General features: G+C 42.9%; 1 protein-coding gene across 2 annotated transcripts; it reads right to left on the bottom strand.

Annotated features, from left to right (window-relative positions):
• Positions 1-13,386: 13,386 nt before the first annotated feature.
• LOC100136521 (vertebrate ancient opsin) lies at positions 13,387-71,058 on the bottom strand. 2 transcript variants are annotated; one of them, NM_001123626.1, is given in 5 exon segments: positions 13,387-13,428; positions 66,778-67,011; positions 67,245-67,362; positions 67,641-67,851; positions 70,170-70,536. In NM_001123626.1, coding segments are annotated over 5 exon segments (972 nt in total).
• Positions 71,059-144,179: the final 73,121 nt, after the last annotated feature.

The raw sequence follows: 144,179 nt of genomic DNA on the forward strand, positions 1-144,179 counted from the left end.
AGTTTCTCCCTTCAGGTGGTCACTGAGTCCGAGATGATTGGCTGAGAGAAATTGATAATACAAATATTAGGGGCTGTTTTGTTAGATTTTAGTGTGACTTTTGACATTATCGATCATAGTCTGCTGCTGGAAAAACGAATGTATGTGTTTTGGCTTTACACCCCCTGCTATATTGTGGATAAAGAGTTACCTGTCTAACAGAAGACAGAGGGTCTCTCCAACATAATCCAGATAGAATTAGGAATTCCCCAGGGCAGCTGTCTAGGCCCCTTTCATTTTTTTATCTTTACTAAATACATGCCACTGGCTTTGACATCAGAAAAATAATTGTAGACCTCCACAAGTCTGGTTCATCCTTGGGAACAATTTCCAAACGCCTGAAGGTACCACGTTCATCTGCACAAACAATAGTACACAAGTATAAACAGCATGGGATCACGCAGCCGTCATATCGCTCAGCAAGAAGACGCGTTCTGTATCCTAGAGATGAACGTACTTTGGTGTGAAAAGTGCAAATCAATCCCAGAACAACAGCAAAGGACCTTGTGAAGATGCTGGAGGAAACAGGTACAAAAGTATCTATATCCACAGTAAAAACGAGTCCTATATCGACATAACCTGAAAGACCGCTCAGCAAGAAAGAAGCCACTGCTCCAAAACCACCATAAAAAAGCCAGACTACAGTTTGCAATTGCACATGGGGACAAAGATCGTACTTTTTGGAGAAATGTCCTCTGGTCTGATGAAACAAAAATAGAACTGTTTGGCTATAATGACCATGGTTATGTTTGGAGGAAAAGGGGAGAGGCTTGCAAGATGAAGAACACCCTCCCATCCGTGAAGCACGGGTGTGGCAGTATCATGTTGTGGGGGTGCTTTGCTGCAGGAGGGACTGGTGCACTTCACAAAATAGATGGCATCATGAGATAGGAAAATTATGTGGCTATATTGAAGCAACATCTCAAGACATCAGTCAGGAAGTTAAAGCTTGGTCGCAAATGGTTCTTCAAAATGGACAATGACCCCAAGCATACTTCCAAAGTTGTGGCAAAATGGCTTGAGGACAACAAAGTCAAGGTATTGGAGTGGCAATCGCAAAGCCCTGACCTCAATCCTATAGAAAATGAGTGGGCAGAACTGAAAAAGCTGCGAGCAAGGAGGCCTACAAACCTGACTCAGTTACACCAGCTTTGTCAGGAGGAATGGGCCAAAATTCACCAAATGTATTGTGGGAAGCTTGTGGAAGGCTACCCAAAACTTTTGAGCCAAGTTAAACAACTTAAAGGCAATGCTACCAAATACTAATTGAGTGTATGTACACTTCTGACCCACTGGGAATGTGATTAAACAAATAAAGCTGAAGTAAATAATTCTCTCTACTATTATTCTGATATTTCACATTCTTAAAATAATGTGGTGATGCTAACTGACCTAAGACAGGGAGTTTTTACTAGGATTAAATGTCAGGAATTCTGAAAAACAGAGTTTAACCTCTTGGGGCTAGGTGGGACGCTAGCGTGCCACCCGTGGTGCACTCCATCAACAGCAGGTGCATTTCAAGAGCGGCAAATTTGAATCCAAATAAATGTCAAAATTCAAATTTTTCAAAAATACAACTGTTTTACACCATTTGAAAGATAAACATCTCCTTAATCTAACCACGTTTTACGATTTCAAAAAGGTTTTACGGCGAAAGCATACATTTAGAGTATGTTAGGACAGTACATTTACAAGAGTTGTGTGTAATGTTTTGTCAAGTCAAAGACAGGGTCACCAAAACCATAAAACCAGCTAAAATGATGCACTAACCTTTTACAATCTCCATCAGATGACACTCCTAGGACATTATGTTAGACAATGCATGCATTTTTAGTTCTATCAAGTTCATATTTATATCCAAAAACAGCGTTTTACTATGGCATTGATGTTGAGGAAATCGTTTCCCTCCAATAACCGGCAGTCAAGTCAGCGTCACAAATTAAATAATTAAAATTAGAAAACATTGGTAAAATATTATATTGTCATTTAAAGAATTATAGATTTACATCTCTTGAACTCAATCAACTTGCCAGATTTAAAAATACCCTTACTGGGAAATCACACTTTGCAATAATCTGAGCACTGCGCCCAGAAAAATACGCGTTGCGATACAGACTAGACGTCATGTTGGGGAGATCTAAAATCGAAAATACTATGTAAATAATCCATTACCTTTGATTCTCTTCATCAGATGTCACTTCCAGGTATCACAGGTCCATAACGAATGTAGTTTTGTTCAAAAAAGCTCATCATTTATGTCCAAAAATCTCCGTCTCGTTAGCACATGATGTAAGCCAGCCGGACTTCTCGTCATGAACGAGGGGAAAAAATATATTTCCGTTCGTTCAAACATGTCAAACGTTGTATAGCATAAATCATTAGGGCCTTTTTTAACCAGAACATGAATAATATTCAAGGTGGACGAATGCATACTCTTTTATAACGTATTGGAACGAGGGTACCCAACATGAACACGCGCGCCAGGTGTCTAATGGGACATCATCGTTCCATGGCTCTTGTTCGGTCAGATCTCCCTCCAGAAGACTCAAAACACTTTGTAAAGGCTGGTGACATCTAGTGGAAGCAATAGGAAGTGCCAAAATATTCCTAAACCCCTGTGTTTTTCAATGGGATAGGTTTAAAGTCAATACAACACATCAGGTATCCACTTCCTGTCAGAAAATGTCTCAGGGTTTTGCCTGCCAAATGAGTTCTGTTATACTCACAGACACCATTCAAACAGTTTTAGAAACTTTAGAGTGTTTTCTATCCATATATAATAAGTATATGCATATTCTAGTTACTGGGTAGGATTAGTAACCAGATTAAATCGGGTACATTTTTTTTATCCAGACGTGCAAATGCTGCCCCCTAGACCCAACAGGTTAAATGTACTTGGCTAAGGTGTATGTAAACTTCCGACTTCAACTGTACATATACACATACACACATACTTTAACATTTAATTAAATAAGTAAATAGGAAAACAAACCCACAAATTCAACATTTGTGTGAATGTAACCCTCTGATGAACATCCTAACAAGCCAGAACACCAAAAAATTACTGCCAATTAATACCTGTCCTGCAGTGTTCGCTCGGCTATACAACCTGCAAACCCGTGCCATCTGCCACCAAACATCAGGGCGAACCAACCAGTCACATAATAAATAATAATACACATGGTCCTTTGGGAGTATAAACGTGTATGTATTAAACATGCTCACAGTATGTCAGTAGGGTATCCTATTAAGGCATGGAAAGAGAGCTCAGTGGCTAGCTTTGAGTAGCGACTAGGCTAATTATTACTGTGCCACCTAGCACCGTGGCTGTACAGACGCAGCTAGTTGGTAAAAGCTAATTGTGCCATGTGCTGTAAATAAATTATTTTTCAAACTATATTGTCCTTGCGAGAACATGTCAACTTATACATACCATCATTGTTCATAAAGTTAAGTTACTGGATGAATAATTGTCATTTTTTGTCAGCAGGGTGGAGGCACGTTTCAAATCAAGATATGAATTCACTAGTTGGTCCTTGGTCACGTTAGGACGACTAGTGCAGGGTCAGAGTATGAGCTTATAGTTGCTAGTTAGTATGTCGTCTGTCCTCCTGTGGATGTAATGCGCGACAATGTACTCTTTGGCCTTGGTTGGGTCTAAGAATGTCTTCTGCTCGCCGGAGGGAGTAGTGATCTTCAGTACAGCTGGGTAAAGAATGCCGAACTTAGTGTCCAGACAGCAGTGTAGAAGCTCCCTCACTTCAATGAAGGCTGACCTCTTCTTCATGACTACCGCCATGTAGTCAGGGTAAATGTGAAAACTCTGGCCGTTGTGGGTGATGGGAGCCGCTCGCGCTGCCTTACAGTGTCACACCTTGATCTGTTTCACCTGTCTTTGTGATTGTCCCCACCCACCTCCAGTTGTCACCTGTTTCCCCCATTAGTTCCCGATGTATTTATCCCTGTGTTTCCTGTCTCTCTGTGCCAGTTCGTCTTGTTTTGCCAAGTCAATCAGCATTTTTCCTAGCTCCTATTTTTCCAGTCTCTGTTTTTTCCTAGCCCTCCTGGTTTTGACTCTTGCCTGTCCTGATGCCGTATCCGCCTGCCTGACCACTCTGGCTGTTCTGACCTCGACCCTGCCTATCCCCTTGTATCGCTTAGACTCGAACCTAATCACTGAACCCCGGCCTGTCCTTACCTTGAGCCTGCCTATCACCTGGTACTGTTTGGACTCTGAACTGGTTGATGAACTCTCGCCTGTCCCCGACCTGCCTTTTGCCTACCCCTTTTGTTATAATAAATATCGGAGCTCAACTATCTGCCTCCTGTGCCTGCATTTAGGTCTCGCCTTGTGCCCTTATATACGGAAGACATCCTCTTTCTCCTGAAGGTAGTGGAATTTAACTACTGGGCGACTCCCCATTCTTTGGTGCGGACTGTATGCTTCTGTGTGTACGGTCAAGGGTGGGGGCATAATAGAGGCCTAGAATTTCCTATAGCAGTTTAGCTATGGACAGGGTAGGCCGCATTCCACCTACGGTCTCGAGTCCCTCTCTCACGCCAAAAATGTGACTGTTCCCCGGACGCTGTCTGTTCTCAAAGTCCTCAACCTTGGAAATTAGTTTGACAACATCTGATGATAGCCGGGTGATTTGCTCTTCCAGTGTCACCACTTTGTCAGAGTAAATATTTGCACCATCTTCCAGGCTATTCAGACGGGTGTCATGTCTCGCCAAGTCTTCGTTAACAGAGTCGATCTTTATGTTGACCTCTGTGATGAGAATAGGTATTTGTGCGGATAGGTTAGTGGATAGTGACTCCACCTTAGCCAGCACAGTCTGTTCAGATTTAATGATAGCCGCCATTGCCATGGCTAGGTCGGGGGGGATCAGAGTCCGTGTCAGGTGAGCCCGAGGCTTCAGCAGAGGCCTGCTCCTTTGTGGCCCGTGACCATTGTTATCTCGATATTTTACGATTAAAATGCCAAACATTTCAGGAAAAAAAGCCAGATTAGTAAATTGGGTTCGATTCTAAATGAAATGTTACAGAATAACACGGTGGGGGAGGTGTTGGTCAAGTATTAATAGTAAATTGTTCGCCCTGGATCGGAGCACCAAGAAAACAAATCTTCACATTTGCTGCTCACCAGCAGATGGCATACAAGTTTGTTATTAAGGCAAATGAAAGTTCTGCCCAAAACACATTTTGACTAAAAAAAACAAGTTTATGTTCAAATGCCTCTCCTAGTGACATACTCCTAGTTTCCTGAAACGAGTCACATTTACAAGTGCCACAGAGAGAGCACTCATGCTGAGTGAAGAGATGTGGTGTCCACCTTGAAACAGAGAGAAAAAAAAGACATACCTGCACCAGTACAGCCAGTTGGAGGGAACTGTAGATTGTCCCATACATGTGGTGCAAAGAAACTAAAAGCAGATTTACCTAACTCTGAGGAGAACAAAGGGATTTTCTACCTATCCCTGAGCTCGGGTATGGTAACTCGTACAGCTAAGGCTGGGTGTAAATACAACAGATTCGGTTTCAACAGCCAGTCCATTGGTAGTCCCGATAGCATGCAAAAAAGGGTCAGGGCCTGGGGTCATGACTCTTACATATAGGATGATATCCGTGATTCAGCTATGCATAATGTAGGTCTATTCTATGGACTGGAATTACACGCCTCTTTCACACCATGAAGCTGGGAGAGAACATAAATTGTTTGAAACCTGGACGTTTTACTTCGTATAGACCTAATGAGGCCTTTTTTACCTTAGTTCAAAGTAGATTAGCCAAAATCCGACCATAGAAACGTTGATGAAATGATTTTATAAACACTTTCTCATATGCCATTGAACATTTCTGTTCTGTTCTCTTGGTTTTCAAATCAACTTTCTTTTAGCAGCCAAAGGCATAATCCAAGTTATATTAGAACACCATGCAAGTTGTTGTATCTTCAGATCTCCCCTCTTTCTAAACTTTTAACGGATAGTTATTTCCATCTCTGTCATATGTGTGGTGCACATTTCGCTACAATGGCTGCGATTTCACATTAGAACTTTATTTTCCGCTATTTTAGAACAGTCAGTGTGCAGTATTGACTGTGCTTATGTCAAGAAATACTAGTTTATCAACATTTTAAACAAAAGTCTAAAATTCAGTCTAAAATTTGGGGATTTAAAATGGTTTAATGAACTTTGGCTCTATTGTCCCAGAACTGTCCCAGAGTCTGTTTTTAACCGTCCCAGACATAGGCAAAAAATAATAATCTGGGGGCGGCAGGTAGCCTAGCGGTTAGAGAGGCAAACTAGCAACCAGAGGGCTGCCAGTTTCAATCCCGAGTCTGACAGTAAAAATCAGACGGGAATTGAGCTGGCAACTGAAGAGTTGCTGGTATCAAATCCTAGATGCCATTGCCTGCCTTGGTGCTCTTGAGCAAGGCACCTAACACCCCACAACAACAGCTCCCCGGGTGGTCAGTGTGGAAGCCCACCACAACTCTCCAAAAACCTGTACATCTATGTCTATGTATGTGTGTCTTTCGGAGGGCTTGGGTTAAAAGCGGGAGCCAAATTTCGTTTAGACTTTGTGTGCAAATTGACCAAAAAAAATAAGAATTTTATCTTGTCGGCCTTAATTTTGAGCCCTGGCTAGTTGCCATAAATGCAACCACAATGTCGCATATCTCAGAACAAAAAAAAATCTGGCACTAATTGGATGGAAACCTAGCTATAAACACCAAAATGCAAGCCGAGATCTACCGCTCAGATTTTATTTATTACATGACTTAAGCATATGCAACATTAACCAATTAAAAACCGTTCTGTAACAATGAGGTTTGTGCAGTAGGCTATAGGCCCAATATATTATCACTACATATTGGCAACACTGGAATTGCCCTGCCAATGTTGTTTTTCTCAGACCATTTTCAAATTATATTTAGAAATTGTTGGTATATGATCACACTGGTAATGGATAATTTGTTGTATTACTTGTAAGGCACAGTTGAGTGAGCATAATAATTCACTTTTTTTTACTAGACTGATGGCCTGCATCTGTCTGATGGGAGTGAGGGAGCAATGGTGAGGCTGCCTCTCACCTGACTCACCATCCCTCCTCTGTCCTTCCTTTCGCTGAGAGAAGGGGACACAGTCTTCCAGCTGATGGCGAAACTTAAGTCGCACTGCATTACTTCTGCCTCATGCAACGATTCATGTTATTACTCCTGTAAACAGAGAAAGTGACATATTCCTCGGTTTTAAAAAGACACAAGCCGCAAATAACGCAAGCTTATCGAAACTCGTATTTTATGGCTTATAAACCTGTTGATCAAAGTGTTGACAGTGCTGAATAACAACTTAAACATGAACCTTATTGCTGCATGAAAGTTTTGAAATCTTACATTATCCACTTTGCTGTGCATTCGAGGCTTCTTTTTTACAGTCCATGGGGTGAGGAAACTGCAGATATGGTGATCTAAGCTATCTGATTGGGCAGCATTAGGCCTATATGTGCAGTTGATTTGCTCTCTGGGCCTGCCGGGTAGACGGAGTTCCATGATAACAATCAATCCAAACTGTGCAGTGGCCGACTGATGAATGGAAAGAGACATCTGTTACAAAACACAAAAAGTTGTGTGTCAAGAACTGCAACACTGCAGTTTTTTTTCACACTCAGTTTCCTGTGTTTATCAAGAATAGTCCACCAGCCAAAGGAGTCAACATGGGCTAGCATCCCCGTGGAACACTTTCAAAACTTTGTAGAGTCCACGCACCAACGAATTGAGGCTGTTCTGAGGGCAAAAGGTGGGGTGCAACTCAATATTAGGAAGGTGTCCTTAATGTTTTGTACAGTCAGTGTACACTGGTGTTGTTTACCGAGATGACATTGAATGTTCTTGAGTGGCCAAATTACATGTTTTACTTAAATCGTCTTGAAAAACCTATGGCAAGACTTTTTGTATTTTTTATTATTATTTATTACAAAAAACACAAGGAAGGGGTAACATTAAAGTATTAGAACATGAAGGACAAACAATACAGCATCAAGACACTATCAAACATGTATCAGTCTTCCCGCAACGGAGCCATCCTTATGTGTGAGGGTGCGTGTGCATGATGGTGATATAAAATATGTCATAGTTTCCTTTTTCATGATCACAATCTTGTGAAACCCAAACCCTCCAAGATCCCCCCACAGTTCCCCAATAGCTGTCCCTCAACCATTCGAGACCCCTCCCACAGTCCACCCCCCGGAAGAGAAAAAAATAATAATAATTCCATTCCCCACCCCCAAGAACCCCCCCAATGCACCAACAACCAAGAGAATGAACTAAAGAGAAAAAAGGAAAAGACAGAAGAAAACAGCAAACAACAATGCAAAAAAAAATAATAATATACAAATAAATTAAAAGATAGGACATCAAGGACAACTGAATTCATAACAGCAATGCCTGCTTTATATGTTTGTGTGCATGTCTGGCACTATTACATGTATGTGTGTATTCTTGTATTTGTTTATTTGAATGAGAGTGTGTGTATATACGTGTGCAAACACCTGCACGGCATCAGCCTCAGGCAAACCGACATTAGTTGTAAAAACACTGGCACTTAGTGTCATTCAAATGTACTTTTATTATGTTTTGTTTTGACTTTTTTTTCTCCTTTATCTTTTCACCATCATTCTCTCTCTCACACAGCAACTCCACTCCCACTTGTCTCCAATTCCACATACCAACCATCAGCTTCCCTCACCCCATCCCATCTATCTCTGCTGGCCACCCACTTCGTGTTTCTACGCAACACATATCTTTCAACTGTGCTATGATGTTTAATGTACAATTTCAATCTATCTAATCGAAAAGAATCTACAGATTGCGTGTTGAAGATAAATACTTTTACTAAGAGTATTAGTATATTAGTAATTGACTGACCCGGTCTCTCCAGATCTCCTAACAGTACTATTTCTAGGGTAAATTTTAGATCAATGCTATGCATTTTCAGCCATTCCTGAACCTGAGACCAGAAACAGTCTACCTGAGGGCAATACCAAAATAAATGGTCTATTGATTCTGTATCCTCACAACAAAATCTGCAGAGCTTCGATGATTTTATGCCCCAAATATTCAACATTTTGTTAGTGGCAAGAATTCTATATAATAATTTTAGCTGAAAAGCACAAAGTCTTGAATATTGCGTTGTTTTATATATCAACTCATACTCAACTCAACTCTACCCAACTATTTTGCAATCTGTATGGCACAGCTGTCAATATCCTGGTCCTCAAATAAAACTGGTATACTTTCCTATATATGCTATTTTTATTCCTCCGCCAGTTTTGATCCTTTATATTGGGCAGACAGACCAGTTCCCTACCTCCTCCCACTGCCACCCGCCTCCTCCATTTTTGGGGAAATGATGTAATCAATTGGTTGTACTCTTGGATTGAGCAGACCTTCCAGTACAATTCTGATAACTCCATGAAGGACATAACTCTACCATTACAATTTACAATATCATTTAAGAACAAAATACCCTTTTCAAACATAAATACAGGTATATTATCAACCAGCACGTTTGAGTTCAGCCATAATATTTGTTGTAATATTTGTTCTATCTTTTCAGGGGGATGAAATTGAAATTGTACCCAGCTCTGCAATGCTTGTTTGAAAAAGAGATACTTTGTAAAAAGTATAATTTTCAATGAATCGAAAATGAGACATGGCAACCTGCACAAAGGCAAAAAGGCAATTTTTAAACAAAGCTTTTCTTATTAATCTACTTGAGAACCATTTATGATTCAAATAAAACATTTGAATGAGTGAAGCTTTTAGAGAGAGGTTTAGTGCTTTTATATTTAATAATCTCAACCCACCCAATTCATATTCATTATATAGATAGGCTCGTTTCATTTTGTCAGGTTTAGCTTCCTAGATAATGCAAAATATTTTTTGCTCATATGATTTGAAAAACGAATCATCAGGAGTAGGCAGCGCCATAAGTAAGTTAGTAAACTGAGATATGACTAAGGAGATCATCAGGGCAATTTTTCCATAAATAGACAGGTATTTACCTCTCCATGGTTGCAGGATCTTGTCTAAGTTTTCTATTGAAATTCATTGTGGAGATCTTATTTATATATTTTGTGATATGAATACCGAGTATGTATACTTCACCATCAGCCCATTTTATAGGTAAGCTGCAAGGTCATGTAAAAGTTGTATTTTTTTAAGGATCTAATACGTAATATTGTACACTTATAAAAAATGTGGTTTTAGTCCAGAGAGTACAGAAAAGTTATCTACCGTAATTTCCGGACTATTAAGCGCACCTGAATATAAGCCGCACCCACTGAATTAAAAAATATATATATTATTTTGAACATAAATAAGCCGCACATGTCTATAAGCCGCAGGTGCCTACCGGTACATTGAAACAAATTAACTTTACACAGGCTTTAACGAAACACGGCTTGTAACAAAAATAAATAGGCTTTAACGAAACACGGCTTGTAACAAAAAAAAATAATTAGCAGTAAGCTTTAGTTGTCTTTTTGCACTGAGTCAATTCCTCACGCTGCTGTTTCCAACGTCTTATCATCAACTCATTAAGACCAAGCTCCCATGCAGCAGCTCTATTTCCTTTTCCAACAGCCAGATCAATCGCCTTCAACTTGAAAGCTGCATCATATGCATTTCTCCGTGTCTTTGCCATGATGAGGGTGACAAAATGACTACCGTAATCAGAATGATGGGAAGTTTGAGAGCGCTCGATTTAATCTAAACAGTAAAAAAAAAGTTGTTTGACCTTAACCCGTTCGGCAATTTCATTGGTCTAATGAAAGCTTCATGCTGCCAAAAAACTGAACACGTCACAGAATGTGTTTTTTTGGAGAAAAACATTTTTGAAAGCGGGAAAAATCCATATATTAGCCGCGTCATTGTTTAAGCCGCGAGGCTCAAAGCTGCGAAAAAAGTTGCGGCTTATAGTCCGGAATTTACGGTAGATCATTAATGAGACATTGCAGGGATCTAGCTTGCGGACTTAACATAAAACTTGAGTCATCTAGTCATCTATGGCAAGACTTGATATTGGCTTGACATAGCTTCAAGAATTTTTATTAGAATAGTGTGCAACGACCCCATAGGACAGGACATGACAGGAACAGACACTGGACACAAACAGACATTGAAGATAGTGGATTGAATATGGTGGTGCGGAATGCCTCACGATAAAAACGTAATATTCAATATCTGTAAAATGGACTAAATATTAGCACTTCGTTCCGACTTTGATCCACTTATTTGTGGGCAATAACCGTCAATCTGGATAACACCACAAAACAAATAAGGCTAGAGAAGTTATTCAACAAATATTACCAACACAGTTGTAATAATGGAGCTGTGAGTCAGGAAGCAGGTTCAGGTGAAATGTTTAATAAAACAAAACAAAGAACGAGACAATTTCATAAGGCTACACAGCGGTACAAAATAATAATACCAACTGAAGAGTGAACATAAGAGAGTGACATAAAGGGGAGGAAATGATGAAGGTAATGAAGTCCAGGTGTGAACCATAATGATTAACCGATGCGCGTAATGATGAGTGCCAGGTGTGCGTAAAGATGAATCCCAGGACCAGTGGTTAGTATTCCGGTGATGTCGTACGTCGGAGGAGCAGATGTGTAATTATAAATATGGTATCAAAATGTTAAAATCAGATTTCTCCCTGGCTGATCATTGTCTGCAGCCGGCTCTGATCATAGTTAATGAAACAAGCAGGGAGAGTGAGCTCATCTGTGGTGGTCAGCGAACCCTCAACCTCCTGACCCATAGCCCCGTGTTTATAAACGCAGGGTTGCTACAATTATTGTTATTTGTGGTCGTAAACATTATTTTGAGTTAATTCTATGAGGGGGGAGGGGCTGGTCCAAATAAAAGTGTCATAGAAAGATGCACCCCCCTCCCCACATGACCCTCCCCCTTGTACTGTAAAATAAATTGAACACCTTCCCCCCTCATAGAATTAACTTTCTATGACACTTTTATTTGGACCAGCCCCTCCCCCCAGTAAATGTTGATCTGTCCCTAAATGCATAGAAATATAATTAATAGAATGTGAGTCTCCTTTCAAGTCAATGAGCCATACTTTCTATTTCTATAGATAACTATAGAAAAATTGGGCCCTAAAGACCAAGCTCTGATATCATCTGTTTATGTTTCAGTTTTACTTATGAATTCATGGGCCGAGCAAAGTTAGCTGTGTAGTTGGGAAGTGATGATTTATTATTTCCAAAACACAGCACACAATGTAAATTGCATCCTCATGCTAATGTCTAAGAGCCTCCTTTCACAAATAAAATTACCAAGGATGTTTGTACGTTTTTCAAAACAATCCTTGGGTGACTTGGGGAGGGAGCATGAGTGAGTGGATGTCAGGGAGCTTCCTTCTTTGTATTTGAGCAGGAAGTGTGGAGGCTTACTAGTTGTTGAATAGTCAAGCAAGTGGCCGCTTATCTGACGCAGTGACATCATACAACATGCATAAATGAATGATTTACAATATGTGTACTTGGAGCCAAAGGATCAGATAAATATTTTGAGAGATAAACTACCCTTGAAGGTTATTAAACATGGTGTCCCTTACAGATAGGTGTATTATGTAATGCATGTAGATGTGTATGAGTATGCATACCTAGGTGTGTGTGTGTGTGTGTGTGTGTGTGTGTGTGTGTGTGTGTGTGTGTGTGTGTGTGTGTGTGTGTGTGTGTGTGTGTGTGTGTGTGTGTGTGTGAACAGGTGTAGAAGCTATGGCTGCAGGGTCAGAACTGGTGAAGACTGGACAGATGACAGTCACCAGAGCTGTCCTCAGCCTATTAGGACAGACCGAAGTCAAGGACACAGATCTGCTGGTTGCACGCTACTACCAGAACCAGACACACACAGTGAGTCCCAAAGTTCCACAGATGACATTATAAAAGGTTAATTCGTGTTTAAACCAAGTTCTAAAGCAATATACCTACAAAATGTTTATGATGGGTCACAGTTTAACACCCTTTGAAAACAAGAAGAGGATCTCTGTTGATCTGTTATGAAATAGAACAATAAATGGTCAAATAAATACACAGCCAGGAGAGTGTTAGATTCTCATTTTAATTTGTGTAGTTTATCTTCCGTTATTCATTTACTTATTAAATAGAGCAGACAACTTAATTGCCTATCAACAATGCTTGACAGGAATTTGTTTTACTGTGAATTATATTACAGACAGTACAATCAGTGCAGTGCTGTGTGACACCATTCTTCCACAATAAATTCCATAATGTGGTGTTTTGTTGATGGAAAACACTGTCTCAAGCGCGGCTCCAGAATCCCCAGTTCAGTTGGGTTGAGACCTGGTGACACACACACACACACACACACACACACACACACACACACACACACACACACACACACACACACACACACACACACACACACACACACACACACACACACACACACACACACACACACACACACACACACTCCCTTTAAACCCCATATGCTCTTTTGAGAACCCTCTTTCAAAGTCACTGAGATCTTATAGACAAAATAATTGGGCAACTGGGCATTTTTATACATGATGGGGGATGTAAATTGCTTAATTAACTCAGGAACCACACCCGTGTGGAAGTACCTGCTTTCAATATACTTTATATGCCTAATTTACTCAAGCATTTCCTTTATTTTCGCAGTTACCGAGTGCGGCAATTTATTGATTATGTAAAGATGTTGATTATAATAGTACTGAATTAATGTTGGAGGTAGTGTTGTCACGGTGCCAGATTTTTTACTTCAATACCGATACCAGGTTTAGTGTCATATACTCTATCCCGAAATGATACTCAATACCAAAACGATACCACAAAGAAAATAAAAAAATTGTATTAGCTAGTCACAGAATAACCACTGGGTTTTAATTTTTAATTTTTTTTATTGAATAATTTGTTGATAACTGGTAGAATAAATAAAATAGCAAATAGAATAGGTTCTATTCTATATTACATTTCTTACAAAAATAATACACCATATTAAATATCAGAAGAATACCTTCAATTTTCCTTATGCAAAACCATATCAGAGACTCAGAGCAGAAAAAACGATTTCACAATTACTACCATAAAAAAATGGATTTGATACATTTCAGGGTTCATTTGCTCATCAATGGCCATAATATTGTGTTAAATGACATTCATTAGACCTATAATTCGTAATTCATAACAGCTAAATAAGTTCATGTATTAAATTAATTGTTTAACCACTCCACAAATTTCTTGTTAACAAACTATAGTTTTGGCAAGTCAGTTAGGACATCTACTTTGTGCATGAAGCAAGTCATTTTTCCAACAATTGTTTACAGACAGATTATTTCACTTATAATTCACTGTATCACAATTCCAGTGGGTCAGCAGTTTACATACACTAAGTTGACTGTGCCTTTAAACAGCTTGGAAAATCCTAGAAAATAATGTCATGGCTTTAGAAGCTTCTGATAGGCTAATTGACATCATTTGAGTCAATTGGAGGTGTACCTGTGGATGAATTTCAAGGCCTACCTTCAAACTCAGTGCTTGACATCATGGGAAAATCAAAAGAAATCAGCCAAGGCCTCAGAAAAAGAATTGTAGACCACAAGTCTGGTTCAATCCTTGGGAGCAATTTCTAAACGCCTGCAGGTACCACATTCATTTGTACAAACAATAGTACACAAGTATAAACACCATGGGACCATGCAGCCGTCATACCGCTCAGAAAGGAGACCCGTTCTGTATCCTAGAGATGAACGTACTTTGGTGCGAAAAGTGCAAATCATTCCCAGAACAACAGTAAAGGACCTTGTGAAGATGCAGGAGGAAACAGGTATAAAAGTATCTATATCCACAGTAAAAACTAGTCCTATATCGAAATAACCTGAAAGGCCGCTCAGCAAGGAAGAAGCCACTGCTCCAAAACCGCCACTGCACATGAGGACAAAGATCATACTTTTTGGAGAAATGTCCTCTGGTCTGATGAAACAAAAAAATAATTGTTTGGCCATAATGACCATTGTTATGTTTGGAGGAAAAAGGGGGAAGCTTGCAAGCCGAAGAACACCATCCCAGCTGTGAAGCATGGGTGTGGCAGCATCATGTTGTGTAGGTGTTTTGCTGCAGGAGGGACTGGTCCACTTCACAAAATAGATGGCATTATTTAAGAACAATCCTGTCGAATTGGTTGTTTTTTGTGATGTAACTAAGGACAGTATAACAACATTACTGTATCTCTGAATGTATATATTTCCCATTGATCAGATATCAGATTCACATCCAAATGTTGGGGAACTTATATGATTAAATCGGATGTTATCCTACTAAATGAGAGAATTATTTTTTATGTAAATTCCAGTCAGTGACCACACCCTCGTGAGCACAGACATTATGTCGGCGTCATGGAACGCGCCCTTTTCCCAGAGTGCATAAAACCCACTTCTAAGAAAATGTACATTAGACCAGACAGCGTGAAGCGGTGGCAACATGGCTGAGAAATGGTTTAAACTAGAGACCAAGCAGGTGGACGGTGTGAACTGGACGTCACGAATGGTTAAAAAATCTACAAAATGAAAGACGTGAGGACGTGTGTCCCCACGCTGAAATGGTTACCACTCTATAGGCCAGCGAAACCGAGAGCGTGAGCTGAATGGTACGGAATGGCTAGACACTCTGAAACTTTCCTGAGTAAAGAAGATGAAGACTACACAGGAACATTGAGTCTGCAGCTGTTTAACCTGTTAGGGCTAGGGGGCAGTATTGACACGGCTGGATAAAAAACGTACCCGATTTAATCTGGTTACTACTCCTGCCCAGTAACTAGAATATGCATATAATTATTGGCTTTGGATAGAAAACACTCCAAAGTTTCTAAAACTGTTTGAATGGTGTCTGTGAGTATAACAGAACTCAAATGGCAGGTCAAAACCCGAGAGATTCCTTTACAGGAAGTGGCCTGTCTGACCATTTATTGTCTTTCTTTGACATCTCATTCAATTACAAAGGATCTCTGCGGTAACGTGACAATTCCCACGGCTCCAATAGGCTCTCAGAGCCCGGGAAAAACCTGAATGTCGTCATTTCAGCCCCAGGCTGAAACACATTATCGCCTTTCTCAAGTGGCCGATCAAGGGACTGTGGGCGTTTTTTCCTCTGTTTTCCCGAAAAGGAGATTCCCGGTCGGAATATTATCGCTTTTTTACGAGATAAATTGCATAAAAATTGATTTTAAACAGCGGTTGACATGCTTTGAGGTACGGTATTGGAATATTTAGAATTTTTTTGTCACGAATTGCGCCATGCGCGCGACCCTGATTTACCCTTTCGGATAGTGTCTGGGACGCACGAACAAAACGCCGCTATTCGGATATAACGATGGATTATTTTGGACCCAACCAACATTTGTTATTGAAGTAGCAGTCCTGGGAGTGCATTCTGACGAAGACAACAAAAGGTAATCAAACTTTTATAATAGTAAATCTGATTTTGGTGAAGGCTAAACTTGCCGGGTGTCTAAATAGCTAGCCCGTGATGGCTGGGCTATGTACTAAGAATAATGCAAAATGTGCTTTCACCAAAAAGCTATTTTAAAATCGAACATATCGAGTGCATAGAGGAGTTCTCTATCTATAATTCTTAAAATAATTGTTATGCTTTTTGTGAATGTTTATCGTGAGTAATTTAGTAAATTGTTAGTAAATTCCCCGGAAGTTTGCGGGGGGTATGCTAGTTCTGAACGTCATATGCTAATGTAAAAAGCTGTTTTTTGATATAAATATGAACTTGATTGAACAAAACATGCATGTATTGTATAACATAATGTCCTAGGGTTGTCATCTGATGAAGATCATCAAAGGTTAGTGCTGCATTTAGCTGTCTTCTGGGTTTATGTGACATTATATGCTAGCTTGAAAAATGGGTGTCTGATTATTTCTGGCTGGGTACTCTACTGACATAATCTAATGTTTTCCTTTCGTTGTAAAGCCTTTTTGAAATCGGACAGTGTGGTTAGATTAACGAGAGTCTTGTCTTTAAATAGCTGTAAAATAGTCATATGTTTGAGAAATTGAAGTAATAGGATTTTTAAGGTATTTGAAAATCGCGCCACTGGATTACACTGGCTGTTACGTAGGTGGGACGATTACGGATTGCTACAAAGAGGAAATGCCAGGCTGCGCAGAGACGCAAGAGATAGATTTAAAAAGAATCTGAGATCGAATCAACATTGTCAGCCCTTTTCAATGCAACAAACCAAACCAAATCTGACTTCGCAAGATTGAGTAAGTGGTTTTGTTGAAGGTAGAGCCAGAACACAGTAGAGTAGAATTCTATTGGTGAGGTAGCGGTATTTCAATCATTCGCAAGTGAATGCGCTTTTCAGATCAGTTCAGAGCGCAGAGCCGTTCATGTGCACATTTGTTGATATTCTTTGCTAGTTAGCGAGTTATTAGCCCAGTTATAGATAAGTATATCTCAGCAATGGGGAGTTACTGCTTCCTACAAGATCACTAAACATTTAGGCTACATTTTAAGTCTTTGAAAAGCCAGTAATGTAAAAAAACGTATTTCTTCAATAAAGGGGCAGTATTGAAGCTTGAATATGCAAATAAGCCAATTGGCAGAAGGGTAGCCTACATTGTCTTATTCTCTGTATGGTAATAATTATTATTTTTATTTTGTAGAGTGGTTTCTTGCATCATACATTGCAATACAATACATGCAATTTACAGTCACCTATTTGGCCCCCGGTGTTACATTTACATTTTAGTAACTTAGCAGACGCTGTTATCCAGAGCAGAGGTGGGTAGTATATGGGGCATTGGTGACCAAACAGATGGCACTGTGATCGACTGCATCCAATTTGTTGAGTAGACTGTTGGAGGCTATTTTGTAAATGACATCGCCGAAGTTGAGGATCAGTAGGATGGTCAGTTTTACGAGTGTATGTTTAGCAGCATGAGTGAAGGATGCTTTGTTGCGAAATAGGATGCCGATTCTAGATTTCATTTTGAATTGGAGATGCTTAATGTGAGTCTGGAAGGAGAGTTTATAGTCTAGCCAGACACCTAGGTATTTGTAGATATCCACATATTCTAAGTCAGAACCGTCCAGAGTTGTGATGCTGGACGGGCGGGCAGGTGCGGGCAGCGATCAGTTTAAGAGCATGCATTTAGTTTTACTTGCATTTAAGAGCAGTTGGAGGCCACGGAAGGAGAGTTGTATGGCATTTAAGCTTGTCTGGAGGTTAGTTAACACAGTGTCCAGAGAAGGGTCAGAGGTATACAGAATGGTGTCATCTGCGTAGAGGTGGATCAGAAAATCACCAGCAGCAAGACCGACATCATTGATGTATACAGAGAAGAGAGTTGGCCCGAGAATTGAACCCTGTGGCACCCCCATAGAGACTGCCAGAGGTCCAGACAACAGGCCCTCCGATTTTACACACTGAACTCTATCAGATAAGTAGTTGGTGAACCAGGCGAGGCAATCATTTGAGAAACCAAGGCTGTTGAGTCTGCCAATAAGAATGTGGTAATTGACAGAGTTGAAAGCCTTGGCCAGGTCGATGAATACGGCTGCACAGTAATGTCTCTTATCGATGGCGATTACGATATCGTATTATTATTATGTGTGCGTGACTAAATGGGTGAGACTTTATAGTAAGTACAATGCCATGCGATATAGAGTCTTTATGGATGTGCTATGAATGGCTGGAGGTGTCTCACTTCAAACTAAGTATTACAGGACACTAAATGAAGTGTACATAAATTGGTTATTAACGTTCTGCTGATTTATGAAGGCTCTCATGATCCACAGTTTACTGTAGGGTTTGAGGGGTATTTAAATGGGTTGATGGACCTGCTAAGCTTGTATTTGTGTATGTGTGTGCGCGCACGTGTGTACGTGCGTGTGTGCGGGCATGCATGTGTGGGTCTGAACCAAGATTATTTTAATTAACATAAATACATTTAGCAACTCCTCGTTTCCACACATAGCCTGCAAGCTACTGATGCAGACGTTTGAAACATCTACATTTTAAAAAGTCTAATAAATCCATATAATATAGCCTACACCTTCACAATAAATCCATTATTTATTCTAGACAGGAAAAATAGAGACATGATATGAAGAAAATGTATTCTATTTCAGAATAACAGAATAGGGTACTCTGAGTTGTCCTTATGTTAGGTCCTGATCTGGCTATGCCATATGGCTGTGGGCTACACTAGTTAATTTAGCAGACAAGATTTGCTTAGAATTCCGTGGTATTATTTTATATTATTTTTTGTATGAAGAATACTATTGAACAAAGCTGAATAAAATAGAAAGGATATTTTCACCAAACAATTTGAGGTAGTGGGCACATGTGGCTATTCAAGTGGTTAACAAAGAAACAGGTACTCCTATATGCATAATTTAGAGTTATTTAAGTAACTTTAGTTGTGATACAAATGTGGGGCTATATGTTTAGATTTTTAATACATTCTAAGGCTGCATGATGCGACTCTAATGATGATTTTTTTTTAAGTCACATGAGCTCAGCTTTTTTTGCAGGCTGTACACACTTCATCAGTCTCTCAGTCACAATTTGACAAGCACTTGATAATGCCTCGAATTTCCCGGCGGCATCCCTTTGTGTGGCCATAATGCCGCCTAAAAAAATCCATGCCTTTTGCAGTCAGTGGCCTTTGTGCCCATAGGCTGAAAATAATTATAATTATAATTCCGTTCTCCCTGGTCGCTGCATGCTCCGAACAACCTCTCACTCACATGACTCTCTGTCGTATGATCGGTTCTTTCTCACAGGCTGCAAGTAAAGACACATCCGGGATGCACCTCTGCGTGTCCTTATCCAATTTCGAGGCGCATATTGAAGATATTGGAAGAACTGTCCACATTTACTTTTCGGCAGCCAACAAGATGAGTAAGACTAACGAACATCAAAGCACTAGCCTATGGCAAACTACTATCACCTATAGTACAAAAGTTGACCTATTTTGAGCGAGAAATAAATATTTCAAGCATAGTCTTGGACTGTTGTGGGATGCGATAGATCCCAAATTAATACAACCACTAGCATAAAAAAAAGGCTGATGCAACATATCAGAATGTTTATCTTAAAATGTTGATAAACTATTAGACTATTCCATCACATTATAAGCGCAGCAAGCGCACACGGCAGTAGGCCATAAGAGCAAATGTTCCATTAATGGGAAAACACCATTATCAAAAGTGACTGCAAATGCGATTATGCACGTAATGCTTTTATCATAAAGGTACACTTTTATGTTGAAAATTATCTTGACACTCGTGCGCTGTGTATGTACTGTATGCCAGTTAGGCTCTACACCCAGTTGTAAAGCGGATGAATGTGCTTAATTTTAAAGAATTTATTTGGCCACTTTAGTTGTGATACAATCCTTATCAAAACATGTAGGCCTATGGGCTAGGCTGCAAAAAAAAGGTGCAGTGCCTTCGGGATGTAGTCAGAACCCTTGAATTTTCCCACATTTTGTTAGGTTACAGCCTTATTCTAAAATTGATTCAATTGGGGTTTTTTTCTTCATCAATCTACACACAATACCACATAATTACAAAGCAAAAACAGGTATTTAGACATTTTTGCTCATTTATAAAACTTTTAAAATGTAAATATCACATTTGCATAAGGATTCAGACCCTTTACTCAACTTTGGCAGTGATTACAGCCTTGTGTCTTCTTGGGCATGACACTTATGGGTGGTCGTTGACCAGCTCCATTATTGCAATAATTAATCGATATTACAGGTTGATTGTTTGAAGAAATTGAAAGTCTCTTCTCCCTTACTTGATTAGAATTTCCATGACATAGGCCTGGCCTATAGAAAGCTGATGGAATTCTCCTCTTTTTAATGGAGGCCATCACTCTGTTTTCTAACGCAATTGCATAGCTTATAGAAATGTTGCGCAACATGAGCTCATGGGCTCTCATGATGTATTTGAGTAGATTTTCGATTATGGAGCTAGCCAACAACACAGCTAACACAATCACTTCAATCACTGAAGCTGTAAAGACTGCAAACTAGCTGCACAATTTAGTTTTACCTTTTTTTGAATTGACATTTCTTTGTATATATCCATAAAATGATGCCAGCTGATTTATGATTTTGACTGGCTAAGAAACGCTGCCTGCCTGTCTGTATCGTCCCTACTCCTGACCCCTGACCCCTGACCCTGACACATGGAGATAGAATATGAATATTGAAACACTTTTGCAAATGTCGGAGAGACAGACAGCAAGGTTTATACAAATCACCGCAGTTTAAAACGAAATGTTAGTCTAAAAGAAATGTGAGATAATGTCTAGATGCTTTAATAGTGGAGATCAATTTTATAATTTGCCTGGCTGGGCAGATGAGACAGTAGATTGCGCAGTCAGATGGAACAGAGTAAATAGGCATTTATATTGGTTTATTGGTAACTTGTGGAATAGACACCGGTTGGAATGCTCTATTAACTTCTTTGGGATAGGGGGCAGTATTTTCACGGCCGGATAAAAAACGTACCCGATTTAATCTGGTTACTACTCCTGCCCAGAACTAAGAATATGCATATAATTAGTAGATTTGGATAGGAAACACTCTAAAGTTTCTAAAACTGTTTGAATGGTGTCTGTGAGTATAACATAACTCATATGGCAGGCCAAAACCTGAGAAGATTCCATACAGGAAGTGCCCTGTCTGACAATTTGTTGTCCTTCTGTCGCATCTCTATCGAAAATACAGCATCGGTGCTGTAACGTGACATTTTACATCCTGTCGGGCTGTATCACCACCTGGTACGGCAACTGCTCCGCCCATAACCGTACGGCTCTCCAGAGGGTAGTGAGGTCTGCACAACGCATCACCGGGGGCAAACTACCTGCCCTCCAGGACAGCTACACCACCCGATGTCACAGGAAGGCCAAAAAGATCATCAAGGACAACAACCACCCGAGCCACTGCCTGTTCACCCCGCTATCATCCAGAAGGAGAGGTCAGTACAGGTGCATCAAAGCAGGGACCGAGAGACTGAAAAACAGCTTCTATCTCAAGGCCATCAGACTGTTAAACACCCATCACTAACATTGAGTGGCTGCTGCCAACATACTGACTCAATTCCAGCCACTTTAATAATGGAAAAATTTATGTAATAAATGTATCACTAGCCACTTTAAACAATGCCACTTCATATAATGTTTACATACCCTACATTACTCATCTCATATGTATATACTGTACTCTATACCATCTACTGTATCTTGCCATCTTGATGTAATGTATCACTAGACACTTTAAACAATGCCACTTTAATATGTTTACATATCCTACATTACTCATTGCATATGTATGCACTGTACTCTATACCATCCACTGCATCTTGCCTATGCCGTTCTATACCATCACTCATTCATATATTTTTTAATGTACATATTCTTATTCATTCCTTTACACTTGTGTGTATAAGGTAATTGTTTTGAAATTGTTAAGTTAGATTTCTCGTTGGATATTACTGCATTGTCGGAACTAGAAGCACAAGCATTTCGCTACACTCGCATTAACATCTGCTAACCATGTGTATATGACAAATAAAATGTGATTTGATTTGATGATTTATGAAGCCTTTATAAGGTGAACTTCATTTAAAGGGGGACCGTCAGTTGTACGCACAAGCGCAGCCTGCCTAGCTACTGCCACCTTGAGAAGATTGAGACAAATTACTTGACAGACTCCATCCTCTCTATCCGTACATGACGTGAGACAAATTTGACAGAATTATCAAAAGTAACAAACATTCTAGTCCAAAACCATTTTTCATTTTCTAGTATATACCCTATGAAAGTCCCATCTACTTCTTGGTTCAAGTAATGTGTTGTTTTTGAATGGGCGTCAAGCTTATATACTGAACAAAAATATAAACACAACATGCAACAATTTCAATGATTTTACGGAGTTACAGCTCATATAAGGAAATCAGTCAATTTATATAAATTCATTAGGCCCTAATCTATGGATTTCACAGGACTGGGCAGGGGCCACCCGCTGAGGAGCCAGGCCCAGCCAATCAGAATGAGTTTTTCCCCACAAAGGGGCTTTATTACAGACATAAATACTCCTCAGCTTCATCAGCTGTCCGGGGTGGCTGGTCTCAGAAGATCTGGTGGAGAAGACAGGTGTGGAAGTGCTGGGCTGGCATGGTTACACGTGGTCTGCGGTTGTGAGGCTGGTTGGACATACTGCCAAATTCTCTAAAACAACATTGGAGGCAGCTTATGGTAGAGAAATGAGACATCCAATTCTCTGGCAACAGCTCTGGTAGACATTCCTGCAGTCAGCATGCCAATTGCACGCTCCCTCAAAACTTGAGATATCTGTTGCATTGTTTTGTGTGACAAAACTGCACATTTTAGAGTGTCCTTTTATTGTCCCCAGCACAAGTTGCACCTGTGTAATGATCATGATATTTAATCAGTTTCTTGATATGCCACACCTGTCTGGTGGATGGATTGCCTTGGCAAAGGAGAAATCCTCACTAACAGGGATGTAAACAAATTTGTGCACAAAATTAGAGAAATTAGCTTTTGGTGGGTATAAAACATTTCTGTTATCTTTTATATCACCTCATGAAACATAGGACCAACACTTTATAAGTTGCGTTTAGATTTTTGTTCAGTAAATCCTAAAATTCATAAAAAATGCATGATTTTTGTTTCTTCATGAAAATCATTTACGATATACAGCGTGTAAAGTTCTATTCGTATTTGGGATTAATTTACCTTTACCCAATGCCTTTTATGAAGGTTTTCGAGTACAAAAAATTGCAATTGAAAACCATCAGGTAGAAGGAATTTTTTCATTTTACATTTTACTCATTTAGCAGACACTCTTATCCAGAGCGATTTACAGTAGTGAATGCATACATTTCATACATTTTTCACCGTACTGGTCCCCCGTGGGAATCGAACCCACAACCCTGGCGTTGCAAACACCATGCTCTACCAACTGAGACACACGGGACTATATATCTGAAATGAACATGTTTTCCTGAATTTGATTATACTGTATAAACTTGAAGCCCATTCAAAAACAGTAACCAGGAAGTAGGCAGGACTTTCATAGCATATTAGTAATTTCCGGTGTGTGACTTTGGGAACAACAGGTAAAATAAGGGATATGGGAGAGTGCTTGACGACGACATGTCCAACCTTAATCCTGCAGTGCAATAGATTACTGTTCTTTCTCTGGTTTAGAAGTGCAGCATTCAGTTGTTCGATCAATGAACAATAGATTGATAGATTGACAATTGCAGCTATAAGTAAGAGATTAATTTCTACTTTAAGGGATGTGTTACATTTTTCATTTTCTATTATGGAGTAGAAAGATGGCATATAATACTTTCACTTCTTCAAGAAATTAAAATAAGCTTGTTTTCCAGTGTCATTGATTATACTACTGGCCCTCATGTTCACTGCTTAAGTGTGGCAGATCAGCTGCAATTCAACTCTAGACTTGTCTTGTATATGTGCTCTTTTGTTAATTTTTAGTTCCAAGTGTCCTAAGTATGATGAAGTTTGCTACTTTCAGTTTTACTTTCAACTTTTTGTCATTTTAAGGTTCTCCTGCAGTCATGGACCAGATGCTTGAACAGATGTCTCTCATTTGCGCATGACCCTCTTGAGTCGGTAGCTTGTACCACTCTGTTGCTTGCTGTGACTATTACACAGAAAGGAATGTCGGCCCCTATGATGGAGCCTAATTGCAGGAGCTAGTGAGATGGGCAGGGCCAGGGCTAGGGTCTAGGGCAGGGGACTGCAATGTGTGGCTCTGGAGAAGCATGTAGCTCTGCTTGTTTGGGTTCCCAACCCCTGGGCTAGTGGCTAGGAAACTGCAGCTAACAATGCACACACTCTTTCACCGTCACGCACTTTCTTTTCAGGAACTCTGCAGTGAAAGCAGCATTTTACCTTTCCAGCACTTTAAGTCTTTTAGTGGCCTGATAATGGATTGATTACATTAACAAATTAAGTTTAAATAGTACAGATGATTGAACATGAAATAGATTAATCCAGTCTAGGCCCAGCAATGTGGAGAGAGCCATGTGTCTCTCACACTTTAGTGATGTGAAATTAATACGGGAAATGTCTGGTCTGCTAGTGGCTGCCCATTTCACCTCCTATGTGCCCATTTCACAGTTCCTAAAACCAGTCGAGCCATCACCACCACAGACATCAGCCATCTGTTTTGGATCTGCTCTCTGCCACACAAAATGGCAGCCTGGTATTAGCAGAAAAGGTTAAATCTGGTACTTTTTCCCCAAAAGATAGCAATCAAAGAACATGAAGCTTACATTGCATTCAGTGCGGGGGAAGATTAGTGTCACAATATTGACGCCTAGAGACAAGCCTCAGAGACATGATGACTAGGTGAATACATTGCATTCAATGAGATTGATGCATAGATACTGTATAGCTCAAGTTGTTGAAACAAGTCAATTGCATTCATGATGTCAATTCTCTCTCACTATTCTCTAATCCAGGAATCAACAATTACATTCAGTCACGGGCCAATTCTGTCTAGTAGCAAATTGACCACAAGAAGCCCAGACAGAGATAATATTTTCAAACCTTGCTTACATTTATATACGATCAGATGTCTCTCTGTTATGAATGGGAATACTTGGGAACAGATTTCCAACATTTGAATCATTTAGAGCTGATTTCCTGGTGTTTTTACAGTCTTTTTTGTCCAACAATGAACCCCCCCCCCTCATAATGTTGCTACCTGTATACTAGTAGCATTACAAGCCTACACTGCTTGCAAAGCATCATATCCTCTCTTTTCTAGCTAGCAACCTTATTCAGCTTGTCAACTTGTGACTGTGACCTGCTCCAAAATCATGTCTACACACATTGATGGGATTGAGACATGGGAGACAGCCAGCCACATTTCTAACTTGCCAAGTTAGCTAACATCAGCTAAAGATTTTTATGCTGATGGTCCTGTTGGTCAATGTCATGGCATTGCATACCAAAAGTTGTCTGCCAAAGTTTAAGGGCCAAAAATGATCCACTCAATTTAGTCAATATAATTGCACTCCTTACCAGAAGTTGTACACCAAAAGTTGAGCGCCCAAAATTGCCTGCCAAATTAGTCAATTTACCATCTAGAAAATAACACAATATTAAATATACTAGCTACAGTGCCTTGCAAAAGTATTCATCCTCCTTGGCATTTTTCCTATTTCTTGCATTACAACCTGTAATTTAAATAGATTTTTATTTGGATTTCATGTAATGAACATACAGTCGTGGCCAAAAGTTTTGAGAATGACACAAATACAAATGTTCACAAAGTCTGCTGCCTCAGTCTGTATAATGGCAATTTGCTTATACTCCAGAATGTTATGAAGAGTGATCAGATGAATTGCAATTAAAGTCCCTCTTTGCCATGCAAATGAACTGAATCCCCCAAAAACATTCCCACTGCATTTCACCCCTGCCACAAAAGGACCAGCTGACATCATGTGAGTGATTCTCTCGTTACTACAGGTGTGAGTGTTGACGAGGACAAGGCTGGAGATCACTCTGTCATTCTGATTGATTTCGAATAACAGACTGGAAACTTCAAAAGGAGGGTGCTGCTTGGAATCATTGTTCTTCCTCTGTCAATCATGGTTACCTGCAAGGAAACATGTGCCGTCATCATTGCTTTGCACAAAAAGGGCTTCACAGGCAAGGATATTGCTGCCAGTAAGATTGCACGTAAATCAACCAGTTATCAGATCATCAAGAACTTCAAGGAGAGCGGTTCAACTGTTGTGAAGAAGGCTTCAGGGCACCCATGAAAGTCCAGCAAGCATCAGGACCGTCTCCTAAAGTTGATTCAGCTGCGGGATCGGGGCACCACCTTTACAGGGCTTGCTCAGGAATGGCAGCAGGCAGGTGTGAGTGCATCTGCACGCACAGTGAGGCGAAGACTTTTGGAGGATGGCCTGGTGTCAAGAAGGGCAGCAAAGAAGCCAAAGGAGCACCTTGCCATAAGGCAAATGTGATAACGTTGACATCAGCAAACCGCTCGCCCACATGACGCCATGCACGCTGTCTACCACCTGCCCGGTACAGTTGAAACCGGGATTAATCCGTGAAGAGCACTCTTCTCCAGCATGCCAGTGGCACACAGATGAGCACACAGATGAGCTTCCCTGAGACGGTTTCTGACAGTTTGTGCAGAAATTCTTTGGTTTTGCAAACCGAGTTTCATCAGCTGTCTGGGTGGCTGTTCTCAGATGATCCCACAGGTGAAGAACTGGATGTGGAGGTCCTGGGCTTTTGTGGTTACACGTGCTCTGCGGTTGTGAGGCCTGTTGGACTTACATGCCAAAACTTGAAACATCTGTGGCATTGTGTTGTGTGACAAAACTGCACATTTTAGAATGGCCTTTTATTGTCCCCAGCACAAGGTGCACCTGTGTAATTATCATGCTGTTTTATCAGCTTCTTGATATGCCACACCTGTCTGGTGGGTGGATTATCTTGGCAAAGGATAAATGCTCACTAACAGGATGTAAACTAATTAGTGCACAGCATTTTTGAGACATAAGCTTTTTGTGTGTTTGGAACATTTCTGGGATCTTTTATTTCAGCTCATGAAACATGGGACCAACACTTTACATGTTGCGTATATTTAGCATAAATCACCATGAAGAGAATGACATTCATATCTATAATTATGCATTTATGTGTAGTACAGATCAGGGACCCATGATGACATTTTGTTACTGTAATTCTGTTACCAGGTGTTAATCCATTTCACTTACTGTAGTTCAGTAACCAAAAAAGGTTAGGGTTAGGATGTCATAGATCAAAGTCAATGTGTCATGTCATAGCTAACACCCGATTCTTCCTGCATACATCTTAGAATTTTTCATTAGGAGAAGAAACAGTACTTAACAGAGTTTTTGGAAAAAGTGGTCACATAAAAAACTGAGGGAGATTTTACTGGAATTCTGTTAGCAAACTTTGCATTTGCACAGTTCTTCCAGAAAATCTGTTTTTGTAAATAGTTCAGTGTAAACTGTTATACAGTGGCTTGCGAAAGTATTCACCCCCTAGGCATTATTCCTATTTTGTTGACTTACAACCTGGAATTAAAATAGATTGTTGGGGGGTATGTATCATTTGATTTACACAACATGCCTACCACTTTGAAGAAGCAAAATATTGTTTATTGTGAAACAAACAAGAAATAAGAAGAAAAAAAAAGAACTTGAGCGCGCATAACTATTCACCCCCCCCCCCCCCAAAGTCAATACGCTGTGAGCTACCTTTTGCAGCATTTACAGCTGCACGTCTCTTTGGGTATGTCTCTATAAGCTTGGCACATCTAGCCACTGGGATTTTTGCCCATTCTTCAAGGCAAAACTGCTCCAGCTCCTTCAAGTTGGATGGGTTCCGCTGGTGTACAGCAATCTTTAAGTCATACCCGAGATTCTCAATTGGATTGAGGTCTGGGCTTTGACTAGGCAATTCAAAGACATTTAAAAGTTTCCCCTTAAACCACTTGAGTGTTGCTTTTGCAGAATGCTTAGGGTTATTGCCCTGCTGGAAGGTGAACCTCCATCCCTGTCTCAAATCTCTGGAAGACTGAAACAGGTTTCCCTAGAGAATTTCCATGTACATAGCACCATCCATCATTCCCTCAATTCTGACCAGTTTCCCAGTCCCCGCAGATTATGGTGCCACCACCATACTTCACTGTGGGAATGGTATGCTCAGGGTGATGAGAGGTGTTGGGTTTGCGCCAAAAAGCAACATTTTAGTCTCATCTGACTAGAGTACCTTCTTCCATATGTTTGGGGAGTCTCCCACGCCAAAATTACAATCTTTGTCCCCATGTGCAGTTGCAAACCGTAGTCTGGCTTTTTTATGGCGGTTTTGGAACAGTGGCTTCTTCCTTGCTGAGCAGCCTTTCAGGTTATGTCAATATAGGACTCGTTTTACTGTTGATATAGATACATTTGTTAAAAAAAATGTAAAAAATGTACATTTGTACCTGTTTCCTCCAACATCTTCACAAGGTCCTTTGTTGTTGTTCTGGGATTGATTTGCACTTTTGCTGAGTGGTTGAAAAACGAGTGTATGTAATCTGAACAAGAATAGACTGACGAGTTTCAGAAGAAAGTCATTGTTTCTGACCATTTTGAGCTTGTAATCAAACTCACAAACTCACAGCTGATGCTCCAGATATTCAACTAGTCTAATGAAGAGCAGTTTTATTGCTTCTGTAATCAGCACAAACGTTTTCAGCTGTGCTAACAGAATTGCAAAAGGGTTTCCTAAAGATCAATTAGCCTTTTAAAATGATAAACTTGGATTAGCTAACACAACGTGCCATTGGAACACAGGAGTGATGGTTAGTAATAATTGGCCTCTGTACGCCTATGTAGATATTCCATAAAAAATCTGCCGTTTATGGTCGTTTATGCTACAATGGTCATTTAGAACATTAACAATGTTTACACTGTATTTCTGATCAATTTGATGCCATATAAATGGTCAAAAAAGTGATTTTCTTTAAAAAACAAGGACATTTCTAAGTGACCCCAAACTTTTGAACAGTAGTGTATACTGAGATCATGTGACACTTAGATTGCACACAAGTGGACTTTATTTAACTAATTATGTGACTTCTGAAGGTAATTGGTTGCACCAGATCTTATTTAGGTGCTTCATATGCACGTACCACTTTTCCATTTAGAATTTTTTGAAACAAGTTATTTTCTTTGTTTCACTTCACCGATTTGGACTATTTTGTGTATGTCCATTACATGAAATCCAAATAAAAATCAATTTAAATTACAAGTTGTAATGCAACAAAATAGGAAAAATGCCAAGGGGGATGAATACTTTTGCAAGGCACTGTACTTAGTAATTGTGCATGAAGTAGTATGCCTTGTTCAACTTTGAAATGTAATGTTTTTTGTTTGGCATACATTTTAAAGTGAAAAATCGGAGTCTCAGCACATTTGAATTCCTGTTGAATTGCCAGGCGTGGTTGTAGTATGGCTCTAATTTACCAATGAAAACATGAGTATAGGTTTCGTCCGACAGTTTTATAAATTCCAATCATTGAACCTGGATGGTCAGCTCCCAGCATATCATGCAGTGTAGTAACGACATGATTTGGCACGATGTTCATTGTTGTTTTACTAGCTAACGTTAGCTGGCTGGCTCCCTAGCTGACAGTGTTATTCGTATCCTACAGCTGTTTGCTTCGCTAGTTAGAGCCTAATGTTAGCTAGCTAACATTGAACCTGGATGGTTAGCTCCCAGCAGATTCATGCAGGGTAGTGACGACATGATTTGCCACTATGTTCATTGTTGTTTAACTAGCTAATGTTAGCTGTCTTAAGCTAAAGTGTACATCACGAGTTGAATATGGCAGGTGTCAGTAAACGTCTGCAAAGAAGTGTAATGAAATTGTTGCCAGTAGAGCTGGTTAGGCTGTTTTCATGTTATCCATAGGTAAACAACTCATTGGCCAGAGCGTCAAGGTTGCGCTCTAAATGCTCCGAGGGCGAAACAAGATGGGTGGGGCTAGAGCTTAAGAGGGTGTGAATGATGCTGAATGGGTGTAGACAAAGAAGAGCTCTTCACTAGATACCAAAACATTCAAAGGCCATTTTCTCAAAAGTGTGAATACAAGTTTATCAACTTTCAAAGCAGAATTACTTTCCCATTGTTCCTCAACAATGCATTATGATATACAATGTTGTACTTCTAAGTCTCTACTTTTATCCAAGGTAAAAAAAACACCATTTCAAATTTTGCTACATAAAACCGAATCCAGGTAGTGTGTCACATTTCTTGTGCATGCACACCCTAGAATATGCCAGAATTTAGTAAGAAATGTACACATGGCTGATAATGTCACGGCCGTCATATTGAGTAGACCAAGGCGCAGCGGGTTGAGTGCTCATCTTTGACTTTATTAAAAGAGAACACAAAACAAGAAAAAAATGCACGACAGCCAAACAGTCTTGCAGGCTTCACAAAGCACTGCAAAAACAACTTCCCACAAAAGACAGGTGGAAAAAGGGCTACCTAAGTATGGCTCCCAATCAGCAACAACGATGTACAGCTGTTCCTGGCCAACACAAAGAAATACACAACATAGAAAAAACATAGAAATACAAAAACATAGAACCATACCCAAAAACCCCGACAACACAAAACAAACACACCCCTGCCACGCCATGACCAAACTACAATAACAAATAACCCCTTATACCGGTCAGGACGTGACAGTACCCCCCCCCCCACACACAAAGGTGCAGACCCTGGATGCACCTGAAACAAAAACTAACAAAACAATAACCCACAACAAAAAATAATTTAAAAAAAAATCCAAAACTACAGGGGAGGGAAGGGAGGGTGGCCACCGTCACCGTCGGTTCTTGTGCAACACCCCCCCCCGCTCCCCAAACCTCCTACCACGGAGGTGGCTCAGGCCTTAGTCCCCAACCTAACCTGTCCACCCCCGCTGAAGGCTCAGGGCTAAGACGCGTTGCTGGAGACCTCGGCCTGATGCGCATCGCTGGAGACCTCGGGCTGATGCGCGTCACTGGAGACCTCGAGCTAAACCGCGACTCTGGAAGCTCCGGACTGGAGGACGACTCTGGTTACGCCGGTTCCGGACTGAAGGGCGACTCTGGCTGCGCCGGTTCCGGACTGAAGGGCGACTCTGGCTGCGCCGGCTCCGGACTGTAGGGCGACTCCAGCTGCGCCGGCTCCGGACTGTAGGGCGACTCTGGCTGCGCCGGCTCCGGACTGTAGGGCGACTCTGGCTGCGCTGGTTCCGGACTGAAGGGCGACTCTGGCTGCGCCGGTTCCGACTCTGGCTGCGCCGGTTCCGGACTGTGGGCCGTCTCTGTCGGCTCCGGACTGTGGGCCGTCTCTGTCGGCTCCGGATTGTGGGCCGTCTCTGTCGGCTCCAGACTGTGGGCTGTCTTTGCAGGCTCCGGACTGTAGGACCTCGCCGGACGCACTGGACGGGGAACTGTCACCGGAAGCTCTAGACGGGGAACTGTCGCCGGAAGCTCTGGACGGGGTACTGTCGTCGGAAGCTCTGGACGGGGTACTGTCGTCGGAAGCTCTGGACGGGGTACTGTCGTCGGAAGCTCTGGACGGGGTACTGTCGTCGGAAGCTCTGGATGGGGTACTGTCGTCAGAAGCTCTGGACTGGAGCTGCGCACTGAAGGCCTGATGCGTGGGGCTGGCTTAGGAGGCGCCAGACTATTTTCACGCACCACAGGGCTAGTGCGAGGAGCAGGAGCAGGATGAACTGGACTGGGCTGATGCACTGGAGGCCTAGTGCGTGGGGCTGGTACTGGAGGTACCAGACTGGAGACACACACCCCAAGGCTAGTGCGAAGAGCGGGAACAGGACGTACTGGAATTGGCTGACGCACTGGAGGCCTGGTGCGTGGTGCTGGCTTTGGAGGCGCCATACTGGAGACAAGCACCTCAGGGCTAGTGCGGGGAGCAGGAACAGGATACACTGGGCCGTGGAGGCGCACTGGCGGTCTCGAGCGCAGGATTGGCACCACCCGTACTGGCTGGATGCCCGCTTCCCCCCGGAAAATGCGGCACGCTGGCACCGAGCACACCGGCCTGTGGATGCTCGGCCTCAACACCGTGCGCATCACCCCATAGCACGGGGCCTGACCAGTACCACGCTGCCTCCGGTAAGCACGGGGAGTTGGCTTAGGGCTCAATCCTGGCCTGGCCAAACTACCCGTGTGCCCCCACAAAAGAATGTTTGGGGCTGCCTCTCAGTCTTCCATGCCAGCCGTGTTCCAGCATAACACTCCCTGTCCTCTCCAGCCTTCCTCCACGGTCCCTCTCCGGCTAGGATCTCCTCCCAAGTCCACGACTCCAGATAGCTCCTCTCCAGCTCCTTACCCCGCTGCTTGGGCCGTTGGTGGTGGGAAGTTCTGTCACGGCCGTCGTATTGAGTAGACCAAGGCGCAGCAGGTTGAGTGCTCATCTTTGACTTTATTAGAAGAGAACACAAAACAAGAAAAAAACGCACGACAGCCAAACAGTCTTGCAGGCTTCACACAGCAGTGCAAAAACAACTTCCCACAAAAGACAGGTGGAAAAAGGGCTACCTAAGTATGGCTCCCAATCAGCAACAACGATGTACAGCTGTTCCTGATTGAGAGCCATACCCGGCCAACACAAAGAAATACACAACATAGAAAAAACATAGAAATACCTAAACATAGAACCATACCCAAAAACCCCGACAACACAAAACAAACACACCCCTGCCATGCCCTGACCAAACTACAATAACAAATAACCCCTTATACTTGTCAGGACTTGACAGATAAATGAGGCTATGTTTACATAGGCAGCTCAATTCAGATATTTTGCCCGATATTTGCATATCTGATATCCTGTCTAATCTTTTCCCTGATGAGTAAACAGCAAAAGAACACATGGAATCTGATGATTTTACCACCTCAACATGTGGATCTGAATCCTGACACAAACCCAATCCTTCATATGTGACCTCTGGCTGGAAGCAAATTTTATTTTGTACTCAGATGGTATTGTGCCGTCGCAACCTTCGCTCTCTCTCTCCCGCTACTCTCTCCTCCTCCATCCTATCATCTCTTCCCTCTGCTCAATCCTTCTCCAACCAATCTCCTGAATCTGCCACCTCAACCCTCCTCTCCTCCCTTTCTGCATCCTTTGACTCTCTATGTCCCCTATCCTCCCGGCCGGCTCGAACCTCCCCTCCTGCTCCGTGGCTTGACGACTCATTGCGAGCTCACAGAACAGGGCTCCGGGCAGCCGAGCGGAAATGGAGGAAAACTAGCCTCCCTGCGGACCTGGCATCTTTTCACTCCCTCCTCTCTAAATTTTCTTCCTCTGTCTCTGCTGCTAAAGCCACTTTCTACCATTCTAAATTCCAAGCATCTGCCTCTAACCCTAGGAAGCTCTTTGCACCTTCTCCTCCCACCTGAATCCTCCTCCCCCTCCCCCCCCTCCCCCCTCCTCCCTCTCTGCGGATGACTTTGTCAACCATTTTGAAAAAAAGGTTGACGACATCCGATCCTCGTTTGTTAAGTCAAACGACACCGCTGGTCCTGCTCACATTGCCCTACCCTATGCTTTGACCTCTTTCTCCCCTCTCTCCAGATGAAATCTTGCGACTTGTGACGGCTGGCCGCCCAACAACCTGCCCGCTTGAACCTATCCCCTCCTCTCTTCTCCAGACCATTTCCGGAGACCTTCTCCCTTACCTCACCTTGCTCATCAACTCATCCTTGACCGCTGGCTACGTCCCTTCCGTCTTCAAGAGAGCGAGAGTTGCACCCCTTCTCAAAAAACCTACACTCGATCCCTCCGATGTCAACAACTACAGACCAGTATCCCTTCTTTCTTTTCTCTCCAAAACTCTTGAGTGTGCCGTCCTTGGCCAGCTCTCTTGCTATCTTTCTCAGAATGACCTTCTTGATCCAAATCAGTCAGGTTTCAAGACTGGTCATTCAACTGAGACTGCTCTTCTCTGTGTCACGGAGGCTCTCCACACTGCTAAAGATAACTCTCTCTCCTCTGCTCTCATCCTTCTAGACCTATCTGCTGCCTTTGATACTGTGAACCATCAGATCCTCCTCTCCACCCTCTCCGAGTTGGGCATCTCCGGTGTGGCTCACTCTTGGATTGCGTCCTACCTGACAGGTCGCTCCTACCAGGTGGCGATCATTCCATGATCTCGCCATCACGGTTGACAATTCCATTGTGTCCTCCTCCCAGAGTGCTAAGAGCCTTGGCGTGATCCTGGACAACACCCTGTCGTTCTCCGCTAACATCAAGGCGGTGACCCGATCCTGTAGGTTCATGCTCTACAACATTCGCAGCGTACGACCCTGCCTCACACAGGAAGCGGCGCAGGTCCTAATCCAGGCACTTGTCATCTCCCGTCTGGATTACTGCAACTCGCTGTTGGCGGGGCTCCCTGCCTGTGCCATCAAACCCCTACAACTCATCCAGAACGCCGCAGCCCGTCTGGTGTTCAACCTTCCCAAGTTCTCTCACGTCACCCCGCTCCTCCGCACACTCCACTGGCTTCCAGTTGAAGCTCGCATCTGCTACAAGACCATGGTGCTTGCCTACGGAGCTGTGAGGGGAACGGCACCTCCGTACCTTCAGGCTCTGATCAGTCCCTACACCCAAAGAAGGGCAGTGCGTTCATCCACCTCTGGCCTGCTGGCGCGCTCCCTACCTCTGCGGAAGCACAGTTCCCGCTCAGCCCAGTCAAAACTGTTCGCTGCTCTGGCACCCCAATGGTTAAACAAGCTCCCTCACGACGCCAGGACAGCGGAGTCAATCACCACCTTCCGGAGACACCTGAAACCCCACCTCTTTAACCTCTTGGGGCTAGGTGGGACGCTAGCGTGCCACCCGTGGTGCACTCCATCAACAGCAGGTGCATTTCAAGAGCGGCAAATTTGAATCCAAATAAATGTCAAAATTCAAATTTTTCAAAAATACAACTATGTTACACCATTTGAAAGATAAACATCTCCTTAATCTAACCACGTTTTACGATTTCAAAAAGGTTTTACGGCGAAAGCATAAATTTAGAGTATGTTAGGACAGTACATTTACAAGAGTTGTGTGTAATGTTTTGTCAAGTCAAAGACAGGGTCACCAAAACCATAAAACCAGCTAAAATGATACACTAACCTTTTACAATCTCCATCAGATGACACTCCTAGGACATTATGTTAGACAATGCATGCATTTTTAGTTCTATCAAGTTGATATTTATATCCAAAAACAGCGTTTTACTATGGCATTGATGTTGAGGAAATCGTTTCCCTCCAATAACCGGCAGTCAAGTCAGCGTCACAAATTAAATAATTAAAATTAGAAAACATTGGTAAAATATTATATTGTCATTTAAAGAATTATAGATTTACATCTTTTGAACGCAATCAACTTGCCAGATTTAAAAATAACCTTACTGGGAAATCACACTTTGCAATAATCTGAGCACTGTGCCCAGAAAAATACGCGTTGCGATACAGACTAGACGTCATGTTGGGGAGATCTAAAATCGAAAATACTATGTAAATAATCCATTACCTTTGATTCTCTTCATCAGATGTCACTTCCAGGTATCACAGGTCCATAACGAATGTAGTTTTGTTCAAAAAAGCTCATCATTTATGTCCAAAAATCTCCGTCTCGTTAGCACATGATGTAAGCCAGCCGGACTTCTCGTCATGAACGAGGGGAAAAAATATATTTCCGTTCGTTCAAACATGTCAAACGTTGTATAGCATAAATCATTAGGGCCTTTTTTAACCAGAACATGAATAATATTCAAGGTGGACGAATGCATAGTCTTTTATAACGTATTGGAACGAGGGTACCCAACATGAAGTAGCGCGCCAGGTGTCTAATGGGACATCACCGTTCCATGGCTCTTGTTCGGTCAGATCTCCCTCCAGAAGACTCAAAACACTTTGTAAAGGCTGGTGACATCTAGTGGAAGCAATAGGAAGTGCCAAAATATTCCTAAACCCCTGTGTTTTTCAATGGGATAGGTTTAAAGTCAATACAACACATCAGGTATCCACTTCCTGTCAGAAAATGTCTCAGGGTTTTGCCTGCCAAATGAGTTCTGTTATACTCACAGACACCATTCAAACAGTTTTGGAAACTTTAGAGTGTTTTCTATCCATATATAATAAGTATATGCATATTCTAGTTACTGGGTAGGATTAGTAACCAGATTAAATCGGGTACATTTTTTTTATCCAGACGTGCAAATGCTGCCCCCTAGACCCAACAGGTTAACTTCTTGGGGCTATGTGGGACGCTAGCGTGCCACCCGTGGTGCACCCTATCAACAGCAGGTGCATTTCAAGAGCGGCAAATACAACTATCTTACACCCTTTGAAAGATAAACATCTCCTTAATCTAACCACGTTGTCCGATTTCAAAAAGGTTTTACGGCGAAAGCATAAAGTTAGATTATGTTAGGAGAGTACATTGACAATAGCTGTGTGTAATGTTTTGTCAATTCAAAGACAGGGTCACCAAAACCATAAAACCAGCTAAAATGATGCACTAACCTTTTACAATCTCCATCAGATGACACTCCTAGGACATTATGTTAGACAATGCATGCATTTTTTGTTCTATCAAGTTCATATTTATATCCAAAAACAGCGTTTTACTATGGCATTGATGTTGAGGAAATCGTTTCCCTCCAATAACCGGCAGTCAAGTCAGCACCACAAATTAAATAATTAAAATTAGAAAACATTGGTAAAATATTATATTGTCATTTAAAGAATTATAGATTTACATCTCTTGAACGCAATCAACTTGCCAGATTTAAAAATAACCTTACTGGGAAATCACACTTTGCAATAATCTGAGCACTGCGCCCAGAAAAATATGCTTTGCTATACAGACAAACGGCCATGTTGGAGAGATCTAAAATCGAAAATACTATGTAAATAATCCTCTACCTTTGATTCTCTTCATCAGATGTCACTTCCAGGAATCCCAGGTCCATAACGAATGTAGTTTTGTTCAAAAAAGCTCATCATTTATATCCAAAAAGATCCGTGTTGTTAGCACATGATCTAAGCCAGCCGGACTTCTCGTCATGAACGAGGGGAAAAAATATATTTACGTTCGTTCAAACATGTCAAACGTTGTATAGCATAAATCATTAGTGCCTTTTTTAACCAGAACATGAATAATATTCAAGGTGGACGAATGCATTCTCTTTTATAACGTATTGGAACGAGGGTACCCAACATGAACTCGCGCGCCAGAGTCTAATCGGCCATCACCGTTCCATGGCTCTTGTTCGGTCAGATCTCACAGTAAAAGACTCAAAACACTTTGTAAAGGCTGGTGACATCTAGTGGAAGCAATAGGAAGTGCCAAAACATTAATCCTCCCCTGTGTGTTTCAATGGCATAGGCTTAAAGGTAATTCAACACATCAGGTATCCACTTCCTGTCAGAAAATGTCTCAGGGTTTTGCCTGCCAAATGAGTTCTGTTATACTCACAGACACCATTCAAACAGTTTTAGAAACTTTAGGGTGTTTTCTATCCATATATAATAAGTATATGCATATTCTAGTTACTGGGTAGGATTAGTAACCAGATTAAATCGGGTACGTTTTTTTATCCAGCCGTGAAAATACTGCCCCCTAGCCCCAACAGGTTAAGGAATACCTGGGATAGGATAAAGTAATCCTTCTAACCCCCCCCCCCCCAAAAAAAAAAAGATATAGATGTACTATTGTAAAGTGGTTGTTCCACTGGATATCATAAGGTGAATGCATCAATTTGTAAGTCGCTCTGGATAAGAGCGTCTGCTAAATGACGTAAATGTACTTTGACAACCACCCAAATTTAAAGGAACACTGACAGGAAATGAGCATTGCACCTGGGTTATTCTTGAATGGTGGTGGTAAAAACACTCTAAAATATCAAGAACATGACATATAATACATTTTCTGTTTTATTTAACTGTTATTTAAGAAGAAAACATACACTGAGTGTACAAAACATTAAAAACACCTGCTCTTCCCATAACACAGACTGGCCAGGTGAAAGCTTTGATCCCATATTGATGCCACTTGTAATATCCATTTCAATCAGTTTAGATGAAGGGGAGGAGACAGGTTAAAGAATGATTTTAAAGCCTTAAGACAATTGAGACATGGATTGTGTATGTGTGCCATTCAGAGGCTGAACAGGCAAGACAAAATATTTATGTGTCTTTGAACATGGTATGGTTGTAGCTAGGTGCCAGTTGCACCAGTTTGGTGTTAACCAACAACACTCTACCAACAGGTCTTCACCCTGACTCTTGCTGTCACTATATACAGTAGGCTACAGCCAGCTATAGAGTGAAAGAGCATGGCTGCTCAGAGGACAGACAGACGTGTAGCTTGTGAGAATAATCTGGTAGTATGGTTCAGTGGTGGTCTCAGGCTAGCACCTAACGCAGTGAAAACTCGGACACTGTTCTGACCAAAAAGTTCTGAGCTGACAGCTTGTTAGCAAGTTTATTCTAGGCTAAGTTTCTCCGCTCACCCTATATAGATCTAGCAATTGTGACAATCTCAAAAGGACGGAGTCAGGACATGATTAGGAGAAGGCAACCTGTATTCTCTATTCTCTGTGTAGAGCCTACATGGTGTTTGTGTGATCCGAGTTATTTTCAAAAGATGACTGATGTCCCACTGAGATTCAGCTGGTCCATCTGTGCTATTTGTCCATCACCCTCAGCCTTACCGCACCTCGACACAATAAACAGAAGGGGTGATGGACAGCACCTGTCAGCGTTTGGACTAAATGAGAGTGCAGACTGCTCTGATTATTTATGGAAGGTCACTAAATAAGATCCATCAGTGAATTATTAAATGAGAGTCGAACATGGGGCTTGTTTTGTTTTGCTGCATCATTGACCGTATATGTCCATGGCGGACAAAAGAAACACACATAGATATCAACAGCATTGTTGACTAACCCGCCTCTGTCTGTCTGGATCATGTTTAAGCTATTGCTAACCCCATTTGTGTAAGTACAAAGTGGTAAGGGACTATAATAATAGAAACAGAATAAAATCAGTGTCTAATGTAATGGTGTGGTCAATCATGCCTCAGTATTATTTTTTTGCTCCTTTGCACCCCAGCATCTCTACGTGCACATTCATTTTCTGCACATCTATCACTCCAGTGTTTAATTGCTAAATTGTAATTATTTCGCCACTATGGCCTATTTATTGCCTTACCTCCCTTATCTTACCTCATTTGCACACACTGTATATAGACGTTTTTTTCCTATTGTGTTATTGACTGAGTGTTTGTTTATTCCATGTGAACTCTGTGTTGTTGTTTGTGTCGCACTGCTTTCCTTTATCATGGCCAGGTCGCAGTTGTAAATGACAACTTGTTCTCAACTAGCCTACCTGGTTAAATAAAGGTGAAATATTATTATTTTTTTTAAGTATGTATGGACGTTGTTATTTTTCTCTAACATCACGTATTGATCTTCTGTGTCAGTGTATGTCACCTCCTCCCACTACACAGCTTCTATCATCTGACCTAGAACATTGTCCTAATGTTAAATGTCCTTCTGAAAGCAACATTTGTCCAAGCAGTTGTGTTGAATGAATCGATACTAAGTAAGGAATCACAAAGCTAGCATTCATTCTCAATCTAAATCAATAATAGTTGTGGCCTGAGGACTAGTTGTTGTAATACTGTTTGCGTTATTTTTGCGGGGAGTTTACACTCCATTTGATCCCACATGTGTTGCTGTGTTTCTGGTGAACAGCAGTGGGGAGGTGAAAGAGAGACCATGTCCCGTTGAACAACTGGCAGAGATTGATAGCGACATGTTGACCCCGGCAGTCTGGCTCCCCTCTCCTCTGGTTCACAGAAACTTGTGAGAGGTAAGAGCTGAGATAGAGACATGGTGCAGGAGTGAAGGGGGGCTCTCACTCTGTCTCACTCTCTCTGTCTCTCTCTCATTGTCTCTCTCTACCCTTTTAGTGAATCAAATTCATCAAGGTCTAATGTGACCCAGGTGTCCCTGATGACTATACAGGCCAATTTAATCCACAACAATTTGTACAGAGTGTCAAGTTAAAGCATAAATACAATATGGTGTAGGGGACACGCTCTGTAATATCGTCATAATGAAGGAGGTAATGGGACCTTGTGACATCCCATACTGTCCATAATATCTGGTTCAATGCAACCTGGGCTAATAAGGATGGGATTGGCTCACAGATACAACATGCATGGAGAAATGTATATATCAACACAAACACAGATTGAAAATTGATTGTGATAGTGTATGGAATAAGAAAGAATAGAAACCTTGGAACTGCTTTTCTCTGAGAATTAAAAATTGAGACAGGATTAAGACTATTTTATCTAATGTTTTCCTTGTAATGTCTGTGGATGTACTATGTTATATGGGCTTTCTGTGTATCTTCTGCTTTACAATGGTATCGTTCACATTGATTCAGAAACCCAGAAAATAGAATAACTCCTTTAAAAATATATAATCTTATTAATCAACCGTTTTCCTTGTATTGTCTGTGGATGCGCTACGTTATGTCATCTCACAGACGCTAATGCTTGCTGAGTTTGCCCTGTTCTCCAATGGTTTTGTACATAATGATTCAGAAACCCAGACAGCATCACAACCAATAATTGCTTTTAAAAATACATTTTAATCCAGTACAGACATTAGCTTTTCTAACAACTAGCATGCATGACCTGCAACTCAAGACAAAATAGTTTCACTAGAAACACAGCAGAACAATTCTCAACATGCCACTGTAAGTACAATACAACAAACACTGTCGGAGGTGCATGATAGTGAGGGCAAAAATGAGAGAAATATATAAATTATACTTATCCGTCCACATTTGGACTGCTTCCTCAACTTATCAGTATATCAGTCTGTGATTCCTGTCTAAATCTCTGATGTGTTCTTAAAAATGTTCCTCTCCCTGTATTCTCGAAGGTGAGGTTACCACCCCTACAACCTGCTCATGTATCCTCAAAAAACGGAACATTGTCATATTGCTTTTGTGTGTGTAACGTGTATAGGCCTACAGTTTGTGTGTGCATTTGTGTGTGTGTTTTGGTTTTACTATCCTTGTGGAGACTTGTAAGTATCAACCTTTATTCATACAAAACTTCATTTTCTGGCTTTTTTACATTCGTTCCAATAGCCCAGTGAAGAAGACCATGAAGTGTGGCAATGCGAGATTCATTAGTACATTATGTATTTGTTGAGACTGACTCATGCAATATGATCAGGGTCTCTGCTGTACCCGGCAAATGGATATTATCACATATTATTATGGATATTATCACATTATTATTACTGTTCAATTTATTCAATGGTGGTGCGGCACAGAATGGTGAACAAGAGACGGTGTCAAGATACATTTACATAAGTTCGAATACACCTGAAATGTATTACTACATCTACTGTAACCAGTTCTAAAGTCAACAGTGTTACAGTATCTTGTGCTAAAATATTGCTGACTGTAGACCCATGCTTTGTGATGTGATCCTCATTGTACAATGCTTTTGTGTACATTGCTATGGTATTTATCAACGCTAATGATGAGCAGAGCTACTCGGATTCACTGGACCCATTCACAGTGTCCACATACATTATTTCTCGACATACAATGTACAGTCACAGTGTGTTGAAGAAAGAAAGGATTTTTTTGTGGACTCATCATAAATATACAGTCCCTCAGTGTCCCAGCAGAGCCAGCAGGGGGCCAGCTGCACCAAGTCTCATTGACTGTCTTTGTTTTGAATGGAAACTTCCCCATCGAATCTGCTCAAGAGAAAGAAAAATGTACAGAAACATATAGAAAACAATACCCTCTCAGCAGTTGCCATCACAGGGGCTTCAAAGGGGAAAAGAGCTACAGATTAAAGCATTCTGACAGTAGCCAGCTCTCATCTAGTAAGTCTGGCTTTTCTGGGTAAGAGTAGGACTCGACACCTGCCCCCTCTGACAACCTTGATAATGCAGGTGGTGCACACTCAAGTTGTAAAACTGATGTGCAGCGCATTTGGCACAGCATTTGTGATACAATAAAGAGTACATCAGTTGTACAAGCTGAGTGTGTACGGGCCCCCTCTAATACAACAAACTGTTAGGTAGCTGATGACAATTAAGCCTACCAGAACAAAAAGAACTCACGACTCAAGTAAAGTGGGAGGGAATCAGACAAGCAAATAGTACATTTACAGCCAAGATTTCTAGCTTGCTGAATTGTTAATATTTAATCACTGTCAACAAACATTAAATGATGGAGGGGACTTAATGATGGAGTGGACTTAAAGAATTAGCGGTTTTCGTGCTGAAAGAATCTTGTATTGTAGTGGAGAGAGGGCTAATGTGAGGATTAGGTGGCCATGATTGTATAAGAATCAGGACCTTGGTTTAAGGGCACCCTTTGGGTGGCAGTGTCCCAATGACAGCCCTAAGGTATTGAGGCGGCCTAGAATGCCTCTCACTGGCCCTCTAACACCACTTCCAACAGCATCTGGTCTCCTACCCAGACATCAATCAGGCCTGACCCTGCTTAGGCTCAGATGAAAGCCAGCAGAGAGAGGCAGTCAGGGTAGTCTGTCTGCTTGCCATACATTAAAGTATTACGTCCCTGTTTTGTGCTCCGGTTTCGGACAAGTTCCCTCTATTTTTACTAATACATAAAAAGTTAACCAGAGAACCCTTGTGGTTACAGCTGGCATCTTTAAACTAACAATTATCACAAGAAGTTTGCGAGTAAGAGACGATGCCTCTGTATAAGAACAGAAAGGGAGGATGGAAAGGCAATGAGGACTGGAGTTGGGGAGAGGGGAGTCTTCTGTTGGCCTACATGGGGCAGACTTTGTTCTCTGGAATCGGTAGCTGGGCGCCGGAGCTGCACTCGCTCGGGGACGACTCCTCATTCTTAGGCTGAGCGTTGCCGCAGACCGGGATGCGGGCGGCGATGGCTGACATCTCGCCCCCCGTGCAGCTCTCCCCCGTCATTCCCGGTCGCTGCGATGTTGCGTTCATGTTCTCCGGCGCAGGCTTGCCGGTAAAGAGCTGGATCAGACACTTCCTGAACTGGACAAAGGTCAAAGGGCATTAGAACGGCCAATCAAAAAGAAAATGTCAGAAAGGCAGTGAAGGCAGTGTTCCTTCAGTAGGAAGGGGGAAAAATATTTTTAAACAGGAATGAAATAAATGTTATTTTTGGACAAGTTCTTAAAGCACATTCATTTTTTCTTAACATGTAGGCTTCTGATTGGTGCCTTATGAACAGTACTCAGGTGATAAGGTGATAGCCACTTATTGCCTTGCAGTGTGATATCTGAACTGGCAGGATACTGTAGCTCCTCTTAAAAAGAAGCAGATAAGCGGTAGACAGTTACATGGCTGTGCAGGTAGAAGATATGTATCATACTTATCAAGAGATGTTCACCACATATTGCAACACTGCCATTGGTTTTTGCTATTTGTTTAACCTGTTATGGCTAGGGGGCAGTATTTTCACGGCTGGATAAAAAACGTACCCGATTTAATCTGGTTACTACTCCTGCCCAGTAACTAGAATATGCATATAATTATATGCTTTGGATAAAAAACACTCAAAAGTTTCTAAAACTGTTTGAATGGTGTCTGTGAGTATAACAGAACTCAAATGGCAGGTCAAAACCTGAGAGATTCCTTTACAGGAAGTGGCCTGTCTGACCATTTCTTGAACTTCTTTGCCATCTCTATCTTTTACAAAGGATCTCTGCTCTAACGTGACACTTCCTACGTCTTCCATGGGCGCTCAGAGCCCGGGAAAAAACAGAATGTCGTCATCCCAGCCCCAGGCTGAAACACATTATCGCCTTTCTCAAGTGGCCGATCAAGGGACTGTGGGCTTAGGCGTGTGCCCTGGCCGCCCCCGTCTTTGTGATTTTTCCTCTGTTTGCCGAAAAGGAGATTCCCGGTCGGAATATTATCGCTTTTTTACGAGATAAATTGCATAAAAATTGATTTTAAACAGCGGTTGACATGCTTCGAAGTACGGTAATGGAATATTTAGATTTTTTTTGTCACGAATTGCGCCATGCGCACGACCCTTCTTTACCATTCGGATAGTGTCTGGGAGGCACGAACAAAACGCCGCTATTCGGATATAACGATGGATTATTTTGGACCAAACCAACATTTGTTATTGAAGTAGCAGTCCTGGGGGTGCATTCTGACGAAGACAACAAAAGGTAATCAAACTTTTATAATAGTAAATCTGATATTGGTGAGTGCTAAACTTGCCGGGTGTCTAAATAGCTAGCCCGTGATGGCTGGGCTATGTACTTAGAATATTGCAAAATGTGCTTTCACCAAAAAGCTATTTTAAAATCGGACATATCGAGTGCATAGAGGAGTTCTGTATCTATAATTCTTAAAATAATTGTTATGCTTTTTGTGAACGTTTATCGTGAGTAATTTAGTAAATTGTTAGCAAATTCCCCGGAAGTTTGCGGGGGTATGCTAGTTCTGAACGTCACATGCTAATGTAAAAAGCTGTTTTTTGATATAAATATGAACTTGATTGAACAAAACATGCATGTATTGTATAACATAATGTCCTAGGTGTGTCATCTGAGGAAGATCATCAAAGGTTAGTGCTGCATTTAGCTGTCTTCTGGGTTTTTGTGACATTATATGCTAGCTTGAAAAATGGGTGTCTGATTATTTCTGGCTTGGTACTCTGCTGACATAATCTAATGTTTTGCTTTCGCTGTAAAGCCTTTTTGAAATCGGACAGTGTGGTTAGATAAAGGAGAGTCTTGTCTTTAAAATGCTGTGAAATAGTCATATGTTTGAAAAATTGAAGTTTTTGTATTTTTGAGGAATTTGTAATTCGCGCCACGCCTATCATTGGATATTGGAGCAGGTGTTCCGCTAGCGGAACGTCTAGATGTAAGAGGTTAAAAGGCAGATAGGATGGAGTACTGACCACCATCCTACTGCTGAAGGGCACACATCAATGGCCTGTCAATTTTGTCTAAAAGGGTGGGAGAAAAAAACTCTAAAAAGCTCTGAATCATTACTTGTTTCCACATTACCTTGCAGATAAAACTGTTACGTGACTGACCTTTTTGCGAGCTTTTTCTGTCCCAAAAGCAGATTCCAGGAAAACCCTCAATGCATCACCACCAGCAAATTCAAGCATGACCTGTGCCACTATTGAAGTTTCCATTTCAACATAAAGTCCAAGCTAATGCTTCTCACATCTTTACTTTCCCAAAGGCTGCTGAAAATAAACACTATGGCCGGATTTTCAATTAAATCGCAGGTTGTAGACAATGCTGCTTTTAAAAGGGAATTTCAAATTAAGACGACATATCCCTCTGGGAACAGACGTCAGTTCAACTTCTAGTTATGATTTACATTTGGTTATGTTTTCAGCTGATGTAAATTCAACGTGAAATACATTTTAAAAAATCACCATGTCATTGGATTTATGATAAAAGTTGGGTGAAAAAAGACAAAATGCCCTTACGTTGATTACTTTTTACAAATCCAATCAGTTTTCAATGTTGATTCAACGTCATCACATCATTGATTCAACCCGTTTTTGCCCAGTGGGATGCTGCGTTTGCAGTGAAAGCAATCTCTGCGAACGTGGGAACATTGCGTTTAAAAGTTACATTGACTACAACCCACGATCAGATTGAATCCTGGCCTATTCTCAAATGGATGTTCACTTTAGATTCACAGTGTTTTGTCCACTGACCTTGAAATCTTTAAGGCTTTAGCAGAGAATACATTTAAGTGTTTGTTTGGCAAATGTGTTCGCTTGATGTTCCAAAATAGACCAACAAGAAAGCAACTATGGCACTAAGCTACAGTATGTGTCATACCAAGCATAAGGTCATAAATGTGTCACCTTAATGGAACTATGAATGGCTTGAGCAAAATAACGTCAACAACACTTTTTCTGTCCCATTGAAAGGCTATTCTGGAGGCTAGATGGTTTTCCAAAATGAAGAAGGCAAACATCATAACATTTCACACCTCTCAGCTAAATGGAGAACACATTTCAATTCCCATATTTCTGTGCACTGGACATAGACAGCAGGATTGTGTGTCAGAAGAGCTTTGGTGAGTGGTACAGTGGTTCTGTATAGCTCAGTTGGTAGAGCATGGCACTTGCAATATCAGAATAGTGGGTTTGATTCTTGGGACCACCCATGTAAAATGTGTGTATGATGACTCTCGTTTTGGATAAAAGCTTCTTCTAAATGGCATATATTATTATTACTACTAATAATAATCATAATAATAATATGCCATTTAGTAGTATTATGGTACAGAGCAGGATGTACTGGCATTCTCCTAAAAAAAAAAAAAAATCTTGCCACATACAGTGCCTTGCAAAAGTATTCATCCCCCTTGGTTTTTTCCCCTATTTTGTTGCATTACAACCTGTTATTTAAATCTATTTTTATATGGATTTCATGTAATGGACATACGCAAAATAGTCTAAATTGGTGAAGAGAAATGAAAGAAATAACTTGTTTCAAAAAATCGAAAAAATGTAAAACGGAAAAGTGGTGCGTGCATATGTAATCACCCCCTTTGCTATGAAGCCCCTAAATAAGATCTGGTGCAGCCAATTACCTTCAGAAGTCATATAATTAGCTAAATTAAGTCCACCTGTGTGCAATCTAAGTGTCACATATTCTGCCACATTATACAGTGTCATGACGTTGCCCTCTGGGTTTTCTATGCAACATCCCCCGACCTCTATACTTCTGACACAAGGCTGTGTGAAGGCGGTCGTAAAATTCCAAAGGAGAATGTCCTGCCTCATGGCCCCAGTATAAAGAGACAGAGTGTTTTCATGGAGAGAACAAAGGATTCTTCCACCTCACAGAATTGGAGAACCGAACGACATTTATGTTCTGGAGAAGGTATAAAAGATCAGTGAAGAATCCAGCTACAAACTGGTCCGCTTGGTACAATTTTGTGAGGCTCATTAGAGACAATATGGCCATATTACCATACTAAGGTTTATATACTAGCCTCAGCGATGAGACTTACATCTAATGGTTGTATAAAATGATTTAATAAGATTAAAGTTATTTGGAGATGCTATGTACTGATGTTAATGTGAGAGAATTGTATTTCTGTACAAAGCTTAACTCAGTCATCGGCACGCCCCCCGGGACACAGACAGGACAAGGCATCATGTGACAGGCTTTTCTATGTTCAGTATAAAACCCCCACCCAGAATTTCTTTCTTGAGATCAGGCCTCCACTCCATTACGAGTTGGCCAATAGGTTTGACCATGCATCCCTCTACTGAAGTTTAACCTCTTGGGGCTAGGTGGGACGCTAGCGTGCCACCCGTGGTGCACTCCATCAACAGCAGGTGCATTTCAAGAGCGGCAAATTTGAATCCAAATAAATGTCAAAATTCAAATTTTTCAAAAATACAACTATTTTACACCATTTGAAAGATAAACATCTCCTTAATCTAACCACGTTTTACGATTTCAAAAAGGTTTTACGGCGAAAGCATAAATTTAGAGTATGTTAGGACAGTACATTTACAAGAGTTGTGTGTAATGTTTTGTCAAGTCAAAGACAGGGTCACCAAAACCATAAAACCAGCTAAAATGATGCACTAACCTTTTACAATCTCCATCAGATGACACTCCTAGGACATTATGTTAGACAATGCATGCATTTTTAGTTCTATCAAGTTCATATTTATATCCAAAAACAGCGTTTTACTATGGCATTGATGTTGAGGAAATCGTTTCCCTCCAATAACCGGCAGTCAAGTCAGCGTCACAAATTAAATAATTAAAATTAGAAAACATTGGTAAAATATTATATTGTCATTTAAAGAATTATAGATTTACATCTCTTGAACGCAATCAACTTGCCAGATTTAAAAATAACCTTACTGGGAAATCACACTTTGCAATAATCTGAGCACTGCGCCCAGAAAAATACGCGTTGCGATACAGACTAGACGTCATGTTGGGGAGATCTAAAATCGAAAATACTATGTAAATAATCCATTACCTTTGATTCTCTTCATCAGATGTCACTTCCAGGTATCACAGGTCCATAACGAATGTAGTTTTGTTCAAAAAAGCTCATCATTTATGTCCAAAAATCTCCGTCTTGTTAGCACATGATGTAAGCCAGCCGGACTTCTCGTCATGAACGAGGGGAAAAAATATATTTCCGTTCGTTCAAACATGTCAAACGTTGTATAGCATAAATCATTAGGGCCTTTTTTAACCAGAACATGAATAATATTCAAGGTGGACGAATGCATACTCTTTTATAACGTATTGGAACGAGGGTACCCAACATGAACTCGCGCGCCAGGTGTCTAATGGGACATCATCGTTCCATGGCTCTTGTTCGGTCAGATCTCCCTCCAGAAGACTCAAAACACTTTGTAAAGGCTGGTGACATCTAGTGGAAGCAATAGGAAGTGCCAAAATATTCCTAAGCCCCTGTGTTTTTCAATGGGATAGGTTTAAAGTCAATACAACACATCAGGTATCCACTTCCTGTCAGAAAATGTCTCAGGGTTTTGCCTGCCAAATGAGTTCTGTTATACTCACAGACACCATTCAAACAGTTTTAGAAACTTTTGAGTGTTTTCTATCCATATATAATAAGTATATGCATATTCTAGTTACTGGGTAGGATTAGTAACCAGATTAAATCGGGTACATTTTTTTTATCCAGACGTGCAAATGCTGCCCCCTAGACCTAACAGGTTAACCATCGATACCGACAGAATGATAACAAGTCTTTGATATTAATTAATAGTCTGCAGCTAGAAATTCGGTATCATTGAACACGAAGACCGACGAAACATCCATTCTATAATGACATGAACGAATGTCGCTGTGAAAGATCCATTCTAACCGAGAGAGAGAGAGAGAACACGGACAAAAACTCTCCAACAAGGATCCCGACGACACACTGAGCGTAAATATATATTGATTACTATTGTTCCCGAATGAGTGAGCGTTCATGTGCAAAGGTTTAGCATATCAATTGTTAATATTTATCAACTCTGTTGTGCCTTCTCAACTGACCCCCCACTACTCTTTTGTTTAACAAGCCGCCATGCCGGTTTAGCCCACTAGGGCACATTACTCTACCAATTCTTTGTAACGATTGTTTTGTTTTGTACACTTTGTACAAAATAATAAAACGCAGAACTACAGGATGTTTCTTAACATAACTCTTTATTAACTAGCTACAACTACATGTTAGCCTATCTCCAACCACGATCAACTGCCCATGACCTAACCGTCTGGGTGGTCTTAACCAATCACCGCACAGTATGATACGGCGGTAAAATGCATCCAATTATAATTCAGTATGTATTCACATATGAATATTACATCCCCCTTCTTTTAAACAAAATACAAATGTTTTACATATTCGAAGCTTTTCTTTTGGATACGTGCTCTGTAGTTTGAACTCAAGGCAAGTAACCATTTATATTGCATAATACACCAACTGAATCAACATAGACTCTGAAACAATGATCCAACTTTTTAAACAAGGGATTCTCAGCAACTCAGCTTTCACTGTAGAAATGACATCTTAACATTTCAAACAAATACAATACCAAAGCATGTCAAGTGAACTTTCAATAACAAGTTTACAGTCTGGAACGCTTTTAGGGCAGCGATCCGCCTACACCCTTTGACATTTCACAGGTCGAGGACAGCTCTGGGCTTGACCTCTCTTCCTGACCTTGTGCGATATGATGTTGAGCATGCTTCTGTGTCAGTCAACAGCTCTTGTGGTGTTGCAGGTAAGTGTGGTGTATGTTGTGCTGTGTGTGTGTTTAGTCCATCACGTTCTCTTTCAGGGGAACAGTTCATCTCATCAGTGTGTTGTTCTTTTGTGTTCAGTAAGTGACGACGATTGCGGCGGTACACTGCTCCTTCTGCTGTGCGGACGTGATATGAACGTTCAGTGTCAGCTGGCTGGATGACGACTGCTGGTTTCCAGAGGCCATGCTCCTGGATTCTAACTGACTCTCCGTCGATCAGTGGTGGCAGTGGTCTAGCTGACCTGTCGTAGTATCGCTTTTGTTGTTGTTGTCTCTGTGCACGTTTTTCATGCATTTCCTTGTAGCTGACAACCTCAGGTTGCAGCTGCTGGTTGGTGCTGGGAAGGGTTGAGCGAAGTCTGCGGCTCATCAACAGCTGGGCTGGTGATTTGAAGTTGTCAACTGGAGTGTTGCGGTATTCAAGGAGACTGAGGTAGGGGTCTCTCTTGTCTGCTTTTGCTTTGTCCATGAGTGATTTAGCAATCTGCACAGATTTTTCAGCAAGGCCATTACTTTGAGGGTAATGTGGGCTTGTGGTGACATGTGTGAACTCCCATGCTTTTGTGAAGGATTCAAAGTCATTTGATTTGTAACAGGGCCCATTGTCAGATATTAAAGTCTCTACAATGCCATGCCTGGCGAAGGCTGCTTTCAGCTTGTGTATCACAGCTGCAGATGTGGTGCTGTGAAGCTTGTCGAGTTCGAAGTATCTGCTGTAGTAGTCCACTGTTACGATGTAGTCCTCGTTGTTCCAGGTGAACAGATCGGTTGCCACAACCTGCCAGGGTCGGTCTGGGATACAGTGAGGTAACATTGGCTCTTTGGTGTTTGAGGGGCGTCTTTCAAGACAGATGGTGCATCTACCAACAATGTCCTCTATTTGTTTGCACATTCCAGGCCAAAACAAAATGTCCCGTGCTCTCTGTTTGCACTTTTCCATGCCCATGTGTCCAGCATGGATCTTTGTCAAAATCTCTTCTCTGAGACTGGTAGGAATAATGATTTTCTCTCCTTTGAAAATGATTCCGTTGATCTGTGATAGTTCATCACGATGGTTCCAGAATTCTGAGACGCTCTGAGGGCATTTTCTCCTCTCCTCAGGCCATCCATCCTGTATGACTTTCCTCAGCTGTGTGAGTTGTGAGTCCTTGTCTGTTTCTGCTTGGATCTCCTTCAGTTTCGTGTCACTAACTGGTAAGTTGCTGTACACAGTGTGCACTTGCATGTCCATGCCCTCACTGAGGCTGCTGTCCTTGTAGGTAAGAAACTTCCTGGAGAGTGTGTCTGCGACAGGGATGTCTTTGCCTGGACGGTGAGTGATTGTGAAGTCGTATTTTTGTAGTTGAAGGATCATTCTCTGTAGCCTTGGCGGGGCTGCAGCTAGTGGTTTCCTCATGATTGACTCAAGGGGCTTGTGGTCGGATTCCACAATGACTTGTCGTCCATATACGTACTGATGGAAACGTTTACATCCGAACAGAATGGCATAGAGCTCCTTTTCGATTTGAGCGTAGTTGATTTCACAGTCTGTGAGAGATTTGGAAGCGTAGCCGATGGGCTTTCCTTCTTGCAGTAGCACTGCACCTAGTCCATACTTCGACGCGTCCACTTGGAGTCTGAGCTCTTTGTTGGGGTCGTAGTAGGCAAGGATTGGTCCTGGTTCTCTCGTGATCAAGTCTTTCACATTCTGGAAAGCAATGTCGTGTTGCTTGTCCCAAAGAAATTCACTGGACTGCTTTAGCAGTTGACGCAGGGGTGCATTAGCATTGGAGAGGCTGGGTGCGAACTTGGCTAAGTAGTTGACCATGCCAAGCACTGTTTCCAGCTCTGCACGGTTCTTTGGTGGCTCCATTTCTTTTATGGCTGAGATCTTCTGTGGATCTGGCTTGATTCCATTCGCTGTGAGAAGATGTCCGAAGTAGCTGACCTCTGTAGCGCTGACTGTGCTCTTCTCGGGGTTGAGCCGGACTCCTCTCTCGCGGGACCTTTGCAGCATCGCGCGGAGGTTTCGGTCGTGCTCCTCTTTGGTTCGACCATAAACAAGGATGTCGTCCACAATTGCCACAACTCCGTCGAGGCCTTCATATACTTCGTCAATCTTTCGCTGAAACTCGTCTTGGGCTGAGATAATCCCAAAAGGCAGGCGACGGAACCTGTAGCGTCCAAACGGTGTGTTGAATGTTGTGAGCTTAGATGACTCTTCTGTGAGCTTGATAGCCCAGTAGCCTGATCTAGCGTCCATGACACTGAAGTAGTGTGCTCCCGCTAGCTTGTGCGTGATACCATCTAGCGTCGGTAAAGGGTAATGGGGCCGTTTGATAGCCTTGTTCAAGTCTCTTGGGTCGAGGCATACTCGGAGCTTGCCTGTGCGTGGTTTCTCCACCACCACTAACGCGTTTACCCAGTCAGTCGGTTCTGTAACCTTGGTGACTATGTCAGATTGCTCCATGCTCTCCAACTCTTTCTTCAGACGGGCACGGAGAGCAAGGGGAATCTTTCTCGGTGGGTAGACCACAGGGGTTGCGTCTGGGTCAAGGTGAATGGTACATTCTCCTGGGAATAATCCTATTCCTGTAAAGACATCAGCAAACTCCTCCAGTACATTTTCTGTCTCTACTGGTGCTGTTACTGATAAAACTAGCTTGATGAGGTCCATGTCTAAACATGCTTTAAGACCTAGCACTGCAGGTGCTCTAGTGTCAACAACGTAAAAGTCCAACATCATGTCACTTTCCTTGTATTTGCATTTGAAAGTGCATGTGCCTTTTACTGGGAGCTGTTCACCACCATAACCATTCAGTCTGCGCATGGTGGGCTGTAGCTCGCACTCAGATGTCAAGCTGCGGTACTTATTCAGAGGAATAATGTTTACTTGTGCACCAGTGTCTAGTTTGAACTTTAGCTTTGTGCCTTGTGTTCCTATCTCAATGTCAGCAAAGGCTTGCTCTGTCTCTGATATGTGACTTTTCTGTGTCACTGAATCAATAAACAGTTCATCATCATTTGACTCTTTGATTGACATTTCATCTTCACTCACTGTGTGTAGTGTTTTTCCACGGTAAGCTCTGCACACTTTTGCAAAGTGATTCCATTTACCACATTTAGTACACTGTTTGCCTTTAGCTGGGCAATTTCCTTGTTCGCCATGCACTTTGTATCCACAATATCCACATGTTTTGGGGCGTTTTGAGTCTGTGTCGCTCTGTTTTGGAGTTATGTCTCTCTCCGTTCTGAAACGCTCTCTCTGGGCACCGGAGGTGTGCTTTGATGTCTGCCTGACTGCGTGCACTGCTTGTTCACGTGATGCGCTCGTGCTGCGGCGCGAAATGGTTTTCATCTGAGCCTGTGCTAGCTCGTGAGATCTGGCTATGTCGATAGCTTTGTCCAGCGTTAGCTCAGACCCAACATTCAAAAGTTTCTCTCTCACTCGCGGTGAGTGTATTCCAAATACAATATGGTCCCTGACCATCTCATCCTTGTTTGCATAATCACAGTCTTGCACAAGCAGACGCAGCTCAGTCACAAACTGGTCAAAAGACTCGCTAGCTCCCTGTACTTTCTCATGGAATTTGTACCTAGCGAAAATTGTATTAGTCTTCGGCACAACATATGCTTCAAAACGATCGTAGTATGTTTTCAGTACCTTTGATTCAGCCTCGGTAAGTGTCCATGTGTTGTAAATATCTCTCCCTTTTTCACCGATCCAGAGGAGCAGGTAGCTACATTTTTCCTCTTCTCCTCTTTCCTTCAGGGGACCCGTGAACATTAGCTCCACATGCTGTTTGTACTTACGCCATGCATCGGGTAAGTTTGTAGACTCCCAGTCCATTCGAGGTGAAGGAACTCCAGAAAAATCCATCTTTTAAGACCATTTACTCTGACACCATGTTTTGTTTTGTACACTTTGTACAAAATAATAAAACGCAGAACTACAGGATGTTTCTTAACATAACTCTTTATTAACTAGCTACAACTACATGTTAGCCTATCTCCAACCACGATCAACTGCCCATGACCTAACCGTCTGGGTGGTCTTAACCAATCACCGCACAGTATGATACGGCGGTAAAATGCATCCAATTATAATTCAGTATGTATTCACATATGAATATTACAACGATAACTACTGTTTGTATGCTTTCTGTGAATTACTTTGTTTAGTAAATAAATTATTTTAAGACAATTGATGTATGGATGACTTAGTGAAGACTGGGTTCGTGCAGATAACAACAATTTACGACGTTTGGAATGAGACTGGACGAGGTAAAGAATACACCATTTAAACCAGAAGATAATTGGTCAGATACTATAATATAATATAATGTTATAATATAGGAAAGTTATATTAGGAAAATTATAACTTTGTAATCTGAATATTTTCCTTGGTGCCCCGATCTCCTAGTTAATAGAGTTAAACGATTAATCAGTTTAATCGCGTAATAATAATTACAGGGAGTTATTTGATAAACATGTCTTCAGTTTAATGGTGCCCAAAGACACGACATATATGGAGCCCCCGTGCGAGGAATCTAAGATATAATTGGACTTTGCTGTTGAATTCTATATTTCAATTGTGCAAACAGAATTGTACAAACAGGCTGCTATCTAAACAAATTGTGTGTGTGTATTTTACATTGGAACAAGCTATTTAGAGTGGCTCCGGTCGAATGTCGATAGCAGTGAGGGATAAATTCCAGATTTTGTCCGTTAGGCCAAACGGTACTATTTCTGTCCGTCAAGACTAACTTCTAGAGTAACCTTTCTAGGTTCTTCCAATTAAATGAGACAACTTAAACTTTGCATATTAACCTGGATGAAGCAACCTCTCAGGTAATTCAAGTTTAATACCCAGATAGCCTATCCAGGTAGGACTAATCATTGGCATTGATTAATTCAATTTGCTTTTGCAAATTCATTCACGTCCAACTTCCACAGTACTGTACAGTACTGATGGTTCATTAACGTCTATAAATAGATTAAAATCGTCTTTGCAGCTCCCAACATTCCAAAACCAAATTTTGGAAAATTAGGAAAAACATTTTTCCTTTCAAATGTTCTAATAATGTGCAAGCTATCAGAGGGGGTGGTCCCCACTCGCCCGCTAATTAGTGAACCTCCACACGTAAATGGATTGATCTCTGACCTCAGCAGCGATAACAACCCTAATTATGCCATTAGTGGAAAAGCAGACAATGATGCTTTCCAAAATCAACCATCGGGCGCAGGCCTCGTAAAGGTTCTCTCCAGTCTAGCTCTGATGTCTTGCCATCCGAGATTGGCATCTGTCCAATACCGCAGTGCACAGCTGAAGCACGAACAAGTAACGGTAGACATAAAGGGACAGGTGGAGAGAACCGGGAAACCAATGACAAATGCAGAAAAGGGAAAAATTCTGCTAGCTATGGAACTGCGTTTGAAAACTGAACAATTAAATGTAATTGCAAAAACGTATGACGATGAACAAGCACAAGCTCTTCAACAAAATAGTTTTCTACAAGAACAAAATCATATGCTACAGGAACAACTCGATTTAGCCAAAACTAAATACGATGATGTCCACGCCAAACTAGATAAATCTGAAGAGGTATCTACAAACAGGAGTGCTCAACTTGACAACATGCATGCTGTTTTGTTGAATGTTACTCAAAATAACACGGTTCTCCTCAAAGCGCTACAGACCAAAGACGATCAGTTAATGAACACAATGACAAAGTTGGATGACAAATCAGCAGAACTTATTGAAGTCACTGACCAAATGAATGATGAGAGAACTCAGGTGATGAGGATGGAAATATTGATTTCTAAGCAAGCGAGGAAATCTCATCACTGAATCTCTCGCTCCGTACTCAAGACCTCTATCTGCAAACCATGACAGATAAGTTTGAGACCGAAAGGAGCAGGTGTGACACTCACGTGTCCAAAATCAGCACTCTAAGTGCTCAAGTGGACTCTGCAATGCAGCAGAATACCACCCTTAGGTACCATCTGGAGGAAATCCAGAATGGTCACACTCTACAGCGCGACTACCCATCCAAGCAACCGGAGCCCTGTACTCACAGGAGTGAAGACAATAGGTTTCAGACCTTGCCTCCCTCATGTGTCCCTCGGTCTTATCCTCTTGGCCCTTCAGCACTGAGTAATATGGCGCCTCTTGGCCAACAACAACAAGGCTTGGCTTCTTCTCTTGGCTTTTCGGTCCCAATCTCTCCACAGGATGAAGCCAACCCTCTCCACCCGCTTGGTGCGGAATACCTTGACAAACTCAACAAGAATTTCCCCACCTTTGACCCCGTTCCAGGTCAGCCAAACGATACTGAGACAAAGAAAAAAGAAGAAAAAAAGAAGCAAACACGTTTGGTGTTCGCCAAAAGGCATGTGGGAGACTCCCCAAACATATGGAAGAAGGTACTCTGGTCAGATGAAACTACAATTGAGCTTTTAGGCCATCAAAGAAAACGCTATGCCTGGCGCAATCCCAACACCTCTCATCACCCTGAGATCACCATGAAACCTGTTTCAGTCTTCCAGAGATTTGAGACTGGGACGGAGGTTCACCTTCCAGCAAGACAATGACCCTAAGCTTACTGCTAAAGCAACACTTGAGTGGTTTAAGGGGAAACATTTAAATGTCTTGGAATGGCCAAGTCAAAGCCCAGAACTCAATCCAATTGAGAATCTGTGGTATGACTTAAAGATTGCTGTACACCAGCGGAACCCATCCAACTTGAAGGAGCTGGAGCAGTTTTGCCTTGAAGAATGGGCAAAAATCCCAGTGGCTAGATGTGCCAAGCTATAGAGACATACCCCCAGAGGCTTGCCAAGGTAGCTCTACAAAGTATTGACTTTTTTTTTTGGGGGGGGGGGAATAGTTATGCACGATCAAGTTTTCTTTTTTTTGTCTTACTTCTTGATTGTTTCACAAGAAAAAATATATTTCTTCAAAGTGGTAGGCATGTTGTGTAAATCAAATGATACAAACCTCCCAAAAATCCATTTTAATTCCAGGTTGTAAGGCAACAAAATAGGAAAAATGCCAAGGGGTGTGAATACTTTCGCAAGCCACTGTATGGCCAGGGACATGAGTACACATGATGTAATGCAAGCAGAGTGTACTGTGTCAAGCATTCCTCTGCAACTATCCCTTTCTCAGTGCAGTAGCTGCTTGTGTGCAGTGAAAGTTGTGCTGGGACCAAAGAAAGATCTATATGTCTCTCTGTAGTAACTTTCTCTTTCTCTTTCTCTCCAACTTCCTCTAATAGCCTTCACAACAAGGCTCATGGGCCTTCGTGCAACAGTCAGAAGTACCCCTCCAAACTCGCAGAGCCAGAGCTGAACAAAGCACATCCCAATCAGCTTAGAAAGAGAGAGATGGAAGAGAGAGGAAGAAGGGAAGGGGATGCTTCTTGATAATGCGCTAAAGTAGCAGTCCTGTCAATCAAGTCATTCCCAAATGTTAATTCTCTTCAATCATGTGTATGTGCCCCTCTGTAGGACTGGGCAGATTACAGTCCCAAGATGCCATATAACTTATTTTGTATATTATGTTTCTGCTACCGTTTCTTATGACTGAAAAGAGCTTCTACATATCAGGACAGCGATTACTCACCTAGTACTGGAAGAAGATTTTTTTTTAAACGAGTCGGACGCAAAGGATTTACTTCAGACACATGACAAGGCTTTCATCCCTGTCATACGCAGGAGAAAGGGACGGAGATATCGGGGAGGTAGGTCGGGGTGCCTTGTAAGGATCCGTCGGCGAGTGGGTAATCTGCCTTTACCATCAGTCCTATTAGCCAACGTACAAACATTTGATAACAAAATAGAAGAACTACAATGAAATATGTCCTACCAACAATTAAATACTGTAATATCTTATGTTTCACCGAGTCGTGGCTGAACGACAACATGAATAACATACAGCTGGTGGGTTTTACGCTGCATCCGCAAGATGGAACAGCCGCCTCTGGAAAGACAAGGGGTGGCGGTGTGTGTATATTTATAAAGAACAGCTGGTGCACGAAATCTAATAGTAAGGGAGTCTCGAGGTTTCACTTGCCTGAGGTAGAGTATCTCAGGATAAGCTGTAGACCACACTATTTACCAGGAGAGTTTTCATCTATATTCTTCGTAGTTATCTGTTTACCACCCCAAACTGATGCTGGCACTAAGACCACACTTAATGAGCTGTATACGGCCATAAGCAAACATGAAAACGCTCATCCAGAGGCGGTGCTCCTAGTGGCCGGGGACTTCAATGCAGGGAAACTTAAATCCTTTTTACCTCATTTCTACCAGCATGTTAAATGTGCAACCAGAGGGAAAAAAACTCTAGACCACCTTTACTCCACACACAGAGACATATACAAAGCTGTCCCTCACCCTCCATTTGACAAATCTGACCATAGTTATATCCTACTGATTCCTGCTTACAAGCAAAAACTAAAGTAGGAAGTACCAGTGACTCGGTCAATAAAGAAGTGATCAGATGACGCAGATGCTAAGATACAGGACTGTTTTGCCTGCACAGACTGGAATATGTTCCGAGATTCTTCCGATGGCATTGAGGAGTATACCACATCAGTCACAAGCTTCATCAATAAGTGCATCAATGACATCGCCCCCACAGTGACTGCATGTTCATAACCCAACCAGAAGCCATGGATTACAGGCAAGATCCGCACTGAGCTAAATGGTAGAGGTGCCGCTTCAAGGAGCAGGACTCTAACCCAAAAGCTTTTTGGAAATCCTGCTATGCCCTCCGACGAACCATCAAACAGGTAAAGCGTCAATAAAGGACTAATATTGAATCGTACTACACCGGCTCCGACGGTCGTCGGATGTGGCAGGGCTTGCAAAGTATTACAGACTACTAAGGGAAGCACAGCAGCGAGCTGCCCAGTAATATGAGCCTACCAGATGAGCTAAATTATTTCTAAGCTCGCTTCGAGGCAAGCAACACTGAAGCATGCATGAGAGCATCAGCTGTTCCGGATGACTGTGTGATCACACTCTCCGTAGCTGATGTGAGTAAGACCTTTAAACAGGTCAACATTCACAAGGCTGCAGGGCCAGACGGATCACCAGGACTTGTACTCTGAGCATGCGCTGACCAACTGGTGTCTTCACTGACATTTTCAACATGTCCCTGACTGAGTCTGTAATACCAACATGTTTCAAGCAGACCGCCATAGTCCCTGTGCCCAAGAACACCAAGGTAACCTGACTAAATGACTACCGACCTGTAGCACTCACATATGTAGCTATGAAGTGCGTTGAAAGGCTGGTCATGGCTCACAACACCACCATTATCCCAGAAACCCTAGACCCACTCGAATTTGCATACCGCCCCAACAGATCCACAGATGATGCAATTTCTATTGCACTCCACACTGCCCTTTCCCACCTGGACAAAAGGAACACCTATGTGAGAATGCTATTCATTGACTACAGCTCAGCGTTCAACCCCATAGTGCCCTCAAAGCTCATCACTAAGCTAAGGACCCTGGGACTAAACACCTTTCTCTGCAACTGGATCCTGGACTTGCTGACGGGCCGTCCCCAGGTTATAAGGGTAGGTAACAACACATCTGCCGCGCTGATCCTCAACACAGGGGCCCCTCAGGGCTACTCAGTCCCCTCCTGTACTCCCTGTTCACTCACGACTGCATGGCCAGGCACGACTCCAACACCCTCAGGAAGTTTGCCGATGACACAACAGTGGTAGTCCAGATCACCGACAACAATGAGACAGCCTATAGGGAGGAGGTCAGAGACATGGCCGTGTGGTGCCAGGATAACAACCTCTCCCTCAATGTGATCAAGACAAAGGAGAAGATTGTGGACTACAGTAAAAGGAGGACCGAGCAGGCCCCCATTCTCATCGACGGGGCTGTAGTGGAGCAGGTTGAGAGCATCAAGTTCCTTGATGTCCCCAAAACCAACAAACTAACATGGTTCAAGCACACCAAGACAGTCATGAAGAGGGCACGACAAAACCTATTCCCCCTCAGGAGACTGAAAAGATTTAGCATGGGTCCTCAGATCCTCAAAAAGTTCTACAGCTGCACCATCGAGAGCATCCTGACTGGTTGTATCACTACCTGGTATGGCAACTGCTCGGCCTCCGACCACAAGACACTACAGAGGGTAATGCATACGGCCCAGTACATCACTGGGGCCAAGCTCCATGCCATCCAGGACCTCTATACCAGTCGGTGTCAGAGGAAGGCCCTAAAAATTGTCAAAGACTCCAGCCACCATAGTCATAGACTGTTCTCTCTGCTACCGCACCAAAAGCTTCTACCCTCAAGCCATAAAACTCCAGAACAGCTAGTCAAATGGCTACCCAGACTACTTGCATTGTCACCACCCTCTTTTACTCCCTGTTTATTATCTATACATAGTCACTTTAACCTCTCTAGGGTAGGTGGCACCAAATCGTCCCACCTACGTAACAGCCAGTGTAATCCCGTGGCGCGTTATTCAAAAACCTCAAAAATGCAAAAACTTCAATTTTTCAAACATATGACTATTTTACACCATTTTAAAGACAAGACTCTCGTTAATCTAACCACACTGTCCGATTTCAAAAAGGCTTTACAACGAAAGCAAAACATTAGATTATGTCAGCAGAGTACCCAGCCAGAAATAATCAGACACCCATTTTTCAAGCTAGCATATAATGTCACATAAACCCAAACCACAGCTAAATGCAGCACTAACCTTTGATGATCTTCATCAGATGACAACCCTAGGACATTATGTTATACAATACATGCATGTTTTGTTCAATCAAGTTCATATTTATATCAAAAACCAGCTTTTTACATTAGCATGTGACTAGCATGTGACTAGCATTCCCACCGAACTCTGCCGGTGAATTTACTAAATTACTCACGATAAACGTTCACAAAAAGCATAACAATTATTTTAAGAATTATAGATACAGAACTCCTCTATGCACTCTATGTCCGATTTTAAAATAGCTTTTCGGTGAAAGCACATTTTACAATATTCTCAGTAGATAGCCCGGCATCACAGGGCTAGCTATTTAGACACCCAGCAAGGTTAGCACTCACCAAGGTCAGATTTACTATAAGAAAAATGTTATTCCTTTGCTGTCTTCGTCAGAATGCACTCCCAGGACTTCTACTTCAATAACAAATGTTGGTTTGGTTCAAAATAATCCATAGTTATATCCAAACAGCAGCGTTTTGTTCGTGCTTTCAAGACACTATCCGAAAGGGTAAATAAGGGTGACGAGCATGGCGCAATTCGTGACAAAAAAATTCTAAATATTCCATTACCGTACTTCGAAGCATGTCAACCGCTGTTTAAAATCAATTTTTATGCCATTTTTCTCATAAAAAAAGCGATAATATTCCGACCGGGAATCTGCGTTTAGGTAAACAGACGAAAGAAAATAAAGCATTCGGTCGACTCGGGCACGCGCCTAAGCCCATAGTACTCTGATCGGCCACTTGCCAAAAGCGATAATGTGTTTCAGCCAGAGGCTGCCTCGATATCGTTCAGCTTTTTCCCGGGCTCTGAGAGACTATGGGAGCCGTAGGAAGTGTCACGTTATTGCAAAGATCCTCAGTCTTCAATAAAAAGAGCCAAGATGAAACACAACTTCTCAGACAGGCCACTTCCTGCATGGAATCTTCTCAGGTTTTGGCCTGCCATTTGAGTTCTGTTATACTCACAGACACCATTCAAACAGTTTTAGAACCTTTAGGGTGTTTTCTATCCAAAGCCAATAATTATATGCATATTCTAGTTACTGGGCAGGAGTAGTAACCAGATTAAATCGGGTACGTTTTTTATTCGGCCGTGTCAATACTGCCCCCTAGCCCTAACAGGTTAACTCTACCTACATGTACATAGTACCTCAATTACCTCGACTACCCTGTGCCCCCGCACATTGACACACCTGTTGTATTCGGCACGTGACAAATAAAAACGTGACTTGATTTGATATGGCACAATAGAGAGACTATGGCATGCCAACCTTTCATCACACAGCCTCAGACAAGACTTAATTTGCTCAATTATTAATCAAAACCTTCTTCCTGACAACTGTGATCTTTTGGGGACTGTGGTTCCTCCTTTGTATTTTGAGGGACTGACCTTGTAAGATCAAAGCTCTTTCTTTTAAGAAATATCAAAGGATAGTAGAACGTTCCTCCTTGACCTTGCTGTGACCTGTGTATGAAATCCTTTGAACCTGTCTATGGTATAAATTCACTTTACTGTACAGAAGTCATCCATTGTAGGAAGCCTCCTATGTCTCTCTGACACTATTGTGTAACTTCCACACAGACCACCCCATTGCTTAAGGTCAGTTGACTTTTACAACTGTCCTACATCTGAGGTATGTTGATGCCAGGATCTGCCTGCTAGCTGTCCTTATTTACATTTATTCACATCCCCTGCTCTTTTATAAATACAGTGACCTATTTACAGGACAAATCTAAAATGGAGCAGCCAGTCAGATGGACAGGCAGAATTCATGCACCCACCGGGTGACCAAAATCTCCCTGACCAATACAGTATACTATACAGGACAGTCAACCAAGTGCGTACATATGCTCATTTTTTTTTTTTTTTTTTACCAAATCAAAAATGTTATGTAAACAGCATGCTATTGAAGTTTTTAGATACTATTTTTGTGATTTTCCTTGGTTTTGAAAAACGTACCCCACCACAGTGATAGACATCCTCAGGCTCATTTGGCAATATGAGGGCATGCAGAAAACAAGAATAAATGGCCATATACCAGAGAGAATACTATTTATTTTGCTCTATTTGGTTGTCATAGAAGCCATCAGTCCCGAGAAACCATCAGTATCACCACAATGGGAACGAGAAAGCATGCGCATGAGGCTTTGTAACTTCCATTTACATCAAAAATATAGATTTGGTTAAAAAAAAGGAAAAATGTGTTATTTAATGTCTATCATTGACCAAATTCATTGTGGCTTTGTGTAAATCTAAATCTACAGTGCATTCGAAAAGTTTTCAGACACCTTCACTTTTTTCCAAATTTTGTTACGTTACAGCCTTATTCTAAAATGGATTAACTCGTTTTTTCTCTCATCAATACACAATAATGACAAAGCGAAAAAAGGTTTTAAATTTTGTGCAAATTTATTTAAAAAAAAAATGAAAACAGCAATGACTTATTTACTTACACTACCGGTCAAAAGATTTAGAACACCTACTCATCCAAGGGTTTTTCTTTATTTGTACTATTTTCTACATTGTAGAAAAATACTGAAGACATCAAAACTATGAAATAACACATATGGAATCATGTAGTAACCAAAAAAGTGTTAAACAAATCAAAATATATTTGAGATTTGAGATTCTTCGAATAGCCACCCTTTGCCTTGATGTCAGCTTTGAACACTCTTGGCATTCTCTCAACCAGCTTCACCTGGAATGCTTTTCCAACAGTCTTGAAAGAGTTCCCACATATGCTGAGCACTTGTTGGCAATATGAGGGCATGAGTTCCTCTGTGGAGATGGGAGAACCTTCCAGAAGGACAACCATGTCTGCAGCACTCCACCAGACGGAAGCCACTCCTCAGTTAAAGGCACATGACAGCCTAAAGAACTCTCAGACAATGAGAAACAAGATTCTCTAGTTTGATGAAACCAAGATTGAACTCTTTGACCTGAATGTTAAGGGTCACGTCTTGAGGACACCTTGCACCATCACCTTGCACGGTGAAGCATGGTGGTGGCAGCATCATGCTTTGGGGATGTTTTTCAGTGGCAGGGACTGGGAGACCAGTCAGGATCAAGGGAAAGATGAACGGAGCAAAGTACAGAGAGATCCTTGATGAAAACCTGCTCCAGAGTGCTCAGGACCACAGACTGAGGAAAAGTTTCAGGACAATGACCCTAAGCACGCAGCCAAGACAACGCAAGAGTTGCTTCGGACAAGTTTCTGAATGTCCTTGAGTGGCCCAGCCAGAGCCCGGACTTGAAGCCAATTTAACATCTCTGGAGATAGCTGTGCAGCGACGCTCCCCATCCAACCTGACAGAGTTTGAGAGGATCTGGCGAGAAGAATGGGAGAAACTCCCCAAATACAGGTGTGCCAAGCTTGTAGCGTCATACCAAGAAGACTCAAGGCTCTAATCACTGCCAAAGGTGCTCCAACAAAGTACTGAGTAAAGGGACTGAATGCTTATGTAAATGTTTTTTTAATTTAATACATTTGCATTAAAAAATGGCTTTGACATTATGGTGTATTGTGTGTAGATTGATGAGTAATAATTTTTTGGGGAAATAGGCTGTAACGTAACAAATTGTGGAAAAAGTCAACGGGTCTGAATACGCTGTATATCTCTCTTTAAATGAGCAGAGAGAAATCAAGAACCCCTGATAATAATACATATATTTTTTTATTTAACCTTAATTTAACTAGGCAAGTCAGTTAAGAACAAATTCTTATTTACAATGACGGACTACCCCGGCCAAACCCGGACGATGCTGGGCCAATTTTGCGCCGCTCTATGGGACTCCCAATCATGGCCGTTTGTGATACAGCCTGGAATCAAACCACAGTCAATAGCGACGCCTCTAGCACTGAGATGCAGTGCCTTAGACCGCTGCGCCACTCAGGATAATAATACATTGTTTAACGCATTTCCCATGCTCAATGTGCAGAATATCTTTTGGTATTTGCAAAACAAACTGGTACCTGCCTGCCGATCGAGGAGCTGATGCATTTTAAAGCAGCCAGCCAGCATGGACAGTTCTACATTCTATATTTCACATGTCATTTATTCATACACCATACATTATTTAAGGACAGGCTAACACCCAAAAACAAAAAAAAGAACTGTCAGCTGAGTTTTCCTCAAAGGCTTTCATCCCATGACTAACAAGTGATGATGCCTCTCAGCTCTGTGTCAGTTGAGTGAGACTTGCCACAACCTGGCAGAGAACTGGTGGGCATTTTTCCTCCTGAAAACTGCCAAATTGTATTTCCATTCATATTGCAGAATTCAGAGAATTCATAAGCAACAGGCCAGGATTAAATCAGATCAGCAGTAACCCATGTTAGCCGACAAACGCATAATTTATCATTGCTTTTGTTTAGGTGGTGACAGTGGTGTAATTGTGTTTGTCAGGGATTTCGTCGTCGCCAGACGATATGGCGAAATCATCGTCGGAAAAGGAGGACCAATATGCAGCAGAATTGTGTTGGCTCATCTTGAACATTTATTAGACTCAAAATGAACATACAAAATAACAAAACGAACTCACGATATAGACAGTCTTCTCAGGCTCACATACGCTAGACAAGAAACAATCTCCCACAAATGACAAACACACCCTAATATATGGGACTCTCAATCAAAGGCAAAGAGAAAACTCCTGCCTTCAATTGAGAGTCCCAACCCCAATTAATCAACCATAGAAACACACCCACTAGACTCCACATAGAAATACATAAACATAGACCATAAACCAAAAACCCGGAAATACTAAATCCAACGCCCTTTTACCAAAACACCACCCCGAACCACATAAAACAAATACCCTCTGCCACGTCCTGACCAAACTACAATGACAATTAACCCTTATACTGGCCAGGACGTGACAGCGTTAGAGCTATCAAATCGGTAATTGGCTGCTCTTGTGGTAATTGTCATGAAACGACACCTGTCCTTAAATCCAACCCGCGTTCGAAGTTCAGAATGAGAAAGTGTAGGCTACATAGAAATAACGACACCAATAATAGGGATTTATAGAAGCCTGACCGAGGTGTAGAGTATATCACACATTCCAGTGTTCAAATTTTGTAATGTAGCTGCAGGGGATTTCTACAAATGCAATTCAGTGCATCCAATGGCATGTCCGCGATAGGTAACGCCAGGAGCAGCTTGTGGATATGACAGCTCTTACACAGTTACACCTCCGCCACCACCAAAACAAAAGCAATCACAAAATATGTTACTGTTGTGTTACTGTTGTGTTACTGTTGATCTGATTGTATCCTGGCCTTATTCACAGTACACCTGGGAATGGTTGTCTAAACCCTTGGACAACAATAATAACAGCAATATCACAGATCCATACGGTGTACGCCTTCAATGTAATTAACAACCCAGAGAATGTCATAAGTAGCCATGCGTTCAGGGGGAAAGAGTGAGATACCTGTTTGTTCATGAAGACGTAGATTACTGGGTTGTAGACTGCAGCCGTCTTGGAGAAGAAAGCGGGTGCGGCAGCCAGTCTGGGGTCCAGGTAGATGGTGGGACAGGCTGTGACAATGATGGAGAAGGCTGCGTAGGGTGTCCAGCCCACCAGGTAAGCGACGATCATCACCACCACCATGCGGCTCACCTGACGCTCCGGTTTCTTGGCATTACCCAGCCTGTCATGGGACACCTGAGGATTGACGTGACAACAAACAGCTTTGGTTATTGAGCTATAAAGTCTGTTATGTGAGTTTATTTAAAGACTTTAAGAACTGACCTGAAAGTCTTGAATACACCAGGACATAATGACTAGACAATTACAAAAAATATTCCCAAGCATGTGCTTGCTTGTCAACCAAGGCCTACTTTGGTTCAGTTGCATCCTCTCCCAGTAGTGCCAGTATTCTATATATGGAAACTGACCTTCCTCAGCTTCTGTAGGAGCTTCCCATAGCAGTAGATGATCATCCCCAATGGCATTATGAAGCAGGTCACAAAGAAGGTGATGATGTAGGTGTGATTCCAAATGTTGTTGGAATACCTGAGGTCAGAGGAAAGTAGACCATAAACATTTGAATTACATTTCCACCATTTTATGACAATGTTAACTATTCCTTGAATGGGGATATCTGTAGTTCATACAAGCATTTTTGCCATGCCCAAATGTCACTGCAATTCGAAAATCCCAATGCTATTCAAGAATGACCCATGTGTACCTAAGTGCGTGTATGATACAAACAGGAGGTTGATGTTGCTGTACATCTACAGTATGTTTACTATAGGATGTGTGCCCTCTGCTCTCTCTCAGTTGCCTCTCACCAATTGGGCTCGCAGGTGGTGCCGATCTTACTGACGGTGTAGCTGCACCAGCCGAACACAGGAGGGATAGTCCAGATGAAGGAGAAGGTCCAGACGAACAGCAGGCCCAGCGCTGCATGCTTCCCCCTCAGACGGACATTCCCCAGAGGTCGGCAGATCACAAAGTAGCGCTCGAAGGACAGGACCGCAAGGGACCACATAGCCACAATCCCTGAAAGAAGGGTATTATGGGCATTATGTAAGGCCCAGAAGCCACATTACTACTTAACCCATTTACCTGTGACTATATTCATTACATAGCACTGACTCGCGTGCCTTATTACTATTAATAAAATGATTACTAACATGTTAAAATAACAATAAATGACATGTTTTCATTAAAAACGTTATTTTTAAAAGAAGATATAGTCTGGACAAAAATCTGGTCCTTAGTTATTTTGGACATGTTGCTATATAAAAGGACTGGTCGTCCGTTCTAAGCTAGCTAGCCAACTTCAGCTAACTCAGTCACGCTTATATTAACCCCCACTTTACCAAACTAAATGCTGTTTCAAATATGTTTTATTGTGCAACATAGAGTCAAATGTACAAGTTTATAAACAGGATTGAGGGCTCCCTTTTAACCCTTTTAAATATAGAAGCTAACAGTGAAATGCATTAAAAGAAAATGGACACAACAAAAAAAAGGAGGCTACATTCATTTTTCATACTGTTTTGTATGAAAAAGGCTGTTCCTGTAGGATAACCCTGTCTGATTCCAGATAGAGCACTTTTTCGTTCCAGGTAGAACCCTCAAATAACCCTTCGGTGAAAAGGTTCTAGCTGGAACCAAAAAGGGTTCAGTTCTTCCACAGGGACAGCAGAAAAACACTTTATAGTTCTAGGTAGCTCTTTTTTCAAAGAGTGTATGTACATGATATTCACATACAATTGTGACAATGTCAGTGAAAAGGCAGAGCACTATGATTCCAACCACAATAGGATTTTGAGTTACATTCTCAGCGAGTTATCTAAATGCAAATGTGACAGCACTTAGGGTATAGCTCCAGCAATTTGCAGGATATGTATAATCCATGTAAGAGGTACATATTGACGTACACTTACCTAAAATAGGCTAATGATGCAGTAAAGGGACATTAGGCTGCCTCCTAATGGAGTGAAAAAGCTGTGCTTAATTACAGTATAATTCACTCTCAAAGGTTTGCTTATGTACTACAGTCTCTGGGGCAAGACTACAGTACACTTAACCTCTCCTTAACACTACATTTAATTCAGAATTGTTGTTGTATGCAAGTATATAAAGGACCCAAATAAGTGCTATTTGGGTCACACATGAAATAAGGAGCAGCCCCTATTCCTTTTGTGTAATTATAAAAACTGCTCAACTCCATTGCTATACTAATAATATGCTAATGTTAATAAAATGCTGTTACTAGTGTAATGACAGTGTTATTACACAGGTATACTTATTACAAAGTATTACCCTACTGCTTTTTAGTTCAAATAATTGTCTGAGAATTCTACAAAGTCATCTACAATCACTTAGATTTTTTAGAAAATTGGATACAACTATGTTAATAATTCATACAGCTTTTTGCATTTATGGAACATTCTTTGACCCCAAAAATGTACAGCTGGGATTTTCTCAATGAGGATAAAAATTGTTTTTAACTACGACTGACAACTATTTAACCTGTGGGATCAGAACAGCAACTTGTGTACAGTCTATCTTGATTCTATTCCATCACGATCAACTAATACACACTAATCCCCAAAGACATATGAAACTGGGCAGCATGTTCTCTGAAGTCTAAATACTTCCCTGAAAGCTTTTGAAACTGCCACTCAAGCTTTTATTGAATGTCATACTCCCTAACCTTGACTGCCTATGCGTTTCCCTCAGACCAGCAGGGAAATAACCCACTACTGCGTTTGTGACATACTCTCTCCAGGGGCCGCACCTCTCTCAGCAAGTCTTACATACAAACCAGCTCAAAAACAAATGGATTAAGGCGTCATAATAAACAGATTACGGTCTTCTGATGTAATAAGTAGCTACTGTAGCTACTGTAGCCTACTTTCCCTGCAACAAACAAAGTGTTTTCACTGTTGACATAAGGCTATGTTGTGCAACAAAAAAATGTATGTGTTTACTAAATTAGATAATGTATTCACATTTTTTTTTAAATGTTATCACACGATCATATCTGTCTGTGTGTCATTTTGCCATCAGTTTTGGGTACATTTTTCACCGCAACAAAATGCTTTAAAAGAACTGCGAAATGAACTACAAATGATGGATGGCTTCTTTTCGGCTATGTCTTTTTTTTTTTACTGTCCAAGAAACCAATCTAATAAACAAACAAATAAACAGTCAATCAAACAATCAAGTCTTTGACTTTCAAATGTTATTATTTTTGCAACACTTTGGAATCTAAACAGCTCCAACACTGACACCTACAGTAAGTGTGCGATTACACCAGCATCCAATTTATTCAAATACATAACCATGAACCATGCTGAACTTACCGAAATAGGTGACTGCAAAACCTTCCAAAACGCAAGCCCAATTTCCAAGGAAAAAATACCCTCTGGCGTTTGTTAGAAAACTTATGGTTCCACCGGTGAGTGACACAAGGAAGTCAGCGAGAGATAAATTAACTATGATATAATTTAAGGGCTGTCTCAGCTGTTTGAACTTGTAAGTGGCCAACATAACAGTGAAATTTTCAAAGAGAGACAGAGATGTTATAACAAACATCAAGGTAGCCAAAACTGCGAAATTCCAAGGTGCCAGATTTGTTATTGGACCAGTGAACGGATCAGCATGTGGTTTGTAGATCTCTGATGCCTCGTTATAAGAAACACCATTTACTGCAATTCTTAAAGTATCCATTGTCCATGTCCAAATAATTGCACGCGACCTAGAGAGTAATATTAATATTGCACTTGGGGGTTATGTAAAGGGTCTGAGATTTTGTGGTCCATATGTCTCATTTTCACAACTTAATTTAGACTCTCATCCTCGGAGTCGCGCGTAAAAAACATTCGTTTGAAAGAATGACTGGATCAACAGCCATCGCTTGAAATCTTTAGACTACTTGTCTTTGAGTAGGTTGAACTTCAGATCTTGATATCCGCATTTTGTTTGAAATAACCTATTTTGGACCAAAGCGACGAATCCACAGTTATTCAGAGTTCATGAAAGTGAGCCTGCATCTCGAAAACAGCAACGGTAAACCAAAAGGGCAAAAGCAGTGCTGCAAATAAACGAACACTTTATAAATGAATCTGTGGGGGCAGTATCGGAGTCTTGAGAAGGCACACCAACAACTAAATAGGTGACTGATGAGCAGCATCTTGTATGCGCTTATATAGCCGACTCGCTCGCAATAACTCCTGCCCTCGAGGAAACGCAAAACCTAGCTACTTGTCAGATGTGCAAATGAGGTCTGTATGCGACGAATCCGCAGCCTTGCACGTTCATATTTGGAATATGTTTTTTATTCGTAATTTTGCAACTACAGGCATTTTGGGCATTTCTAATTTTCCCAAAAGATGTGTTTCTTGAAAAAACTTTTATCAATAGAAATACTTTTCTAATTTTGTCAGGAACCGTAAACTTGTATTGGATGTGACAATACATTTTGCTCAGTTTTCAAAACACTTTTCTGCAGTTTTCATTGCCATCGCATAATAAAACATTCCATTTTAATTTAAAACTGAATGATAAACAGATTGGATTTTTTGGATTATCTGTCTATAGTATTTGGTACTACCACATTTAATAAATCATTATTTTAATTCCTTAATCAATAAATATGGGCCTGCGCTGGCTGTGCTTGTATACCTGCATGGAGGCTACCATCAACAATGCAGTGTCTTGCTGAAATAGTTATATTTATAGTTTTGACAGTAGTCACACTGTAAAGAGGTTACCTTGAATTTGACTGTTGTTTACAGGCAGCTTGGTGGCAAATAATATTCTGTATTTAATATTACAGTACACCTACTGTAATATAAAGATGGTATCAGAGCAAGTACTGTGTAATGACACACAGTACAATATCATAAAATGTACTGTATTATACTATAAAAAAGTAAATGCTACAGTAATTGGAAGGGATGAATGAAATGTATCGAGGGGAGGGGCTTGTATTTCACATTATTTTACTGTAATTACAAGGGATTGGTGCAAGCAGGTTGGCTGCTAGGTAAAGTATTTACACATTGCAGCATATTAATTCATATTTGGTGTTTTATATCACTTGCACTTCTAACAAAGGCTTCCAAACTTACAGGGAAAAACAGACCAAAAGGACATGGCAAGATGCTCAACCTGTTAAGGTTAAGACTAGATGCAACTCCAATCTTGCCTCATAAACAACAGAGGAAGACTAACAGTGACATGCTTACTAACGGGCCCCAAAAAATTTAATAATGTAGAAATAATAGCACAAGGAATAAATACACAATGAGTAACGATAACTTGGCTATATACACGGTTATCTAATCTGTCCCCTATACATTTTAAATTGATGGGGTACTATAATCACATAGGAGTTAAATTGTTACAGCATTTCCCCTCACCAGTGCAACAAATAAAGCCTCTTACAAGGCATGCTTCAAAATGTGTTAATAGACCCGAAACAACAATTCCAAATCAAATTTTATTTGTCACATGCGCCAAATACAACAGGTGTAGACCTTACCATTCACTCACTAGTGCTCAAAAGGGTTTTGGTGCTCCCAAGATACTATATGATACTGTAGTCTGATGGGGTGGAATTACAATACCATTTGAAATACACCAATTTTCCCACAAACCATCATCATTTACGACAGAGGTGTAGACTCAAGTCACATGACTTGGACTCGAGTCTAACTCCAGTCACGGAGGCTCAGGGCTGAGGAGCGTCGCTAGAGGCTCAGGGCTGAGGAGCGTTGCTGGAGACCGAGTGCTCACAGCAGGCACTGGCTGTACCGGGTTATGGAGGCGCACTGGAGGGTGAGTGCAGGGAGCAGGAACAGGACGTACTAATGGCCGAGTGCTCACAGCAGGCACGGGTGTACCGGGTTATGGAGGCCTAGTGCGTGGGGCTGGCTTTGGAGGCGCCAGACTAGTAACACGCACCTCGGGGCGAGTGCGGGGAGCAGGAACAGGACGTACTGGACTGGGCAGGCACACTAGAGGCCTGATGCGTGGGGCTGGCTTTGGAGGCGCCAGACTAGTGACACGCACCTCAGGGCTAGTGCGGGGAGCAGGAACTTCTCCCTGGTTGCCGGCCAACTCTCGCCCGGCAATGCTGCGGAGCCCTTATTGACCGCACCGGACTGTGCGTGCGTATGGGCGACACAGTGCGTATCTCCGCATAACAAGGTGCTTGCTTGATCCGTCGCTCCCCATAATAAGCACGGGGAGTTGGCTCAGGTCTCCATCCTGACTCTGCCCAACTCCCCGTGTCTCTCGCCCGGCAACGCTGCGGAGCCCTTATTGACCGCACCGGACTGTGCGTGCGTATGGGCGACACAGTGCGTATCTCCGCATAACAAGGTGCTTGCATGATCCGTCGCTCCCCATAATAAGCACGGGGAGTTGGCTCAGGTCTCCATCCTGACTCTGCCCAACTCCCCGTGTGCCCCCCCAAAAAATGTTTTGGGGGGATGCCTCTCGGCCTCATGTAGCTCCCTTAATTCCCTCTCCCAGAAACGTCATTCTGCCTTTGCTGCCTCCAGTTCTTCCCTCGGTCGCCGGTACTCCCCAGCCTGCCTCCAGGGTCCCTTTCCATCTAAGATCTCCTCGCATGTCCACGACTCCAAATATTTATCCTGCTACTCCTTCTTCCGCTGCTTGGTCCTTTTTTGGTGGGTGGTTCTGTCATAGGCGTCGTAAGGATAGGACCAAGGCGCAGCGGGTATAGTGCTCATCTTCTTAATTTATTAAAAGATAACACTTAAACAAAATAAACAAAACAACGAAACAGTTCCGTAAGGCAACACAGGCTATACAGGAAAACAACCACCCACAAAACACAAGTGAAAACAAACCCAACTAAATATGGCCTCCAATTAGAGACAACGACAACCTCTAATTGGAGGTCATTGTGAAAAAACAACATAGAAATAGAAAACTAGATATACACATAGAAAATATAGAACATAAACCAATAACACCGAAACACACATAACAAACATCCCCTGCCACGCCCTGACCAAACTACAATGACAAATAACCCCTTTTACTGGTCAGGATGTGACAAAAGAAACTTTAATCCCAACCCTCAGCCACTCTCAGCCCATCCCACCTATCACCATTGACCACCCTTGTTTGGTTTCCATGTGCCCTATATTTTTCAATTGTGCTGTGATGTTTTACAAAATCTTTGAATCTTTCTAATTGTATATAATCCACAGATTGTGAGCTAAAGATGAAAACCTTTCCTAAGAGTATTATTATATAATTTATTGATTGGCTATGGCTTACCAGATCGCCCAACATCACTATTTGTAAGGTTAATTTTAAGTGCATGTTGTGATTTTTTAACCTGTTAGGGCTAGGGGGCAGTATTGACACGGCCGGATAAAAAACGTACCCGATTTAATCTGGTTACTACTCCTGCCCAGTAACTAGAATATGCATATAATTATTGGCTTTGGATAGAAAACACCCTAAAGTTTCTAAAACTGTTTGAATGGTGTCTGTGAGTATAACAGAACTCATATGGCAGGCAAAAACCTGAGAAGATTCTGAACAGGAAGAGGCCTGTCTGACAAGTTGTTGTTCATCTTGGCTCTTTTTATTGAAGACTGAGGATCTTTGCTGTAACGTGACACTTCCTACGGCTCCCATAGTCTCTCAGAGCCCGGGAAAAAGCTGAATGACATCGAGGCAGCCCCAGGCTGAAACACATTATCGCATTTGGATAGTGGCTGGTCAGAGTACTCTGAGACTCAGGCGCGTGCACGAGGGCACGAGATGTTTTTATTTTCTCTCTCTTTGTACGTATACACGCTTTCCCGGTCGGAATATTATCGCTTTTTTACGAGAAAAATGGCATAAAAATTGATTTTAATCAGCGGTTGACATGCTTCGAAGTACGGTAATGGAATATTTATAATTTTTTTGTCAGGAAATGCGCCATGCTCATCACCCTTATTTACCCTTTCGGATAGTGTCTTGAACGCACGAACAAAACGCCGCTATTTGGATATAACAATGGATTATTTGGGACCAAACCAACATTTGTTATTGAAGTAGAAGTCCTGGGAGTGCATTCTGACGAAGAACAGCAAAGGTAATAACATTTTTCTTATAGTAAATCTGACTTTGGTGAGTGCTAAACTTGGTGGGTGTCTAAATAGCTAGCCCTGTGATGCCGGGCTATCTACTCAGAATATTGCAAAATGTGCTTTCACCGAAAAGCTATTTTCAAATCGGACATATCGAGTGCATAGAGGAGTACTGTATCTATAATTCTTAAAATAATTGTTATGTTTTTTGTGAACGTTTATCGTGAGTAATTTAGTAAATTCACCAGCAGTGTTCGGTCGGAATGCTAGTCACATGCTAGTCACATGCTAATGTAAAAAGCTGGTTTTTGATATAAATATGAACTTGATTGAACAAAACATGCATGTATTGTATAACATAATGTCCTAGGGTTGTCATCTGATGAAGATCATCAAAGGTTAGTGCTGCATTTAGCTGTGGTTTGGGTTTATGTGACATTATATGCTAGCTTGAAAAATGGGTGTCTGATTATTTCTGGCTGGGTACTCTGCTGACATAATCTAATGTTTTGTTTTCGTTGTAAAGCCTTTTTGAAAAATCGGACAGTGTGGTTAGATTAACGAGAGTCTTGTCTTTAAAATGGTGTAAAATAGTCATATGTTTGAAAAATTGAAGTTTTGCATTTTTGAGGTATTTGAATATCGCGCCACGGGATTACACTGGCTGTTGCGTCCCACCTAGCCCATAGAGGTTAACCATTCCTGAACCTGTGACCAGAAACAAGCTACATAGGGGCAATACCAGAATAAGTTAAGTATTGATTCTACAGAGCTGAGATTGTTGTATGCCCCATATATATCACATTCTGTTGGTGGCAAGGATTTTGTATAATAATTTAAATTGAAAAACTCTAAGAGTCGAGTCAAGTGCATTTTTTTGTACCAGTTCATAAACCATGTGCCAAGGAATTGGTACATCGAAAATGTCCTCCAATTTACACAGCGCCACTGTTAACATTTTTGTCCTCAGATGAAACTGGTATATTTTTCTATTTATACCAGTTCTTTTCATATCAGGGATCAAGGTAACACCCGGATGCAGACTGTCGAAGTAACAATGTTTATTGTAGCAACAGCGTCAGGCAAAGACAGGTCAAAGCAGGCAGGGGTTGAAGATCCAGGGTAAGGCAAAGGTACAGAACGGTAGGCGGACTCAGGGTCAGGGACAGGCAGAGTTCAGTAATCCAGAGGTGGAGCAACGGTACAGGACGGCAGGCAGACTCAGGGTCAGAGACAGGCAGAGTGGTCAGGCGGGCGGGATCAGGGTCAGGACATGCAAAGGTCAAGAACCAGGAGGATGAAGAAAGAGTGTCACACCCTGATCTGTTTCACCTGTCTTTGTTATTGTCTCCACCCTCTCCGGGTGTCGCTTGTTTTCCCCAATGTATTTATCCCTGTGTTTCCTCTCTCTCTGTGCCAGTTCATCTTGTATGTCCAAGGTAAGCAGCATTTTTTCCTGTTGTCCTGCTTTTGCTACTTCTCCTTTTTCTAGTTCTCCCGGTTTTGACCCTTGCCTGTTTCTGGACCCTGTACCCGCCTGCCTGACCATTCTGCCTGCCTTGACCTCGAGCCTGCCTGCCACTCTACCTCCTGGACTCTGATCTGTTTTTGACCTTTTGCCTGTCTATGACCATTCTCTTGCCTACTCCATTTTGGATTATTAAACATCTAAGACTCCAACCATCTGCCTCCTGTGTCTGCATCTGGGTCTCGCCTTGAGTTATAAACTGGCCACGAGAGTGCCTGGAATCCAGAGCCTCTCTTCAATACCTTTCTTCACGGATTATCTGAGGTGGTAAAAGATGAGCTTGCTGCTCGGGAATTGCCGGTGGATCTCGACTCCCTCATCGCCCTAACCATTAAAATTGATGGATGATGAAGGGAACTCAGGAGTGAGAGGTCTGGCCTCGGGCACACTCATTGACCTGCTATGGCTCGCTCATCTTCAAAGGAATCCAGAAGTTCCCGAAGGCAGTTTTCCCGAGAGGATCCGAAGCCACCCGAGCTCCCTCATGAATTATCAACGACGGGTCAGTTGGATTCTCCTGAGCCTGAGTTGGATTCTCCTGAGCCTATGCAATTGGGAAGAGCTAGGTTATTTGTTGGGGAACGCTCATGTAGGCTGAATTACAACTGTTGTCTGTACTGTGGAAGGGCAGGACTTTACATAGCTACCTGCCCTTTTTTTGTGCTTTTGCTGTGGGGAGACCAATCTAGGTCTCTCCGAGTGCTTATTGACTCTGGGGCGGATGAAAGTTTTATGGATGCTACTATTGCTTCTGAGCTAGGTATTCCCATTCAACCTCTCTCAGTTCCCATGGATGATAGGGCACAGGACCTCTGCTCAATAGGTGGAGTCACCCATAGTACTGTGTCCATTCAAATACGGATTTCCAGGAACCACAGTGAGACCATACAGTTCGTCCTCATTGCATCTTCCCATGTTCCTGTTGTCGTTGGGTTTTTCTGGCTCCAAAATCATAACCCTGTTATTGACTGGACCACAAGCGCCATCATGGGTTGGAGCCCATTTTGCCATTCCCACTGTCTTCAAGCAGCACAGCCTTCCCCCAGATGTCTTCCTCAGGACGTCAGCAAGGCTTTGGATGTTTCTGTCATTCCCACTGAATACCATGACCTACTTGAAGTTTTCAGTAAGGCACGTGCTACTTCCCTACCCCCGCACCGTCCTTATGATTGTGCCATTGATCTTCTCCCAGGCACCACCACCAAGGGGTCGGCTATATTCTCTATCGGGCCGGAGACCAAGGCTATGGAGGAGTACATAGAGGAGTCTCTGGCTATTGGGGCCATCCGTCCATCTGCATCTCCTGCCGGCGCAAGGTTTTTCTTTGTGGAGAAGAAGGACAAGAACTTGCATCCGTGCATTAACTACTGAATGACATTACTGTCAAAAATGTCTACCACCTGGTTCGGATACGTGAAGGGGATGAGTGGAAGACAGCCTTCAACACAGCCAGCAGACATTATGAGTATCAGGTCATGCCGTTTGGACTCACCAACGCCCCTGTCTTTCAGGCTTTGGTAAACGATGTGCTCCGGGACATGCTCAACCGCTTTGTGTTCGTCTACCTTGACAACATCCTGTATTTTTCCCGGTCTGCCCAAGAACATGTTCTTCACGTCAGGCAGGTCCTTCAGCGCCTCCTGGAGAACCAATTGTTTGTGAAAGCCAAGAAGTGTGACTTCCACCGTTCTACAATCGCTTTTCTGGGATATGTCATTGCTGAGGGTAATGTCCAGATGGATCCTGGAAAGGTGAAGCAGTGGTGGATTGGCCTCAACCTACGTCCAAGGTACAGTCGCAACGTTTCCTAGAATTTGCAAACTTCTACCGCCATTTCATTCAGGATTACAGCACCCTGGCAGCCCCTCTCTCGGCACTCACTTCTCCGAAAGTACCGTTCAAATGGTCTTCTGAGGTCAACAAAGCCTTTGTGGACCTGAAGCATCGGTTCACAACAGCACCCATCCTCATCCATCTGGACCCGTCGAGTCAATTTGTGGTTGAGGTGGATGCTTCTGATGTTGGAGTGGGAACCATCCTGTCCCAGCGATCTGCCCAGGACCAAAAGCTTCATTCCTGTTCCTTCCTGTCCCATCGTCTCAATTCTGCAGAGAGGAACTACGACGTAGGCAACCGAGAACCCCTGGCAGTCAAGATGGCGTTGGAAGAGTAGAGGCACTGGCTGGAAGGAGCAGAACAGCCATTCTTGGTCTGGACAGACCATAAAAATCTGGAATATCTCCGTACAGCCAAGCGACTTAAGTCCAGATTCAACTTCACCATTTCCTACCGCCCAGGGTCCAAAAATGTGAAGCCTGAAGCTCTCTCTCGCCTATACAGTTCCTCTGCCACACCCTCGGTCACTGAAACCATTCTCCCTACCTCATGCCTAGCAGCCACAGTGGATTGGGGTATTGAGACCATGGTTCACAAGGCACAACGCTCCCAGCATGGACCTGAAGGCGGGCCAGCTAACTGGCTGTTTGTCTCTAACTCAGTCCGGTCCCGGGTCCTGGAATGGGCTCGTTCCTCCAGGCTAACCTGTCATCCTGGTTCCCGCCGTACCCTAGCCTTCTTTCGACAACTTTTCTGGTGGCCCACAATGGTTCCTGACGTCTCTGCCTTTGTCGCTGCATGCACGGTGTGAGCCCAGAACAAGACCGCACCGCAAGCTCCTTTTGGCCTTCTTCAGCCACTACCGGTCCCTTATCGTCCCTGGTCCCATATCTCTCTGGACTTTGTCACTGGGCTTCCCCCGTCTGATGGCAACACCGTCATTCTGACAGTGGTGAATCGGTGTTCTAAGGCCGATCATCCCTCTCCCTAAACTACCCTCTGCCAAGGAAATGGCCCAGTTCATGGTGCAGCACGTCTTCCGGATCCATGGACTCCCGGTGGATATGGTTTCCGACCGGGGTCCTCAATTCTCATCTCAGTTTTGGAAGGTGTTCTGCACCCTTATTGGGGCATCGGCCAGTCTATCCTCCGGATTCCATCCACAATCGAACGGCCAGCCGGAGCGAGCTAATCAGGACCTGGAGACCACCTTAAGATGCCAGGTCTCAACCAACCCCACCAACTGGAGCCGTCAACTGGTCTGGGTGGAGTATGCCCGGAACACCCTTCCCTGTTCTGCCACGGGACTCTCCCCTTTTGAGTGCTCCATGGGGTATCAGCCTCCACTCTTCCCAGAACAAGAGCAGGAGGTCAGCGTACCCTTGGCCCAGATGTTTGTCCGCCGCTGTCAACATGCCTGGAGAAGAGCCAGGGCAGCTATTCTCAAGACCAACTCTAGGTATTGTCGACAAGAGGACCATCGCCGGACCCAGCTCCCTGCTACTGCATTGGGCAGAAGGTATGGCTTTCCACTCGGTATATGCCCCTTCGAGTGGAGGCCCGCAAGCTGTCTCCCCATTTCATTGGTCCTTTTCCCATCTCCAGAGTCCTGAGTTCCACTGCTATCCATCTTGTGTTACCCTGTACCCTCCGTATTTACCCTAACTTACATGTGTCTAGGATTAAGCCTGTGTCTCACAGTCCTTTGTCTTCTGTTTCCAGGCCCATCCCTCCCCCCGAGTCATCGATGGCCAGACAGCGTACATGGTGAGACGCCTCCTGAGGGTTCGGCCACGGGGCAGGGGTTTCCAGTACCTGGTTGACTGGGGGGGTTATAGTTTGCAGATGACACTACAGTGTTAGGCTTGATTATTAACCTCTATGGGCTAGGTGGGACGCTGGCGTCCCACCTACGTAACAGCCACTTGCAGCCTGTGGCGCGATTTTCTAAATCTTAAAAATCCTATTACTTCAATTTCTCAAACATATGACTATTTTACAGCTATTTAAAGACAAGACTCTCGTTAATCTAACCACACTGTCTGATTTCAAAAAGGCTTTACAACGAAAGCAAAACATTAGATTATGTCAGCAGAGTACCAAGCCAGAAATAATCAGACACCCATTTTTCAAGCCAGCATATAATGTCACCAAAACCCAGAAGACAGCTAAATGCAGCACTCACCTTTGATGATCTTCATCAGATGACAACCCTAGGACATTATGTTATACAATACATGCATGTTTTGTTCAATCAAGTTCATATTTATATCAAAAACCAGCATTTTACATTAGCATGTGACGTTCAGAACTAGCATACCCCCCGCAAACTTCCGGGGAATTCGCTAACATTTTACTAAATTACTCACGATAAACGTTCACAAAAAGCATAACAATTATTTTAAGAATTATAGATACATTACTCCTCTATGCACTCGATATGTCCGTTTTTAAAATAGCTTTTTGGTGAAAGCACATTTTGCAATATTCTAAGTACATAGCCCAGGCATCACGGGCTCGCTATTTAGACACCCGGCAAGTTTAGCACTCACCATAATCATATTTACTATTATAAAAGTTTGATTACCTTTTGTTGTCTTCGTCAGAATGCACTCCCAGGACGTCTACTTCAATAACAAATGTTGGTTTGGTCCAAAATAATCCATCGTTATATCCGAATAGCGGCGTTTTGTTCGTGCGTTCCAGACACTATCCGAAATGGTAAAGAAGTGTCGCGCGCATGGCGCAATTCGTGACAATAAAATTCTAAATATTCCATTACCGTACTTCGAAGCATGTCAACCGCTGTTTAAAATCAATTTTTACGCCATTTTTCTCGTAGAAAAGCAATAATATTCCGACAGGGAATCTCCTTTTCGGCAAACAGAGGAAAAAATCACAAAGGCGGGGGCGGTCGGGTCACGCGCATAAGCCCAGAGTCCCTTGATCGGCCACTTGAGAAAGGCGATAATGTGTTTCAGCCTGGGGCTGGAATGACGACATTCTGTTTTTTCCCGGGCTCTGAGCGCCTATGGACGACGTGGGAAGTGTCACGTTAGAGCAGAGATCCTTAGTAAAAGATAGAGATGGAAAAGAAGTTCAAGAAATGGTCAGACAGGCCACTTCCTGTAAAGGAATCTCTCAGGTTTTGACCTGCCATTTGAGTTCTGTTATACTCACAGACACCATTGAAACAGTTTTAGAAACTTTAGGGTGTTTTCTATCCATATGTAATAAGTATATGCATATTCTAGTTACTGGGTAGGAGTGGTAACCAGATTAAATCGGGTATGTTTTTTATCCAGCCGTGTCAATACTGCCCCCTAGCCCTAACAGGCTAACAACAACGAGACGGCCTACAGGGAAGAGGTGAAGGTCCTCGGAGTGTGGTGTCAGGAAAATAACCTCACACTCAACATCAACAAAACAAAGGAGATGATCGTGGACTTCAGGAAACAGCAGATGGAGCACCCCCCATCCACATGAATGGGACAGTAGTGGAGAAGATGGAAAGTTTTAAGTTCCTCAGCATACACATCAAGGACAAATTGAAATGGTCCACCCACACAGACAGCGTGGTCAAGAAGGCACAACAGCGCCTCTTCAACCTCGGGAGGATGAAGAAATTTGGTTTGTCACCGAAAACATTCACTAACTTTTACAGATGCACAATCAAGAGCATCCTGTCGGGCTGTATCACCGCCTGATACAGCAAAGGCTCCGCCCACAACCATAAGGCTCTCCAGAGTGTAGTGAGGTCTGCACAACGCATCACCGGGGGCAAACTACCTGCCCACCACCCGATGTCACAGGAAGGCCAAAAATATCATCAAGGACAACAACCACCCGAACCACTGCCTGTTCACCCCGCCAGAAGGCAAAGTCAGTACAGGTGCATCAATGCTGGGACCGAGAGACTAAAAAACAGCTTCTATCTCAAGGCCATCAGACTGTTAAACAGCCATCACTAACATCGAGTGGCTGCTGCCAACATACTGACTCAAATCTCTAGCCACTTTAATAATTAAAAATTGGATGTAATAAATGTATCACTTGTCACTTTAAACAATGGCACTTTATATAATGTTTACATACCCTACATTACTCATCTCATATGTATATACTGTACTCAATACCATCTACTGCATCTTGCCTATGCCGCACGGTCATCGCTCATCCATATACTTCTATGAACATATTCTTATTCATTCCTTTACACTTGTGTGTACAAGGTAGTTGTTGTGAAATTGTTGGATTACTTGTTAGACATTACTGCACGGTCGGAACTAGAAGCACAAGCATTTCGCTACACTCGCATTAACATCTGCTAACCATGTGTATGTGACCAATACAATTTGATTTGATTTGATTTCACATCTTGGACCTGGCCCTCATCGCCGACTTTCACCGCCGACACCCCGGTCAGCCAGGTATGTGCCCAGATCGGACTCCAGGTGGCGCCCCTGGGGGGGTACTGTCACACCCTGATCTGTTTCACCTGTCCTTGTTATTTTCTCCAAACCCTCCAGGTGTCGCTTGTTTTCCCCAGTGTATTTATCCCAATTTCCTTTCTCTCTGTGCCAGTTCGTCTTGTATGTCCAAGTCAACCAGCGTTTTTCCCGTTCTCCTGCTTTTGCTATTTCTCCTTTTTCTAGTCCTCCCGGTTTTGACCCTTGCCTGTTTCTGAACTCTGCACCCACCTGCCTGACCATTCTGCCTGCCTTGACCTCGAGCCTGCCTGCCACTCTGTACCTTCTGGACTCTGATCTGCTTTTGACCTTTTGCCTATCCACGACCATTCTCTTGCCTACTCCTTTTTGGATTATTAAACATCTAAGACTCCAACCATCTGCCTCCTGTGTCTGCATCTGGGTCTCGCCTTGAGTTATGATAGAGAGGCTGGGAAACGATAGGAGCTGACAGGAAAAAATGCTGGTTAGCTTGAACGAACAAGACAAACTGGCAACAAAAAGACAGAGAACACAGGTATAAATACACAGGGGATAATTGGGAAAATGGGCAAAAACACCTGGAGGGGGAGGAGACAAGCAAAAGGACAGGTGAAACAGATCAGGGCGTGACAGTACCCCCTCCCCCCCCTCCCCCTCCAGGGACGCCACCTGGCGTTCCACCCGGATGGATACATAGTTGACTGGGGTGTCGGTGGTGAAAGTCGGCATTGAGGGCTGGGTCCAAGATGTCTTTAGCGGGAACCCAGCACCTCTCCTTAGGGCCATAGCCCTCCCAGTCAACCAGGTAATGGAACCCCTGCCCTGTGGTTGAACCCTCAGTAGGCGTCTCACCATGTATGCTGGCTGGTCATCGATGACACGGGGGGAGGGATGGGCCTAGAAACAGAAGACAAGGGGCAGACAGACATGGTTTTCACTCTAGACACAGAAAAGGTAGGAAAAATACGAAGGGTACAGGGCAACAGAGGATGAACAGCAGAGGGGCTAATGATCTTGGAGTGGGGGGAACAGGTCTCGGCTTCCGGGGGTGTAGCAGCGGCCCTATAGTGACGTGCCAGTGCCTCAGACTTGACTTTCTTGGATACCGGCTAGTGCTGCAGAAGCGAAGTGGCCCGGGCCTTACTGAGCCCCCAGGATGGGCTCCAGCCCATGATGGCACCAGTAGCCCAGTCAATGGAGGGATTGTGTCGCTGGAGCCAAGAGAATCCCAATACCACGGGAACCTGCTGAGACTCAACCAGCAAGAATTGGATAGCCTCGTTGTGGTTCCCCAACACTCGTAGGCTGACGGACGGACGGGGGGGTCTGGTGGGTGACCCGGCCTATAGAGCGCCCTTCCAGCGCTCTAACACCCATGGGAATGGAGAGTGGTTGAGTGGGGATTCCCAGCTTGGATACCAGGGTAATGTCCATGAGACTCACATTGGCCCCCGAGAGACCTGGAGAGACTTGGACTGGTCGCCCCACATCAGGGTGGCATGGAGAGGGGGGCGAGTAAGGAGAGAAGAACAATTATCTTTCAAACCCACCAGTGTACTCATTCCAAAGTAGAGACAAAATGACCGGCAGTACCACAATACAGACAACTCTGCGTACGCGTTCAGCCCTGCCGAGCTGCATCGGCTCGGGAAGATGTGAATTGGCAGTCTCCGGAGGCTATTGTAGCAACAGGGGCAGGCAAAGACAGGTCAAGGCAGGCAGGGGTCGAAGATCCAGGGTAATGAAAAGGTACAGGATGGCAGGCAGACTCAGGGTCAGACAGAGTGGTCAGGCGGGCGGGTACAGGGTCAGGACATGCAAAGGTCAAAAACCAGGAGGACGAGTAAAGAGAGGCTTGGAAACAATAGGCTCTGACAGGAAAAATGATGGTTAGCTTGAACAAACAAGACGAATTGGCAACAAACAGACAGAGAACACAGGTAAAAATACACAGGGGATAATTGGGAAGATGGGTGACACCTGGAAGGGGGTGGAGACAAGCACAAGGACAGGTGAAACAGTTCAGGCCGTGTCACTTTCAGCCAATTTGTATCTTTTATATATGGCAGGCAAACAAGTTCCCTACCTTCTCACTTTTCCACTTGACGCCTCCATTTTTGCAATCAGTTGGTTGTAAATTTGGATTGAGCAGATATTCCCATATATTTTCGATAACTGCATGTGACATAACTCCTCCATTTCTATTCAGAATATTATTAATAAATATGATAAAACATTTTTTCCATAAAGAATGATTTTTTATTAATCAATATATTTGAATTTAATCATAACATTTGTTGTAATATTTGTTCTATCTTTTCTGGAGGATAAAACTGAAATTGTTACCAGCTTTGTATGGCTTGTTTAACCTGTCTGGGAAGGTGGGACGCTGGCGTGGGACGCTGACGCTGGCAGATACTGGCACCCTAGTCAACAGCCTGTGGAATCGCCACGCGTGAAATACAAAACCTCATAAATGCTATAACTTCAATTTCTCAAACATATGACTATTTTACAACATTTTATAGATACACCTCTCCTGAATCGAACCACGTTGTCCGATTTCAAAAAGGCTTTACAGCAAAAACAAAACATTAGATTATGTTAGGAGAGTACCCTGCCGAAGAAATCACACTGCCATTTTCAAAGCAACTAGCATGCATCATAAATACCCAAAACACAGCTAAATGCAGCACTAACCTTTGATGATCTTCATCAGATGACACTCCTAGGACATTATGTTATACAATACATGCATTTTTGGTTCGATAAAGTTCATATTTATATATAAAAACAGCATTTTACATCGGCGCGTGACGTTCAGAAAATATTTTCCCTCAAATGCTTCCGGTGAATCAGCGCTACAATTTACAAAATTACTATTCGAAAACATTGTTAAAATGTAATATTGTCATTCAAAGAATTATAGATTAACATCTCGTGAATGCAACCGCATTGCCAGATTTAAAAATAACTTTACTGGGAAATCACACTTTGCAATAAACGACGTGATATGCTCAGAAAAATAGGCTAGGCGATGTATGTTAGCACCATCTTGGAACCATCTAAAATCAAATATACTATTGTAAATATTCCCTTACCTTTGATTATCTTCATCAGAAGGCACTTCCATGAATCCCAGGTCCACAACAAATGTAGTTTTGTTTGAAAAAGTTTATAATTTATGTCCCAATACTTCCTTCTTGTTAGCGCGTTCCGAAGGCTACTCATAATGTACTGAAGCGCGCGGGACTTGTCGTCACGAATGTGCAAAAAATATATATTTACGTTCGTTCAAACATGCAAACGTTGTATAACATAAATCTTTAGGGCCTTTTTCAACCAGAGCTTCAATAATATTCAAGGCGGACAGTTGACGTCCGGAACAAAAGGGTTCCCATGGGCGCCCGCGTCATAGTAGTAATGGCCCTCCTCCTGTGTCCAACTTCCCAAGCCTCTCTTTGGGTCAGTTTCTACCATAGAAGACTCAAACCACTTTGTAAAGACTGTTGACATCTAGCCTTAGGAAGTGCTAAATGATTAATAAGTCCCTGTGTGTTTCAATGGCAAAGGCTTTGAAGTGATTCCACACATCAGGTTTCCACTTCCTTTTAGGATTTGTCTCAGGGTTTTGACTGCCATATGAGTTCTGTTATACTCACAGACACCATTCAAACAGTTTTAGAAACTTTATAGTGTTTTCTATCCAAATCTACTAATTATATTTACTGGGCAGGAGTAGTAACCAGATTAAATCGGGTACGTTTTTTATCCGGCCGTGCAAATACTGCCCCCTATCCCCAACAGGTTTTAAGAAAGGGTGATACTTTAAATAAAATGTCATTTTCAATTGGTTGGAAATGAGAAGTGGTAATCTGTATGAAGGCAAAAAAAGCAATTTTTGATCAATGGATGAGCTTTTCTTAATAATCTACTGGAGAACCACTTTGGGTTTAAGAATAACTTATATATAAGTGAAGCTTTTAGAGTGATGTTTAAAGCTTTAATATTTAATCATTTTAGCCCCCCAAACTCATATTCATTATATAAATAGGCACGTTTAATTTTGCCTGGCTTAGCATTACAAATAAAATGAAATATCTTTTGCTCATATGATTTTAAAAACAAATCATCTGGAGTAGGCAATACCATTAGTAAGTAAATAAACTGTGATAGGACCAAAGAGTTAATCAATGTAATTTTTCCATAAATAGACAAGTATTTACCTCTCCGTGGTTGCAAAATGTTATCTATTTTTGCTAACTTTCTATTGAAATTAATTGTGGTAAATGAATACATATTTTTGGAGATGTGAATACCAAGTATGTGTACTTTACCATCCGCCCATTTTATTGGTAAACTACAAGGTAGTGTAAACACTAACACTTTGTTAATATGATCAGCTATCAGTTGATGAATTCCAACCACAACATAATAAGATGTACTCTTTCAAATAGGGGACAATCTAGATGTGTTATAGCCGTTGAGGTAATGACGCAGAATTCAAATATTATCTTATCTTGACATAGTCAATGACTTTTCTTGAAGGTGGTGATATAGTGCCTACAGAACGTATTTACAGTTGAAGTCGGAAGTTTACATACACTTAGGTTGGAGTCATTAAAACTTGTTTTTTAACCACTCCACAAATTTCTTGTTAACAAACTATAGTTTTGGCAAGTCGGCTAGGACATCTACTTTGTGCATGATGCAAGTAATTTTTCTGTGCACAGACCATGCAAGCGGCAACAAATGCGAAGACGTCAGGAACCATGGTAGGCCACCAAAAGTGGTGTCGCACAAAAGACAGGGTCCAGCGGGAGCCCGGGTGGCAGGCAAGCCTGGAGGAATGGGCCCACTCCAGGACTGAGGAGCAGGACCACTCCAGGACCGAGGAGCAGACCGCGTCAGGAATGAACATCCGGTTATCTGGGAACGCTGCGCCTCACAAACATGCTTCCCTATTCCTCAGCTGAGTGCCGTCACCAGGCACAAGGTGGGAAGGATGGTCTCAGGTTCCGGGGAAGTAGCCCTGGGGCTATAACGGCATGACAGTGCATCTGGCTTGACATTCTTGGATCCCGGCCGGTATGAGAGGGAGAAGTTGAACCGGGTGAACAGTAGGGCCTACCTAGCTTGCCTGGAATTGAGACACTTGGAGGTGTGGAGATATTCCAGGTTCTTGTGGTCGGTCCACACAATAAAAGGATGTTCCATCCCCTCTAGCCAGTGCCTCCATTCCTCCAACGCCATCTTCACTGCAAGAAGCTCACGATTCCCCACATCATAGATCCTCTCCGTGGTGTTGAGGCGGTGGGAGAAAAAGGCGCAGGGATGTAACTTGAGGTCCAGGGCAGACCGCTGGGACAGGACAGCCCCCACTCCAACATCCTAAGCGTCGGCCTCCACCACGAACTAGCGGGACGGGTCAGGATGTACCAAGATGGGAGCTGTGTCGAAGCCGTGTTTAAGATCCCAGAACTCCCGGTCAGCAGCTGGGGACCACGTGAACCGAACCTTGGGAGAGGTGAGTGCAGACAGGGGGAAGCCAGGCTGCTGTAGCCCCAGATAAAGTGGCGGTAAAAGTTGTAGCTCAGTTGGTAAAGCATGGCGCTTGCAATGCCAGGGTTGTGGGTTCGATTCCCACGGGGGACCAGTATTTAAAAAATGTAATAAAAATGTATGCACTCTACTGTAAGTCGCTCTGGATAAGAGCGTCTGCTAAATGATGAAAATGTAAATGTAAAACCCCAGGAAGCATTGCAACTGTACTCTGGGTGTAGGCTAGGGCCAATCCACCACCACTCTCACCTTCCCAGGATCCATCTGTACACTCCCTGCAGCGATGATGTAACCCAGAAAGGGGATGGTGGAGTGATGGAATTCACACTTCTCTGCTTTTACAAAAAGCTGGTTCTCCAGGAGGCGTTGGAGAACCTGTCAGACGTGGAACCTGTGTTCTTGGGTGGAGTGGGAGAAGACAAGATGAACCGGTTCAACATGTCGCGGAGAACATCATTAACCAGAGCCTGGAACACAACAGGGGCATTAGTAAGACCAAATGGCATGACCAGATACTTGTAGTGACCGCTGGCCGTGTTGAAGGCAGTCTTTCACTCTTCCCCTTCCCTTATCCAATCAATCCCGCAGTCATATGGTCGGTGCGGTGGAAGCGAAGTGGCTCGGGCCTTATTGAACACCTCCTAGAGATCATGGTACTCCGCAGGAATGGCGGAGAGGTCCGGGGCAACTTCCGAGCCCCCAGGAAGACGTCCCGGGGCAGGCTGCGCTGACTTCAGGCAGTGGCCGTTGCAAAACGGGCTCCAGCCCATGATGGCAGACCAGACCAGACCAGTCAATGACGGGATTGTGTTGCTGGAGCCAGGAGAATACCAATACCACGGGAACCTGAGAAGACTTAATGAGCAGGAACTGGATCATCTCGCTGTGGTTCCCTAACACATAGGTTGATATGGATGGTATTGTGGGTGACCCGGCCTATAGAGCGCCCGGCCAGTGCTCTAACGTCCATGGGAATGGAGAGGAGCTGAGTGTGGATATCCAGCTGGGAAGCCAGGGTAGCGTCCATAAAGCTCTCATCGGCCCCAGAGTCGATGAGGACCCGGAGAGATTTCAACTGTGTCCCCCACAGCAACATGGGTAAGGGGAGAGGAAAAGTTCTCCGTATGGCCCACCAGAGTACTCACTCCTACCGGTGAGCCTGGTCTTTTAGTGGACAGGTGGAGACGAAATGACCAGTAGTCCCCCAATACAGGCAGCTCTTAGTGTGAAGCCTGTATAGCCATTCAGCTGGAGACAGCCTAGTTGCATAGGCTCAGGAAGAGGTGAATCGGCAGTCTTCGGAGGCTCTCGGGGGAACTCGGGTAGCCTCGGGTTCTCTCTGCAATGGAGCCGTAAGGGACTTCCAGGAAAGCTTGGAGGCGAGGTGGAATCTTTGGATGGGCGAGTGAAATCGAATCTCCTCTCCTTCCTTCGTTTCCGTACTCGCCCATCGATCCGAATGGTCAAGGCGATCCGTCGGTTGTTACTGGGCTGCGAGTTCATCCTTTACTTTCTCCGATACACCGTGTAGGAACATGTCGAACAGCGCTTCTGGGTTCCAAGCACTCTCAGCTGCCAACGTGCGGAAATCCACAGTGTAGTCTGCCACACTACGGGAGTCTTGACATAGCTGGAGCAACTTGCGAGCAGCCTATCTCCCGGACAACAGAGAATCAAACACCTTCCGAACCTCCTCCATGAACTCCTCCAGACTGAGGCAGATGGATTGTTGCTCCCACACCGCCGTGGCCCAAGCGAGTGCCCTCCCAGACATCAGCGTTATGATGTCCTCTATCCTAGAGCGGTCCGAGGGGAACGAAGAAGGCTGCAGCTCGAAAATGAGGGAGCACTGGGAGAGAAAAGCCCGGCAGGTTCCGTTATCTCCAGCGTAGCGCTCCGGAGGAGTTAAACAGGGTTCTCGGGACACTGGGGTAGGCTGGGAGATTACAGGTGTGACCCGCTGCCCAGTGGGAAATCCACGGAATTGCTCCAGTAAGGTATCGAACGCCTGGTCATGGTGTTCTGTCAGGGTATGGAGACACTCCATAAGACTTTGAAGTAACTCCTTGTGTCTTCCAAGGGTGGCTCCTTGCAGGGAGACAGCATTGTGGAGCTGGTCTGAGTCTGCTGGGTCAGTCATGGCCAGTTCGTACTATCAGGTTTCAGGTATGACCCAGATGCAGACAGTGTCAAAGAAACAAAAGTTTATTTCTAGTACAGGGGCAGGCAAACGACAGATCAAAGGCAGGCAGAGGTCAGTAATCCAGAGAGGGTGCAAAAGGTCCAGAACGGCAGGCAGTCTCAGGGTCAGGGCAGGCAGGGGTCAATAATCCAGTGAGGTGGGGCAAGGTATAGCATGGCAGGCTCAGGGCAGGCAGAATGGTCAAAACCAGGAAGGACTAGAAAACAGGAGCAAGAACAGACAGGAGCAGGGGAATAAATACTGGTAGGTTTCACAGAAAAAATGATTGGTAACAGACAAAAATGGAGAATACAGGTATAAATACACAGGGGATAATGGGGAAGATGGATGGAGACAAACACAAAGACAGGTGAAACAGATCAGGGTATTAAATATATATTTTTCTCACCCAGCTACACACAATGCCCCATAATGACAAAGTGGAAACATGGTTTTAGACATTTTTGCAAATGTACTGAAAATGAAATACAGAAATATTGCATTTACATAAATATTCACAACCCTGAGTCAATACTTTGTAGAAGCACCTTTGGCAGCGATTACAGTTGTGAGTCTTTCTGGGTAAATCTCTAAGAGCTTTCCACACCTGGATTGAGCAACATTTGACCATTATTTTTGGTTGTTGATCATTCTAGACAACAATTTTCAGGTCTTGTCATAGCTTTTCAAGAAGATTTAATTCAAAACTGTAACTCGGCCACTCAGGAAAATTCAATGTCTTCTCGGTAAGCAACTCCATTGTAGATTTGGCTTTGTGTTTTAGATTATTGTCCTGCTGAAAAGGGAATTTATCTCCCAGTGTCTGGTGGAAAGCAGACTGAACCAGTTTTTCCTCTAGGATTTTGCCTGTGCTTAGCTCCATTCCATTTATTTTTCATACTGACCTAGAACTGAGTTATTGTTACACCATTCAGGTACCCTTCTTTGCCAGGTATTGGAAAGCCTCCCTGGTCTTTGTGGTTGAATTTGTGTTTGAAATGCACTGCTCGACAGAGGGACCTTACAGATAATGAGGTAGTCATTAAAAGTCCATGCAACTTATTATGTGACTTGTTAAGCACATTTATATATGGCACAAGAAAGGGTTTGAATACTTATTTACTCAAGACATTTCAGCTTTTCATTTTTAATTCATTATACTGAACAAAAATATAAAAGCAAAATGCAACAATTTGAGTTACAGTTCATAGAAGGAAATCCGTCAATTTAAATAAATTCATTAGGCCCTAACCTATATATTTCACATGAATGGAAATACAGATATGCATCTGTTGATCACAGATACCTTAACAAAAGTTAAGACCTATGTGGTGTTAAGGTCAGTATGTGGTGTGACCACCATTTGCCTCATGCAGCGCGACACATCTCCTTCGCATAGAGGTGATTAGGCTGTTGATTGTGGCCTGTGGAATGTTGTGACCTTGTGGCCCACTCCTTCTCAATGGCGGTGCGAAGTTGCTGGATATATGCGGGAACTGGAACACGGCTATGTCTGGTGAGTATACAGGCCACGGAAGAACTGGGACATTTTCAACTTCCAGGGATTGTGTACAGATCCTTGTGACATGGGGCCGTACATTATCATGCTGAACCATGAGGTGATGGCAGCGGATGAATGGCACAACAATGGGCCTCAGGATATCTCTGTGCATTCATATCGATAAAATGCAATTATGTTTATTGTCCGTAGCTTATCCCTGCCCATACCATAAACCCATCGCCACAACGGGGCACGCTGTTCACAACGTTGACATCAGCAAACTGCTCGTCCACACGACGCCATACGCGTGGTCTGTGGTTGTGAGGCCAGTTGGATCTACTGCCAAATTCTCTAAAACGATGTTGGAGGCGGCTTACGGTAGAGAAATTAACATAAAATTGTCTGGCAACCGCTCGGGTAGACATTCTTGCATGCCAATTGCATGCTTCATCAAAACTTGTGTGGCATTGTGTTGTGTGACAAAACTGCAAATTCTCAAGCAAAAGGTGCACCTGTTTAACTTTTTTTAATTAACTAGGCAAGTCAGTTAAGAACAAATTCCTATTTAGAATGAAAGCCTAGGAACAGTGGGTTAGCTGCCTTGTTCATGGCCAGAATGACAGATTTTTACCTTGTCAGCTCAGGGATTTGATCTAGCAACCCTTCGGTTACTGGCCCAACACTCTAACCTCTAGGCTACCTGCCTCCCCATGATCATGCTGTTTATTTAGCATCTTGATATGACACACCTGTCAGATGGATGGATTATTTTGGCAAAGGAGAAATGCTCACTAACAAGGATGTAAACAAATTTGTGCACAGAATTTGAGCCAAATAAACTTTCTGTGCATATGGAACATTTCTCTGGGATCTTTTATTTCAGCTCATGAAACTTGGGACCAATGCATGTTGCATTGATATTTCTGTTCAGTGTAGTAAAAATAAAAATAAAACCTATTACACTTTGATGTTATGGGTATTGTGTGTAGGCCAGTGACACAAAATCTTAATTTAATCAATTTAAAATTCAGGAAGTAACACAACAACATTTGAAAAAGTCAAGGGATGTGAATAATTTCTGAAGGCACTGTACAATAATCATTCTTTCGATGTCATATCCTTGTTCTCCACTGTCACCTCCCGGTTCATGTGTGACTCGATATGTACAATTTTGAAAAAAAAACACTATATTTCATCATTTTGTGTGATGGTAATGAAGCAATACTGTGAGACGACTGCATATTGTGTTAAGACAAAGTAACAAATTACTTATTGTCACGACTTCCGCCGAAGTCGGTCCCTCTCCTTGTTCGGGCGGCGTTCGGCGGTCGACGTCACCGGCCTTTTAGCCATCGCCGATCCACTTTTCATTTTCCATTTGTTATGTCTTTGTCTTACACACCTGGTTTCAATCCCCCAATTACTTGTTCATTATGAAGTATAAAAAAATATGCAAAATATTGGATGAAAAAATGTATCTATTCTAACCCGTTATTTTGGCATTAAACAGTCTCCATACAGTTGAAGTCGGAAGTTTACATGCACCTTACCCAAATACATTTAAAATCAGTTTTTCACAATTCCTGACATTTAATCCTAGTAAAAATCCCCTGTCTTAGGTCAGTTAGGATCACCACTTTATTTTAAGAATGTGAAATGTTAGAATAATCATAGAGAGAATGATTTATTTCAGCTTTTATTTCTTTCATCACATTCCCAGTGGGTCAGAAGTTTACATACACTCAATTAGTATTTGGTAGCATTGCCTTTAAATTATTTACCTAGGGTCAAACATTTTGGGTAGCCTTCCACAAGCTTCCCACAAGTTGGGTGAATTTTGGCCCATAACTGAGTCAGGTTTGTAGGCCTCCTTGCTCGCACACACATTTTCAGTTCTGCTCACAAATGTTCTATAGGATTGAGGTCAGGGCTTTGTGATGGCCACTCCAATACCTTGACTTTGTTGTCCTTAAGCCATTTTGCCAAAACTTTGGAAGTATGTTTGGGGTCATTGTCCATTTGGAAGACCCATTTGTGACCAAGCGTTAACTTCCTGACTGATGTCTTGAGATGTTGCTTCAATATATGCACATCATTTTCCTTCCTCAAGATGCCATCTATTTTGTGAAGTGCACCAGTCCCTCCTGCAGCAAAGCACCCCCACAACATGATGCTGCACCCCCGTGCTTCACGGTTGGGATGGAGTTCTTTGGCTTGCAAGCCTCCCCTTTTTTCCTCCAAACATAATGATGGTCATTATGGCCAACAGTTCTATTTTCGTTTTCATCAGACCAGAGGACATTTCGCCAAAAGTAAGATCTTTGTCCCCATGTGCAGTTGCAAACTATAGTCTGGCTTTTTTATGGCGGTTTTGTAGCAGTGGCTTCTTCCTTGCTGAGCGGCCTTTCAGGTCATGTCGATATAGGACTCTTTTTTACAGATAGATACTTTTGTACCTTTTTCCTCCAGCATCTTCAAAATGTCCTTTGCTGTTGTACTGGGATCTCCAGGAGACAGAACGCGTCTCCTTCCTGAGCGGTATGACGGCTGCGTGGTCCCATGGTGTTTATATTTGCGTACTATTGTTTGTACAGATGAACGTGGTATTTTCAGGCATTTGGAAATTGCTCCTCACATGTGGAGGTCTACGAATTTATTTTTTATTTTTGTTTGTTTTTTTAGGTCTTGGCTGATTTCTTTTGATTTTCCCATGATGTCAAGGAAAGAGGCACTGAGTTTGAAGGTAGGCCTTCAAATACATCCACAGGTAAACTCAAATGATGTCAATTAGCCTATCAGAAGTTCTAAAGCCATGACGTCCTTTTCTGGAATTTTCCAAGCTGTTTAAAGGCACAGTCAACTTAGTGTATGTAAACTTCCCACCCACTGGAATTGTGATACAGTGAATTATTAGTGAAATAATCTGTCTGTAAACAATAGTTGGAAAAATTACTTGTGTTATGCACAAAGTAGATGTCCTAAACGACTTGCCAAAACTATAGTTTGTTAACAAGAAATTTGCGGAGTGGTTGACTAACGAGTTTTAATGACGCCAACCTAAGTGTATGTAAACTTCCGACTTCAACTGTATATACAGTGCATTCGGAAAATATTCAGACCCCTTTACTTTTCACATTTTGTTACATTACAGCCTTATTCTAAAATGGATTAAACAGTTTTTTTTTCTTCATCAATCTACACACAATACCCCATAATGACAAAGCAAAAACTGAAATATCACATTTCCATAAGTAAATTCAGACCCTTCACTCAGTACTTTGTTGAAGCACCTTTGGCAGTGATTACAGACTCTTCTTGGGTATGACTCTACAATCTTGGCACACCTGTATTTGGGGAGTTTCTCCCATTCTTCTCTCCAGATCCTCTCAAGCACTGTCAGGTTGGATAGGGAGCGTCGCTGCACAGCTATTTTCAGGTCTGTCCAAAGATGTTAGATCGGGTTCAAGTCCGGGCTCTGGCTGGGGCACTCAAGTACATTCAGAGACTTGTCCAGAAGCCCCTCCTGCGTTGTCTTGGCTGTGTGCTTAGGGTCGTTGTCCTTTTGGAAGGTGAACCTTCGCCCCAGTCGGAGGTCCTGAGCACTCTGGAGCAGTTTTTCATCAAAGATCTCTCTGTACTTTGTTCTGTTAATCTTTCCTGCATCCCACAACTGTCCCAGACTATGTTTGGAATATTTACTTTCTTCACAGAATAGAATTGGTCAACTTTCTAAATACTATACCCCATAGTACAACATTTGATAGGCTAGTGCTTTTGCTGCCTACTCATCTTGTTGGCTGATGAAAAGTACATTTTACAGTTCTTCCAATATCTTCAATATGCACCTCGGAATTGGACAAGGACGTGTGCAGTTGCGTCCCTGATGTGTTTGTCTTCACTTGTAGCCTGTGAGAAAGACCCGATCATGTAATGGGCATTGGCTAATAAGAATTGAGCCATGTGAGTGAGAGGTGCTTTGGCGCACACAGCCGGGAGAAGGGAATTATAATTATTATATTCAGCCCAAGGGCCCAATGGCCACTGGCCGCAAAAGGCATGGATTTTTTAGGTGGCATTACAGCCACACAAATTGGTTGCCATCGGGAAAATTTGAGGAATTATCAAGTACTTGTCAAATTGTGAATGGGAGACTAATGAAATGTGTGCAGCCTGTGCAAATAACAAAGCGGCGCTCATGTCTTTCATGCAACTTTTTTCAAATCATCATTAGAGTCGCATCATGCAGCCTTAGAATGTATTAAAAATCCAAACGTTGGGCTTATATGTTTTGATCACAACTAAAGTTGCATAAATAACTCTAAATTAAGCATATAGGAAGACCTGTTTCTTTGTTAATTGCTCAACACAGAATACTCCCTCAGAAATCTTTTAGAGAAAATCTTTCTATTTTATTCAGCTATGTTCAATTGAATTCTTCATAATGACAAAATAATATACAATAATGCCATGGAATTCTAAGCAAATCTTGTCTGCTAAATGAGCTAGTGTGGCCCACAGCCATATGGCATAGCCAGACCAGAGCCTAACATAAGGACTACTCTGTTCTTGTGAAATAGACTACAATTTCGTTAGACCTGTCTAAAATAGATAATGTATTGGACACACCTACTGGTTGTGAGAATGCCAAGAGTGTGCAAAGCTGTCATCAAGGCAAAGGGTGGCTACTTTGAAGAATCGCAAATATAAAATATATTTTGATTTGTTTAACACTTTTTTGTTACTAGATGATTACATATGTGTTATGTAATAGTTATGATGTCTTCGCTATTATTCTACAATGTAGAAAATAGTGAAAAGAAACCCTGGAATAAGTAGGTGTGTCCAAAGTTGACTAGTACTGTATATATAGTACATATTTTTTTGTTGTTGCCTATTTGCATGTTATTTTGGCATTAATACGTGTCACATATCAGTTTGCAAACAATGTCATTTTTTAAAATAATAATTGAATTAATAAAGCCGCATACAAACACGGCCTCTTTTTAGCTTTGTTGGGTAAGGCGGCTCCAACATGCAGGTATTTCAGCCTAGCTCAGTGCTTTCTGTGGTGTTGGGCAGACAGTGGAAAACAGAGAGCGTAGTGGTTGGTAATGTTCTCTAGTTGCGCCGTGATTGGCTCAGTTTGCTGTCACTCATGGGGACACTACGTCGCCGCAAAATCTATGGCTAGAGAAAAAAAAATCAAGCATCTTGGGTGCTGCCGTAGACTTACATTAGAACTGCCTATCCAAAAAGGATAAAGGACGTAAACATTACACAACAAGTTGGAAATCGCAAATTCAACAATGAGTGCTAAGGTGCCACTGCAGCCCCGGGTTCAATCACACGCTGTATCACAGCTGGCTTTGACCGGGAGACCAATGAGGCGGCGCACAATTCGCACAACGTTGTCTGGGTTAGGCCGGCCGGGATATCCTTGTCTCATCGTCCTCTAGCTACTCCTTGTGGCGGGCAGAGCTCCTGCAAACTGACCTCAGTCGTCAGTTCAACAGTGTTTCCTCTGACACATTGGTGCGGCTGGCTTCCGGGTTAAGCGAGCAGTGTGTCAGGAAGCAGTGCAGCTTGGCTCTTAACCTTCGCCAAGTCCGTAGGGGAGTTGCAGCGATGAAACAAGATCGTAATTGCCAATTTGATATCATGAAAAAGGGGGTAACGCCATGGGCCAGAAAAGTTGGAATACATTGGCCATGCTATCAATCCGTCATGACTTCTCCCACATTCAAAACAACTGGAAACTCGGAACTGGGAAATCTCAGACTTCAGGGAGTTCAAGACAACTGGGAACTCGGATAAAACTAGCTCCAACTGGGAAAATAATAATTCTTAACAACTCGGAATTCCAAGTCGGGATTTTGGACCTCTTTCTAGAGCCCACAAGAAGGACCGCCGCACCACCTTCCTGTTCAAGTGAGCACAACAAGGTGAGTCCAAAAATGTCTTGTATGCTGCATAAATTATGTAATATGCTAGGGAGATATGTATACTATAGCTAAGAAAGTAATACTAAGCATACAGTATGTTATGTAGTAAGCTGTTAGTAGCCCATGTGCCTCACCCTAATAATTTGGTCCCTTCCCCCTCATAATTTAGGGTACTGTTTTGACTTGGCGGTGCTCATGTATCCTATAGCCTGTTAAGAGAAATGTAATCATTGAATATTGTAAGAGCTTTTGTTGTCTGCTTATATGCCCCCTTTATTTATCCCACGGTTCTGACTTGTTGTACAGGGATAATACTGTAAGAACAGCCAATGTTCTGAATTATGTCTCTGTACATTTCAAAAGTTCTGAACAACAGTTATATTAACTATGTCCGTCCAAGCTCGCTCATTAATGTCTTAATCCAAATTATGGATTTCGTCTTATCCACTCGTTGTCCCCTTATAACGTAGTTTGTACATCTCAATTGTCTGTAGAATCCACATTTATTTAAGCAGTCAGCCATATCAGCTATGTTTTTTTAAAGGCAGTAAATGAGGCTGAATGAACTGTTTCGCTGCCAGACAAGGCTCTGCTGATAGCCAGGTGTAGCAGTGGTAAGGATTCACTACATGGTGCTGAAAAGAAAGCCCTGCAGTTGGGACAGCTTATATAGGCCCTAACAGTTTGTGGGTACCGTTTGTCACTGTTATAATTCATATTGTATGGTATTCCGACCTAATTAGATCATGGGGTAACAGAACATACGTAGTTGCCTTTATACAATGTTCATCTTCTGAGAATTCAAGATTTTGACAGACATCTACACTTACAAAAAAGGGTTCCAAAAGGGTTCTTCGGCTGTCCCCATAGTAGAACCCTTTCTGGTTCCAGGTATAACCCTTTTGTGTTCCATGTAGAAACCTCTGTGGAAAGGGTTCTACCTGGAACAAAAGGGGTTCTACCTGGAACAAAAACGAATTATTCAAAGGGTTCTCCTATGGGGACAGCTGAAGAAACCTATTAGGTTCTAGATGGCACATTTTTTTCTAAGAGTGTACCATCATTTTGTCACATGGAATGACGTTGGAGAGACGAAGCAGGTACGGGGAGTAAAACATTTAATATAGAACGGACATGGAACGAGACTGTAACAGCGTCAGCAAACAGATAACACAGACAAAAAACAATCAATGCATCAGCAGGGAACAGAGCAGGGGAACTGACAAATATAGGGGAGGTAATAAACAGATGATGAGTGAGTCTAGGTGAGTCCAATATCGCTGATGCACGTGATGAGGGAAGGCAGGTGAGCGTAATTGATGACAGAAGTGCATGATGCAGGAGACACGTGATGCCGCGGAGCTGAACAGACGTTGACAAACCGAGCTCTTGAAATTTATCCTATTATTACCTAAATAACAACGTTGAAACAATATTCTAACATCGGCTGATAAATTGTCAAATACTTACCTTCCCAAAGAGCCATGGACCTCCGACCGAGAGGCAAGAAGGACGATCAAAACGTCGTTGAATCCCAAGACAACGATAACGCCACAGCTAGCAAGTTTAGCATTAGCCCTCATATCTCAGACGACGGTTCCAGACTATTGCTCTCGGCAGCCTCGCAAGACATGCTGGCTACTCTCCTCCGGGAAATTCAGGATGGTAACAAAGGTCTTTCTATGAAAATTGACAAGAAATCGGCTGAACTCCATTCTTCCATCGACGACCTGAAATCCTCCATGAATGATCTCCTTCTGAGAACGACTGAGGCCGAGATGCGCATTAGCACAGTTGAGGACACCGTCGCTCGACATGACCAGGTTCTGATAGAACTGCAGAAGGATAATGCCTACCTCAAAAACAAAGTAGACCAGATGGAGAACCAGAGCAGACGCAGTAATATCCGTGTGGTGGGATTGAAAGAGGACAGCGAGGGCCGTGACCCGGTCCGCTTCTTCACTCAATGGATCCCGGATGTCCTAGGCATAATCAACTTCACCAAGCCGCTGGAAATCGAACGCGCCCACAGAACATCAGCGCCGAAACCCCGGCCAGAGGAGCCCCCACGTGCCGTTCTGGTCAGGTTCCTCCGTTTCCAAGACAGAGAGAAGATACTGCAACTCGCAAGAGCCAAAGGGGACATCACCTTCGATGGCAAGAGGGTCAGCCTTTTCCCGGATATGAGTGCCGATCTCGCCAGACGTCGCAAGCAGTTCAGACCTGCCGCCAAAGCACTGAAGGAGAAGAACATCACCGGCTACCTCATCCACCCTGTGCGGATGAAAGTTCAGTACAAAGGCCGATGCCATATCTTCAACACACCGGGAGAAGTATTCACTTTTCTCAAAGAACCGAACCGCGACTGAAAAACGGTCTCTCTGGGGGATAAGATCCAATCTGTTTGTTTTCTCTTAACTGGACTGATCTGCTGATATCGGATCCGTCTACCCCGCTATCCGGTCGCTATAATTGATTTGTACATTTTCAACTAACCGTTTTTCCCCGGGGTGAGTTCTATTACATTTACAGGAGACTATATTTTGGTTTAGTCAATATCCACTGGACGAAGCAATAAGTGGGTTTAGGCCCACCGCTTCCCCCACATTTATGTTTCTCCTCTCCCGAAAAGAGACTCAAGCAGCCCTTACCGTGGGCAGTAATTATTCAGCCATAAATGCTTATTCACAACGTTTGTTTTCAATTTAGATAGCTCGCAGGTTTTAGTTTACGCCAAGGTTTAGCTAGTAAGAGTAAGGTGGAAAGCGAGCAGCAACGTATCTCTACAAGTGTATTCATGTTTGATTGTTGGGATTGTTGTTTTAGTCTGACAATCGGGGTGGGTGGGTTTTTTTCCCCCTTTTTTTCCATGTTTATTGTTGTTTCCTTCCTAAAGAGGCACATAGGTCACTTCTGTGTTCAAACCAAAGTTGAAACATTTCCTGACTATTTACATATGAGAGATTTCCATTCGGTTACATATTTCAAACCCAACCTATGCTTAATCCACTAAAATATGTCACATTCAACGTAAAAGGCCTTAACAGCCCGATTAAAAGGAAAAGAGTCTATACATACCTTAAGAAATTAAAGGCCGATATTGTGTTTCTACAAGAAACACATCTTACAGCCAGCGAACACAAGAAATTGAAGAGGGAATGGGTAGGACAAGTTTTTGCGTCCTCTTTTAACTCCAAAGCAAGAGGAACTGCAATTTTGATAAGTAGACACATCCCCTTCTGCGTCAACAACACCATCTCTGATCCCTCGGGCAGGGTGGTTTTGGTGCAGGGGCATATGTTTTCAGAGTCTTGGACCCTGCTGAATATTTATGCTCCTAACTTCGATGACCATATGTTTATACAGAATGTCTTCCTTCAGGTCGCTCAAGCACCACCAGGATGGCTACTGGTTGGAGGAGATCTAAATTTTTGTTTAGATACAGTCCTTGATAGGTCCTCGGATAAACCCTCCCTTCTTACCAAAGCCGCCAAGCTCACCATGTCATTCATGAAAGATCTTAATTTACTAGACATCTGGAGACAGTTGCACCCACAGGATAGGGACTACTCTTTTTATTCACACCCACACAAGACACACACACGCATAGATAACTTTTTACTATCGACCCAACTGTTTCATAGAGTGTTAGATATCGAGTATCTCCCCAGATTGCTTAGCGACCATTCTCCTCTGGTATTATCAATCTCCATTCCTAACAAGGTAAACGGAGCATATAGATGGACACTAAATCCTACACTCCTAAAGCAACCAGAATTTTGTGCATTTATCAAAGAGCAGATCAATATTTTTACTTTGACAAACAAACCCTCCGCTCCTGACAGTTTCATTCTTTGGGACACATTGAAAGCCTATCTGAGGGGACAGATAATTTCCTATACTAAAGGGTTGAAGAGAAAATACGGTGCGGAACTGAATGTCCTTGAATCTGAAATCTCTGAGCTGGAGAAAACCTACCAAAGAGGCCCGACTAAAGATCTATATAAGCTTTTGGTAAATAAAAAACTGAAATATAATATTCTGAACACATATCAAGCTGAGAGGGCCATCACTAAATCAAAACAGCGTTATTACGAGCTTGGAGAGAAAGCTCACAAAGTACTGGCATGGCAACTGAAAGCAGAGGAAAGTAAGAGGACAATTAATGCTATAGAAACCCTTACTAATGAGATATCTTTCGACCCTACCGAAATTAATAATACCTTTAAGAAATACTATGAAGACCTCTACACTTCCCAATCAAGCGATGATCTGTCGGAGATCGACTCCTTTCTCTCCTCTCTCAACCTCCCATGCCTGTCAGAGGAAGACAGAGAGCGCCTGAGTGAAAACTTCTCTGTTCCTGAATTGGTGGAAGCCATTATATCCTTACCTTCTAATAAATCTCCTGGGGAGGATGGCTTCCCTCCAGAGTTCTATAAAGAATTTAGGGAGCTGTTGGTCCCTTACCTCATGGAGGTACTTAAAAAAGCCGGGGAAGACAACTGCTTTCCAGAGTCTTTCTCTCAAGCAGTGATTACTGTAATCCACAAGAAAGGGAAAAACCCGCTAAAGTGCGCCTCCTATAGACCAATCTCTCTCCTTAACACAGATTGTAAACTGGTCACCAAGATGCTATCTAAGAGACTGGAGTCATGTCTTCCCCTGTTGGTCAACCCAGATCAGACTGGCTTCATAATTAATAGACTGTCCTCCAATAATCTCAGAAGGTTCTTTGATATAATTCACCTTGCTAACAAAAACAAAATACCTAGTGTCGCAGTCTCCCTCGACGCTGAAAAGGCCTTTGATAGGGTTGAATGGCCATACCTCTTTCGCGTCTTGGAAAAGTTTGGTTTAGGTACCGTTTTTGTAAATTTGATAAAATCAGTCTACAAATCTCCTAAAGCTAGGATTGCTACCAATGGGATTACTTCCTCCTCTTTCCCTCTCTATAGGGGGAACAGACAAGGTTGCCCAATTAGCCCCCACCTCTTTGCCCTCGCCATCGAACCGTTGGCTGAGGCTATTAGATCGTGCCCTGACATACATGGCTTTGAGGTGGGCCCCCATACCCATAAACTATCACTCTTTGCGGACGACCTTATCTTATTTCTAACAAACCCAGAACACTCCCTCTCTCACTTGCAGATCCTACTACAGTGTTATAGCTCTTTCTCTGGATATAAGGTTAACTTCGATAAAAGCGAAATCTTACCGCTGTCTGTCTTTGACCATCATACCATCAAGCACAAGTTTCCTTTTCGATGGTCGCCTCTGGGCTTCACATATTTGGGCATAATGGTGGATGGTAACCTGAACAACCTCTATAAACTCAATCTGGCCGGCTTGTTGCAGAAGGTGGAGGGTGACCTGTGTAGGTGGATGGACTTGCCTCTCACCCTACTGGGTAGAATCAATGTGATTAAAATGAATATCCTGCCCAGATTTCTATATTTGTTTCAATCTCTCCCTATCCCTGTGCCCGCAGCATTCTTTTCCTCTCTTGACAAGCTGACCAGACGGTTTATCTGGCATGGCAAAACCCCGAGGGTTAGCCTGGACAAACTGACCCTGGATTACGGTCAAGGGGGCTTAAACCTCCCCAATTTTAGAATGTACTACTGGGCTGCTCAGTCTAGGTTTCTGGCTCAGAGGTTTGACAATGGTCCCTCCCCCTCATGGTTGAACATTGAAAAGCTTGAGATGAATGATGACACGGGGGCAGAATTGTTTTACAAATGGGACAGAAAATCTATAAAAACCATCACAGACAACCCTTTAATCATACATTCTGTCCTGGCATGGTGTAAACTGCATGAGCTGTTCGGACGAGGGGGATTTCTCTCCCCTAAAACCCCTTTATGGAACAATAGATTGATACCTATGTTTTTCCAGAATAGTAACTTTAGACCATGGTCTGATAAGGGGATCACTCTTCTGGAACACTGTTATGAGGAGGGAGTTCTTATGTCTTTTGAACAGCTGAAACAGAAATACCACTTGTCTAACAGGGACTTCTTTAGCTACCTACAACTACGAGACTTTATTAGGGTGACTCTCAAGGGACAATGGAACCTACCTAAGATGTCACCTATTGAACAATTCTGCCATGCAGACCAACCACTACTCAAGACCATTTCCCGTGTTTACGATGCTCTAATGTCAGTACTAACACTGCCTGAGCTAGATAAACCCCGACTTAGATGGGAAAAAGATCTGGGTATTGATCTTGATGAGGGCCTATGGAGTGACCTATGCAGGGATGGTGTTACATCCACATTGAACTCCAGATACAGATTGATCCAGTTTAATTTCCTCCATCAGCTCTATATCACCCCATCTAGACTGCACAAGTTCAATCCTGATATCTCCTCCCTATGTTTTAGATGTGGCTCAGATGAAGGAACATTCCTCCATTCCACTTGGCAGTGTTCAAAACTACATGGTTTCTGGCAGGGGGTATGCGATACCATATCCTCAATCCACGGGGTTGCATTCCCTTTAGACCCCGAGGTCTGCCTACTGGGTAACTATACTAACACCAATCTTAGGCAAAGTCATACTATAAAGCTAACAGAAATATTGCTAGCGATTGCCAAGAAATGTATTGCCTTGAAATGGAAATCGGATTCCCCCCCACCAGTGGCAATGTGGCTATCGGAAGTTAATAGTTGTATCCCACTGGAGAAAATCACTTTCTGCTTGAGGAATAAGTTAAAGACATTTTACAGAATTTGGCAACCTTTTATTGACTATATGGAGAATCTCCCCCCACACCACATTGATTGAATCTCTATATAATTCTTATATAATGTTTCACACGTAATGTATAATATGTAGCTTACAGGAGGTGACCATATGAATCAATGTCTCATTATTATTATTAATATTTATTTTATTATGATTTATGTATCATGTATGTTTTTTATGTATTATGTATGCCCGTATATATAATTTTTATTTTTTATTACGTTCGTCTGTTACCGTCACTTTGTCCTTTGTTGTCTAACATATTTTCACTTTTGTTTTGAATGTTCTTAATTGGAAAATGCAAAAATAAAATATTCAAAAAAAAAGAAGTGCATGATGCAGGGCACCCTGGTGCCCTCAAGCGCCAGGGGGGAAAGAGCGGGAGCAGACATGACAAATTAAAATGACGTATTGGTGTTCTACAGCTGGATCAATCGCTTTGCAATGACCTAGTGTCACAAATTATGGCTCTTATTGATTTTGCAGAATACCCTGCGATGCCCTTAGATGTAATAAAGCTAGACAATTGATGATACATTGGTCAACTAACAGTGTGTCAGTGTTGTGTTCGAGACCATCTAAAGCAAGACGATTCAAGACCAAATCGAGTCCGAGACAAGACCAAGACCGGAGGGGCGGTGAGACCAAGACAGGGAGGAGGAGGGGGGAGAGTGTTCCAAGACCAAGTCAAGGCCAGAAAAATGTGAGTCCAATTCAAGACCATATTTGTAATTGTCAAATCGGCGCCATAATAAGCGTTCAATATGTCCAGTATTTCTTTGTTCATATTTCAGAAGAACATACACTGCATTAAGAAAGTATTCACATCCCTTTACTTTTTCCACATTTTGTTGTGTTATGGCCTGAATTTAAAATGGATTAAATTTAGATTTTGTGTCACTGGCCTACACACAATACCCCATAATGTCAAAGTGGCATTTTGTTTGTAGACATTTTTACAAACGAATTAGAAATGAAAAGCTGAAATGTCTTGAGTCAATAAGTATTCAACCCCTTTGTTATTGCAAGCCTAAATACATTCAGGAGCAAAAATGTGCTTACCAAGTCACATAATAAGTTGCATGGACTCACTCTTAATATTTTGGTATTTGGTATTTTATTAGGATCCCCATTAGCTGTTGCGAAAGCAGCAGCTACTCTTCCTGGGGTCCACACAAAACATGAAACATGACATACAGTGCCTAAGGAAAGTATTCAGACCCATTGACTTTTTCCACATTTTGTTACGTTACAGCCTTATTCTAAAATGGATTGAAAAAAAGATCCTCAGCAGTCTACACACAATACCCTATAATGACAAAACAAAAACAGGTTTGTAGAATTTTTAGCTAATTTATTCTAAATAAAAAACACCTTATTTACGTAAGTATTCAGACCCTTTGCTATGAGACTTGAAATTGAGCTCAGGTACATCCTGTTTCCATGAATCATCCTTGAGATGTTTCTACAACTTTATTGGAGTCCACCTGTGGTAAATTCAATTGATTGGACATGATTTGGAAAGGCACACACCCGTCTATATGAAGGTCCCACAGTTGACAGTGCATGTCAGAGCAAATACCAAGCCATGAGGTTGAAGGAAGGTCCATAGATCTCATAAAACATTTTGCAGCATTGAAGGTCCCCAAGAACACAGTGGCCTCCATTGTTCTTAACTTCTTTGGGATAGGGGGCGGTATTTTAACGTCCGGATGAAAAGCGTGCCCAAAGTAAACTGCCTGCTACTCAGGCCCAGAAGCTAGGATATGCATATAATTGGTAGATTTGGATAGAAAACTCTAAAGTTTCTAAAACTGTTAAAATAATGTCTGTGAGTATAAAATAACTGAAATGGCAGGCGAAACCCCGAGGATAAACCATCCCCCCCCCAAAGAAAATCATCCTACCACTGATTTCAATGGCTTGCACTTTTATAATAGGGCGAAATCGTGCCCGATTGCAGTTCCTAGGGCTTCCACTAGATGTCAACAGTCTTTAGAAAGAGTTTCAGGCTGGAAAAATGAGCCAGAAATGGTAGTTTTTCTAGGTGGCTCCCATTTTGGCTGTAGTGTTTCCAAGCGCGTGGAAGAGAGCGCGTTCTTTGGTATTTTTCTCCGGTAAAGACAATAACGATTCTCCGTCTTAAATTGTATCATTTATTTGCGTATTAGGGTACCTAAGGTTTGATTATAAACGTTGATTGACTTGTTTGGATAAGTTTATTGGTAACGTTTGGGATTCATTTTGTATGCATTTTGAAGGAGGGAAACCGAGTGGATTATTGACTGAAGCGCGCCAGCTAAACTGAGTTTTTATTGATATAAAGAAGGACTTTATCAAACAAAAGGACCATTTGTAATGTAACTGGGACCTATTGGAGTGCCAACAGAAGAAGATCTTCAAAGGTAAGGCATATATTATATCGCTATTTCTGACTTTCGTGTCGCAACTCCTTGGTTGAAAATGATTTGTTATGCATTTGTGTGCTGGGCGCTGTCCTCAGATAATCGCATGGTTTGCTTTCGCCGTAAAGCCTTTTTGAAATCTGACACGGCGGCTGGATTACCAACAAGTTAAGCTTTATTTTGATGTATTGCACTTGGGATTTCATGAAAGTTTAATATTTATAGTAATTTAATTGGAATTTGGCGCTCTGCATTTCACCGGAAGGTGTCGAAATGCTAGCGTCCCATTGATCCGCAAGAAGTTAAGAGAACTTGGCAGTAAGTCCAACCGGCCTCACAACTACAGACCACGTGTAACCATGCCAGCCCAGGACCTCCACATCTGGCTTCTTCACCTGCAGGATCGTCTGAGACCAGCCACCCCAGCCACCCAGGGCAACTTCACATAGCCATTGAAGCGGAGTGGGATAACATTCCACAGGCCACAATCAACAGCCTGATCAACTCTATGCGAAGTAGATGTGTGTAGATTGTTGAGGAAAACATATAACTTAATACATTTTAGAACAAGGCTGTAACAAACAAAATTGCAAAAAGGGAAGGAGTCAATACATTCCAAATGAACAGTTAATTTCTTGATAGTCCAAAAAATATTGCTACCAGGTTGTAAATCATAGCTGGCCTGGAACATTGTTTACTACCTCCATCCGGTCGGGATGCAGTGTTTCAGTTTCAATGACTCAATATTTTGAAAAAAAATGGATGACTGTAACTAAGATTGGATATAACAATACAATCAAACTAACAAGGGCAATGATCACAAGTCAGTCTTAAGGTGGGTAATAGGCTAGAGCACTTGTGTCAAACAAGGCGTGACACATTTCTATCTAACCTGGGCAATGATTTGTTGTCCATTCATTTTGGTCTGCTACCATACTGTCCACTCCTTCTAGACCCCCACACACATGCCAGCCAGTGTGCTGTATCATATCATCACTAATGGCACAGACTGAATCTTCTACTGGACTGAAAGTTTAAACATGTTGTAGGCTAAATGTCCATGCCATGTTTTGGTTCGAATGGGTCATTGTTGTAGCCCACAGAAATAGTCATCTTGGTTGTCAAATACATATAAGATAAAGGATTCACAGGTGGGTATAAATTACTACTAAAGGACAATAGGACACACAAGCGAGTATTTAGTCAACAGTTGATTCATCTAATATATGTAATTACAGCCTGATGCGCTTGCATCTGTAAATTCAACTTCAATTGTGCTGCTTTCGTGTGTCCCTTTTACAGTGCACAGAAGAGGAAAAAATACGCATGGGGCGCAGCCCGGCTAGAATCAATACTCCCATATAAAACGCTGGAGAAAAAAAACACAACGTACCGCTCCACTGCCCGCTGACAAACAAATAATCCCGCACAACACACAACCCCAAAGGAACAAACTAAATACACCCCCCACTAATGACAGAAAAGGAAACAGGTGCGGACCTGGACAGACAAAACACAACGAACACAGAAACATAGATCGGTGGCAGCTAGTAGACCGGCGACGACGACCGCCGAGCGCCGCCCGGCCGAGGAGGGGCACCATTTTCTGTGGATACTGTGACAGTACCCCTCCCCTGACGCGCGGCTCCCGCAGCGTGCCGATGCTGGCCTTGTGGACGGCCCGGAGGGCGAGGCGCCGGCCGGTCCGGACGGAGACGATGGAACTCCTGGAGCATAGTGGGATCCAAAATGTCCCCCACCGGAACCCAGCACCTCTCCTCCGGGCCGTACCCCTCCCAGTCCACGAGGTACTGCAGGCCCCCTACCCGACGCCGGGAGTCCAGGATGGCCCGGACTGTGTACGCCGGGGCCCCACCAATGTGGGGCCCCGCACCTCAGTGTCCTGCAGTGGACCAGCTACCACGGCCTGAGGAGAGACACATGAAACGAGGGGTTAATACGGTAATATGAAGGGAATTGTAACCTATAACACACCTCGTTTATTCTCCTCAGGACTTTGAACGGCCCCACAAATCGCGGACCCAGCTTCCGGCAGGGCAGGCGGAGGGGCAGGTTCCGGGTCGAGAGCCAGACTCTGTTCCCCGGATTATACAAGGGGGGCCTCACTGCGGCGGCGGTCAGCGATCTCCTTCTGTCACCTGATAGCCCGCTTCAGGCACTCCTGGACAGCACTCCAAGTCTCCTGAGAGTGCTGTACCCATTCCTCCACCGCAGGAGCCTCCGTCTGGCTCTGCTGCCAGGGCACCAGGACCGGCTGATAACCTAATACAACCTGAAAAGGTGACAGGTTAGTAGAGGAGTGGCGCTGAGAGTTCTGGGGCATCTCGGCCCATGGCACAAACCTCGCCCACTCCCCTGGCCGGTCCTGGCAATACGACCGCAGAAACCTGCCCACATCCTGGTTGATGCGTTCTACCTGCCCATTACTTTCGGGGTGGAAACCCGAGGTCAGGCTGACCGAGAACCCCCAGCCTCTCCATAAACGACCTCCACACTCTGGAAGTGAACTGGGGACCCCGATCAGATACGCTGTCCTCGGGCACCCCGTAGTGCCGGAAGACATGGGTGAATAGGGCCTCCGCGGTCTGTAGGGCCACATGAAGACCGGGCAACGGGAGCAGACGGCAGGACTTCGAGAACCGATCCACAACAACCAGGATCGTCGTGTTCCCCTGAGATGGCGGGAGATCCGTGAGGAAATCCACCGAGAGGTGAGACCAAGGTCGCTGTGGAACGGGGAGGGGCTGTAGTTTCCCTCGAGGCAGGTGCCTAGGAGCCTTGCACTGGGCGCACACCGAACAGGAAGAGACATAGTGTCTTACATCCTCAGCCAAGGTGGGCCACCAGTACTTCCCTTTCAGGCCTCGCACTGTCCGTTCCACCCCAGGATGACCCGAGGAGGGTAAAGTGTGGGCCCATCGGATCAGGCGATCGCGAACACCAAGCGGAACGAACTTCAGACCCGCGGGACATTGAGGCGGAGTGGGTTCTGACTGAACCGCCCGCTCGATGTCCGCATCCACCTCCCATACCACCGGCGCCACTAGACAGGACGCAGGGAGTATGGGAGTGGGATCGATGGTCTTCTCCTCGGTGTCATAGAGACGCGACAGTGCGTCGGCCTTCCGGTTCCGAGAACCCGGAATGTATGAAAGGGTAAACTGGAACCTAGTAAAGAACATAGCCCACCTGGCTTGACGAGGATTCAGTCTCCTCACTGCCCGGATGTACTCCAGGTTCCGGTGGTCGGTCCAGATGAGAAAAGGGTGATGTGCCCCCTCAAGCCAATGTCTCCCCACTGTCAAAGCCTTGACCACGGCTAACAACTCCCTGTCCCCCACATCGTAGTTGCGCTCCGCCGGGCTCAGCTTCCTAGAAAAGAAAGCGCAGGGGCGGAGCTTCGGAGGAGCGCCCGAACGCTGCGACAGAACTGCTCCTACCCCAGCCTCGGACGCGTCCACCTCCACTACGAATGGCAAAGAGGGATCCGGATGCGCCAGCACCGGAGCGTCAGTAAACAGAACCTTCAGATGACGGAAGGCCCTGTCCGCCTCCGCCAACCACCGCAGCCGCACCGGACCCCCCTTCAGCAGTGAGGTAATGGGAGCTGCCACCTGACCAAAACCCCAGATAAACCTCCGGTAATAATTGGCGAACCCCAAAAACCGCTGCACCTCCTTCACCGTGGTAGGGGTCGGCCAATTACGCACAGCCGTAACGTGGTCAAATTCCATCGCCATCCCTGTGGTGGAAATGCGATATCCTATGAAAGAGACGGCTCGTTTGGAGAACTCACATTTCTCAGCCTTGACGTATAGGTTATGCTCCAGCAGCCGCCCAAGCACTCTGCGCACCAGAGCCACATGCGCGGCGCGTGTGGCAGAGTAGATCAGGATGTCATCGATGTACACCACCACACCCTGCCCGAGCATGTCTCGGAGAACCTCGTCCACAAAGGATTGGAAGACAGCGGGAGCATTTTTTAACCCATACGGCATGACGAGGTACTCATAATGGCCAGATGTGGTACTAAATGCGGTTTTCCACTCGTCTCCCCCTCGGATACGCACCAGATTATACGCGCTCCTGAGATCTAGTTTGGTGAAGAAGCGCGCCCCGTGGAATGACTCCACTGCCGTAGCAATGAGAGGTAGTGGGTAACTGAACCCCACTGTGATAGAATTTAGACCTCTATAGTCAATGCACGGGCGCAGGCCTCCCTCCTTCTTCTTTACAAAAAAGAAGCTCGAGGAGACGGGTGATTTAGATGGCCGAATGTATCCCTGTCTCAAGGACTCAGCGACGTATGTCTCCATAGCCACTGTCTCCTCCTGAGACAGAGGATACACGTGACTCTTAGGAAGGACCGCGTTAGCTTGGAGGTTTATTGCACTATCCCCCTGTCGATGGGGTGGTAATTGAGTCGCCTTCGTTTTACTGAAGGCGATAGCCAAATCGGCATATTCAGAAGGAATGTGCACGGTAGAGACTTGGTCTGGACTCTCCACCGTAGTTGCACCGATGGAAACTCCTACACACCTACCTGAGCACTCCCTCGACCACCCCTTAAGAGCCCTCTGTCTCCACGAAATCTGAGGGTTGTGTGGCTAGCCAGGGGATTCCCAGTACCACCGGAAACGCCGGGGAGTCGATGAGGTATAGGCTGATACGTTCCACATGACCCCCCCACGTCGTCATAACCAGTGGCACAGTAACCTCCCCTACTTGGCCGGACCCTAGTGGTCGACTATCTAAGGCGTGCACAGGGAAGGGGTGGTCAAGCGGGTGGTCAAGCTGAACCAGGGGAATCCCTAAATTATTAGCGACCCCACGGTCCATAAAACTCCCAGCTGCACCTGAATCGACTAGTGCCTTATACTGGGAGTGAGGGGAAAAATCGGGAAAACAAACGGAAGTGTACATGTGGTCGACAGGGGGCTCTGGGTGTGTCTGGTGCTGACTCACCTGGGGGGGTCGATGTAGTGCACTGCCTGCCCTCCGGACTCCCGGGTGGACCCCTCCAGCACCGGTCCGCAGTGTGTCCTCTGCGTCCACAGTGGGTGCAGGAGAGCCCCCCCCCCGGTCTTCCTCAAAGCAGCTCCTCCTATCTCCATGGGCAGTGGAGCAGGAGGGCTGGGACGTGGAATGAACAGACCCCAACTAGAACGTCCCCGGGTAGCCAGCAGGTGGTCCAGCCTGATGGACAAATCCACCAGCTGGTCGAGGGTGATGGCGTGATCCCTACAAGCCAGCTCCCGGCGGACATCCTCATTGAGACTGCAGCGATAGTGATCCATCAGGGCCCGCTCATTCCACCCCGATCCCGCGGCGAGAGTCCGGAACTCCAGGGCAAAGTCCTGAGCGCTCCTCGTCCCCTGTCTCAAATGAAACAGCCGCTCACCCGCCGCCTTGCCCTCCGGGGGATGATCGAATACCGCCCGGAAGTGACGGGTGAACTCCGGGTAGTCGCCCCGAGCCGAGTCTGGACCCTCCCAGACCGCGTTGGCCCATTCCAGGGCTCTACCCATAAGACAGGAGACGAGGACGCTCACTTTCTCCTTGTCGGAGGGAGAGGGGAGGACGGTGGCTAGGTACAGTTCTATCTGGAGCAAAAACCCCTTACACCCAGCGGCCGTCCCATCAAATTCCCTCGGTGGCGTAATCCGGTTCCCGCTCGAGCCCACTTCAGGGGGTGTCGGTAGGGGCGCCGGCTGAACAACTGGAGCTGGTCTGGTGGGGGAGGTACCTCTCTCCCAGCTCTCCAGTCGGGCCAGCACTTGGTCCATCGCCGAGCCCAGGCGGTGGAGGAGGCTGGCGTGCTGCGACACCTGCTCAGCTACTGAAGGCGCTTCGGCTCCTGCTGACTCCATAATAGTTTTGGTGAGGGATTCTGTCACGTGTATGTAGGGCAGGAGGAAGGAGCAGAGTCAAATGCAGGATACGATTGTTCGGTAGGCCGAAGTTTATTGACACCCAACACACTAGGTGTATCAAAAGCACAGGGATCGCACAAAACCCCAAAAGGAAAACAGGTAATCCAATGAAGAGGAAAAAATACGCACGGGGCGCAGCCCGGCTAGAATCAATACTCCCATATAAAACGCTGGAGAAAAAAACACAACGTACCACTCCACTGCCCGCTGACAAACAAATAATCCTGCACAAAACACAACCCCAAAGGAACAAACTAAATACCCCCCCCACTAATGACAGAAAAGGAAACAGGTGCGGACCTGGACAGACAAAACACAACGAACACAGAAACATAGATCGGTGGCAGCTAGTAGACCGGAGACGATGACCGCCGAGCGCCGCCCGGCCGAGGAGGGGCACCATTTTCTGGGGATACTGTGACACAAACGTGAGAAATGAATCTGTCTCTAGGCAGCAGTTCACAGTATTTGGTGGTCTAAGACACTGCATGTCAGTGCAAGAGGCTTCACTGCAGTACCTGGTTCGAATCCAGGCTGCATCACATCCGGCCGTGATTGCCCCAGCATCGTCCGGGTTTGGCCGGGGTAGGCTGACATTGTAAATAAGAATTTGTTCTTCACTGACATGCCTAGTTAAATAAAGGTTACATTTAAAAAAAAGATTATAATAATTTACCCCAACCAAATTCAGAGTATGTGCAGTACAAGGCATCTTAAAATTTTTATTTTTTTTTGTAATTATTTTTATTTCACCTTTATTTAACCAGGTAGGCAAGTTGAGAACAAGTTCTCATCTCATCTACTTTGCCAATGGGTTGATCTTTTGTACTGCATGCTTGATTGCAGGCCTACTGTTGTCGTTGTCCTTTGTGCCTTTGTGTTAGTCAGAAAAATAACATTTACATTACATTTACATTTAAGTCATTTAGCAGACGCTCTTATCCAGAGCGACTTACAAATTGGTGCATTCACCTTATGAAATCCAGTGGAACAACCACTTTACAATAGTGCATCTAAATCTTTTAAGGGGGGGGGGGGGTTAGAAGGATTACTTTATCCTATCCTAGGTATTCCTTAAAGAGGTGGGGTTTCAGGTGTCTCCGGAAGGTGGTGATTGACTCCGCTGTCCTGGCGTCGTGAGGGAGCTTGTTCCACCATTGGGGTGCCAGAGCAGCGAACAGTTTTGACTGGGCTGAGCGGGAACTGTGCTTCCTCAGAGGTAGGGGGGCCAGCAGGCCAGAGGTGGATGAACGCAGTGCCCTTGTTTGGGTGTAGGGCCTGATCAGAGCCTGAAGGTATGGAGGTGCCGTTCCCTTCACAGCTCCGTAGGCAATCACCATGGTCTTGTAGCGGATGCGAGCTTCAACTGGAAGCCAGTGGAGAGAGCGGAGGAGCGGGGTGACGTGAGAGAACTTGGGAAGGTTGAACACCAGACAGGCTGCGGCGTTCTGGAGGAGTTGTAGGGGTTTAATGGCACAGGCAGGGAGCCCAGCCAACAGCGAGTTGCAGTAATCCAGACGGGAGATGACAAGTGCCTGGATTAGGACCTGCGCCGCTTCCTGTGTGAGGCAGGGTCGTCCTCTGCGAATGTTGTAGAGCATGAACCTACAGGATCGGGTCACCGCCTTGATGTTAGTGGAGAACGACAGGGTGTTGTCCAGGATCACGCCAAGGTTCTTAGCACTCTGGGAGGAGGACACAAGGGAGTTGTCAACCGTGATGGCGAGATCATGGAACGGGCAGTCCTTCCCCGGGAGGAAGAGCAGCTCCGTCTTGCCGAGGTTCAGCTTGAGGTGGTGATCCGTCATCCACACTGATATGTCTGACAGACATGCAGAGATGCGATTCGCCGCCTGGTTATCAGAAGGGGGAAAGGAGAAGATTAATTGTGTGTCGTCTGCTTAGCAATGATAGGAGAGACCATGTGAGGATATGACAGAGCCAAGTGACTTGGTGTATAGCGAGAATAGGAGAGGGCCTAGAACAGAGCCCAGTCAGTTATACAGCTGGAGTCCTTTCTCCTGCTGTTTTATTTTCTGTAATGTTATTTTCTGGGCCCTACTCAGGTCACTCACTTTTTCCCACCATTTTCAGTAGGCATGCTAGCTAGCTAGAGATTTGTAACCACATTACACCGTCTACATGTCATATGTGACCGACCGGCTCAAATCGGTCTTATGTAGTAAAATATGAAAGTGTTTTTTACTGAGCTACAAAATGGTATATCATACACTACAGTTGATGAACAATGGGAAAGTCATTTTGCTTTGAAAGTTGATAAACTTGTAAACTCACTTTTGCGAAAATGGCCTTTGAATGTTTTGGTAATACTATTGGAGAGCCCTTCTTTGTCTAAACCCATCCAGCATCGTTCACGCCCTCTTAAGCTTTAGCCCCACCCATCTCTTTAAGGGTTGATCCGAATGTACTAACAACAGCAGTCAAGCACCCAAGCTAACTTGCTAGCTACTTCCAGACCTCTAAGTGAGAGAGAACAGCTCACTGAACACATATCGCCTTAGCAGAGCTGGTTAGGCTGTTATATTATCCAGAGCGTTGGTGACTGCAACTGTGCCACTTTCCACACAGACCTAGCTACGCCCCCTGTCACTCAAGGAGCGACAGCTAGCTAATAAATGTACTGAGTAAGAGCAAACGTAGCTAGCTAATACAGCCTGATTATACCTGTGGTGGTATAGACCTACAGTTGAAGTCAGAGGTTTACATACACCTTAGCCAAATACATTTAAACTCAGTTTTTCACAATTCCTGACATTGAATCCTAGTAAACATTCCCTATCAGAAGCTTCGAAAGCCATGACATCATTTTCTGGAATTTTCCAAGCTGTTTAAAGACACAGTCAATTTAGTGTATGTAAACTTCTGACCCACTGGAATTGTGATACAGTGAAATAATCTGTCTGTAAACAATTGTTGGAAAAATTGCTTGTGTCATGCACAAAGTAGAAGTCCTAACCGACTTGCCAAAACTGTAGTTTGTTAAAAAGAAATTTGTGGAGTGGTTGAAAAACAAGTTTTTATGACTCCAACCTAAGTGTATGTAAACTTCTGACTTCAACTGTAAATCAGCATGTTGTTTGTGCAACAGTAACTTCTAAATCAGAGAAATATGCAAAGCAAGAATATGTTAGCTACATGAAGTAGCTTAGAGAAAACATGCAATGTAGCCAAAGTGTATAGGGTCCCCTAGGAAACACTTATCAACACTTTAGTTCCTACCCTGTCACAATAATTCCTCCCTGGCATTTTAATTTGTTGTCATCTCAAACAACACTGTATTCAAAGTACCCACTATTATATTCTAACTATAGAATTAGAATAGTCATTCTATTTCCATGATTCCAACAGTTTGCTCTAATTCGCAAGTCAAATCGCAATTGCAACATTTGGTTAAAAATAAATCCTTGATTATTTGCCCATATCGTGCAAGCTCTAAATTCTGAATTGAGCAGTGGTGTAAAGTACTTAAGTAAAAATACTTTCAAGTACCACTTAAGTCATTTTTTTTGTTATCTGTACTTTACTATTTTTATTTTTGATAACTTTTACTTCACTATATTCCTAAAGAAAAGACTGTACTTTTTACTCCATACATTTTCACTGACAGCTAAAAGTACTCGTTACATTTTGAATGCTTAGCAGGACAGGAAAATGATCCAATTCACGCACTTGTCAAGAGAACATCCCTGGTCATCTTCTGTTTCTGATCTGGAGGACTCACTAATCACAAATGCTTTGTTTGTAAATTATGCCTGAGTGTTGAAGTGTGCCTCTGGCTATCCGTAAATAAAAAAAAACAAGAAAATGGTGCCATCTGGTTTGCTTAATATAAGGAATTTGAAATGATTTATACTTTTACTTTTGATACTTAAGTACATTTTATCAATTACATTTACTTACGTATATTTAACCAAATACTTTTAGACTTTTACTCAAGTAGTATTTTAAGGGGTAATTTTTGATGAATGTATCTTTACTTTTACTTAAGTATGACTCACTACTCATAAAGCAAATGTAGAACTTTTATTATTCAAAAACAAAAAATACAGTCATACCGTCATGCCGTCCAATTTTTTTTTAAATACTGTGATATAATATTTTGGCCATATCGCCCAGCCCTAATCTGCAGGTAGCTAACCAACCAGGTTCAATGTTAGCTAGCTAACATTAGGCTATAGCTAGCTAAGCAAATGGCTCTGAGATACGAATAATAAGGTCATACACGTAACATTAGGCAGCGAGCCAGTCAGCTAACGTTAGCTAGCAAGCTAGGTAAACAATGAACCATAATCACAACTCATGACATTACTACCCTGCATGAATCTGCAGGTAGTCATCCAACCAGGTTCAATGTTAGCTAGCTAAAATTAGGCTATAGCTAACCAAGCAAATAGCTCTGAGATACGAATAATAAGGTCATACGCGTAACGTTAGCTAGCAAGGCAGCTAACACTAGCTAGTTAGCTAGGTAAGCAATGAACCATAATCATAACATTTACGATAGCAAATTTCCATTTACAAAAAAAATGACTGTGTTTTCGTCTTTTTAGCTTCTAGTCATAATCTATGCAGCCTACTCAATCACTTTTTATAGCTACTGTTTACAGGCCTCCTGGGCCGTATACAGCGTTCCTCACTGAGTTCCCTGAATTCCTATTGGACATTGTAGTCATGGCAGATAATATTCAAATTTTTCTTTTTTTACATTCGCATGGAAAGGTCCACAGACCCACTCCAAAAGGCTTTCGGAGCCATCATCGACTCAGTGGGTTTTGTCCAACATGTCTCCGGATCCTACTCACTGCCCCTGTCATAATCTGGACCTAGTTTTGTTCTGTGGAATAAATATTGTGGCTCTTAAAACCTCTTAGCGCACGCTAAGGATAGGGCGCGCTACAGCGAATTTTGAAAAAAATACGTGCCCATTTTAAACAGCCTCAAACTCAGAAGCTAGGATATGCATATAATTAGTAGTTGTGGATAGAAAACACCCTAAAGTTTCTAAAACTGTTTGAATGGTGTCTGTGAGTATAACAGAACTCATATGGCAGTCAAAACCCCGAGACAGATCCTAACAGGAAGTGGAAATCTGATTTGTGGACTCACCTTCAGCACTTTGCCTATAAAACACACCGTGAGTTAGGATTCATTGAGCACTTCCTAAGGCTTCCACTAGATGTCACCAGTCTTTACAAAGTGGTTTGAGTCTTCTATGGTACAAACTGACCCAAAGAGAGGCTGTGGAACTTGGTCACAGGGGGAGGACCATTACCATTATGACGCGGGCGCCCCTGGCTACCCTCCCCTTTCAAAATGTTTAGTAAGACAATGCAATTGTCCCTCTTGAATATTATTGAAGCTCTGGTTGAAAAAGGCCCTAAAGATTTATGTTATACAACGTTTGACATGTTTGAACGAACTTAAATATATTTTTTTCTGCACATTCGTGACGACAAGTCCCGCGCACCACGGTACATTTTGAGTAGCCTTCGGAACGCGCTAACAAGAAGAAGCTATTGGGACATAAATTGTTCACTTTTTCGAACAAAACTACATTTGTTGTGGACCTGCGATTCCTGGAAGTGCCTTCTGATGAAGATAATCAAAGGTAAGGGAATATTTACAATAGTATACAAGAGTATAGTTGATATTAGATTGTTCCAAGATGGCGCTAACCTGTATTGCCTAGCCTATTTTTCTGAGCATACCACGTAGTTTATTGCAAAGTGTGATTTCCCAGTAAAGTTATTTTTAAATCTGGCAAAGCGGGTGCATTCATGAGATGTTAATCTATAATTCTTTGAATGACAATATTACATTTTAAAAATGTTTTCGAATAGTAATTTAGTAAATTGTAGCGCTTGTTCACCGGACGCATTTGAGGGAAAATATTTTGTCAACGTCACGCGCCGATGTAAAATGCTGTTTTTATATATAAATATGAACTTTATCGAACAAAAGAATGCATGTATTGTGTAACATGATGTCCTAGGAGTGTCATCTGATGAAGATTGTCAAAGGTTAGTGCTTCATTTAGCTGTTTTTTGGTTATTTGTGATGCATGTGGTTGGTTGGAAAATGGCGATGTGGCTACTTTGATGATGTACTCCTCTAACATAATGTAATGTTTTGCTTTTGCTATAAAGCCTTTTTGAAATCGGACAACGTGGTTCGATTCAGGAGAGGTGTATCTATAAAACAGTATAAAATAGTCCTATATTTGAGAGAGAAAAAATATTAAATTTTGTTATGGTTCGGTTATGAATATGGCGATATGATTTTTCGCTGGATGTTGATCCTGCATGCGGGACGAGCGCATCAAGAGTTAATGTTCAATCAATCAATCAAATGTATTTATAAAGCCTTTCTTACATCAGCTGATGTCACAAAGTGCTGTACAGAAACCCTACCTAAAACCCCAAACAGCAAGCAATGCAGGTGTAGAAGCACGGTGGCTAGGAAAAACTCCCTAGAAAGGCCAGAACCTAGGAAGAAACCTAGAGAGGAACCAGGCAATGAGGGGTGGCCAGTCCTCTTCTTGCTGTGCCGGGTGGAGATTATAACAGAACATGGCCAAGATGTTCAAATGTTCATAGAAGACCAGCAGGGTCAAATAATAATAATCACAGTGGTTGTCGAGGGTCAGCACCTCAGGAGTAAATGTCAGTTGGCTTTTCATAGCCGATCATTCAGCGGTATCTCTACCGCTCCTGCTGTCTCTAGAGAGTTGAAAACAGCAGGTCTGGGACAGGTAGCACATCCGGTGAACAGGTCAGGGTTCCAAGGCCGCAGGCAGAACAGTTGAAACTGGAGCAGCAGCACGGCCAGGTGGACTGGGGACAGCAAGGAGTCATCAGTCCAGGTAGTCCTGAGGCATGGTCCTAGGGCTCAGGTCCTGTGAGAGAGAGAGAGAATTAGAGAGCATACTTAAATTCACACAGGACACCAGATAAGACAGGAGAAATACTACAGATATAACAGACTGACCCTAGCCCGCCGACACAAGCTACTGCAGCATAAATACTGGAAGCTGTTTTTCCTCATAATCCTGGACTATCGGACCACCATTTCATTACATTTGCAATCGCAACAAATAATCTGCTTAGACCCCAACCAAGGATCATCTAAAGCTGTGCTATAAATTCTCGGACAACCCAAAGATTACTAGATACCCTTCCAGACTCCCTCAACCTACCCAAGGACGTCAGAGTACAAAAATCGGTTAACCACCTAACTGAGGAACTAAATGTAACCTTGAGTAATACCATAGATGCAGTCGTACCCCTAAAAACAAAAAACATTTGTCATAAGAAACTAGCTCCCTGGTATACAGAAAATACAGAGCCCTGAAGCAAGTTTCCAGAAAATTGGAACGGAAATGGCGCTCCACCAAACTGGAAGTCTTCCGACTAGCTTGAAAAGACTGTGCAATATCAAAGAGCCCTCACTGCTGCGCGATCATCCTATTGTTCCAACTTAACTGAGGAGAATAAGAACAATCCAAAATGTATTTTTGATACTGTCGCAAAGCTAACTAAAAAGCAGAATTCCCCAAGATGTAAGGTTCTGTATTTATTTTCTTAGTCAACCTTGTGTTCTGTTTCTTTGTGTTCTTGAACGTAGCCCTGTCTTTCATTTTTGTTCATTGATTTCACCTGTGTTAGTTACTCACCTGGTCTCATCAGCTCCTTATTTAGTTTGTGCCTTTGTGAGGTATTGTTCGTTTTTAATCTACTAAGCCTTTTCCTAACTCGTTTGTGAGAACCAGTTATAGCCTTCAGTCCTAGTTTTGATTCAACTGCCTGTTTGCCTACCTGTGTATGATCATTGCCTACCTGTGACCACGATTCCTGCCTTCTGCAAAGATGAAATAAACACCTGCCGTTCTCTGCGCCTGAATCTACACATTTTTCTCCCTGATTATTCATTACACAAGAGGGGATGGCTTTCACTTCAGCAGTGATAAACTTCTTTGACGAAAAGATCATGATCATTAGAAAGCATAAACTCAGCAAAAAAATAAATGTCCCTTTTTCAGGACCCTGTCTTTCAAAGATAATTCGTAAAAATCCAAATAAGTTCACAAATCTTCATTGTAAAGGGTTTAAACACTGTTTCCTATGCTTGTTCAATGAACCATAAACAATTAATGAACATGCACCTGTGGAACGTTCATTAAGACACTAACAGCTTACAGACGGTAGGAAATTAAGGTCACAGTTATGAAAACGTAGGACACTAAAGAGGCCTTTCTACTGACTCTGGTTCAACACCAAAGAAAGATGCCCAGGGTCCCTGCTCATCTGCGTGAATGGGCCTTAGGCATGCTGCAAGGAGGCATGAGGACTGCAGATGTGGCCAGGGCAATAAATTGCAATGTCCATAATAGGCTGAGAGGCTGGACTGAGGGCTTGTAGGCCTGTTGTAAGGCAGGTCCTCACCCGACATCACCGGCACCAACGTCGCCTATGGGCACACACCCACCGTTGCTAGACCAGACATGACTGGCAAAAAGTCATCTTCACTGACGAGTTGCGGTTTTGTCTCACCAGGGGTGATGTTCGGAATTGCGTTTATCGTCGAAGGAATGAGCGTTACACCAAGGCCTGTACTCTGGAGCGGGATCAATTTGAAGGTGGGGGGTCCGTCATGGTCTGGGGCGGTGTGGCACAGAATCATTGGACTGAGCTTGTTGTCATTGCAGGTAATCTCAATGCTGTGCGTTACATGGAAGACATCCTCCTCTCTCATGTGGTACCCATCCTGCAGGCTCATCCTGACATGACCCTCCAGCATGACAGTGCAACCAGCCATACTGCTCGATCTGTGCGTGATTTCCTGCAAGACAGGAATGTCAGTGTTCTGCCATGGCCAGCAAAGTGACCGGATCTCAATCCTTTTGAGCATGTTTGGGTCCTGTTGGATCGAAGGGTGAGGGATAGGGCCATTCCCCCCAGAAATGTCCGGGAACTTGCAGGTCCCTTGGTGGAAGAGTGGGGTAACATCAGTAATTAATGCAGCTGGTGGCCACACCATATATTGACTGTAACTTTTGATTTTGACCCCCCCCCCCCCTTTGTTCAGGGACGCATTATTCCATTCTTGTTAGTCACATGTCTATGGAACTTGTTCAGTTTATGTCTCAGTTGTTGAATCTTGTTAAGTTTGCTGAAAATAAACGCAGTTGACAGTGAGAGGATGTTTCTTTTTTTGCTCAGTTTATTACGGACTCCTCTTTAAATCTGCGTATTTCTCCAAAGCTCAGTAGTGCTGAGTCTGCACAACACTCCCAGGACCTAGGATCAAGGGAGGCACTCAAGTTTTTTAATCTTATATCTCTTGACTTGTTCATGAAAATAGTCATGGCCTCTAAACCTTCAAGCTGAATACTGGACCCTATTCCAACTAAACTATTGAAAGAGCTGCTTCCTGTTCTTGGCCCTCCTAAGTTGAACATTTTAAACGGCTCCCTATCCACCGGATGCGTACGAAACTCACTAAAAGTGGCAGTAATAAAGCCTCTCGTGAAAAAGCCAAACCTTGACCCAGAAAATATAAAAAACTATCGGCCTATATCAAATCTCTTTTTCCTTTCAAATGTAAAAAAAACTGTTGCGCAGCAACTCACTGCCTTCTTGAAAACAAACAATGTATACGAAACACTTCAGTCTGGTTTTAGAACCCATCATAGCACTGAGACTGCACTCGTGAAGGTGGTAAATTACCTTTTAATGGCGTCAGACCCAGGCTCTGCATCTGTCCTCGTGCTCCTAGACCTTAGTGTTGCTCTTGATACCATCGATCACCACATTCTTTTGGAGAGATTGGACCCAAATTGGTGTACACGGACAAGTTCTGGCCTGGTTTAAATCTTATCTGTCGGAAAGATATCAGTTTGTCTCTGTGGATGGTTTGTCCTCTGACAAATCAACTGTAAGTTTCGGTGTTCCTCAGGGTTCCGTTTTAGGACCACTATTGTTTTCACTATATATTTTACCTCTTGGTGATGTCATTCAGAAACATAATGTTAACTTTCACTGCTATGCGGACGATACACAGCTGTACATTGATGAAACACGGTGAAGCCCCAAAATTGCCCTCCCTGGAAGCCTGTATTTCAGACATAAGGATGTGGATGGTGGCAAATGTTTTACTTTGAAACTCGGACAAAACAGAGATGCTAGTTCTAGGTCCCAAGAAACAAAGTTATCTTCTGTTGGATCTGACAATTAATCTTGATGGTTGTACAGTCGTCTCAAATAAAACTGTTAAGGACCTTGGCGTTACTCTGGATCCTGATCTCTCTTTTGACAAACATATCAAGACTATTTCAATGACAGCTTTTTTTCCCATCTACGTAACATTGCAAAAATCTGAAACTTTCTGTCCTAAAATGATGCATAACAGTTAATCCATGCTTTTGTTACTTCTAGGTTAGACTACTGTAATGCTCTACCCCCCGGCAACCCGGATAAAGCACTAAATAAACTTATCATATTACTCCAGTGATGGCCTCTCTACACTGGCTTCCTGTTAAGGCAAGGGCCGGGTTTGAAGGTTTTACTGCTAACCTACAAAGCATTACATGGGCTTGCTCCTACCTATCTTTACGATTTGGTCCTGCCGTACATACCTACACATGCGCTACGGTCACAAGACACAGGCCTCCTTATTGTGGTGTGGGAGCTGTACTTTTGAAAAGTGGGTGGGGTTGTATACTGCCTGGTTGGCCCTGTCCGGGGGTATCGTCAGATGGGGCCACAGTGTCTCCCGACCCCTCCTGTCTCAGCCTCCAGTATTTATGCTGCAATAGTTTGTCGGGGGGCTAGGGTCAGTCTGTTATATCTGGAGTATTTCTCCTGTCTTGTCCTGTGTGAATTTAAGTATGCTCCCTCTAATTCTCTCCCTCCCAGAGGACCTGAGCCCTGGGACCATACCTCAGGACTACCTGACCTGATGACTCCTTGCTGTCCCCAGTCTACCTGGTCGTGCTGCTGCTCCAGTCTCAACTGTTCTGCCTGCGGCTATGGAACCCTGACCTGTTCACCGGACGTGCTACCTTGTCCCGGACCTGCTGTTTTTGACTCGTTCTCTCTACCGCACCTGCTCGAACTCTGAATGCTGACCTGTTGCACCCTCTAAAACCACTGTGATTATTATTATTTGACCTTGCTGGTCATCTATGAACGTTTGAACATCTTGGCCATGTTCAGTGGCTTGTGAAAGTATTCAACCCCTTTGCATTTTTCCTATTTTGTTGCCTTACAACCTGGAATTACATTTTATTTTTTGGGGGGGTTGTATCATTTGATTTACACAACATGCCTACCACTTTGAAGATGAAAAATATTTTTTCTTGTGAAATAAACAATGAGACAAAAAAACTGAACGACAGAGCATAACTATTCACCCCCTCAAAGTCAATACTTTGTAGAGCCACCTTTTCCATCAAGCCCAGCTCTGTGGAGTGTACGTCTTAAAGTGGTCCTATGGACAGATACTCCGATCTCCGCTGTGGAGCTTTGCAGCACCTTCAGGGTTATCTTTGGTCTCTTTGTTGCCTCTCTGATTAACGCCCTCCTTGCCTGGTCTGTGAGTTTTGGTGGGCGGGCCTCTCTTGGCAGGTTTGTTGTGGTGCCATATTCTTTCCAATTTTTAATAATGGATTTAATGGTGCTCGGTGGGATGTTCAATGTTTTGGATATTTTTTTCATAACCCAACCCTGATCTGTACTTCTCCACAACTTTGTCCCTGACCTGTTTGGAAAGCTCCTTGGTCTTCATGGTGCTGCTTGCTTGGTAGTGCCCCTTGCTTAGTGGTGTTGCAGACTCTGGGGCCTTTCAGAACCTGTGTGTGTGTGTGTTGTGTGTGTGTGTGTGTGTGTGTGTGTGTGTGTGTGTGTGTGTGTGTGTGTGTGTGTGTGTGTGTGTGTGTGTGTGTGTGTGTGTGTGTGTGTGTGTGTGTGTGTGTGTGTGTGTGTGTGTGTGTATATATATACATATACACACAGTTGAAGTCGGAAGTTTAAATACACTCTGGTTGGAGTCATTAACTCGTTTTTCAACCACTCCACAAATTTCTTGTTAACAAACTACAGTTTTGGCAAGTCGGTTAGGACATCTACTTTGTGCAAAAAAAGTGATTTTTCCAACAATTGTTTACAGGCAGATTATTTCACTAATAATTCATTGTATCACAATAACAGTGGGTCAGAAGTGTATATATACACTAAGTTGACTGTGTAGAAGCTTCTGATAGGCTAATTGACATAATTTGATTCAATTGGAGGTGTACCTGTGGATGTATTTCAAGGCCTACCTTCAAACTCAGTGCCTCTTTGCTTGACATCATGGCTGATTTCTTTTGATTTTCCCAAGACCTCAGAAAAAATGTAGACCTCCACAAGTCTGGTTCACAAGTCTGGTTCACCTTGGGAGCAATTCCCAAATGCCTGAAGGTACCACGTTCATCTGTACAAACAGTAGTACGCAAGTATAAACACCATGGGACCACACAGCCGTCATACCGTTCAGGAAGGAGACGCATTCTATCTCCTAGAGATTAATGTACTTTGGTGCGAAAAGTGCAAATCAATCCCAGAACAACAGCAAAGGACCTTGTGAAGAAGCTGGAGGAAACAGGTACAAAAGTATCTATATCCATAGTAAAACGAGTCCTATATCGACATAACCTGAAAGGCCGCTCAGCATGGAGGAAGCCACAGCTCCAAAACCGCCATAAAAAAGCCAGACTACGGTTTGCAACTGCACATATGGACAAAGATCGTACTTTTTGGAGAAATGTCCTCTGGTCTGATGAAACAAAAATGTAACTGCTTGGCCATAATGACCATCGTTATGTCTGGAGGAAAAAGGTGAAAGCTTGCAAGCCGAAGAACACCATCCCAACCTTGAAGCACAGGGGTGGCAGCATCATGTTGTGGGGGTGCTTTGTTGCAGGAGGGATGGTGTACTTCACAAAATAGATGGCATCATGAGGCGGGAAATTATATGGATATATTGAAGCAACATCTCAAGACATCAATCAGGAAGTTAACACTTGGTCGCAAATGGGTCTTCCAAATGAACAATGATCCGAAGCATACTTCCAAAGTTGTGGCAAAATGGCTTAAGGACAACAAAGTCAAGGTATTGGAGTGGCCATCACAAAGCCCTGACCTCAATCCTATAGAACATTTTTGGGCAGAACTGAAAAGGTGCGTGCGAGCAAGGAGGCCTACAAACCTGACTCAGTTACACCAGCTCTGTCAAGTGGAATGTCAAAATTCACCCAACTTATTGTGGGAAGCTTGTGGAAGGCTACCCAAAACATTTGAACCAAGTTAAATAATTTTAAAGGCAATGCTACCAAATACTAGTTGAGTATATGTAAACTTCTGACCCATTGGGATTGTGATGAAAGAAATTAAAGCTGAAATACATAATTCACTCTACTATTATTCTGACATTTCACATTCTTAAAATAAAGTGGTGATCCTAACTGACCTATGACAGGGAATTTTTACTAGCATTAAATGTCAGGAATTGTGAAAAACTGAGTTAAAATGTATTTGGCTAAGGTGTATGTAAACTTCCGACTTCAACTGTATGTTTTTCATAGCTGTTTATTTACCACTACAAACCGATGCTGGCACTAAGACGGCACTCAACAACCTGTATCAGGCCATAAGCAAACAAGAACATGCTCATCCAGAGGCGGCGCTCCTAGTGGCAGGAGACTTTAATGCAGGGAAACTTAAATCCGTTTTACTCCACACACAAAGACGCATACAAAGAAGCATACTCTATACTCCTCATTCCTGCTTACAAGCAAAAACTAAAGCAGGAAGTACAAGCGACTCGCTCAATAAGGAAGTGGTCAGATGACGCAGATGCTAAGCTACTGGAATGTTTTGCTAGCACAGATTGGAATATGTTACGGAATTCTTCCGATGGCATTGAGGAGTACACCACATCAGTCACTGGCTTCATCAATAAGTGCATCGATGACGTTGTCCCCTCAGTGACCGTATGTACATTTCCCAACCAGAAGCCATGGATTACAGGCAAGATCTGCGCTGAGCTAAAGGGTAGAGCTGCCGCTGTCAAGGAGCGGGACTCTAACCCGGACACTTATTAGAAGTGAGCTGCCCAGTGACACGAGCCTACCAGATGAGCAAAATAACTTCACTGCTCGCTTCGAGACAAGCAACACTGAAGCATGCATGAGAGCATCAGCTGTTCCGGAAGAATAGCCGATGTGTGTAAGACCTTTAAACAGGTCAACATTCACAAGACCGCAGGACCAGATGGATTACCAGGTTGTGTGCTCCGAGCATGCGCTGACCAACTGGCAAGTGTCTTCACTACCATTTTCAACCTGTCTCTGAGTCTGTAATACCAACATGTTTCAAGCAGACCACCCTAGTCCCTGTGCCCAAGAACACCAAGGTAACCTGCCTAAATGACTACCAACCCATAGCACACGTCTGTAGCCATGAAGTGCTCTGAAATGCTGGTCATGGCTCACATCAACACCATTATCCTAGAAACCCTAGACCCACTCCAATTTACATACCACCCCAACAGTTCCACGTACCCTCTGTATATAGCCTCGCTACTGTTATTTTATTGTTGCTCCCTATATTCTTATTTTATTCTTTTTTTTTTACCTGTTTATTTTAGTAAATACTTTCTTAACACTTATTTTCTCTTAACTGCATTGATGGTTAAGGGCTTGTAAGTAAGCATTTCAATGTAAGTTTTACACCTGTTGTATTCGGCGCAATGTGACAAATACAATTAGATTTGATTTAATCCCATCAGCTCTAGCTAAGTGTTCATATGGTGGAGGAGAGCATCCGAGTGAGAGGGTGAAATAGGCAGACTTCCTCCGCACAAAGAGCGTGATAGAAATCCTGATGAGAGTGCTGAAAGGGCAGCAGAGAAAAGTAGGAACTATGGTCACTTTTGTCACTTTGTCTTATTCCTATTGTAGTGAGTCAAGAGTTGAAGGTTAGGACCAGAGAAACGCAGTGTATGTTTTGTTTTTTTGTCCAAGGTACATCAATGTTGCTTTTGCAAAAATCAAAAATCAATTAAAATAAGGGGAAACAAACTGAAATATTTGTTGCAGATCTTAAACTTGACCCTTTTCAGTTCAGTTGATACAGTAAACACGCCTTCGAGAGAAAAGAGACCTGAACATGACATGTTTAAAGGACGTACGCTTGACGGCTTCATTAGCCTTTCATATGGTGTCTACTCTCAAACTCCAAGACTGGGGTTGTCAATCAGTTACACCATTTAGCTTCTTCTCGTTCCTTCAAATTGTCCATTGACTCTGATACAATGTGAGAAACATCTTTAAAGAAGGTCATCAATTTGATCAGATTTGTCTTAGCTGTAGGATGGCATTTAGGAGATTGACTTATTATTGTTGACCGAATGTTGATCGTTGTAGGGAGTAGAGGATACTGCTATGTGATGGAGCAGACCTCGGTTCAAATTAGAATGAATTTAAAATACTTTATCTATGCTTGACTCAGCTTGCCTAGCGCAATGGAACCAATATAATAATTGTAAATATGAAAACCGTGCCTATCTGACACTCCAGGCAAGCTAAAGTTAAGTGAACAATTTCAAATAGTATTTGTGATAGAGGGAGATCGGACATACAATACACTAGTGAGAATCCTGTCTGATCTGATCCCCATGTGGCATCAGTGGGATGACAGGGGAGGGTCTGAGGTGCCATAAGGGTGAAATCAACAGAAACACGTCAACATCTCCTTAAACCATCTTTAAAGTCTCCAGGCTAACAGCTGGGACTGTCCTGATTTTCTGGAATCTGTCTCCACTGCCCATCCCTATGCCTTCTGTGTCATTGCTCGTATTGCATCTCAAGCTGTGTTTTCAATATAGTTTATCAAGGGGATGCATGTTGGAATAACTTTCAGTGTCTGGAGTCTGAATGGTTCGCAATGCAGCATCAATTTGTATCAGAGGATTCTACAATCCAGAAAGAGGAAGCATATGATAAGTGTTTGCTACTATTCAAAGTCACAGGCAAAGTTAATATACATTTCCTAGATGGTTAGATACCTATCAGTGGACTGTGTCCTCATTAGTATACATGCACACGCACACACACACACACACACACACACACACACACACACACACACACACACACACACACACACACACACACACACACACACACACACACACACACACACACACACACACACACACAAAATCTATCTGGGAACATGTTTGTGGTCAGGATATGCATCCGAGGGCATACGGCTGTGATTCCAACGGCTTTGAAGGTCCCTACAGACAGCCAGCTGCTCCTCAGCCTCACCCAAGGCCATTCTCATTTACCAACAATTAGAGCTGCCCCAGACCCACACGTCTCCCTGTAAGAAATAAGGCCATGATGATACTTCGCCTTCCTGGATAGGATCATGATGGGTCACCTAGACCCAGGCACGTGCACAGATAGAGCCCTAAGGGTGCTGGAGCACCTGCCCTTTTGCCCTCCTATGAAAAGTCCCCTTTTGATTGGTGGTGTTTTTTTAAAACAAATGACTTTTTATTGTATCTTTTCTCTCTTTAAATGCAACAAATTGCCTATCAAATTAGATAATTGCTCAAAAACTCATGAATCTTGAAAAAAGTCCCCTCCCCAACCCACCATGAGCACGGCAGCTCGTTGCTGCACTCCTCGTCGCATGCACGAGCTACCCACCGGCGCTGGGCCAGGAGGGGAGTTTGAAATGAATACCGCCAGTATGTTACTTTGGAGTTGCTTAACATGTGTTGTCTCACGGTCAGGGTAGGAGGCAACTGCAGTTTGGCTTTGTCAGTAGCAGAACAAATTCAAATCAAGTGTAGACTAGTTAGCTTGTTTAGACAGAATAGCCTAGCTAACTAGCTGATTCATCAGCCCATAGCCCTGCCTAGACCCAGGATTCAGGTCACCTAGATTACCCCCCCAAAAAATTCTGAATATTACTGTTGACTAACCCCATTCCGTACAAATTTAAACAACCGCGACAATCAAACGAGGCTGCAATGAAAACTAATGGGACTGTAGCGACTGTGTTGGCATCCAAATCTGGGGTGTGAACTACGTTTCTATTTAAGCGTTAATTGACATGGTAATGGCCCGATAGTATTGGAGAAAAGTTTTTTTTTAAACTGACCCCTCTGACGCTGTACGTTAAATTGTGACGTGTCATGATGTAACATACAGCGCACATAATGCAACTCATTCTGTGTCGTACAACCTCTCTCCACCAGGTGTAGCGCTTCTCTCGCGGTTTAAAAACAAGAAAGGGAGAGGGATAGGGTAAGGGGGGATACCTAGTCAATTGTACAACTGAATGCATTCATTTTTGCGTCATCACTGCAAGCCGTGACAGCCGCTGTTTACTTCTGAAGATAACTTTAGCGCCGCCCTACAAACCCGATTTCAAATTCGACACAAACCTTCAAATAGGTATGTAATGACACATTATATAAACTCTTTATAATGTTTCACTTACATTTTAGAGGTGATGTTGGAAAGATGGGGTGAAAAAAGCCGTTTCCCCACACAGCTTATCTCCCGCTTTCCCTATCGAGCAGTAGGTTTCGCTTCCCCACCTGACGGAGCTCATTGCCTTCTTAAATCATTTAGAGATGGGCAGCATGAATGTCTCATTGATTTTGCTGGAAAGGGGAGAAATTGTGCTTTACAATGGTATTCATATTACAGTTGACCTATTACGTTTTTGGAGCGCTAAAACAAGGTCAATTGTACGTTACAGTGCGATATACAAAAGTGCGATAGCTAACTATACCCTGTCAATGGGAGCTCTTGCTCATCTTTTTTATAATTTGCCCTTGTTTTAACAGGTAAGTTGACTGAGAACACATTCTCTCTTTAGAGCAACTCTCACCATCTCCAAAACGTTCACATCAGCTAACACAGACAAAAAGTTTAGTAAAGGTGCGAGATTTAACCAAGTCTGCAACATGATATGATATAAAACCAATTTCCAAAATCCAATGAATTAGATGGTAGAGATGAATAAGATACTAATAAAAAGAAGCGGGGCGACATTTGCTGCAGTGCAAGCAGCATGGAGCTCTTTGGAAAGGTTAAGCCACTATGGGTGTCGGAGCTTCCTTCCCATGAGAAAGGCTGTGCGATTGTCATTTTATACCAAATGAACAGTTTAGCAAAGAAGGATCCATTCCAGCATGATCATTAAAGGTTATAACAAATTAACAGTTTAACACCAAAGCTCCAGTCCAGTGTGCTTATAAAAGTTACTACAGCTTCTATGGGACGTTAGAATGTTATCAGTATGTCAAGGTATGTAGAGTTATATCTGATCACAAAGAAGTAGTTAGCATACATATAGGCCATGAATAGCATTCAGATGACTTCCAATGAAGCACCATTGTTACTGGGAAGTGTGAAGACAGACCTATGATTACTTCTGGCCTGGGTGAGTCATGGTGTCTTCCAATTATCTCTTATATCTACCGTAGTGTGCACTTGCTCACTTCCATTCATGGATTTGAAAGGAAATTACTAGTAGTATATATTGAAACTCCCATTAGACCATGCCAACACCAATCAAAATGATTTTAAATGTGTGGAGAGTAGTGAACGAGTGCACACTTCAGAAGAAAGGAGATTATTAGGACACACCCATGAAAGCATTTAATCATCATTCATTTTGTCCATGGTCTCTCTTTAAAAAAATGACATACAGTGCCTTTAGAAAGTATTCACATCCCTTGACTTCTTCCACATTTTGTTGTGTTACAAAGTGGGATTAAAATGTATTTAATTGTCATTTTTGGTCAACAATCTACACAAAACAATTATAATATTTGTTCAATAATTATGAAAAACACAACACTACTATATCTTGATTAAAGAAGTATTCAACCCCCTGGGTCAATATATATGTTGGAATAACCTTTTGCAGCGATTACAGCTGTGAGTATTTTTGGGTAAGTCTCTAAGAGCTTTCCACAACTACAGTGAGGCAGGTAGCCTAGTGTTTAAAAGCGTTGGGCCAGTAACCGAAAGGTCGTTGGTTTGAATCCCCAAGATGACTAGGTGAAAAGTCAGTTGATGTGCCCTTGAATAAGGCACTTCACCCTAATTGCTCCTGTAAGTCGCTCTGGATAAGCGTGTCTGCTAAATGACTAAAATGTAAATGATTGTGCAATATTTTCCCATTATTCTTCAAGCTCTGCCAAATTGGTTGTTGATCATTGCTAGACAACCAATTTCAGGTCTTGCCACAGATTTAAGTCAAAACTAACTTGGGCAACCAGGAACATTCACTGTCTTCTTGGTAAGTAACTACAGTGTAAATTTGGCCTTGTGTTTTAGGTTATTGTCCTGCTGAAAGATGAATTATTCTGCCAGTGTCTGGGGGAAAAGCAGACTGAACATATTTTCCTCCAGGATTTTGCCTGTGCGTAGCTCCATACAGTTTTTATTTTATCCTGAACAACTCCCCAGTCCTTAACAATAACAAACATACCCATAACTTAATGCAGCCACCACTATACTTGAAAATATGGAGAGTAGTACTCAATAATGTGTTGTATTGGATTTGCCCCAAACATAACACTTTGTATTTTGGACAAAAAGTAAATTGTTTCGCCACTTTTTTTCTAGTATTACTGTAGTGCATTAGCTGTCAGAGCAGCTTACCGATCGCTGCAGCTGTACACAGCCCATCTGTAAATAGCCCATCCAATTACATACCTCATCCCCATATTTGCTTTTTGTTTTTCTGCTCTTTTGCACACTAATATTTCTACTTGCACATCCTCATCTGCACATCTATCACTCCAGTGTTAATTGCTAAATTGTAATTACTTCGCCACTATGGCCTATTTATTGCCTTACCTCCTTACTTAATTTGCACACACTGTATACAGATTTTTCTATTGCGATATTGACTGTACGTTTGATTATCCCATGTGTAACTTTGTGGTGTTTTTGTCGCACTGCTTTGCTTTATCTTGGCCAGGTCGCAGTCGTAAATGAGAACTTGTTCTCAACTGGCCTACCTGGTGAAATAAAAGTAAATAAAAAATAAAAAGTGCCTTGTTGCAAACAGGATGCATGTTTTGGAATATTTATTTTCTGTACAAGCTTCCTTCTTTTCACTCTGTCAGTTAGGTTGGTATTGTGGAGCAACTACATTGTTGTTGATCTATCCTCAGTTTTCTACTATCACGGCCATTAAACTCTGTTACTGTTTTAAAGTCACCATTGGCCTCATGGTGAAATCCCTTAGCGTTTTCCTTCCTCTCCGTCAACTGAGTTAGGAAGGATGCCTGTATCTTTGTAGTGACTGGGTGTATTGATACACCATCCAAAGTGTAATTGATAACTTTACCATGCTCAAAGGGATATTCAATGTCAGATTTTTGTATTTTTTTTACCCATCTACCAATAGGCGCCCTTGGCGATGCATTGTAAAACCTCACTGGTGTTTGTGGTTGAATCTGTGTTGGAAATTCCCTGCTCGACTGAGGGACCTTACAGATAATTGATTGTGAGGTGTAAAGAGATGAGGTAGTCATTCAAAAATCATGTTAATCACAATTATTGCACACACGGTCCATGCAAGTTATGCGACTTGTTAAGTCCATTTTTACTTCTGAACGTATTTAGGGTTGCCATAACGAAATAGTAGAATACTTATTGACTCAAGACATTTCAGCTTTTCATTTTTTATTAATTTGTAAACATTTAAAAAAAACATAATTCCATTTTGACATTATGGGGTATTGTGTGTAGGCCAGTGCCGAAAAATCTAAATTTAATACATTTTAAATGCAGGCTGTAACACAACAAAATGTGGAAAAAGTCAAGGGGAGTGAAAGTTTCTCTAGGCAATATGTTAGGGAGCATTATAAAATACATGGGTAAATGGGACGAGATGGCAGGGAAGAAAACAGAGAAATGTCCTGCTTTTGTGGATTTTCAGATTTGTATTAATTTAACAGTTAAAATATATTAATATACACATTTGAAAGGACAATGGTGCACTCTTGTGGTCTGTAGTAATGGTACCATGAAAGAGTTTTGTTGCTGTCCTTTTTCCAACCAGGCCCTGGTTCTGCATCCTTCTTTGGCACTACCATTAAACTAATAGGGGTTTAAATACCGGTCTATTTCCCTACCTGCACTTCCTTGAAAGGTGTCGCTGACAATTATCTCTGTTTCATGACAGGTGGTAGTCTGGACGTCTCATGTGGCAGATAAGAGAAATGCAAATGAGCTGAACAAGCATCTGCTGCCCAGGGAGAGGGAGTCGTTTAATGCCAACCAGAGGCGGGCACAAAAAAAGGTCCTGGGATGAGTGTCATCAAAATGACTCACCCAAACCTTATCCCCCCCAACACCGCACAGGCACGCACGCACACAGGCTCACCCTGGCTGTTTGATGTTGAAAAGGTCCACAGAGCAGGAGAACATTTGCTGGGGTTGGAGGTGGAGAGAGGCCATTGATGTTTTTTCATAGGTCATCTCTCCATTACACACCTGAGGGATGGAATTCAACAGGCATTTATTCAAAGAGGAAAGTTAGACTGCTTTTCCTCAGCACTAACTCAATTCCAAATCCAATTGTACTAATGCACCAAACATAAACAGAGAGAAACTATTTCAGTTTGTTGAACATCATGTGAGGAGAATGTCAACATTTTCGTCAACTTTATCTGGGTTATAGGCCCATTGAAAAGACTGCAGTTGGTATAAGAAACCAAGAGAGACATACGTACACACACACACTGGTGGTCTATTTGGTCGTAATTGACTCATGTTAAGCCTAATATTTCACGAAGCTATACATGGTGTCTGCTGGCTGGCGGCAATAATGTAATTACTTGTTCAGTAAATAAAGTTAGAAATTCAAACATTGCAAATTGTTAAATTAATTTTCAATGCAAAAGCATACTAATCAGCTACCAATATATATTTTTGAATATACAACTGTCATGTATAGCCTACCTGAACCTGCATGACATGAGTCGTCCTCATGCACTCTCCCAGCTTGGATAGAAAGTTGTTGTGCATAAAACCAGTCTATTAATGCCAAATAATACAGTCAGTCCAACCTCAAAACACTGGCTTACTTGGGATTGTTTCATTATACATTGTAGCCTACTATCTATAGTTATACAGAATACAGTATTTTGCTACTATTTATAAACATTTAATAAAAATTACACATCAAATAGCCTAACAATCATGAAAAAAGTAGTCGGTTTGAGGATAAATTCAGCCACTATTTAATGATGAATTTAGCGGATTTTCGGCTGCAATTTTCAAAGTAAATGTAATAAAATTAAATCCAAATTGAGAGGCGGCTTCCCTGGTCTCCTGAAGTCCTCATTGCTGCTGCTGCTGCTCTCTGTTTCTCTCTCTTTTCTCTTTCTTTCTCTTAAAGTATCTCTGTGTCTGTGCTTGTCTCTCTTTTTTCTACATAGAGATAGTAGCTACAGTATGCGACTGCGTCACCCTGCAATTTTGCGTGCAAATGTTTTCACCATGGCATTTACTGTCGGTCTAGGTTGTGGGCCTGACTGTTTTCTATACTGAGTATTGCCAACCTAGACAGTCTTTCCTAAAACTTTGTGTATTATACACTATATATACAAAAGTACAGTGTCTTGCAAAAGTATTCACCCCCCTTGACATTTGTCCTATTTTGTTGCCTTACAACCTGGAATTAAAATTGATTTTTGGGGGGTTCGAATCATTTGATTTACACAACATGCCTACCACTTTGAAGATGCAAAATATGTTTTATTGTGAAACAAACAAGAAATAAGACAAAAAAAATGGAAAACTTGAGTGTACATAACCGCAGGTAGGCGGCAGGTGGTTAGAGCGTTGGACTTGTAAGCGAAAGGTAGCAAGAGTGAATCCCCGAGCTGACGAGGTAAAAATCTGTCGTTCTGCCCCTGAACAAGGCAGTTAACCCACCATTCCTAGGCCGTCATTGAAATCAAGAGGTTAACTGACTTGCCTAGTTAAATAAAATAAAGGTAAAATACAAATTCACCCCCTCAAAGTCAATACTTTGTAGAGGCAGCAATTACAGCTGCAATTCTCTTGGGGTATGTCTCTATAAGCTTGGCACCTCTAGCCACTGGGATTTTTGCCCATTCTTCAAGGCAAAACTGCTCCAGCTCCTTCAAGTTGGATGGGTTCTGCTGGTGTACAGCAATCTTTAAGTCATACCACAGATTCTCAATTGGATTGAGGTCTGGTCTTTGACTAGGCCATTCCAAGACATTTACATGTTTCCCCTTAAACCACTTGAGTGTTACTTTAGCAGTATGCTTAGGGTCATTGTCCTGCTGGAAGGTGAACCTCCATCCCAGTCACAAATCTCTGGAAGACAAACGGGTTTCCCTCAAGAATTTCCCTGTATTTAGCACCATCCATCATTCCTTCAATTCCGCCCAGTTTCTCAGTCCCTGCCGATGAAAAACATCCCCACAGCATGATGCTGCCACCACCATGCTTCACTGTGGGGATGGTGTTCTCGGGGTGATGAGAGGTGTTGGGTTTGCGCCAGACATAGTGTTTTTCTTGATGGCCAAAAAGCTACGTTTTAGTCTCATCTGACCAGAGTACCTTCTTCCATATGTTTGGGGAGTCTCCCATATGCCTTTTGGCAAACACCAAACGTGTTTGCTTATTTTTTTCTTTAAACAATTATTTTTTTCTGTTTACTCTTCCTTAAAGCCCAGCTCTGTGGAGTGTACGGCTTAAAGTGGTCCTATGGACAGATACTTCAATCTCCGCTGTGGAGCTTTGCAGCTCCTTCAGGGTTATGTTTGGTCTCTTTGTTGCCTCTCTGATTAATACCCTCCTTGCCTGGTCTTTGAGTTTTGGTGGGCAGCCCTCTCTTGGCAGGTTTGTTGTTTTTTAATAATGGGTTTAATGGTGCTCCGTGGGATGTTCAAAGTTTTGGATATTTTCTTATAACCCAACCCTGATCTGTACTTCTCCACAACTTTGTCCCTGACCTGTTTGGAGAGCTCCTTGGTCTTCATGGTTCCACTTGCTTGGTGGTGCCCCTTGCTTAGTGGTGTTGCAGACTCTGAGGCCTTTCAGAACATGTGTGTGTATATGTATGTATGTATGTATGTATGTATGTATGTATGTATGTATGTATGTATGTATGTATGTATGTATGTATGTATGTATATATATATGTATATATGTATGTATATATATATACTGCTCAAAAAAAACACATCTTAGATCTGAATGAATGAAATAATCTTATGAAATACTTTTTTCTTTACATAGTTGAATGTGCTGACAACAAAATCACACAAAAATAATCAATGGAAATCCAATTTATCAACCCATGGAGGTCTGTATTTGGAGTCACACTCAAAATTATTGTGGAAAGCCATACTAGAGGCTGATCCAACTTTGATGTAATGTCCTTAAAACAAGTCAAAATGAGGCTCAGTAGTGTGTGTGGCCTCCACGTGCCTGTATGACCTCCCTACAACGCCTGGGCATGCTCCTGATGAGGTGGCGGATGGTCTCCTGAGGGATCTCCTCCCAGACCTGGACTAAAGCATCCGCCAACTCCTGGACAGTCTGTGGTGCAACGTGACGCTGGTGGATGGAGCGAGACATGATGTCCCAGATGTGCTCAATTGGATTCAGGTCTGGGGAACGGGCGGGCCAGTCAATAGCATCAATGCCTTCCTCTTGCAGGAACTGCTGACACACTCCAACCACATGAGGTCTAGCATTGTCTTGCATTAGGAGGAACCCAGGGCCAACCGCACCAGCATATGGTCTCACAAGGGGTCTGAGGATCTCATCTCGGTACCTAATGGCAGTCAGGCTACCTCTGGCGAGCACATGGAGGGCTGTGCGGCCCCCCAAAGAAATGCCACCCCACACCATGACTGACCCACCGCCAAACCGGTCATGCTGGAGGATGTTGCTGGCAGCAGAACGTTCTCCATGGCGTCTCCAGACTGTCACGTCTGTCACATGTGCTCAGTGTGAACCTGCTTTCATCTGTGAAGAGCACAGGGCGCCAGTGGCGAATTTGCCAATCTTGGTGTTCTCTGGAAACTGCCAAACATCCTGCACGGTGTTGGGCTGTAAGCACAACCCCCACCTGTGGACGTCGGGCCCTCATACCACCCTCTTGTAGTCTGTTTCTGACCGTTTGAGCAGACACATGCACATTTGTGGCCTGCTGGAGGTCATTTTGCAGGGCTCTGGCAGTGCTCCTCCTGCTCCTCCTTGCACAAAGGCGGAGGTAGCGATCCTGCTGCTGGGTTGTTGCCCTCCTACAGCCTCCTCCACATCTCCTGATGTACTGGCCTGTCTCCTGGTAGCGCCTCCATGCTCTGGACACTACGCTGACAGACAGAGCAAACCTTCTTGCCACAGCTCACATTGATGTGCCATCCTGGATGAGCTGCACTACCTGAGCCACTTGTGTGGGTTGTAGACTCCGTCTCATGCTACCACTAGAGTGAAAGCACCGCCAGCGTTCAACAGTGACCAAAACATCAGCCAGGAAGCATAGGAACTGAGAAGTGGTCTGTGGTTACCACCTGCAGAACCACTCCTTTATTGGGGGTGTCTTCCTAATTGCCTATAATTTCCACCTGTTGTCTATTCCATTTGCATAACAGCATATGAAATTTATTGTCAATCAGTGTTGCTTCCTAAGTGGACAGTTTGATTTCACAGAAGTGTGATTGACTTGGAGTTACATTGTGTTGTTTAAGTGATCCCTTTATTTTTTGAGCAGTGTATATATATATATATATACTGAGATCATGTGACACTTAGATTGCACACAGTTGGACTTTATTTAACTAATTATGTGACTTCCGAAGGTAATTGTTTGCACCAGATCTTATTTAGGGGCTTCATAGCAAAAGGGGTGTCACGTCTGCTCCCGCTCTCTCCCCGGCGCTTGAGGGCGCCAGGCTGGCCTGCATCACGCACTCATATCATCCATTACGCACACCTGCCTTCCCTCGTCACGCGCATCAGCAATATTGGACTCACACATCACCTGAATGCAGAAGCCAACGCACAAAGCATCAGGGAGTACTGGTGTTCCGGTTGGTATGGTGGCATCGGCTCTGGGTCACCACCGATGGAACCGGGTGTGCCTAGCCAGCTCATCGGGCTTCCACGCCCTGGCTGGCTCGAGAGGTTTCCTTGCCCCGGTTGGCTCGGAAGACGCCCATCGCACGTCAGGCCTCAGCCTGATCGTCAGTTCTTGTTCGCTCAGCCGGTCCAGGAGTTTTTTTTGTTTGTTTTTTGTTTTGTTGGTGACATTGGGGTGTATTCCACCGCCGATGGAACCGGGGGTGCCTAAGCCATGCCCTGGCTGGCTCGAGGGGTTTCCTTGCCTCGGTTGGCTCGACGACTTCCCATCCCACGTCACACTCCACCGGATCTTCGGACTCCCTCTCTGCAGCGGGATCGACAGGCGTCTTGCCTCAGCCGGAACGTCGGGCTTCCATGCCTCAGCCGGCTCGCAGGCTCTCATGCTCCTACTGGTTCGTTGGGCTCCCACGCCCCAATCGGCTTGCCCAGCGCCCATGTCTCAGCCTGTTTGCCCAGGTGGGACGTCGGGTGGCGCCCCAAGAGGGGGGGTACCGTCACGTCTGCTCCCGCTCCTCCCCCCCCCCACCGGTGCTTGAGGGCGCCAGGCTGCCCTGCATCACGCACTCCTATCATCCATGACACACACCTGCCTTCCCTCGTCACGCGCATCAGTGATATTAGACACACCTGGACTCACTCATCACCTGTTATTACCTCCCTTATATTTGTCAGTTCCCCAGCTTTGTTCCCCGCTTCTGCATTGATGTTTTTTTGTCTTTGTTTTCTTGTATGCTGATGCTGTTCCTGTCTCGTTCCATGTCCATTCTTTATTAAATGTTTTACTCCCCGTACCTGCTTCGTCTCTCCAGCGTCAACTCATGTGACAGGGGGTGAATGCATACTATGCACGCACCACTCTTCCATTTTTTTTTATTTTTACATTTTTTAAACAAGTTCTCTTTTTCATTTCACTTCACCAATTTGGACTATTTTGTGTGTCCCTTACATGAAATCCAAATAAAATCCATTTAAATTACAGGTTGTAATGCAACAAAATAGGAAAAAAGCCAAGGGGTATTGTAACGTCTGCTTCCAGCTCACACTCTCAAACACGTAGATCCCCTGAACGCAGCTCACTTTCCAGCGCACTTTCCAGGTCACACTCTCAAACACATAGCTCCCCTGAACGCAGCTCGCTCTTCAGATCCCAATCACCTGAATTCTGATAACCTGTTCACAAACCTGTATGTCATTATCACACACTATTTAGCTCAGTTCTTTGCACCCCATCATTGTGAGGTATTGTTTGTTTTGTGACACACGTCTATTCGGAGCTCTGGTTTTCCCGTAATTGAATCCTCCCGTGTATGATAGTTTTGGCCTGCCTCACTAACGACGCCTTTTGCCTATTCACTGCCTGTACTTTTGCCTATCAGATTTCCTGTTATCAACCTATTGCCTGATCTCCCGGGTGATGTTACTAGCCTTTCCCCTGCCTGTACTGTTGCCTTTTTGGACCCCCGTGTATGAAACCAGCTCTGTCTCCCATCGTGTTCATTACATGGATGAATACTTTTGCAAGGCACTGTATGTGGACACCCCTTCAAATTATTTGATTCGGATGTATAGTACCCCCCCCCCCCCAACGCTTAGATTGACTATTGCATTAGGTTTGTTAAAATAGAGCCCTATGAGGTCGAAAAAAGACTCAAATTGTGAAAATGTCCTTTTTGTGTAAGAGCTGTTTGAAAAAAAACGTATAATAATTCAGACTGGGTGGGATGTAATTTTGGCTTGCCGCGTAACATCACCCTGTGATCTGATTACCAATTAATGTCCATAGTTTATTTACAAATTCCCTCCTAGTTTTGGTACTGGTCCCACCCATAAGCAGAGATTGAGAGAATGTGCTTTCCACTGTATTCAATCTGAACAAGTCTGATTTGTCTTCGATGCATTTTTCATAACCTCCTGCAAAGCACACTACATTGCAAATCCGGCTAGTTAATGTTACACATGTCGATTTCCCAGCAGCTCCATCAAGCATCGCATGGATCTTGAAATCAGCAGTGGCAGCAACCATTCATGATGTGTCTGGATATACATGTTTCAATTCTATAATTAAAGGACATGCTAGTCATGGTTTGCATGCTTCATCACAATATTGTTTTGAACGTTCTCTTGAGGACTGATGCCTGAATGAACATTCTACTAGTTACTCAATGGCATTCTCTGCGCTGCCATGTGTGATGAAGATTAGTCTAAAGTGCATTACAGTGACTTGGAAAGACAATTACATTCCTATGAAGGAAAATCATTATTACGCAAATCTTTTGTCATCACTGTGATGTCACCAGATTAACTTTGGAGTATAACTTTAGCTAGCTAAGATTCAGGGACAGGACCAGATAGCCATATCTCTAAAGTACATTTGACAACATGATAATGATGGCAAACCGGTTTCCTACTAATTACTTGCCTACTTTAGCAATGTCGTCATATTTTCAGGCTCCTCAGATAATGTTACTGTAGCTAGATTGCTAGCTACCAAAGTCTGTGAGATAAATAATGGTAGCTAGCCTGTTGACTGTTGTTCAAGTTGTCAGTCACCCAAAACAGAACATGGTAGCCTACTTGATTTAGTTTGTGTCTTGTCTTTTTTATGTTTGTTTTCTTTGATGACTGTACAAAATAAAATGCTAAAATGTACAATTTGAAGAGTATTTGTCATTAGTTAAGTATTAGAGCTAAAACAAACTGGCTTGTGATTGGATTTGTAGCTATTAGTTTGCCAGCCAGAAGAAAGAGGGTAGCTATTATTATTATTATTATTATTATTATTATTATTATTATTATTATTAGCTAGCGAGCTAGACATCTCATTAGATGTATGTTCATCTGTGATATGATTCCTAAAAAATGGTCAGCCTTCTGGCTGTTGAATGCAAAAATGAATGTATAACCCTTATGATGGATCATATGACTTATGAAAGCTCAAGCTGGAGGTCTCGCTGTTTTGACTCTGCTACATGATCACATTATTTGAGTTATGGACCATCAGATATGAAATTGTTACGTTTTCTCAAATGTACCTTTGTCACCTTACCAACAGGTTGATAACTTGTAGCTACACAATTCCCTTCCATTCATGATGCCCTTTCTTATGTGCTAAAGGGTCATCGCTGAAGAAGGCCTGTAGGATGAGGAGGACCATGAGGTCATGGACTTCTTGGAAGAAGATGCTTTTGATGAGCAGTTACTTGGTGAAGACTAGGACGAAGAGTATGAGACACACACACACACACACACACACACACACACACACACACACACACACACACACACACACACACACACACAGGACAGACAGGTGAACATCGACTGGCAGAGAAGCAGCTGAACTGGTGCCCCCCCCTAACCCTCCTAGGTTGATGCTGGTTGTGCCTGCTGTACATACCAAGCTGGTGGTGCAGGTCGTAGAAATGCTATAGCCTGGTCCCAGATCTGTTTATGCTGTCTTGCCAGCTCCTAATTTGTGATAGTTGTCGTGCCATGTTACCACAGCAGTTGCCTTGGCTTTACATATGAGTTAGCTGTATAGCACAAACGGATCAAAGACCAAGCTAACATTTGGCTGGTTGTCAGAACAGAAAGAGTGAAACTTCAATGTACTACTCTAGAAATTGTTGGCTTTGTTACAGGAAAGATAGAAAGGAGAATATGACGTGGTTTGCTTGTGTGGCACCTGAATGTAAGGGCAAGCATTTGTGTATGATGTTATGGTTATGATGTAACTTGCACTTTGTTTTCAGGTTTGAATGAGACAATGTACTCCCCTAACCTTATTCTTTCAATAAAGTTATTGTTTTATTAATATTATATTACTTGTGTATGTCTTTCTTATTATATGTAAGACTCAATGCTTTCTGAAATTTGTTTTGATGCGTATATGTGTTTCATTTACTATCCCAATAAGAAAGTGTCTGATCACGGAAAATTGCATAGAATTTTTGAGAAGTACCATCAGTCACTAAAACAGGTGTTCCTTATTTTGTAAGGTTTAAAATAGAAATAACTATTACTGTGAACGACTTATAACTTGCAGAGCTTGAGTTGTAAAACAATAACTTGAAAAGATACTTACAGTACATGCCATGATTTTAACTTTCATTATAACCTTGTTTATGACCCGAGATACATATAGACAGTTTCATTTACACAAATACATGTGCCACAATGGAGCACTCTGGCAGTTTACAATAAAGAACACATAATAAACAGATGCGCTGCAATTCAGTTATGTAAATAACTGACAAGAGAATTTATGAAGAATGACAACCTTTCATTGCAGTCTGGTTTCTTTATTTACTTTCAACAACATAATTCAAGAGTGTTTACTCATTAGAATTGTTTTAATAATATATATCCAGTATCATCATAAAGTCCATTTTGCAAAATGATGAAATGGACTTTGATGATACTGAAGATTCTACCGTGGGCCATTGTAGCTCAGATCCCTAACACAGCAAGCAATACTAAGTATACAGCACTTAGTATTGCTTACTGTGTTTGGCCTCAAATGCTGAGGGCCTTTTGTCTGCCCTGTAGATAATCATGGTATTCTGCAATGAATAGACGGTAGACAGGCTGTTCTGGTCCTGCATCTTCTGGTGACCTATTGAGCACAGTACAACAATGACATAGAAAATGATGATGCATTATGTATGCCTTATTTTGATGACAAAACAAAGTATCATACACACCTGTGCAGTAGAAGTTTGTTGCTTTCAGGGTCCAACTCCAGCTCCAACTGACCTGTTGAATAACAAATATGTAGTTTCATATTACATTTAAAACGCCCACACGATCAGCCTGAGCATTTCAGTGGCACAAGGAGGCTCAGGGAAATAAAAATATATATTTTGGAGTTATATAAAAAAAAAAAAATAAACAGTG

Source organism: Salmo salar, chromosome 18 (genome assembly GCF_965601325.2).
Source record: "Salmo salar chromosome 18, fSalSal1, whole genome shotgun sequence".
NCBI lineage: Eukaryota > Metazoa > Chordata > Actinopteri > Salmoniformes > Salmonidae > Salmo > Salmo salar.

What these genes read in the sequence shown, in the direction of transcription:
- LOC100136521 (XM_014153921.3), bottom strand. Translation starts at nt 70,536, where the DNA reads ATGGATACTTTAAGAATTGCAGTAAATGGTGTTTCTTATAACGAGGCA. An exon ending in TTTTGCAGTCACCTATTTCG is followed by an intron (nt 67,852 to 70,169) that starts GTAAGTTCAGCA and finishes CCCTTCTTTCAG; the next exon opens with GGATTGTGGCTATGTGGTCC. An exon ending in TCCTACAGAAGCTGAGGAAG is followed by an intron (nt 67,012 to 67,244) that starts GTCAGTTTCCAT and finishes GTCAATCCTCAG; the next exon opens with GTGTCCCATGACAGGCTGGG.